General features: G+C 34.4%; 1 protein-coding gene across 2 annotated transcripts; it reads left to right on the top strand.

The window, feature by feature from the left end:
* The first annotated feature begins 43,951 nt into the window (after positions 1–43,951).
* fut8b (fucosyltransferase 8b (alpha (1,6) fucosyltransferase)) lies at positions 43,952–120,546 on the top strand. Of its 2 annotated transcripts, none has more exons than XM_026290474.1 (11): positions 43,952–44,098; positions 88,195–88,300; positions 90,490–90,969; positions 98,639–98,754; positions 102,427–102,592; positions 104,682–104,796; positions 108,942–109,179; positions 116,145–116,391; positions 117,713–117,889; positions 118,514–118,664; positions 119,630–120,546. In XM_026290474.1, the coding sequence occupies exons 3-11, from the start codon at positions 90,767–90,769 to the stop codon at positions 119,954–119,956; spliced, it is 1,740 nt and encodes a 579-aa protein (XP_026146259.1). In that variant the 5' UTR covers positions 43,952–44,098; positions 88,195–88,300; positions 90,490–90,766; the 3' UTR covers positions 119,957–120,546. The 2 variants fall into 2 exon arrangements, with proteins under 2 accessions (XP_026146259.1, XP_026146258.1); XM_026290473.1 differs by having other exon boundaries at positions 88,190–88,300.
* Positions 120,547–121,655: the final 1,109 nt, after the last annotated feature.

Here is a 121,655-nt window from a genome sequence, read left to right as displayed (position 1 = left end):
CAGTGACCCAATTACCCTGAACTGTTAAACCTCGCTGAAGGCCTTATTCCTACACCCTGAGACTAAAACACTCAAGGAAGCACATTCATCACGACTGGCACTGTGCTAATGTGATACATGATTTAGCCCATGGAAAAACACACAAGTTCTGTATCGAACACTAGTGAGATGACTAGATAGACAGCATGATAAAGCATCAAGACATGATCCTGACACACTTTTGGCCATATTCTGAGGCAGCATTACATCTAAATGCAGCAGAATGCATTGTGTATTCACAACAATCATGTTGTTATTTTGCCAACATTAAAAACTTTTATTCAGCAAGGACACACTGATTTGATCAAAAGTGACAAAGATATTTATAATGTCCCAAAATATTTAAATTCCAAATATTTTTTTTTTTTTTTACTTTATATTCATCAAAGAATCCTGAAAATTTAAATGTATCATTGTTTCCATAAATTGTAAAAAATAAAAATAAAAAAAAGATATATGGAATCAGCACAACTATTTTCATCAATGATAACAATCAGAATATATTGAAGCATATTAGTGATTTCTGAAGATCATTTGACACTGAAGACTGGAGAAATGATGCTGAAAATTCAGATTTACATCACTGGAATAAATTAGATTTTACAATATAAGATAGAAAACAGTTATTGGAATTTGAAATAATATTTCACAGTATTACTGTTTTTACTGTTTTTTTTTTTTGTTTTTTTTATCAAATAAATGCAGCCTTGGTGAAAATGATTACTTCTTTTAAAAAAATGTTAAAATCTCACTGAACCCAAACTTGTATCATTTCATATAGGTGCCCAAAAATCCTCATATGATTATAAAGGCCAAAAATGTAACTTGATTAGGGGCTGTTGCATTATATTGATGTACAATATATTATTTTCAAACATATTATAAAAAAATAATAATGAAACAAATGTAAATCACATTTGTAAATTAACTTATAATCAAATTCACTCATATATATATATATATGTGTGTGTGTGTGTGTGTGTGTGTGTAGCACATTTCGATGCAATATAATACAAAAATTATACATAAGAGATGAAGATATGCTTTGCATGTCATATTTCAGAAATGCTTCTCTTCAAATCTCAGTTAGGATGCTGTTCATGTAGGTTGTATGCATCAGGGCGGCTCGGTTGGATTTGAAACAGCTGCTGTTTTACTAAAAGAAACTTCAGTGTGGTAGTTTTGTGAGGAGGTGTTTTACCTGAGTGCTGCTCAAGTAAACGGAGTAAACAATGGGGAGGAGCAAAATAAAGTTGAACTCGCCCGGAGCTGTGTGTGTGTGTGTGTGTGTGTTTGCATGCCGTCTTGTGTCTTGAAGCTGTGGGCAGTTCTTCTTCCACCTATGAACTCAACAATCAGACTCTTTCAGATCAGCCTGAAGGATTAAGAAGAGAAAGTACAATACGAAGAAAACAAGAGAGATGTACAGTAGCCACTATCAGTGTTTTTTCTGTAGGCTTAAATAAACAAAAAAAAAAACATAAAAAATCCTTACTTGAAATCCTTCAAAGTTGTGAAGTCAGCATTTCTTATATTAATTGGTTTAACTCAATGTAATAACATAAAGACAGTATACTGTTTATATATATATATATATATATATATATATATATATATATATATATATATATATATATATATATATATATATATATATATATATATATATTAATAATAATAATAACACAATTCTAAATAAACTGTTGTAACTGCAACTTTTGATAATGAAAAGTCACTCAATTGCAAGTGTAAGTATGTGAAACTTGTGATCAAACACTGTTTTGTGGGCAGTAAGTGAAGTTATAAACTATAATTCATTGCATCCAGCAACTGCAGAGCCTCTCCAGGAACATCTGTCAGAACACATGAAGACTCGAGCGTCAAACTGCTGTTTCTGATCTGTTGCATCATGAATCTGAAGATGTTCTTCTCCAGACTGCTGCATCATCACACACACATGCTGTGACGCCGTCCAGAGTCCTTTATCATGCTCAAACTCTCTCACTGCCTTTCATATCATTTCCACTTTCTTAAATTCACAGTGATCACAGCGGCACAGTGTTCTTCTGGTTCCTTTGAGCGGGATGTCAGGTGACAAACGACATCATTTCACTCTTTGAACACATGCAAAATAAGCTTTTATGGCTCATTACATCAGTTTGCTTAACATTTTCCCATAATGCACCTTGACAATGTAAATGCATCCTAAACGTAATGATTCCCTGGAAAGCGTTATTCACAAACAAGATTGCTTGTTTATTAAATATTTTGGCTTATTTTGATTTAGGCTTTCTTTCTTTCTTTCTTTCTTTATGTCAACTTGGTTTAAAAGTCTGATCACTTAGTAAATCACGGGCACATCTGAATTCTGGACTCTTGAGATCTTAAAGTCTTGGAATTGTTTGTTTTATTTAATTTAGTTTTATTCATGCTCCACTAACATATTGTTCATGTCTGGTCACGTCGATCACGTCGCTGAGGTTCTTCTGAAGATCTCCTCTGTTCTTTGCTTTGTTTGATTGATCGAATGCCTCAGCGCGAGTGTGAGTAGCAGTGCTTTAACAAACACACTGATCTTTGCCTTTCCGCCTCAGTCTCACAGCAGTGCTGGAGTGAAATCTGCGTTTGTTTCAATAATATTCCATGCAGGTAGCAGCTGATTTCCCATGCATTGATTCACGATTCCTGGAGTGTGTCTGCAGATTTGCTGCTCGACTCGTCTCTGAGGGATTAAATGCAAAACATGATTATGAATCAGCAGCTCTCGTCTGAAGAACATCATAAAAACATTCTGGACATATTGATTTTAGCCTCAGCACCTCCAGGCTTCACCTTGAAACGGGACGTCTGCATCTGACAAAAACTGATGCAACTCACTCCGTGCCAGGATGTGCGTTTATTAGTGCTGTTTACTGGGTGAAGCATCACTGGTACTGTTGCTCATGCTCAGGAGTTAGTGAATGGAACAAACCCATAACCATGTGAATGATTCATTAAATCATGCGTCTTGTTGAGGAAAGGTTCTGCACATTTCACGCAAAGTTGTTGTTTTTTTCGCACATAATTTCTTTTTTTTGTCGCAATTTCTATTCTTTTTTTGCTTTCTTTTTGCAGTTCTGAATTTGTTGCAATTTGGAGTTTGTGTATCGCAATCCTGCTTATTTCTCACAATTCTGAGTTTGTCTCACAGTTGTTTATTATTTTTCGAAATTCTGTTTATTTGCAATAATTCTGAGTTTGTTGCAATTCAGAGTTTCTGACTTTTTTTGTGCAGTTTATTTTATTGCAATTGTGCATTTATTTAGGCATTAATTCTGAGTTAATTTTTTCGCAATTCTTAAATTTTCTCACAAGTTTTTTCTTTCAGTTCTGATTTTGTGGTGATTCTTCGTTTATTGCTGATAATTTTGCATTTATATCCAACAACTCAGGTTTTTGTCACAATTCAGAGTTCATATCTCATATAATTCTGGATTTATCTTGCAATTCTGAGTTCATATCTTGCATTTCTGTTTATTCCTTGCAATACAAAAATCTCACTTATACAGTTTTATTCATGTCTATATTCTAAAGGTTTTAGGGGTTCATTTTCGGGCAGTTGACACCATTTTCTGACTTATGGAGTGATAAAAATAGACATTCATATAAAATTCAGAATCTTAAAATTTTGTTTTTATCCAATTTTTAGATTTGTTTTCTGGAAATGTATGCATATCTTAATAAAAAAATGCATAATTTAATCATATTCCAAAAAAATATGTAATACAGATCTAAATGTGTACTAAGCATGGTGATATTCTCTGAAAAAAATATTTAATGCAGGATTTAACCATTTGCATTCAGAAATTGCTAAAAATAAATAAATAATTGTAATAGTGATTTAAACATGACATTTTGAGGTAAAAAAAAAATTAAACTGTACAACTTTTTAAATGTAGTAAAATTTCTTCAGCTACAGTGTATTTACTTTTTGATCTTTTGATTTTTTTTACCCTATTTACACATTGTGTCTTGCCTCAATGGGCAAGCAAGCACTACATTTTCTTTATAAACAATAATTTTCCTCTGATTTCAAAGCTTTTAAATAAATATATAGCTATAATTATTGATGTCTGTCTGTGTTAGAGGTATATGATTGCAACACTGTTAAAGGGCTGGATATCAAACCTCAGACGTCTGTCAGTCGATCAGGTTTGCTCTCGCTGCCGTCAGACGTGAGACGCTTCATGTTCACGTCTCTCAGCATCATGTGATATGAAAGTGATGTGAGTACAGTAATGAAACATGCTGGCAGATGGCTGTGTTTGTAGTAAACGGTGTGTTTGTGCAGTTTGCTGTTTTGGCCAGCGGGCTTGTAAACAACATTTGTTCTCTCTCACCAGTGCCAGCTTTTATACAATTAACATCACATCTTGTTTATATTTGTTGAGTATTTCTGTCAATCTGAGCTTTATCGCTGTTTAAAGTTGTTGAATCCTCTTCCATTTGTTTTTCACTGCTAACCATAGCCATAAGAAGCAGATGAACTGGGTTAATGTTCCCAGGAAGATTAATACTCGTTTTAATGGGGTTATGTTTGTGGTTATGATCACAGTTCACTTAGAATAAAAGTTTTTATCATGCACACATTTAAAGGGATAGTTCACCTAAAAATTAGCATTTTGTTATAATTTATTCACTCTCATATTGTTGCAAACCTGTGTTTCCTTCTTCTGTTGAATACAAAAGAAGATATTTTGAAGAATGTTGGTAGCCATTGTATTTTATTTTTTTTATGCTATGGAAGTCAATGGCTGCCAGCAACTCTCCAAATCATTTTTAGATTACAGTACAGCTGTAATCGTGATCTACTTTTGATCTTGTATCCTTTTGCTCATGTATATATGAATGAGATTCACACTGCTTCTCTGTGTCATGCTGAGATCTGCTATTCAAATATAAATCAGAGGAATGTGTGAAATGTCAGTATCAGTGAGATGCACAGGAGATGGTAATATTAAAATGTACAATGCAATTTGGTGCAAAGGTTATTTGTGTAGTAACACTACCTCAAAATATGTAGTATGGCTAGTTGCTCCCCAATATTGGATTTAACATGTTATTGTTATTGTGTTGTTTGTTCATTTGGCATTTACTGTAAGTGTCTCTGCATATACTGTTCAACTGCACTGTATTGTTTTCTATGTAAACACATGCTAAAAAGACGTGTTTGACCATGATAGGTCTTAAAGATAGGTCTTAAAGTGACACCAACCTAATAAAACCTAATGCGATTGTGTTGTAAAGATGCCTTTAAAGCTCATCTTTATTATTATTCAGCTGCAGTTAAAGAGCAAAATGAGATAAATGACTCAGAGAATTAAATAGATCGTCTGGAGGTTTGCATGAGTCAGACAGAAAGAGCAAGTGTGTGTGTGTGTGTGTGTGTGTGTGTGTGTGTGTGCTGTGACACAAAGAGTGTATTCATCTGTTCAAATCTTCAAATGTGTGACTCATCCATTACAACTATTGCTATGTTCCAGTAGTGAGCTGTCTATCTAGACAACATCAAACACTCCCAATGCAAGGTATAAAGCGACATTAATAAAACGTGCACCAGAAATCAGATTAAAATTGTACTTTCATTCAATATTTATATTTTCATGCTGTTTATAGCATTCACTTTTGCATTCCCACGAGAAACTTTAACTTTGCTCTGAAGACTTTTGTAGAGAAAATAATACAATTTGGGAGAGTAAAACTATATTCAGTGCTTTTGCAAGCAAATGTAAAGTTTCACAGGAAACGCTATAGTTTTGTATGAGAACTAATATTTTGCGAGGGAACACAGAGTTTCTCGGGGGAACGCAATATTTTTGAGAGAGAATGAAAAGTTGCTTGGGGAACACAATAATTTTTTGAGAGTATGTGAAGTTTTACAGAGGTTCGTAATAGTTTTACGAGTCAATGTGACGTTTTACAGATGAATACAATAGTTTTACGAGTGAACACAACAGTTTAACAGTGAAACACAATAGTGTTGAGAGTGAACGCTAAGTTTTGTAGGGGAACGCAATAGTTTTACAAACAAATGTAAAGCTGGGGAATGCAATAATTTATTAGCAAGCATGAAGTTTTAAATCTTGCATGCAAACGCAATAGTTTTACAGATAGTTTTAATTAAATTAAATTAAATTTATGCATTTAGCAGATGATTTTTTTCCAAAGCGACTTACAGTGCATTCAGGCTATCAATTTTTACCTTTTATAAGTGATTGTGAAATTTTAAGGGGGAACTCAATAGTCATATGAGCGAACGCAATCATTTTATAAGGGGACGTAATAGCTTTATGAGAAAACATAAAGGCTTACAGACAAATGTTATTGTTATATAGAGAAACACAATAGTTTTTCGAGCAAATGTACACTTTACAGCCAAATGCAATAGTTATATGAGTGAACATAGAATAGTTTTACAAGCAAGCATAACATTTTATGAGCAAATGTATCTTTTTACATAATAGTTTTTGAGCAAACGTAAAGGTTTACAGGTGAATGTAATAGTTTTATAGGGGAATGCAATATTTTAGTGAGCAAAACTTATGTTTTAAAGGAGAACACAACAATTGCATGAGAATAAATGTGAAGTTTTACAGTTAAATGAAATATTCTGAGAGAATCCACAATGTAAATGCATTGAAAAATTAGATATCCCCCTTCAATTTTTTACTTTTTTTTCATCACCATGTCCCCTCCGGGGCTCTGTACTATGTAGACAGCGAGTCAGCTAACTATGTTTGGGAACAGAGCCACAGACGCCACAGACGCCACATCCAGGACAGTGGTGAATTATTAAAATGTACTGGACAGCTGCTGTACGAAGAGAACCACATCCACAGGTATTGATTGCTTATTGTTTAATTCTATTCCATTCATTTCTATTATAGCTAATAATTATTGATAACAGATATTATTGGAAAGTGATCATTTAATACATCTGATTCACAAAATAGGTCTGATTGCACATGCTAGAATAATAACAGAGATCAGTTACTTGCAGAATAGTGTTCTTGAAAAATCAGAGGGTGATTAAAAAACGAAATCGGTTGAAGATACATTGACAAGCGTTATAAGAAAACCGATGCAGATTTCAGTTCAATTTGTTATATTTCTATAGCTTGTTTGAGTCAGCCTGGTTTAATCTGCAGGCTTGTTTTCCACACTGAAGCACACAGGAGATCCTCCGCTCTGTCTGACAGCGAAGCATCAGAGGGAAGATGCCAGAATACAACCGTGTCATCTCAACGCAGACCTTTTGTGAGTGTATGCCAAAAATAAAACATCCTCTCTTGTTGCCATTCCAGGAACAAACCAAGACGAGCTGACACAGACTGAAGCCTCGCAGGGTGTTCAACTGCTGCGTTTGACTCTTTAAAATAGAGTTTTATAACAACAACACACACTTTTAGACTACAGGAGTAGCTGGAAACAATGACTGAATTTTGCACTATTGTTCAAAAGTTTGGGGTCCGTAAGATGGGGTTTTATTTATTTATTTGAAAGAAATGTATATTTTTATTCAACAAGGATGCATTAATTTGATTAAAAGTGACAGTGAAGACATTACAAAATATTTATTTTTCAAATAAAAAAGTGTTTTTTAAACATTATATTCATCAGAGAGATTTAAAATAGTATTACAGTTTATACAAAATATATATTATTTTCATTATACTTGATGCACAGTATTAACAAAACTGAAATAAAAATGTATAAAGTACATAGATAAATATATGTAATAATAATAAAAAAAAACACTAGAGATGACAAACACATAAAACAAAATTACTACAACATTAACTAAAATAAAAATATAAAATGCAAACTGTTTCAAAATATGAATAAAACGAGTTACTCAGTGATACTAAAATAATACTGAATATTGTTTGTTCCACAGCTAGCCATATTTCAACCATATTACTTTTTCCTCAATTGTTTTCCCATTTAACAGATTTATGCTGATTCTGAGCAATTTGAATAAACACATTTTGAAAATATGATTATTTAAATGAATCTAAATTGATGCAAATAGTTCATAAACTATCATGCCATGTCTTTCCCTCTTTTTTTCACTGCTTTATTTATGATTGATTGACAAATATGCGTCACGTTATGTTTTTTTGTTGTTGTAAATAATCAGATAATTACGAAATAATCAGATGCACCATTTTCACCTGATCCCACAGACGCATGATGAAAGAAGGATTGTGTAAGTCTATGTGAGCGTCACATTGAGTTTAGCACCACTTGTTTATCATGGTTCAACCGCAGAAAATCTGGCCCTGTTTATGTAGTTTTCCGTGTTTTTTGCTGGATTTGTTGTTAAAGCCGAATAAAGACAGACACACAAACACGGCTGTTGCTATAGTATAGTAAAAAGCTCTTAATTAATTAGTACAGGTTTACAAACTGACCATATTTTGGTGAACATGTTTGAATATGGTAATTTTTCACAATTTGCTAAAGGTTAATAGCCCGTAACATCAGAAATATTAGTTGCAGTCACGTTATGATTAATTACCTCATACCTGACTAATAAGCAGGGTCCATAACAATATAAATGTTGATTAAATGATATGTTGGTAACGGTATAAGTTCACCCAAAAATTACAACTTTGAACATTTCCTTCCCATCAGGCCATCCAGGATGGGGTTTATTTCTTCACAACAGATTTGGAAAAATATTTCATTCCATCGTTTGCTAATCAATGGATGCTCTGTAGTGAATGGGTGCCGTCAGAATGAGAGTGCAAACAGCTGATAAAAACATCACAGTAATCCACACCACTCCAGTCCATCAGTTAACATCTGGAGAAGCAAAAAGCTTTGAGTTTATAAGAAACAAACCTATGAAATTAGACTCTTTTACCTTCAGACCGTCGTTTCTGGCCAAAATATGAGTCCATAATCAATAATGATGCTTCCTCAAGTGGAAAAGTTTATCTTCTGTGGTCTCTGTCACATCAAAATCCAGCCACTTATTTGTGTAGAGCTGTTTTGGGGAGTTTTGGCTTGTAATCACTATGTGATCTGTGCGGATTTCGCTCCTGATTCAGGTGAATCTGTTTAGTTTTTTTTGGGAGGAAGTAATGTTTTGGATTATGGATTTATATTTTGATCAGAAACAATGGTTTAAAGACGGCACCCATTCACTGCAGAGGATCCACTGGTGAGCAAGTGATCCTCATCTACATCTTGGATGGCCTGAGGATGAATATATTTTAAGCAAATGTTCATGTTCATGTCCTTTAATTCATTAACTATAGCAACTATATAGTTTAGCAGAATTTATTCATCTTTGTCAGGGAAAGATAATGGAAATGTTCATGTTAGTTCACAGTGCATTAACTGCGTTAACAGATGCAGCTATTGAGCCTAAAAATATATCAGTAAATGCACAGATTAAGATTGAGATTAAAGTATTGTAACTAATATTAGCAAATGAAATGCAAACTGAAAACATTCAGGAACGAGAATGAGTTTGTGTAAAGCTTCATTAAACTTATGCATTAAAATGAAAAGATGCCACAACACAAAGTCGAGATGATCAAAGAATTCACTTTGGGAAAGTTTATCCCAAACGAGCAGAACTGTTCTTCAAGTTCTCACACAATCGAATCATTAGCGGCGGGATAAATAAATCAATCTTTGTATCCAGTCACAGGTGATGCCTGCAAACAGACAAAAGCTTTGCACTTGTTAAAACAAACATTTTTCCTGTCTTTCCTTCCACAGATTTCATCACATTGTGTTTCTGGAGCAGCTCAACAATCTCATGTGAAGTGCCATCATAAGTGTTTCTCTCGGTTTAGACACAGACGTAAATTACAGTATGTACTTGAAGCAATGTATAATTTCACATTTTGTGAATTCAGTAAAAAATAAAGTTTGCATTGCTTTAGTAGCTTTGCATGTTGTGTGGAGTATGTTTTGGGCCTTAGGAACAATTTGCTAACATAAATATTTTTTATGCATATGTGTTGGCAGGTAGAAGTTTGAAAAAACTAGTAATTAAGAAAATAAAAGAAAATGCATGCAAACTGTTTCTTTGGCAAATCAGCATATTTTCATGATTTCTGAAGATCATGTGACACTGAAGACTGGAGGAATTACATTTTAAAATGTATTTAAATAGAAAACAGTTATTTTACATTTAAAATAATAAAATTCCACAATGTTTCTGTTTTCACTGTTTTTTAGATCCAATAAATCCAGCTTTGTTGAAAGTTCTTTTAAAAACATTAGAAATCTTAGCAAGCCCAAGTCAAATAGTTGCACAGTGAACTAGATTTACAGATGGATTGGTGATGTCAATAGACAATTAGACTGGCTCTTGCCCTGAAAGCTCATCAGAGAGCTGATAATTAGAACAAACTGAGCTTAAGTGCTCACAAATGAAAGAGCCGATGACTGCAAACAGCAGGTCAAGGGCTTTAGTCAGCGACACGCTCCCAGACACTCAGCAGTGAACCAGAAAATAAGAGCTCTACTGAGGGCACGTCTGGAGATGACTGACGTCTGCTTTGTGTTTCGATCAGTGTTATTTTATTTTGAAATATTTTGAAATGGATTTTATTATACATTTTTGTTTTCAATTAAATTTTAAACGTTTTAGTAATTCATTTTTTTTTTCTTTTTGAGTAACTGGTCTTTAATGTGTCAGTATATTTTTTACATGATATATTTATTTAATTTTCATATTAATTTTATCCATGAGGGTCAAAGACGAAAAAGTGTTTAAGCATAAAAAAAGTGTAATGCTGCTTTTAAACTGTTGTAGTTTTACTTACATTTAATGTGCTTTCTATGAACACAAAATCACTTTTGTACATTTCTTTTGATGCGGACATCTTAACGTCTTTGAACTAAAATAACAAAAAATAATACATGGATAATTTAAGTTTTATTTTTAGTTAGTTTAGTAGATTGGAGATCAACTAAATTAAAATGAGAAAGGGTGCCTTCACTGGCAGCTTAAATAAAATAGTATTTCACTTAAAATTAATTTTATTTCAGCTAGTGCCGTCAAATGATTAATCGTGATTAATATCATCTAAAATACAAGTTTTTGTTTACATAATATACGTGTGTACTGTGTACATTTATTATGTATACATAAACACACAAATACAGTGTTTGAAAATATTTAAACGTATGTACATGTATATCTTTATGTTCATATAATTTCTATTATATTAGTAAGTGAAGCTATGATTTACAGAATGTACAGTGGAGTTGCTTTATACAGTATATATTTATATACATAATAAATATATACAGTACACATACACATATATTATGTAAACAAAAACTTTTATTTTGGAAGCAATTAATCATGATGACAGCACTAATTTCAAATTGTTTTAGTTTTATCTTGTTTTTTTTTCTATGAAATAAAATATGACTTTCAAAGTTATGAATTAACTTTAAATATGAATCTCATGTTCTATTGCTGAAGTCTAGTCTGTGACAGTTTGAGATTATGTGAAGCTTTTATGCTGAATATACTGAAGATTGCAGTCAGAGAAGATGTTAAGATTATAATGTTATTATGAAAGGAAGTTGAATTCACTGAATTACAAGAAATTCAACACATCTTGTTCCCAATTTTATTCAAAATTTAAGTTTTTGTTGTTGTTAATTTTCTTATGTTTTGTCATCTTTTTAAATATATCTATTTAGGTATATTTTATTGTTTTTTATTGTATTTTATTTAAACAAAACAGTGGTTAGGTTTAATTATTTAGGTTAATTATTTCTAAAATTATATTTATTTATTCCATTCATATATATATATATATATATATATAATGTTTTTTTATGTTATATAAATATAAAAAATATATTAAATATTTTTAATTTTGTAGTATAGTTTATATCAATATTCTGAATTAGCTTTCATTTTAATTTAAGTTTAGTAAAGTCATTTCTTTGGTGTTTTTATGTTATGTATGTATCTGTCTATCTGTCTGTAAGTTTGTATTGCAATCCTGTTTGCTTCCTCGATTCAATGGCTCTTGAAGTGCAGTGTGTGATGTAGGGTGCTTTGAGTGTGCTGTGTGTGTAAGTGTGTGTGTGTGTGTGTGTCAGTGCATTGCAGCTTGTTTTTGCAGTCGAGGGTCTGTCAGATTGATGGTCATTGAGACGGGCAGAAATAGAGGGATAGAAAACCCAGGACCCAGAAGAATTGAGCTGTCAGTGTCTTTAAGAGACCTGCTGTGTGTGTGTGTGTGTGTGTGTGTCAGCAGAAAGCTCATCTGTGTTTCTGCATATGCGTGTGTCAGTGTGTCTCTTTCTCTGACACAGACAGATGATAGTCTGCCTGTGATGTTATTGGTCCTGTAGGATGGAGCACACACACACACACACACACACACCGTCTGTCTCTCCATAATGCCTTCAGTTTCATATTTAGCTCTCAAAACCAAATTATACACAGATTAATGGAGTTTGACATGTAGAACTGACTTATACATTATTTCCAAGCCACACTGTAGCTGTCTGAAATCATTAACATGCTTATTTTTCACAAACAAAGATATAAATATACAAAGCTAATTTAAAGAAATTTAGAAATGTATTTCATTATTTATGTTATGCCATTTTTATAATTGCTTATTTATTATAATATATATAATGCTTTTTGGTCTGAATTTGTTGAACTTATTGTTTCCAAACAAAGAAATCATTTTGGTGACAGAAGCCTTTAAAGGATTTCACTATAAATATTGAAATTTATTTTATTATATACTGTATGTACTGTCATTTTTCATAATTGATAATACTTAATGTAATATCATGTATGTTATATGTATCTTTTTTGCAGTGAAATGTAATAGTGGCCTATTTCGAACATTTCATAAAGGAAATATTTAAATAAATAAATTAGGGAATATACAGTCTTTTATATGAATTAATGTAAATTTTATATATTTTTTAAAATTATCAATTTATATTAAACTAATTAGGCTGAACTGATATTGAAAGATTTCTTTATCAAAACTTTGAAGCATTAATTGTGTTTTTATTCTGTAATTTTATTTATATAAAATATAATTATAGGATATTTGATAACTATATTTGTATTATATGAATTATTATGAATTGTTTCTTATGCAAATCATATATGAATTACTCATTCTGTATGTTCTATGTATGTTGCTTTGGATAAAAGTGTCTGCCAAATGCATAAATGTTAATTTTACATCATTTACATATCATTTACATGCATTTTTGAACTGTGATAAGAAAATCATGAAACTATTACACAAGGCATAATGTTAAAGAATGCTGTGGTTCTGTAGAAATGTGATGAGGTGATGCTGTATGATTGAGTTGAGTTTGGTTTCAGATCTAGGTTTAATGCATCATTTATTGTGTAGACTGAAGCAGAAAGAAGATCTGTTGGTCTTCATCTTTCACTCATCAGTTATGAATGATGGACGTACAGTCTCTTCACAAACTCAGGGGTTTCGATGATGCACTGAAGCCTTCGGTCAATTGATTTCCTTATATAAACAACAACAGTCTGTTCCAGTCTGTAACGTCAGGACAGAAGCAGACAGATTCACACCAAAATGTCCAAAACTATAGTTTGTATCATCTTGATATTATCAAGAGTACAGTGGGTAATGGCTCTGTGATTCTTTAGCTCCGCCCACATGTCACGCCTCCAGCCGGTCGTGTTTTTCCGGGAAAAATCGGTACAGACTATCTTTCTCTTATGAATATAATAAAACTAAAGACTTTTTGGAGTTATGAAGGATGCAGTACTACTCTATAGGTACTCAAGATTAACAGGATACTGAGTGAAAACGAGCATTTCACCCCCCCTTTAAGCCTTCTGAGAAACTGAGTTTAAAACAAAAAACATACAAATATTTTATCTTCCATTTGGTTTAGAAAATTAAACTGATTTCAAGGGGAAGTTATTTTTCTGACCCCTTTGTCTTTGATTTGTTTTTGTTTTGTTTAAAGCAACAATTCGCTTCATTTTGAAATATTTGTATAAGATATATAGAAAGCGTTTTTGAGAAGTAAAATATTTTTTGATATTAAGTTTCAGATTTTTTCAGAAAATAAGTGAGTTTAAGCTTACAACAAAAAAAAAACAATCTGCCAATTTAGTTAGAAAACTCAATTTAATTCGCAATTTTTCTATGAAAGCCCATTTCTACTTTTTGAGTTTATAGGCTTTCATACACTTCTGACTTTATTTATTGCAATTCTATCAAATTTTCTATTAATTTTGAGATATAGTTACACAATTTTACAAGTCAAACATTCTGAGATACTGTAGTAAAAAATAAAGTCTGAATTGCGACGTGTTTTCTTGTTTTAAGCACAAAACTTGCTTCATTTTTAATCATTTTTTAGTCAACAAGACTTGAAAAGCAAAATTACTTGAGTCCTATTTCTGAAAAATGTGCCAACATTAAGTGAGTTTTTGCTTAAACCTGAACAAATTTTTGTTTCCGAACCAACTGATAAATATGTTTTCTTGTTTTGAGCATAAACTCACTTCATTTTGATGTTTGTACTTGGTGTTTGTTTTGTTTTTTGCAAAGCATCATGAATCACTGATGCACACTTATCCTTCAGATAAATATTTCCTGAAAAGCATCTGAAATGTTCATGTGGCTGTGCATGTCAAACTCTTAGAAGAGATTAAAAAGCGTCCCATAAATCAAGCTTTGATTGATCTTCTGCGATAAAAGACTCCATTGCACTGAAAACAATCTGTTGCTGTGGAAATCTGGTTTGGAGCGACACAAGGGCTAGTAAGCGATGACAGAAGTCACATTTTTGGATGAACGATCCTTCAGTAATCTTTGCATCTTTTGCTTCAGATGGTGTGTTTCAGTACGTGTGTTTGAGAGGCAGACGAACACACAAACACTGGTTGATCTCATCAGAGAGGCTGCTGGGAAAAACAGTGTGAGGCTTTGTTCGAGTGTCCTCCATAACGCCACTATTCTCTCTCTCTCTCTCTCTCTCTCTCTCTCTCTCGTTCTCTAGATGGCAGATTTTCCATTTTCAGACTTGCAGAAGTGCTAGATAGGTGACAGAAGAATCAAATTAGAAAACACAGGCACTTATCATATGAGAGGAACCGTGTCATTCTCCCGCGGTGACACACGCCGTCAGATGAGCAGTGTCTGATTGATTGAATCTCATCAAACCTGTCAGGAACGTGAACAGGTCATATTTCACCCGCAGAGTCATCAAAAATCTTGTTTTTTTTTCATAAAGAAAACAGCTTATTTTCAAGCACATTAAGGATTTTTTTAAAGTTCATATATAATTTTTAATTTGTCCTCAGAATTAATTTGTTACATTTGTTTTATAGAAATAATTATTTTAAATACTAATTTACTTAATTTATTTAAATATGATTTATTTTTTATTCTTTCTCTCTCTCTCTCTCTCTCTCTCTTTATATATATATATATATATATATATATATATATATATATATATATATATATTTTTATATTTATTTATTTTATATATTTATAAATACATATAAACAATACTTAATCCTACAATCCATAATCTGTAATAATCCATAATTTATACTATTTTAATGATTTTATTTTATTTACATAAATATTTAAATAGAAGTAATAATCATTTTCTTTATATATAATTTATATTTAAATTTCAATTATTTTTCAATTTAACCTGTTAACTGTGACTCACGTTTTTGAAGATAGACATGAATGTGCATGATACAAACCTAAATTTTAATAATTCATGACTGAAAACATTTTGTAACATGATTTTGATGTGCCATTTACATGGTAATGCAATGTCAGATTTTAAAATGGGTTTTGAAGGATGATTTTTGAGATTTTATGTTTTCAAGTGATATATAACTTCTCATTTTCAGTAAAGTGTTCTGAATATTTAATATCTTTCACTGGGCATTTGTTTAAAATATAAAGAAATGCTTCATTATTTTAGGAGTCTGTTTCAGAGTCTGTTTTATACCCTATTCATGGATGGGGCCTAATGAGGATCACCAACCGGAATAATGTGAGCTCTGGAAATGAGAATAAGACTTTTGTCATTACAGTAATGAGAATTTGGGAAGAAATATGCCTTAAAAATAATGTACAAAAAATCTTGATGCTCATGCAAAATATAGTTTATTTGTGCTAGTTTCCCGTTGATTTTGAGGTGAATGTGAGATTGATCCACACACACACACACACAGGCTGAAGTGATTTCTATCTGGAGGATGAGAGCGGCTGAAATGCTCTCGGTGACTCATTGATAAATTGGCTCGTAGAGATGCTGCTGATCGTCACCGCAGGGAACAAACACACACACACACACACACACACACACACACACACACACGGTCAGTCTGAGATGATTCAGGAGGAGCTGTGCTGTGATAAACACTGCCTCACTTTAAGAGAATTAAGCTTCGCGATCCAGCTGTACAGAAGATGTTAACGTCCCCAATCCGCTGTGTTTCTCTTCGGTGTCACCTCTGAAAGTCACATTAGATCAACCTGAGTGCTTCCGTTCTCTGATTGTTTCACTGTCCACCCGCTCCCACAGATATAATGAGAAATAATAGGATATTGATAGTGAAGTCACTAGTGCTAGCAAACAGAAGAGCAAAAACAATGACTGTTTTCAAACGGGTTGGGGTCTCTGATAGGTGAGTAAGAGTGATTCATGTACTCTATTTTTATGTTTTATTTTAAATAATATTTTTTTTAAATATACATTTTATTTTATAATTTGAAAATAATTATCATTTGCACCATTTTAAAATAAATTTTTCATTTTATAATTTTCAAGTCATTATTTCATTTTGAATCATTTTGAAACATTTATTTGATATTATATCTAATTTATATTTAATGTTCGATTTTTTTAATCAAAATTGTTTTAATTTTAAATCAATTTTTTAAGGCGATTTAATTATTTAAACATTATTATAAAATATATTTTATACTTATTGCTCAGCCAATAAATTTAAATGTGAATCATTTTTATTTCATGTTGAATAATTTATATTATCTTTATTAACTGTTTGTTTTAATTATTAAAATAAATGTATTGCTTTAAAATAAAATTATTATTTAATTTAATAATCATTTATTTTTATTTTTTCATGTTTATTTAAACAAACCTACTAATAATTTTAAATATAATTTACTTTTTTTAAATGTAATTGTTAGTCATTTAATTGGATTATTTTTCTGTCACAGTTTGCTTCAATAGAAAAGTTTTTCTGTTAGTTCAAGTTTCTCTAAGGACATTGTCTCTGCTTTTCTTTAAAGTAGTTAAAAACAGCAAGAGAGAAAAGTTTGTTTGGTGTCCTCATTAAACTTCATAACTAAATACGGAAAAGATTTTACTTGTTTTGAGCAGAACTGTTTTTTTTTCTCTGTGCAGTAAAAAAATAAAAAAACTGTAATTGCACGAAAAAAAAAACCCAAGCCAGATTTTTCCAGTCTTGCATCCCAAACCGTTTCGACAGGTCTTTGGAGAGCTGGTGGGTTTAGCTGAAACACGGAGCTGTTTCCTTATCCTCCTCGTATCAAGGTACAATTTAAAGAGCCAGAGTCCCAGAGGTCCACTGTCAGGACAGCAGCAGGGGGACATTTCCCAGCATGCACTGCACAGTAACGCTCTCTAGCTGTCAGTCTCAGTGTTGAGTGACAGCGTCTCATCAGGGGGTGAGAAGAGCGTTTTTAACAGGTGCATTAATGCGTCCTGTGGCGTGGAGAGGAAAGCAGATCTATAAAACAGAAGCGCTCAGAAAGGATCAGCGGGTGGGAGGATGAGAGGAGAGATACAGCTGTGCCCTCTTTCCACTGAGCAGCAGCGACTTATCAGAAGTTAACTGTGAAGAAGAATTGAGCTGTATAATGTAACCGTCTGCCGTGACTTCTATCTAATGACCTTACTCTGCATGCTGCAGAACCGGGAGTTTTTCATGCTTCAGTGGTTAATTAATAGGCATACACATTCATGTTTACCAACAAAATGAAGTCCCAGAAGTGTGTGAGATATAGAGAAAATGCTAAAAGTATACATAAAGGTTAAATACTGTATATACGTGTTTGTCTGTGTATGCACCATCGACTTTAGTTGTAGCACAAGCATAAGCACATAGCAAATTAAACCTGTTAATATCTCATATTCATAACAGACTGAGATCCAGTCAAATTAAGCTTATGGTTTAATAACAACATTCTGGTTTTGAAATATCCCATCCCATGTTCATCTGAAACCTTTGATGACTTTGGTGCAGACAGTCCCGTTTTCCAAAGCAGTTCACATAAAAGCACAAGAAGAAAGTAATGTAACTCCAGTGAAGCGAAAAGCTGTAATTTTCCTGCGCCTCCAGATCATGTTCCTCAACCAGTAATTAAAGTTCCCATTAGGAGCTATGATAACAGGCCATTAGAGAACCAATAAGCCAGAGTCTCTCTTCCCTGCTTCCTATAGATTTACAACTGCAGCACGAGTATTAAAAAAAAGTTGAAGTTCTCTCCTGAAGTGAGTGATGAAATACGGCTAATGGAAAGGGACATCATGACAGGAGATTTACAGCATGTGCGAGTCTCGTTCAGCGGGACAGGAGCGATAATCCTGGTGACATTAACTGTGTCCGGTCTTGTGTTCAGCAGCCGTTCATCACTGCAGAACGTCTGTCAGAGCAGATCTTCAACACACACTACAGCAGTTTAATCAGAGTTCAGATGCACAGAGGTCGAGACCCATTCACAAAGCATCTGCAATTCAGTAGAAGGTGCTTAATGCATTAGAGTTGCACTGAGAGCATTTCAACTGATTGTTTTCAGTGCATGCACGTCTCCTTTCTTTGCAAATGAGGCTTATTTTAGCATGCGGCATGGTGTCATTTGCTCGGTGCATTTAGCTTCATCACAGAGTCTTGTGCATTCTGCACTAATTGTGTTGCTTGTGTTTGTAACATGATTTTCAGATGGTGCATGCAAATAAATTATGCTATTAGAATCACAATTTGTTTTGTCCTCTACCGAGGTACATTAGCTTGAGTATCACCATTAGTACTATTGACATCTTTATTAATCACCAAGTTTTCTGCCTTCAGTTCCACATTATTATTATAATTTTTTTCACAATTGTGACACTGGAGCACAAAAGCAGTCTTAAGTCTCTGGGGTATGTTCATACAATACATTGTATGGGTCAGACTTTTTTATATTTTTTTTTTCATTTACGTAAAGATCATGTTCCATGAAGATATTTTGTAAATGATTAGTAATATGCATTCATAAGAATTCATTTGGACAACTATATAACTATAGTATTTAGATTTTTTTTTTTTTTTTTGCATCCTCAGATTCCAGATTTCCAAATAGCTTTATCTCGTCCAAATATTGTGCGATGCTAATAAACCATATATCAATGGAAAGATGATTTATTCAGCTTTCATATGATGTACATCACAAGTTTGTTAAACTGAAGCTTACGACTGGTTTTGTGGTCTAGGGTCACAATTGTATGCGGTGTATTCGAGGGCGTAGAATTTACCGATAACCTTCAATCATTTTACTTAATTTTACATAATTTAATTTTAAATTATTAATTTTGAATAATTTACATAATTGTAATAATTTATGTTATTTAAATATAATTTATAAATAATGTTCAGGCGTTTCATTTATTCAATTTTTATTTGATTTGATTATTTTTATAAAATTTTACAAAATGTATTATTTACTTTAAATACATTTATTAATTACTTTGAATACAATTTATTTTTAATTTAATGTCCATTTAATTTAATTGATATCAGTGGACATTTATGCGATTAAATCTAGGATAATTATAATAATTAAAATAAAGTTTGACAAAAAAAAAGTATTTTCTATTACAAATGAAGACTATACTGTAGACCATTTTAAATGTATTTTTGAAGGTAAAGTGCATAATTTAATAAATAATGAAGTTCTCACATTAGGTTTTGCGTATAATAGATAATTCCAGTTCAAATAGCATATAAAGTTTGAGTTATTTATCATTACTAGACACTGAGTCTCTTAGTGCATGTTTTGAACTGAAAGACTCATGAATCAAGTGCAAAGGTGCACAGAGCTGACAAGTGTCCACTAATCATATATCATGCCCAAAGTAATACATGGCCACAAATGACACATTTAATATGTGCTGCAATCCATTTGAAATCCATTTGAACTCATTAAATGTGCTTTAAATGAAGGTATCTGTAGTGTGGAACGAAATATTATTGTGACTCTATTGTGTCCATGTGAAAATAAATGATGGCCGTTCACCTTTCTCATGTTTAAACCGTCTGTGACTGCTGGAAATCACACACACACACACACACACACACACACACACACACACACACACACACACAAACAGATGAGGATCACAGGAGCTCCCAGTGTTTATCATGTTTGTCACTCTGACTAAATGTGAAATGAGCCGGTTGTGTGTCAGTCCAGGGAAAGGAGGAAGAAAAGTCACAAATGAGATCTGTAAAAAACACTTTTAACTAGAGCAATGAGATTAAATAGAGAACAAACTTACAACATTTCAATTTGAGTGCATCAAATTCATCCTGATCTGAGATGCTCTTCCCATTTATTATATGTATTTTACATATACAACAACAACAGCAACTTTACTTCTGACATCTGATGTCATGTGCTTCAGATCTGATTGGGTGTCTCTGTTTGGATGTAATTAAAAAAAAAAACCTTCTGAAAAACCACAGACAGAGTAACTTATATTTTGTTAAAATGTTATAAAGATGAACAGGTTTATGGTGAACAGATTTTTCTTCAAAATAATGTGCACTGATGAATAGTTCATAACTAGATCAGGAGCATGTTTTAAGAACATTAAGAACAAAAGTTTAAACAAAAGTCATCAAACAGTGAAACAGAAATGTTTATATATTTACAGTAAGAAGTTCACAAAATGTCTTCATGGAACATGAGCTTTACTTAATATCCTAATGATTTTTGACATAAAAGAAATATATATTACTCATACAATGCATTGTTAGCTATTGCTACAAATAATATACCTGTGCAACTTATGACTGTTTTTGTGCTCCCGGGTCATTTATAGTATTTGTGCTGTAAACTGGAAAATAAGTAGTTGTTTAAAAAATAAAAATGATAAAAGAAATAAAAAACTCTTTTCCTCTACGCAATTTTCTTAGAAGCACACACACACAAGACAAATGAAGGCAATGAGGATCTGTTCTTAATCTCGTTATTAAACCAAATGTAATTTTAACATTTTCTTTGAATGATTGTGAAGTGAGCAAGCGTCAAGAAGAGCCAGTGGTGAGTCTCTCTCTCTCTCTCTCCCCCTCTCTCTCTCTCTCCCCCCTCTCTCTCTCTCTCTCCTTCTCTCTCCCTCTCTCTCTCTCTCTCTCTCTCTCTCTCGCTCTCCCTCTCTTTCTCTCTCCCTCTCTCTCTCTCTCCTTCTCTCTCTCTCTCTCTCTCTCTCTCTCCTTCTCTCTCTCTCTCTCTCTCTCTCTCTCTCTCGCTCTCCCTCTCTTTCTCTCTCCCTCTCTCTCTCTCTCTCTCTCTCTCCTTCTCTCTCTCTCTCTCTCTCTCTCTCTCTCTCTCCTTCTCTCTCTCTCCCCCCCCTCTCTCTCTCTCTCTCTCTCTCTCTCTCCTTCTCTCTCTCTCTCTCTCTCTCTCTCTCTCTCGCTCTCCCTCTCTTTCTCTCTCCCTCTCTCTCTCTCTCTCTCTCTCTCCTTCTCTCTCTCTCTCTCTCTCTCTCTCTCTCTCCTTCTCTCTCTCCCCCCCCCCCCCTCTCCCTCTCTCTCTCTCTCGCTCTGTCGAGCTCAGCATCTTGACTAATCCAGCAGAGACTTCATCCTCCGAACATCCACCGTCAGCCCCGGAGTGATGCTGCTGCTCCTGTTTTTCACACATCCCAAATCTATCCTGACCGTATCGCATCTAAACCCCCACCAAACGTCATCAGTCTCCATCTCACAGTCTCATCAGGAGGGTCAAATCCACTCTGTTGTCTTAAATCTGACCCAGCTGAACCTCTTAGACATCAAATATGTTCTTAATAATGTAGCAGTATACAGTCTGTGCGTATCCACAGTTCTATGACAATCAATGGTCAAATTAAATGACATTTAATATTTAAATGAAATAATTACTATTATTATTGTTGCTCTTCTTATTATTATTAACTCTAATTTATATATATATATATATACACACAAATATTTTTGGATCCTGACACAATTTTGACACATACTTTAAGCTTTAATTCAAGGGGTTGAACAAAAATAAAGAGCTGTAATTCCTTAAATTTTCCTCCAATTTTGATCAGAATAATAAATTAAAGTTCAGAGTGTGCCCTTTAAGCCCATATTCATTATATAACTAGACTAAAATATGTTTAAAATAATCAAAACTGTCCCTTTGTTTGACTGTATGTGATATAATTAATGTCAATTAAAGTAAAAGTAAAAATTGAATATTTCATAAAAATTGCAAATATATATATATATATATATATATATATATATATATATATATATATATATATATACACATATATATTTACACTCCATGTTACAGTACCAATGTTTATGTCTTAAATTCTTCACTTTCAAATGTTCAAACCCTCGAGCTTATGAGTCCTCAAACTTTTGTTTTGGCAGAAAAGCGGTGAAATGCTTCTGTCAACAAAACTGTTGAAAAGGATGTAAATGTCAATCAAGAGATCCTAGCGCATATAGTGTTCCCAAATGCATGTGAAACGTGAAAGATGTATGAGTTGGTGAGAATCAACCCAGTAAAACAGGTAGTGAATGCGTCCATGTGTTTTCTTCTAGCGTTTATTGTTTTAAGTGTCTCAGTTCAGCTACTTTTACTTCGTCCCTAAAGCTATGTACTCTTTTTGTGAAGAAGAAATATATACTCTTGTGTGTGTAGGAGAATAGCAGGCAAACTTTGGGACGTACAGTAGTAGACTTCATCAGGTTTGGATCTTGGTTGCTTGTTATTGTGGTATCATTGATATCGTTTTTAAGTTTTACAATTTTTAGTCACATGCGTATTACTTTTTTGTCTGTGACTGCAATACTGTGCTTGAGTGGAGGAGGGGCTAATTTGCATATTCATGAATCCCTGTATACTAGATTAGGTAAGGATGTAAAGTTATATTCAAGCTACTTTAAGATAGAAGAAATTCTTTTCACAGGACAAAAGTGGATAATCTAAGATGAGTTTTAAGGGATAAACCGAGTGACCTCAGGGAGACTGTGAGCAGTGTGGATTTGTGCTGTTCCTGGAGATCCACCATCGATCTCCTCCTGCTGACTCCTTCACTTCTGAATCCTCTGCTGAAGAGCGTTGAGTCCTTTAAGAGCTCTTTCTCCACTTCACTTCACTACTGCGTTCTTTTGAAGAAGAAAAAAGGTGTTATCTTTGACACAGTGTTGGCTAATTCATTTTAATTAAGTTTTTTGACTTAGTCACTGACAGCAAGACTACATTTATTGACAGCTATGTCTGAATTTACTGAATTTGAATTTTTTAAGGTGTCCTTGTTACATGTTACATGTAATTACTATTATAATAACAATAGATTGTTTAATTAGATGCAAGCAAATCAAAGCCAGACCCTACTCCTAATCCTAACCATTTAGTAAGTGCATGTAGTTAATTAATATTACTCATTAAATCTATAATTGCATTGTAACAAGGACACCTTAAAATAAAGTGTAGCTTAGTTTATAATGTTTTTACTCAAAAAGCAAGCCTAATATATACATATATACAGTGGGGCTTGAAAGTTTGGGCACCCCTTGCAGAATCTGTGAAAATATGAGTAATTTTCAAAAAATAAGAGAGATCATACTAAATGCATGTTATTTTTTATTTAGTACTGTCCTGAGTAAGATATTGTGCATAAAATATTTTAAGATTTATTCCACAAGACAAAAAAATGCTGAAATTATTCAAATAACCCCACTCAAAAGTTTGGGAACCCTTGGTTCTTAGTACTGTGTTCTGTTCCCTGATGATCCTCGACTGTCTTTCTGTTTTGTGATGGTTGTGCATGAGTCCCTTGTTTGTTCTGAACAGTTAAACTGAGCAGCGTTCTTCAGAAAAATCTTTAAAGTCCTGCAGATTCTTCAGTTTTCCAACATCTTTGCATATTTGAACCCTTTCCAGCAGTGACTTTATGATTTTGAGATGCATCTTATCACACTGAGGACCAGATCATCAGGTAACAGAACACAGTATTAACAACCAAGGGTTCCCAAACTTTTGAGGGGGTTATTTTAACAATTTTTTTTGTCTTGTGGACTAAATGTTAATATATTTTATGCACAATATCTTACTCAGGACAGTACTAAATAAAAAATAACATGCATTTAGTATGATCTCTCTTATTTTTTGAAAATTACTCATATTTTCAGAGATTTTGCAGGGGGTGCCCAAACTTTCGAGCCCCACTGTATATATATATATATATATATATATATATATATATATATATAGGCGCATCTCCAAAAATTAGAATATCGTGGAAAAAGTTACTTTTTTTGTAACATTTCAAAAATTGAAACTTTCGTATATTCTACATTCATTACATGTAAAATAAAACAAGGTTTATTTATTTATTTATTTTGATGATTAGAGCTTATAGCTCATGAAAGTCAAAAATCCAGTATCTCAAAATATTCATCTTGAGACTCATTGTGCTTTTAGCTTTCAGTGTTTGTACTGCATCTCAACACAAAGTTATGTCTGAGCTACTATATTGACTATTTCCTTTAAATAATGAATTGGTAATGAGGAAAAAGCTACTGGGAATGCATTTTATTGTTGTAAAATCAAATTAATTCATATGAACTGTTTTCAACATTGATAATAATCTGAAATGTTTCCTAAGATGCAAATCAGCATTATAGAACGATTTCTGAAGGATCCTGACACTGAAGTTGCTGTAGAAATGGAAATATAAATAAAAAAAATAAATGTTGAAATAAATAAATCAAACAAGGGGAAGTACTTTTCATTTCTAAAGCATTTGCTATTATTTAAAGTCCTTTTTGTTGATTTTCAGAATTACTACATACTGTATATTAATGACTATATCATGAAATATATCGTTACCTTAAAAATTACTGTATTTGTGATTAAATAAATGCAGCCTTGATGAGTGGGACTTCTTTCAAAAACCAATGATTTATGGCAATATAAGTTAACGTTTAATTAATTCTCATGCTATAATAAGATAAGACCAAAGCGAAGTTTCTGTAAATGAGTGAAAGTCAAACCAGAAGACTTGTGAACCTCTTCTCTTTAATCTGAATGATCTTATTCTCACAGTCAGACGCTGGTCTTGTTTAAAACAGATGCTGTCGTGGGATTCCCTGAGAAAGAGTGAGACGTACACACTGCTTCCTTCACTAACCTGAATTCTTTAGAAAGATGGGAATACTTCAAACCGAGGCAAACATCACAGTGTGTCATAGTAAAGCTCTGACAGAGTCACCAGCCGGCGGTGGATGAGGAGCCGAGTGTTGTTGACGCTGAGATGAGGAGAACAGTCCATCGGGGAGAAGATGTTTCAGAACCACAAGTTTTTTGTGTTTCAGACACACTCTGCCGTTGCTGAAGCTCTGTCAGTGTTTTACACTTCAACTCCAGTAATCCCAAAATGGCAGGGGTGTTTTATCTACATCCAGCGACCGCACTGAGCTGCAAGTGATGCATCTGCAGTACATGTGTCCCTGGACTGTACAGACACAGCTAACTCAACTACTGAGCTGGACGAGATTAATCAATCAGGCCAACCTCGTTACATGACTTCCCAGGAAGGAGAAGTCTGCTCAAAGCTCATATTTTGATTGCAAAGACAAAAATATAATTTTTTATATTTAAATGCATTAAAAAATTGTGCTGGCTTGCATTTTAATTGCAAAAGACTACAATGTTATATAATATTAGAATTTTATTTATTTATACGTTCGGAATATTTGGAATAATAATAATAAATAAATGTTTGAAATTATATTTAATTAAATATTTATTATACTTTTTATTATAGATTTCTATTGAAAATATATTAGCTTTCAATTTGATTTCAAAAATAAAATGAAACTAATATTTATTTGAATATTTAATATATTTGTTCTTTTCAAATGTATATATTTTTTAATATTTGCAATAGAGGCTATTTTATATTAAATAAAATACAAATTTTGAAACATCACACACACACACACACACACACACATATATATATATATATATATATATATAGGGAAAGAGAGAGAGTGGTGGTTCTCCTGATATGTCACAAAAACATGCCCACACACACACAAATTTATATTGTATTATATGTATACTGTATATATATATATATAGATTTTTTTTTTTATAAATCAGAAAGATTTACCTTGTTTAAAATATACAAAAACAATAAAAACAAAAACAAATTTAAGACATTTTATTTTAAAGTATTGAGGAAAATACATTTGCTTTTTGCAAAGAAAAATTAAGAATTGCAAAACAAATGAAACAGCGTGAAAGCAATGATTTTAGAATACATATTTTCCACGGTCATATTAATTTATTTGCAACGCTGCTTTAATTTTTCATGTCAGCCTAGTTTGAGCTTGCCATGCCATTTTTCCTTTGTGCTTCACTTTTCTGTACGTCTCTCTTTGTGGCACTGTTTCGACGTGGGGGCGGAGTCAATGGACGGGGTCGTGTACAACATGCCTCCATGGAAGTGACGTCATCGGTCCGGGACGCAGCTCACTGATTCAGGTCCTGTTATGATGAGCAGAGACTTTCGAGTGGATCGTTTATTTTTATTCAGTAGCATTAAAACATTCATGTTTTCGTTTTATATACTTTATTTACACATGTATGTGTATTAGCAGCGTTTGCTCAAGTTAAAGAAGTTGTTAACATGAACATCTGCTGTTTATTTTTCTGGATGTGCACACTTTTATAGCATTATGTGATCGCAAATCATTTGAGTCAGTTCGGGAGTTCTTAGCAGGATCGCGAATCAATTGAGTCAGTTTGAGGATCACGAATCATTTGAATCAGTTCGGGAGTTCGTAGCGGGATCGCGAATCATTTGAGTCATCTGACTCCAGTTTGGGAGTTGGAGTGGGATCGCGAATCATTTGAGTCAGTTCATGAGTTTGTAGCGGGAGTCATTTGAGTCAATTTGAGGATCACGAATCATTTGAGTCAGTTCGGGAGTTCGTAGCGGGATCGCGAATCATTTGAGTCAGTTTGGGGATCGCAAATCATAGCTGTATGGATAGGCACTTTTAACTAATTTAGTAGCTAGTTATGATTACGTTTTCCACACTTGTTTAGGTATGATGATGAATGTGAACTCGTATTTTTAGTTTTAATGTGTGTGTGTTTAATGTTTTGAAGTTGCATTCAATTAATGTAATATAACTGTTAAGATATATATATATATATATATATATATATATATATATATATATATATATATATATATAATTCAATAATAAATATTAGAATAAACATATAAACATAATAATAAATAAAAATATATAATTTAGAATCATTTCTGTGCTTTATATATAGATTATGGGTGCATTTAAATTTTCAGTGCATTCAATTAATGAAAATTAACAAAAACTAATATTTTGAGAGTGTGTATACTTTTTTATATTAAATATATATATTTTTTTCTTGTTTTGTGTTATCAGTATTTATTTTACAAACTTTGTTAGAAACTAGTAAAATAAAACTATTTCTGCTATGAATTCTGTCTGTATGAGAGTGTGCTGTTGCTTTATTAAGTGATCAGACTGGCACTTTTTGCAGACCGATGATAAATTAGGTTATCAACTTTTTTGCAGGAGTGTGCTAAAAACAAGCAGAGCATCTTATCAAATACACAGAAACAATTATGACTGTTTTATCCAGTATTTTAACTAAATTTGAGTTTTGTAAGTGCAGCACATTTATAAATGAATAATAATTGTGAAAAAAAGTTCAGAAAACTGCACAGATGGCTTTGGTTGGAGATCAAGAGTCAATAGCAAAGTCAACATATCTTTCTCATCTGCTGGTTTGTCTGAAAATCGCTGCGGCACGCATGAAAACAAAGAACTCGGTGTACTGTGTGCTTACTATTAATGCAAGTGAATGAAGTGCAGTAATGAAGGAGTAGGCGTGCGGCGTGGGGCGGCTGGCTGCTGATAATGGCCGAGATAATTTGTTTAATTGGTGTCATTACGGCAGCACAGAGATGCTCAGTGTGAAACAGAGCAGTGGTTTGCTTTTAGGAGCATCGCTATGCTGCTATTCATTTAAACAACACCTGACACCAGTTAAGAGCAGCACTACACAACACGGCCAAATATTGCACCAAACACCACAATACGAGAAAACCACGTCCTGCTGTATACATTTTATATTTGCAGCATGAGATAGATAGATAGATAGATAGATAGATAGATAGATAGATAGATAGATAGATAGATAGATAGATTACTTAAAACACCTGTTTGTCTGAATAAATGTCACCAAGGTATGTCCCAAAAGATATTGCAAAAATATGATGATACTGACATCAAACATTGATTTATTTAATATTAAAAAAGTATACACACACAAAATATATATTTTTTGTTCATTTTCATTCATTTATTAATGGATATTATCAATCTATTTTTAATATCATTTTATTTCTTGATTTCTCTGAGAAATGCACCCATAATCTATATATAAAGCACAAAAATGATTCTCAATTATATATTTTTATTTATTATTATTATGTTTATGTATGTTTATTATATTATATTATATCAAATCTTGCCTTCGCCGCTATGTATGTATGGACAGGTTGATGGGTAATTTCGCTGGTAGTTGTGACTAGTGACAATAAAGGACTACTACTACTACTACTACTACTAAAGTTTCCTTGACAGAAACCGCTCTTCCTTCATCACCTCTGCCAATCTTTCTCTCATTCAAATGACCATTCTACCCACTGTGGAGACACTATATACAGTGTTGCTTGCAAGTCCATTCTTTCAAAACTTGATGATCTTTATCTTTCCGCTATCATCAGGTTTGCACCCTTCAACACACACCACTGTGCTCCATATTCACCTGTTAACTGGCCCTCCCTTCACAATCGCTGAAAATTCACTGGTTCGCCTTCATTTACAAGACACTTCTCGGCCACTCACTTTCTTAAGTCACCTGCTGCAGCCAAAGCCCGTCACATATAACACCCTGTCCTCACTTCATCTTCAACTAAGCATTCCCAAAACTAATTCTGCATTTGATCTTACCTCTTTTCAATCTGCTGGAGCTCACGACTGGAACACTCAGCAAAACATTCTCAAACTGGATAAACCAATTCCAATTTCATCCTTCAAAACTATATCATACTCGTTCACGGACATATGCTGCGGCGTCACTACATAATTATTATTTTTTATTTATTTAATAGCAAATAGATTGATGACGATGTTTGATGTGTTAAATTGTATTTATGCAAATGCTAACCTGGGGTGCATTTCGCAAAAGGAACTAAGTTAGCAACTTTGTTGGTTGCAATATAATTTCCCATTGACAACCAACTATGTTGCTAACAGATTAGCAACTATGCTTTTTGGAAACGCACCCCTGTATGTATTTCTAATGTTCTGCATTTATTTTAGCCCTACTTCCATTTCCCTAAGTGGTTATTCCACTTGTCAGACCGCCATTGTAAACAATAACCTGTTCTTAATTACTTGCCTGTAAAAATAAAGGTTAAAAAAAGAGACATAATTTAGAAACATTGCAATACTTAAGACCATTTTTAACTGTCTGAAAACCACTGATAACAGAGAATAACCTACAGAATCGTATTAATAATTCCAGGCCTATTTGTTTTTGTGTATGTGTGTTCTTGTTTTGCTTGTTTTTGTGCAGTTTTTTGAATACATTAACACAAGGAAGAGTAGAGGACTGCGGTGTGAAGAGGTGGATCCATCTGTCTAATGATTGTTTTACTCCACATGATTCCAGCTATTTCAGCTGTGTTGTTCTGCGAGCAGTCGCATGGGTCACGCGGGTGAGGTGTAAACACGATGGTGGGCGGATGGCCAGATGAAATCGATGTTGTTGTTTCTGCATGCTTGTGCCAGGAAGCATGGTATGAAGAAGCAGGATTGAGCTCTAGCACCACAGTAAATGTGAGTGAAGTAGTGCAGCGGGGTCGTCATGGATTTACACCCAAATCCTCTACTAACTGACCTGCCACAGGAGAGTTATAACATCCTGCTGCTGGCCTGACATTTGATGCTCCATCCCTGGAGAAGACTTTCAATATCGCATTTGCATGAAACGTGCCACTGGTGACTGAAATTGTATGCTTCACAATAATTCTGTGCTTCACGCCAAAGAAAAAAAGTCAGTAAAACTTGACCTTTGATGGAGAAAATTGCTGCATAAAGAAGTTAAACAAAGTTTTCAGAAAATACATTGTAGAAACACACACACACACATGTATCCAGAGTCTATAAATATAACACCAACTAAAATGTGGTTGTTCAAATGGACTTATCTAAAAAATAAATATACATTACAAAATGTTTTTAGTATAATTTATCATTTCATTCATATCATATATATACACCCCAGTTGGCAGCAACGAATTAAAGGTTATGGCCAATTTGAAAATTTACCATAGTGAATCTTTCGTGATTCATGATCCCGCTCCGAACTCCCGAACTGACTCAAATGATTCGCGAAACCGCTTTGAACTCCCGAACTGACTCAAATGATTCGCGATCCCTTACAAACTCCCGAAATGATTCAAATGATCCGCGAAGCCGCTCCGAACTCCCGAACTGATTCAAATGATTTGCGATCCCCAAACTGACTCAAATGATTCGCTATCCCGCTCCGAACTCCCAAACTGACTCAAATGATTCGCGATCCCGCTACGAACTCCCGAACTGATAAAAATGATTCGCGATCCCCAAACTGATTGAAATGATTCGCGAACTCGCTCCGAACTCCGGAACTGACTCAAATGATTATATATTATATTATATGTCAGAACGAACTCTGACATATAATAAATTAATAAAAAAAGAAATTAATAATTTTCGATTTTCAAATATTGCACCTGTCAAACATAGTTACCCACTTTTAAAAAGTGTGAGGATACGTAACTGTTTCAAATGCAAGACATTGATTGCATGAGAATAAGTTTGTAAATGACAGCCTGTGTCCTTTTGTAGTGTGCACATATATTTATCATCAAACTGTGATAACTGTGACTAAATACAGTATACGTCTGCCATATTTTGCCACTCCCCAAAAATTCCTGCCCCTTCTCGCCACCCCATCAATATTTTTCTAGATCCGCCCCTGTATATATATAATATACACACACACAAACACACTTGTGGATACAGAAAAACAATAATTAATATAAATATAAATTGCTATTAATAATGTAAAAGCATTAGTTGCCATGGATTTCTGATCGTATTTGTAGTGTATTAAAAATGTAAATATACAAATTTTTTTATACACAAAAGTAAACATTACATTTTATACATTTTTAACAGTTAATTTGAGGAAAATATAACCCAGCATTACAAGGTTGAACAAAGTTCTCAAAAAATACAAGAAAATGTAGTTGTAAAAAGATACATTTATATAGTTAATTGATGCAAATATTAACATAATGTATATGCATTTTGTCAAACTAAATTAATACATAAAAAATACAGATATATAAGAACAATAAATAAAGTTATGTGAATATATTTTCAGCATAATCTTCACTTGGTAGCAGTTGGAAACTCAATCTGTTTAAAATAGCGTATTCTTAAGCAGCATATTTTTAATTAATCATGCTCATGCAGTTCATATTAATCAGTGCTTCTGCGTGTCCTGATCTCAGGTGAAGCATGGGAAACAGCTCTCAGTGAAAGGCTAGTGCTGTTGAGATCTTGTCATGCAAAATCAGCAGAAACGTCACGGTGGCTCAGTGTTTGACCCTCCTGTGGCTGAACGCTGCAGAGAAAAACCTAAATGTGCATTTCATCACACAGTAAGTCATTATATCACATCATACTGTATGCCATTCTTATGTTGACTTTCCAATCCAAAGAAAGTTCTTTGATATATCTAGCCCAAACTTCTTGTTTTTATTAACTACATCAAAATTAAAGTCACTCAGTTTTCTTTCTTTCTTTCTTAGAAAAAAAGGCAATTGTATAGCTCATACAAAAGAAGTACATGCAATATGACATGAATACAAAAAACAAGCTGTATATTTCTGCCTTAAAATCCTCTCTAATCTACATACATTATATATCTGTATTTGTATTTGGGGTCAGTAAGAAACTAATACTTTTACTCAGCAAGGATGCATGGCATTTATAATGTTGCAAAATATTTTATTTCAAATACATGCTGTACTTTTGAACGTTCTATTCCATTCGTTCGATGATTGATAGATTTCTGAAGATCATGTGACACTGAAGACTGGAGTAATGATGCTGAAAATTCAGATTTACATCACGGGAATAAATTACTCTTTAATATACTGTATATATATATTTAAATAGAATGTTACTTTAATTTTAAAATATATTTCAACTGTATTCTTGGCCAAATAAATGCAGCCTCAGTGAGATGCATTTGTTCAGTATAACCAGCATTTGTAGTTTTTGAATTAGTACAGTATGTATTTATATAATGTAACATTATATCGTAACATTATGTATTTTGTATGTGTTCTGGTGTCCTTGAATGGAGGAGTGTTAGTGGATGTCAATGTTGAGAGTGTGCTTAGTCTTACTGAGAGAGAGAGAGAGAGAGGGTTAGTGTGTATAGATCATGAAGTTGCTGTATAGCCCAGCCAATCAAAATAAAACATTTGTTCTCTGTATATCTGTCTGTCTGATACTGAAGAACTTCTTTAATTGGTTTGAGCTCTGTGATTTCCCTAGTGAGTTACCTTGCTCCCTACTTAGACAACAGTCTTCTTCTAAGGCAGCATATTAACTGAAATGAAACCTGAAAAGTTACTAATTTGAAAGTTATCCTCAGCAGACAATAACACCAGAGTATTTCTCACAGGTATCAAATGAGACACTCGATTCACAAATTATTCCAAAAGATTTTGACATGCCACTTAGCTAACAATGTAATTTTCTGAAAGGAACAGTTCAACCCCCCACCAAAACAAAATGTTTTTTTTTTGTTTCTTAATAAGATTTCAAAACATTGCATTTCATCACTTGATCACAAATGGACACTCTGCAGTGAATGGGTGCCGTCAGAATGAGAGTCCAAACAGCTGATAAAAACATCACAATAATCCACACCACTCCAGTCCATCAGTGAACATCTTGAAGTGAACACTGTGTGTTTGTAAGAAACAAATCCATCATTAAGATGTTTTATTAATGTGTGGTGTGAATCTGAAGGAAATTATGCACAGATCAAGCATTGTTTATAAGCAAAAATCCAAAAAGTCCAAAAGAGTGGGTGGATTATGATGTAAGAGACAAAGGTGGATAGACTTTTCCACTGGAGGAAGCGTTATTATAGATTATAGAGACTAGGATTTTAGCCAGAAGCAACAGTTTAAAGTTAAAACTTCTTAATGATAGATTTGTTTCTAAGAAACATGCTGCTTTTCGTGCCATAAGACATTAACTGATGGACTGGAGTGATGTGGATTACTTGTGATTATTGTGATGTTTTTATCAGCTGTTTGGACTCTCATTCTGACGGCACCCATTCACTGCAGAGCATCCATTGGTGGGCAAGTGATGGAATGCTACATTAAAGAAAAAAAGAAAAAAAACCTTGGATCTTGGATGGCCAGATGGTACATCTTCAGTAAATGTGAAAATTCTGGGTGACCTATTTCTTTAATAAGCATGTTCTACACACGATATTGGGTAATATAAAATGTGATTTATAAGTTTAGAAACAGATTACATCTTTGAGAGTGCATAGCCTATTTGATGCATTGCAATGCTATTCTATGCAGCTCACTGGACTTTGAAGCAGTGTTTCTTTCATTTGACTCTAGCTTGTGTACAATGTTATTTTGAGTTTTGTAACTGCAGTATTGCACTTTGTGGCACCTTAAATCCCACACGTTTTGTGCATCTTCCGGCATGAAATGTCACATCTCTTTATGAGATTTAGCTTCTTTTTTTTTTAGCTGGCATACTGCAAACAAATCTTGTGTCTCTCGAAATCCTCTTGTATTCAACTCAATCCAACAGGCAAACTCCAAGGTAATTACGCAGAGATCTCAAAAACAAAAATAACCGCGGCTGTCTCCAATCTGATGCAGGTTACCAAACGCTGGTTAATGAGCGCTCAGCCGGGCCTCTTCTCCACCGCTGAGATTCAAAGGTGAAGCTGAACAATGATTTGAGAGCTTCCTCCAGCGATTTGCTGTATGTTTTCTGAACCGTTAGAGGTAATTACTCTGTTAGACGTGAACTCTACAGGAGAGACTTGACCACCTGAGACCTTTTGAGTCTGGACTTCAAGTGCAGCTAACAAAGCCAAACTTTTCTTTTTCATAGAACAGGAGAGAGCGAGAGCGAGAGGAACTTGATTAAACATGTTTTTCCTCATACTTTGATGTTAGTGACACTGTGCCGTGACTCTGGGCGTGAGAACATGAGGAACAGATGTGATCAAAGATCCTCTCCGCAGAATCTCTGTCCTGCTCGATATTTGAACAGAGGATGAGCAAGTCCAGCTTGCATATTCATTAAACCCATTCGTGAGGAGCATGAAATAAATTTACATCCACATTTGGGATTTTCACCTGTGGAATAGAGGACCCAACACAAATCACAAATTTGATCTTTATGCGTTAAATTGTGTATTTTAGACATTCTGATTTATTGCAATTATTTATTAAAAGGCCTGCAAAATAACCTCAGTAAAACCTGGCAGTCATCTAGTACACCAGCCTTGTGATGGTGAGTTTTGCACAGGCAAACCTATTTCCGTTTTTATCCAGTTAAGTTATGCAGTTGAAACACAAGGTCTTTTCAATGTCTAGTGTTTGCAAATGAGCGGCATCACTCTATAGTGTGATGATGAGGCTGCGTTTGTTCATTGATTAATGAACTGTTCATCTGCTAATATTTCATAACAAGCCTTGAGTACCAGAACATCCTGCAACAGTTTGTTTACCAGATTAACCGTATGGATTCTGCTTTCTTTACATTATTCAGCACTGGCCATGTGCAGCACGAGCAACTTTGGTATCTTATCAAATCTGAGCCCAGTTTGATCTCTTCTGAAAATCTAAAGGAGATGGTGTTTTGTTTGTTTGTTTGTTTGTTTGTTTGTTCAGGAGAAACATCTGAAAAGGACAATACAGCACGTGCAATTTCATTTATGTCTAGGAGAAACAATTTAGAGATCTAATTTGTGACTTTTCTTCCCATCATGGTTTCTTCTCTTCAGCACTTCACTGTTATCTTCATCCTCTATAAATGACACATTGGGATCAGTTTGTTGTCTTTTCTTCAACATGGTCTTTTGTTCTTTCCCTCCTCTTTCCTCTTGCTGCTTTGTCCTGTCAGGTGCATTACCTCCACCATGTATAGTATTTATTTCTCCTCTTGTTTCTGTCCTTGTTATGTCCTTCTGACAGACTCAGTAATGTCTCATGTTCTGCTTGGATCGTCCGTCTCGTATTTTCAGACTTCTGAATATCATCAAATTCTTGCTTGTTTGTTTTTTCTTCCCAAGAACAGCCCACTTGGATCAGAAGAGTCTGATTGACATGTGAGGCATCCAATCACAGTTAGTTTCTAATGAGAAGCTTTTAACCAAAACAGAATATTTGCACTCAAAAAAAAAGAGTGTGTGAAAACAGGTCCAATTTATTATGATACTGTGAAGACATTTTCCATATTGATTTTTCACATTTTTTGAATTATGCATTGTATTGTGTGCAAAAATATAATTCCTTAATATGTGGTGTGTTTCAGGATATCTTGTTTATTTACTATTTATTTTCTACACAGAAAAAACCCTGAACACCTATCATTAACCTCACAAACCCAGTGACTATTTGTTTCTCTGAACCCTTATTGCATCAGCATGGTGGAATTGTACACACTTTCTTTCCCAGATGTGTTTAAGAATGTGTTTATTCATAACTGTGATGTGGACACCCTCTCAGTTTTGCTCGCTGAAGTCTCACCTCAGTACAGAGTAGTTGCCATAGTTACCATCACACCTGTTTGTGCTAATGAGTTAACCTACTTCCAGATCCCCAATGTTTCTGGAGCCTTGCATTGGAATTACTGCATTTTCAAGTGCTTTTCCTGATTCTCAATGTGCCTGGGTGTCGTTGGCTAAACAATAGCATTCTGCACATTAAGAGTAGCCTAAATATTGCTTAACATAAAAAAAATGAATGTATTTAATATAAATAAACCTGTGTAATATGCAGCCATATTTAAACAGTAGACTAAAGCACATTGTTGACGATCAGAATTAAAAAATAAATAAATAAATAAATGTTAGTGTGCAACTTTCAAGTTATGTCAGAAATATACTGTTAAATACTGTAGGAAATTATGTGTAAAAATGCATCTCTGGGTATTGCAGGATAATTTATTAATTCTGGTTAATTGCTCACAGTAATCATGTGCATTGCACTGATGGATACAGGATGCTGTGCAGTACACATTGTTGTATCCACCTTATTAGCATCATTTCTTATTTTTTTATGGATTTCATTGGAGGAGAAGCTTCATTATGCTGAATAAACAGATTTTTAGAGGAAGTGGCTTATCATTTAATGAACATCTGCTAATCTCCAACATGTTTTACACTAAACAATACGTTTGAATTGGACTATTTTTAGAGTTTTCCATGGGGGGAAAAATGCTGTTGCATAAGAGAAGTCACTGAATTTTTGCATCAGGTGGGATTCAGTTTACAGCACTTCTCTTTCATCCATAAACGGTGATTTGGTGTCGAACAACTCTGACTGAATTCAGTGACGTCAAGGCTGTAATGTGATTGGTTATTAAGGCACACGTGATCCAAGTTAGCAGCTTTCTTCAGTAGTAAGTAATACCAAGTTATGTCACTTATCGGCCATCTTTGAAATGTTGTTACCTTTGCTCAAATAGTGTTATAAAAAGTTTATTATTCAGGCTAGACCAGCCAGTGCCCATGCACAGTCCTGAGCACATGTCTTAGAGCACTGACTGTTTCTATAAAGATTTACATTTATCCTAAGCAAATTACAGTGCATTCAGGCTATACATTTGTTTTTTTGTTTATTTATCAAAACGTGTGTTCCCTGGGAACTGAACCCACCACCTTTTGTGCTGCTAATGCAATGCTCTACCACTGAACACAACCAGGACTTAGCACCTGAGACGTCTAACAGCAGCTGCAGTGACGCGCTGACTTTACAGATTAGTGATTGGTCTCTTTCATTCAGAAGCCTCCTGCGATAGGATTTTTTCACCATTCAAAGTCATGTCTTGGGTTTACTATAGTCTTTGGTGATACAGACCCCGTTCATCTCCCTATGGCAAAATCATCTCTGATTTTAGCTGTACAAAAACATTATACCTGTTATACCGCCTAAAGGGGTCATATGACGTTGCTAAAAAAAACATTATGTTATGTATTTGGTGTAATGCAATGTGTTTATGTGGTTTAACCTGTTAACTGTCACCCGTCCGCTCTGTGGGACACCTACATTTACTTCACAATTAAATTTAATCTAATCTTGACAAACTATATATCATTGGAAAAGTCTAAGACTCCCAAATATATATTTTATCAATGTTTTTTGTTAAAAATTATGTAGGAAAAGTAATAGATTAATTTATGACAAGAGTGCACCCTCAAAAATCTACATTATAACAGGAATTTTGACCTTTGTTAAAAAAAACAAGACTTGTTTGTTGCCTTTTTCTCTATCACATTTTAGAAATCATGAGAAATTATCTATCAACTGAAAACTTAAAACCTCAAAATTCATCCTTTAAAACTCATTTTAAAATCAGACATTGCATTACCATGTAAATGGTACATCAATATCATGTTACAAAATGTTCTCATTCATGAATAGTAAAAATGTAAGTTTGGATCGTGCACTACAAAGTCAATGTTCAAAAATATGAGTGTGGAGCAGTGTTTTTTTTTATTTTTACAAAGCTCATCACTCTGAAAAACAAGGTATGCTGTGATTGGCCAGAAATCCAGTGCGTTGTGATTGGCTGGATACCTCAAGCATGTGACGGAAATGTTACACCCCTTACCATAGTGTGATGCCATGTCCCAACACAACCAGAAATAACTAATAAAACCCATTACAAAGGAGGCATTTGTTGCATCCAGTGGGGACATAATTACTGATTATTATAATGACTTATACTGTGTTGCATATGTATGTGAATACTTATATTGCGCTGCATAAACATAAAACCATGTCTGCATTTGTGATTGGAGAAAGGACAAACATAAAACACTACTCTACACTGCTTAAAACTCGCGTTTGAATCATCAGTGGCAGATTGTGGGTGAATTCAGGACACATGTGATGACCCCAAGCTGGATTGTGATGTAGACATGTGGGGCGTGTTTAAAACAAGAAAAAATATGTGACAGAAAAATTAACTTCAAATGAAAGACTAAATGTTTGTGACCCAATTTTTTTCTTGTTTTAATTGAAAACTCACTTAAAAGCTAAATATCTAATGTCATTTTGCTTCACAATTTTTTTTTAATTATGCATGCATTTTATTCAGTTCATGAAGAAGGTACTGTATTAATAAAATATAGTTTAGTCTTATAAAAATGGCTATTTACAGTATATTTTATGTTGGTCATGTAGAGTGATTCAAATCATTTCAGTTGCTTAGAAGGCAGTGCCCAGGACTCAAAGCATCATTGGTGTGTGTGTGTGTGTGTGTGTGTGTGTGTGTGTGTGTGTGTGTGTGTGTGTGTGTGTGTGAAATACTGCATTAGAAAGAAAAACTATTTGAGCTGATCACATGCTGATTGGAGAAGCATCAGATCTCAGACGTCAGGAGAACATCGGCATGGTGTTCTGTCCTCCTCATCAAGCTCAAAACTTCATAAATAATCAGCTACTAGAGATGAAAAGATGAGCTCAGTACTTTTGCGAGGCAACATTCTCTTCTGGTAAATAATAGATCATATTGTTTAATGTTTTATGTGCAAGAGTGAAGCGTGTCTTGAAGTGTTAAGTGCAGTTGTTTGGGTCTGTATAGTGAGTCACAGCTCATACAATCTCTCCTTCTGCCTTCATTCCTGATCTGTGTTTCTTTATTTTTAACATACTATTTAAATTAGAAACGTTAAGTGAAAAATCTAATAAAAAAATAAATAATTATTATCAAAATAAGATAAAAATTAACTGGAATATAATATAATATAAAACTCATATTTTTTTATTTAACTTGTTGCCGCAAGAAAAGTTTCTCCTCCTTTTAATTTAGTTTAACTGGAATGACAAAAAAACTAAAACTGAAATATGACAATGAATTTAATAAACCTATATGTATTATTAAAATAATAATAATAATAATAATACAACTACAAACTACAAACTACAATAGTATCTCAGTAAGACTAAAATAATACTCTATTATTGCATTAGATAGCAAAATATAAAGGAAGAAAAAAAATGTTGGGCTTGATATTTGATACTGATACTATTGATATTGATGGTTTTGGGGACCCTGTATAATCTGTTATCGGGGTTGTTATAGTTAACTAACACTAAACAAAAATAAAATAAAATAAAATAAAAAAATCCTTGAAATAAAATAAATATTATTAAAAAAATAAATAAATAAAAAATCATATGTAGAAAAAAATACTAAAAATGGCAAACAACTAGCCTTAATTTTTAACCAAAGTTAAACTGAAATGAAAAATATGTGATAGTAAAATTGTATCATATAACAAAATTAAACCTGCAGTATTATTATTATTTTCGGGTTTATATATAAAAATATGACCTATATATATATATATCACAGTCTTATATATATATATATATATATATATATATATATATATATATATATATATATATATATATATATATATATATATATATATATAATTTTTTTTTTTTTCAGTAAATCCACTTTTTTCCCCAGTTATTTTATTTCTATGACTTTCTGTTTGGTTTTTCACAGAAATGAAACGGTTTGCTCTCGTGAGTCTGGGATGAAGCACTGCTGCCATCTGCCGGCGGAGCGGAGCGGTGCACGGCAGCGCGCATCACCATGGCAACCCTGCAATCAATGAGCCTATATTTAGAATCAGCTTCATTATCAGTCACTGCACACCTGTATGATTCCACCACGCTACGCGTGTAATATTGGTCAACTCCACAGGATCACGGAATTATCCTCAAATGTCAGTCGAATCGACAGTAGCCTATTGATTACTGACACCTCTTTATATCAACTAGCGCATGACAATGGATTCCAAAGCTGATGGTTCCATTCTGTCTTTAAATAAATATAGGACAAAACAAGCAATTCTCTTCAGCTGATGAATGTGATATTGTAAAAGCCATAGGCAATTTTATTTTATTTTATTTTACTTTATTTTTTATTTATTTATTTTATTTTATTTTATTTTATTTTACTTTATTTTTTATTTATTTATTTTATTTTATTTTATTTTATTTTACTTTATTTATTTTATTTTATTTTATTTTATTTTATTTTATTTTATTTTATTTTACTTTATTTTTTATTTATTTATTTTATTTTATTTTACTTTATTTTTTATTTATTTATTTTATTTTATTTTATTATTTTATTCATTATTTATTTTTTTGAGAAAGGATATTATTTTGGTTCTTTTTTTATGTTATCCTATTTAGTTTGACATACATTGACATCACTTTTTTATTGTTTTATATATATATATATATATATATATATATATATATATATATATATATATATATATATATATATATATATATATATTAATTGAGCTTTTTGGTTCAATTTCAAAGTATTATTGACTTATTTACCCTCCTGTGATGTAAATGATTATGTCAGTGCATCGTAATTTAGTCTGTTCATTGTTCAGCTGAATGAAGATCATTGAAAACCTATTGAGTCTTGGAGACGATTCATGTTTTCATTTTATTATTATTTTTATTAAGTTGTTGCATGATTCTAGTGCATGTAAAATCAATGCTGCACATGTGAATATTATCTGCTATTGTTTGTCAGCATGTTGCATGTGTAAAAATCAAGGTACAGTGTTACTGTGAAGAGACGATGTGAACAGTAGATGGCAGTGTGTAAATATGAGCAGATCTCAGCACAACTCACAGTTTTGCTGCAGAATTTCTGACTGAACTATCAGCAGATCAGTAGAAGTGCATTTATTCACTCTAAAAGATGTATAGATATAATCTGTTGTATTATAATAAATCTGTTGGATAATAAATATTACATATGCAATGAAATACTTCATGAATGTCTAATAAATATTAGACTGGTCATTTTTGGTAGTTTTAAAATAAATACCATTAAAATAATGAAACATAAAATAAAAATAAAATAATCAGATAAATAGATGAATGTTGATTAGCTTTTCAGATATTTATATCTGATGAAAAATGTTGCTTTTAAATAAATAGTTTGTAAAATAAAACAATAAAATAAATAATAAATAGTTAAACAATAAAATAAAAATAACAAAATAAAACAAAAAAGATGCACTGATAGTTTTTAGACTTCAGTAAATAAGGGAAAGTGCAATAAAGAATACTCTTAAATAAATGGGTGATATAAAATATTATTTTTTATATATAAATAAAATATTAAAGTATAACACTTGAGTAAATAATAATAAAAAATTTGTTTAAGATCTTGTTTTTAAATAAATAGAAAGGTGAAATAAAATAATAAAAGGAAGTAAAGAATAAAAATAAAACAATATAATAAATGGATGCACTGATTATTTGATCAAATTAAATAGTGGCATGATATTTCATTTTGATTATTTTTCAGATTTGTACTTGTTTAATTTTAAGTAATGTAAATGGTTCTTAGACTTAAGTGAAAGTTGCTCTTAAATGGCTTTTAAAATAAGAGAAAATAAAAGCTGGTTCTTAGACTTCAGTACATAAGGAAAAGCGTGATTTCAGGCGTTTTTTTCTCTGGAATAGTGTATGTGATCTCGGAGGAAAGCGTCTCCTGTGTGCTACAAACCCATCCTGACGAATAATGTGTTTTGCATTGAGTGCTGGTGTTGTGCTCTTTAATGAATGATGATCTGCGAGCTGCCATCCTTTGTGCTGTTCGCTGCCTCTGGCAGGTTTTCAGTTTCAAGCAATCCACACATTCTCATGAAATAGAAACACATTTGCCTTGTTAAAGGTCTGATCTGTGGTTAGGCCACAGGCCCGTTTGACTCCCACTCAAACTGAATCTGAACGTGTTTGTGATGTTTTTTCATCGTCGTTTCTGTTCAAACTAACTAAACTAAACCATCGCATGCTCAGTGATCAGAAGCTAGGTGGCATCTTTAGATTTCCAGCATCACTCTATGTGATGTGGTGTATTTACATCTTCTGTACATGGCACTACTTGTCCTGTTTGTGCTTTTCTCTTCAGATGATCTACACTTCTCTCCACTGAGGCCTGAGAATATTAACCAAGCTGCTTTAGAGATGGTTGACCAATTTGGACCGGAAACAACCAGCCTTATTCCAAAAACTTTTTTCTAGAAGGAATACAGACATAATTCTACAGACCTGATATTTATCGTGATGATTTTTTCTTTCTTTCTTTCTTTTTGTAAATCTTGCACATTTGCAGGTGAACATGAAATCCAGTCTTATTATCTTTTTTATGTAGTTTTTTTAGATTTTTGTACCTTATCTGACCCGCTTTTCCTTTGTCCTCCAAAACACACCTGGTCTGAACAAGCATCCTCCCATATTTATTTATGGAAATATACAGATATTTATTTATGGAGATGTTGTAAAGATGTGATTGTAAAGGTGACCTTCAACAGATGTATCCTTCTGTTCTTACATTTTCTGTAAATTTTAAAAATACAATGATTTCTACCAGTTTGTTTGTTTAAAACTATTGTAAATCATATTGATATAATATTTTATGGCAGCAAGTCTTTCATTATTTGCATATAAAGTGTTTTTAATTATTATGTTTCAGTGTTCTCCTTTTTATTCTAAAGATGAAAAGATGATAAGAATGTTGCTCTTAAATAATTGCCTAGCTAAATATGTATGTATTTATTTATGTATTTGCATATGTAATATATTTGCTCCTCTTAAAGAGGAAAAGAAGATATTGCAGTGCCATAGTAAATAATGCAAATGTTACACCTGTTTAAATAAATGAATAAATATGCATGCATGCATATACTGTATGTAATTTTTATTTATGCATAAATAAAAATATGCATAAAAATGTTGCTCTTATTTATTCCCCTTAAAGGGAAAGACAATGTATTGCATTACTGTAAATAAGAATGTTTTGATTCAACAATTATTTTATTAAGGTAAAATAAAATAAAAGTAATATGCAATAGTAGGCATGTAACGAGTTTAAACGTAGGACACTCAACTCAACTCTTGATTTACTCAGTAACACATTGTTAACTTTAATAAAGAGCATTTGAGTTGCATTTAACCATTTACTACTTCGCAGATCAAGGTTAGCTGGTTAATATATGAGATGTGATGAATCCGTTCCGTGTTTGTGTTTCATATTCTCCAGAGACAGACCCCAGTGTCAGTGAGCGGGTCCCGTGAATGATGATGGTCGGTGCGGCGCTGTGACATGCGCAGTGCGCGGATGCTGTTCGGTGGATGTGTGTCCGTTCGCTGATTTCCTCTCACACACGCGCTCCTCTCCTCCATCCTTCAGGATCTTCCTCCGGAGCGGCGGCGGGGTTTTACGGTACGTGAGTCTGTTTGTATATGTAAATAAACGCTTTTGCAGCAGCGCGCGCTAGACGCGTCACAAAGCAAGACGCGCATGCAGCATGTGTGGTGATAAACACACGCGGCGTTGAGATGCATGCAGCGTTTTTGTTCATGCACTTCAGAGCCAGCAACGTGTTTGTGCTGTTTCGGACATCAGAACTGTGTGTGAAGCAATTTTGAACATGATAATAGACGTATTCCAAGTCAACAACAGTTTTGGGCATCATATTTGTGCGTGTAGCATTTTTGGGCATCATAATAGACACTTCCAAGTCAGCAACATTTTATGATTCTGCGTCTATGATACAGCTTATAGGTTTTGAGACGCAGCATGTGAATCAGACGGCCTGTTGCATTGAATCTCATGGATAAAACATGTTGACGTCCGGAGAAGCTGTTTTGGGGGTTTGTTTTTAGGATTGTGGACTGTGTGATTTGTGTTTTTTGTTTAAAGCCAAAATACTTCAGTAGCTGATGGTGATGTAAAGAAAATCACTGATTTACTGTGGTACATGAACACTTGTATGTGTACTTCCATAATGTGACCTATTTAGGAAAACCCACAGGGTGGGACTCTATTTTATTCATTAGGAATTGATTGGATCATGAAAAGGGGTATTTATAGCAGAATGAAAGTAGTGGTTTTGAGGGAGAAGGTGGAAAGGTGGTATTTTACAATTTGATGAATTATTATAAAGTGAAACTTTTTCCTTCAGAATGTGCACTGACATATGAAAGCCTGTTTTCACCACAATTCTGACTGTTTTCTCGCAATTCTGACTTTGTGTCTCACGATTCCGAGTTAGCACCTCGCGATTCCGAGTTAGCACCTCGCGATTCCGAGTTAGCACCTCGCGATTCCGAGTTAGCACCTCGCGATTCCGAGTTAGCACCTCACGATTCCGAGTTAGCACCTCACGATTCCGAGTTAGCACCTCACGATTCCGAGTTAGCACCTCACGATTCCGAGTTAGCACCTCACGATTCCGAGTTAGCACCTCACGATTCCGAGTTAACACCTCACGATTCCGAGTTAACACCTCACGATTCCGAGTTAACACCTCACGATTCTGAGTTAACACCTCACTATTCCGAGTTTATGTCCGAGTTTATGTCACCACAAATCTGACTGTTTTCTCGCAATTCTGACTTTGTGTCTCACGATTCCGAGTTAACATCTCACGATTTCGAGTTAACACCTCACGATTCCGAGTTAGCACCTCACGATTCCGAGTTAGCACCTCACGATTCCGAGTTAGCACCTCACGATTCCGAGTTAGCACCTCACGATTCCGAGTTAACACCTCACGATTCCGGGTTAGCACCTCACGATTCCGGGTTAGCACCTCACGATTCCGAGTTAACACTTCACGATTCCGAGTTAGCACCTCACGATTTCGAGTTAACACCTCACGATTCCGAGTTAACACTTCACGATTCCGAGTTAGCACCTCACGATTCCGAGTTAACACTTCACGATTCCGAGTTAACACTTCACGATTCCGAGTTAACACCTCACGATTCCGAGTTAACACCTCACGATTCCGAGTTAACACCTCACGATTCCGAGTTAACACCTCACGATTCCGAGTTAACACCTCACGATTCCGAATTAGCACCTCACGATTCCGAGTTAACACCTCACGATTCCGAGTTAGCACCTCACGATTCCGGGTTAGCACCTCACGATTCCGAGTTAACACTTCATGATTCCGAGTTAGCACCTCACGATTCCGGGTTAGCACCTCACGATTCCGAGTTAACACTTCACGATTCCGAGTTAACACCTCACGATTCCGAGTTAACACCTCACGATTCCGAGTTTATGTCTCAGAATTTCAAAGTTGTTTCTCACAACTGACGTATCGGTAACTTTAACGCTAATGTTAGCTAGTTTTATCTAGAGATACCTTGCTAAAGCAGAAGATGACATTAACGTTCTGCTTGAGTAGATGTGTAACTTAATGAGATTATGACAAACAGAAAATGAACGTTTTTGTCTTTATTGTGAATGGAGTTGAATGCTTAGGGACATTTTGCTCTGTTTTGGTTGGATTTGGAAATGGAATAAAATAAATTAGATTGTCTATCCTCTCAGGATAACTGGAATTAGTGTTACAAGTACCATAGGCACATCGTGCCACTCACCATGCAACTGATACTCGACTGCCATTGGCTCATCTGCATTCGAAGGGAGGGGCTTACTGATAGGTGAATTCCATGTTTACAACTCACAATTCCATGTTTACATGATTCTGAGTTCAAATCTCACGATTCCAAGTTTACATACCACAATTCAGAGTTTATATTGCACAATTCTGAGTTTGTCGTCTCATAACCCGTGGGCGTCGAGTCGGAGCGGGTTAAGAAATTGGCACTTTATTGCGGGGCGAGTTGGGGCGGGTCACTAAAAACTAAATTTTTAAAAATCTATTTATGTTGCATGGAATTTAGTGGTGGAAATTTTGATTCAAGAGATTCATTGATTTTCAGTTTGTTCACCAAAATGATTCATTCAGTGATTCGTTCAGTGACCATTTCTTCATATTACACAAATACGCCAGCAGTTGGTGAAAAAGAGTGTCTTATGTGTTATGTCTCAAGTCAACGAACGTATTTACTTCTGACAAAAACTGTTTTGGCTTTGTTAAAGTGTGTGCATGATCGCATTAAATAGTAAATTGTTCAGATTAACAAAGCACAAGGTTTTATCGGGGATTAAACGTGGAGTTGTATTCCAAATATAAAAAAACAAAGGTATGTGCACCTATAACTGCGCTTTGTATCTGCTGATTGCTGATCGAGATTTACATGCTTGACTCACTGACCCTGTATACTCTCATTCATTTCATTCACGAACAAGATGTATCAGTTCATTCAACTCTTTCACCTACGAGAAGATCGTATTCGTTCACTACATTCAACAAGTCACATGCTCCGTCACATCTTGAGTAACTCTTTTTGACAGGGTGAAACAGTTCACAGAGCTGTTCACGAGCTGAGAATGCACTGCTAATAGCGCTGCGCTCTCGCGCTGCTGTGGGAGGAACTTCATTGAACGAGAAAATAGTATTTTATTGTCTATGGTCAGTGGATTACGTAAACGAGAATGATTCATTCACCTAAAAGATTTGTTCATGAACAAACCATCATAGTGCAATTACCTATAGCCTATATTAATAAGGTTACGATATGAAGGTCTAAGTAGCAATGTTAACTTCTGTGTTGTGCCTGAAGCGTGGGGCGGGTCGGGGCGGGTCAAGAAATTGTACTTTATTTGCGGGGCGGGCTGGGTCGGGCCAAATAATTTCATAAAAGCGGGACCTGCAAGTTGGAAAAAACCCAGACCTGCGCATCACTAATGTTTACAGCTCACTATTCCATGTTTACAGCTCATGATTCCATGTTTACTTCTCACGATTCCAAGTTTACATCTCACGGTTCCGAGTTTACATCTCACGGTTCCGAGTTTACATCTCACGATTCCATGTTTACATCTCACGAGTCCGAGTTTACATCTCACGGTTCCGAGTTTACATCTCACGATTCCATGTTTACATCTCACGAGTCCGAGTTTACATCTCACGGTTCCGAGTTTACATCTCACGATTCCATGTTTACATCTCACGAGTCCGAGTTAGCATTTCACGAGTCCGAGTTAGCATCTCACGATTCCATGTTTACTTCTCACGATTCCATGTTTACTTCTCACGATTCCATGTTTACATCTCAAGATTCCGAGTTAACATCTCAAGATTCCGAGTTAACATCTCAAGATTCCTAGTTAACATTTCACGATTCAATGTTTACATTTCACGATTCCATGTTTACATCTCACGATTCCATGTTTACATCTCACGATTCCATGTTTACATCTCACGATTCCAAGTTTATATCTCACAAAAGAAGTAATTTATATATTTTAATTCTGACTAATGTAATTCTGCTAATATGTCACAATTATGAGAAAAGGCACTAGCTTTCAAACTGACAAATAGTAATGATTAAAAACAAGAACATTTGTAAAGAGAATAAATAGGGTAGTTTTCACAGATGTGTAAAATGGAGTATGTTTTGTTTTTCTAAGAACCAATGAAATCTATTGTATAAAACAGTTGTTAAGTTTTATAAAGTGAAGTTAAGGAGCTGTGTACTAGTTTAGCTAAAACCTTTATGACTCACTAACACCTGCTGGTTACACAGATCAACCATTGTTGACTGTACTGATTTTCTTTTGACTAGCTTGTCTGCATTATGAGACCAGAGCGCATATACAGTATCTGTCTCAGGATGGTAGTTTGAATTGATTTTAGCATGTGTATTGCTAATGAGTTGTTTCGTTTTAATGCAAGTCTGTCTGATAATTGAATAGAGCATGGCAAACTCTCAGCGTTCAGACAACTAATGAATAAATTGATGATCTCTTATGAAATGAACCCCACACAAGTGCATTCAGGATGCAACCTAAATATTTTTTCCAGAGGAGACACACTGAATACTGAACGCATATGGTTTATCTGGGAGTTAAAAATTTCTCGAGCGCTTAATGAATGAGTCTCTAATGTATCTGAATCTGTGTGTCGATGTAGTTTGCTGCAGAATGTGGGCTGTTTACTCTCAGTAATCTTGTTTGGGATCATAAAAGTCTTCATTGTGTTTCCTAATGTCTCCCATAGGTTCAGTAAAATACATACAGACTTTTAAAATAATTTGCAGCAAGATGTGAGTGTTTGGAGCAGCACAGCTTTAGAGTAATATACGTATTATATTATTATATATCTCATGATATTTTTGCACTGTTTAATTTAAATTCAGAGATGCTATCTGCATCTGAAAATACATTAAAATTTAAAGTATTTGCTAAATATATGCACTATGTTACATATTTATTATATTTTTACTTAACCTGTTGCTGTGGTTGCGTCATATGTTTAAATAAATCTGTCTTTTTTTTTTTTACAGCAACTATTTTTATGTTTGTAATTAAATGACAAATATAAACATAATTACATACCTTAAAAAGTTGATAAAAATTTAACTTATTATTTGCAATTTAAATATCTATGTGCAACTGTTTTTATTTAAGTGTTGATTATGAAAAACAAATTTGAACAATTCATTGATTTTTAATAAAAAAATACCCTTTGTCAACTAACTGAAAATGAAATTTGGTGTGTCACTTCTATTTGGAATTCTTCTGTTTTCATTTTAATTTTAGTAAAAATTGTAAGTAATTTTGCTTCAGTTTTATGCATTTCAATTATTTCATGTTTATTATTATTATTTTTATTTTAGTTTAGATTAGATTTTTTTTTAAATTTAGTTATTTTTGTTTTTAGAAAAAAATATTAGGTTATTGTTGTCTCTGTAACTAACTAAAAATGTTTTTTGGTGTATCTACTGTATATTCATCATTTTTAATTTTAGTTTTTGTTGGTTCTATGCATTTAAATTTTATGCATTTTATGCATTTCTATTTAGTGTTTCTTATTGTTTTGTATTTTATTCATTTTTTAGTCTAGTTATTTTAAAAAAAATCAACTTGGCAACTCACTAAAAATGCATTTTGGTGCATCACTACTATTCATAATCTATATATAATCATTGCATGCTTCACACATTCCACTTCAGATAAGTCAGCATGTCATTTTTAAACACATAAATGAGTATTTACAGACATTTGTTTATTGATATTAAGTAATACAGTCATTTCCACAGATGTTGTTAGTGCAGAGCCACACGCATATCATGCATTTACATTTTCTTAACTGCATTAATATTCTGTGTGTGTGTGTGTCTGTTTTGCCCTCAGCCAATCGAACACACCTGTGTGTCATCATTTGAGCGTAATGACTCCATTAAACAGCAGTGGCAATGGTTAACTGTAATGGAACGTTCTGGATGGAGCTCTAGATGTGTGCTGCTTTGTTCTCTAGGTTGCAGTCACAGATTGAATGTGTTTTATTTATTGAGTGCCTTGTGCACATTCACTCTGTCTTTTGTGTTATTTGCTGTCAGTTCTGGCTTCTATATTACAGATGTTCACATATGCATGTTGTGGTGCCGTCGGCTCAGGTGTGGATATTTGTCTCCAGAGATGTTTGTCTGTAATGATTTTGTTTGGAGCAGGCCTTGGGAAAATTCAATTAAGAATATAAATATCCAGCGCTTGTGCTGGAAAACCCCTCTAGGTCAAACGATAGAGGACAGGCTGAGCTGGCTGAGTCTTAAGAGTGTGAGCAGAAACATTAGATGTTGAGTTAAATTAAAGAAATGAGAATACTGTCATCGTTTGGCTTTCTTTTGTGGAAGATAAAAGATATGTTGAAGAATTTCGTTCTTAGTTTAGTTCTTAGTCTTCTTCCATGCAGTTGCAATAAATGGGGACAGAGGCTTTCAAACTTAAAAGTGCATCATTAACTCTCAGTCCATACAACTTGTGTACTGTGTTTAAACCCTTCTGAAGTCAAACGAAGTCATAAAAGCTAAGAAAAGCCATGAGAAGTAGCAACTTTTGTTAAAGGAGCATTGTTTGCAATTGAATCTTTTCAAGGAATCAGATTAAACTTGTAATTAAAAAGCATATCTCTCAGAGATATGTTCAAATTATATATATATATATATATATATATATATATATATATATATATATATATAAATTTTTGTTTGGTATTATTTATAAACAAAATAAATTGATTTATTTAGTTAGTTAATTGAATATAATTGCACATATTGTTTACTTTGTTCTCACCATGAGAATAGATGCAACTGAGATGAAAAAAATATTTAATGATAAATGAAAATAACAATATTATTTTAATGTTTTATGAATTTCTTGTATTTAATTTGACTTGAGTTTTAAAAATAATAAATTGTTGCTTTGGCAACTAACTGAAATAGTTTTTTTTTTAATGAAAAACAAATGTATATAAAACCTTTTAATATTTTATTTCATATCAGTTAAATTTTAATTAAGAGAATGTTTTAATAAAGGGTTTCTATAGTTTTAGTTTTAAGTTTGTATAGTGAGTAACTAACATTTCAGTCTGTTCCTCACAAAGCTCCCGTAAGGCTTCAGAATATGGCGCAAAAGCCTAAATGTACCACTTTAATGATTATTTTAGTTTTATCGTGCTTTTATGTCATTTTTGAAGCTTGAAAGCCTGTTCGCTATTCTTTGTAATTGCACAGAAACAGCGACCAGGACAGTGCTCGAAAACGTCCCCTTTTGTGTTCAACAGAAGAAAGAAAATCGCACGACTCTGGAGCCGCACGCTGACAGAACTTTTATTTCCGACTGAACTATTCCTTTAAAAATTCAAGCTCTAATGCAGAAAGCCACGGCAGTCAAAGACATCTGAAGACCACTTTACACTATCCTACAAAAAAAAAAAAAGCTTTAAACAGGATCTGAGAGATTTGATGGCACACGAGGAACATCACTGGAGTGACATTTCTTTGTGCGAGCATTCATGTCACGCAAGTTCATGTGATGTTAAAGCGTTGTGCACATATTAGCGCAGATGGAAGGTCAGGAACAGACTTATGTGAGCTCTGCTGACATTTGCCTGGCATTTGTGATTCACTGACGTCTTGTGATAGATCATGCATCCCTTGTTGTGGACGCAGGTGATTATAGATGACCTGTTTGATCTTTTGATGTTTACAGAGGAATTCTGAAGGTGTTTCCTCAGCAGATTGGATATTAGAGGCTGTAAATTTGCATATATTATTAATGCGGTTTCGCACGTCATCATGTGACAGCAAATGCTCTTCATCTGAAACCTGCTGATTTGTTTAAAGTTCACTCACTGTTCCAGGATCACGCTGATTTTATCTAGCGGGGACGAGAAGCTCCCATCTGTCTGTCTGGTGATCACACTGAGTCTCTGTGGTGTCGTCAGACAGACCTGAACTTTAAAGCAGTCTCCTGAATAAAGCAGAAATCAGCTGCTCATCTGTTTCAGGTCTGTGTCTGTGAAATGATGTTCCAAATCATTATTAACTTACTAGCATAGAGCATAAAAAACAACACTCCTCATATCTTTAAACTTTTGTTAATTGCATATGCCAGCCAAAATACATGAGTGTTTCCTTTGCACAAAATGAAAGCTGCAGGCAATCATTTGGGAACTGAATCCTATTTACACAAGGCATTCAAAGATCCACATTGTAGAAGAATATCTGTCATGAAGCCATATGAAGATGCATGGTGTCATGCATGAACTATGAAAGACATGATCATTAATAACAATTATGAAGCCTCTGAATATACTGTACACAATGATTAACATGATTAACCTTCTCAGACGATCATAATTTAGATGTAAAAGCTCTGATTGTGATCTTCATGCTTTCATGTTGGATTTTACTTGTTGCATTATTAAGATTCTGCACACTTATTTATTTATTGCTTATATTAAATAATATACCGTGTTCATTAAATTACAGCTTATCACAATAAAATAAACATTTCATAACTTTTCCATATGGAACATTAGGTTTGTTTGATTAATTGTTAATTTGTATATAAAATATTTTACAAACGAATAAAAATACAGTCTTCGTATTCTTTATTTTAATAATGATTATTGATTAAGCTAATTGTAACTACAATAAAATTAACATTAACTTGATTATTAGGTTTGTTTTCTTGCAATATTGTTTATATTTGTTTAAAATACGAAATAATAAACTCCTGTCGCTCCCCCGCACAGATATGTTTTCTGTGGAATTAGAACAGACGCTTTCTTCTTGGGAGGGTTCACCTGGTTAAATTTTAATGCAAAATACTTTAAAAAGTATTTTTTATATATGTTAATATGTCTTTTATCTCTAAAAGTCTACATTTCTGCCGCGGGAGATGAATAAAGTTAACCTTATGTAACCTTTTGCTCAAGTCCAAATGGTTTGCTGTTACATCAAAACGGAATGTCCCAACATTCCATGACCGGACAAACGCTACATTTTCCGAGAGCAGTTGTTTTTGGAGGTTGTCTGGTCTGTAGATGGACTGGAATCTCATGTCACGAGCAGCAGATTAACAGTCGCCCTCGTAATTATGTTCGTTTAATGAATGCAATGCAGTCAGATGTTACACGCTCCATTTATAGTCACTCTTCTCTCTTTCACTGGCAGAGAAATGTCACTTGACCTCTTTTTATAAACTCTGAGGTTTGCATTGAAATAAAAGGACAGTGAATTACACGCTCTTACATGCCTTTATTCTCAGTGATTTATAAGAGCATTAAGTGATGCTTTAATAACATCTTTGATTTAACTTCAGTAGCAGAAATTCTGTTAAATTGTAATTTAATATTAATTTAATATTAAATTGTAATATTGTAATATTTTTGTTAATAGATGTATTGATTCAAAACATTCGTTTGAATTATAATTTAGTTGTAAATAAGATTAATGGAGTATAGTACATATTACAAGAAAATACTATTGTAGTCTTTTTATGTCAAAATGTTTAACTAAGTGTATTAATTACAAATTCTTTGAAATTATTTGTTAGATTTACTGCCAATTTCTGAGTGAAAATTGTTTTAACATTTTTTCTGGGTAATGAAGTTTGTTTTTAGTGGAAATGTGTGTATGTGAGTTAGATTTTATTATTCTATACAGTCATAATTGTGCATATGTTTTGCTGTATTTTAGTTTTTGAATTTAAATGATTAAAATCTTTTTATTAAAAGGTTCAATTAATGCTTTTGCTTTTATAATTAAACAACACAATTTTTTTCTAGAATTCAATAATCTAATTAAGTTAGAAATATTCAGTTGTTCATTGTTAATTTATGTTTGTTCGTATTTCAGAAATCCAAATTTATACAATTTAAAAAGTGCAGGACAAAAGAAAACGAACAATAATCCAAAGCGTAAAGATCCCAAAGTATAACACAAAAAACGCTTATAATTTAGATGCAAGGTTAAATTTAGTAACAGTATTTAATTGAGTTTAGTAATTGTCATTTAGTTTAATTTTAGTTTCTAAATATCCAGTTGTTCATTGTTAACTTATGTTTGTTCGTATAATATTAATCTTAATTTAAGATTTATATAATTTACAAGTATTATACATTATGCATTATTGCAAAATCTAACTGAATCTGCTTTGCTAAAGTTGCAGTTTGGCTGAAGTGATTGTTCCTCTAAAGAAGGAGAATCAGTCTTCAAACCGATTCAGAGCAAATGTATAAACATTATAGTTGAATAGTCAAAGACGTGAGCAATATGGAGATTCATGCATATTCATGAGGATCGTGCCCAGATCAGGTCCTCTGAAAACACACGATCATGTGGAGCTACACGTTATTGATTCTCTGCGTGATTTGACGGTTGAGTCTCAGGTCCACGCCGGTTTGTTGTTTTGTCATCATCACACATGAGTGACATTTGGATGAGACTGTGCTGGGTGTGTGTGTGATAGCTGATGTAATTACTGTCGAGTGCTGACACCTGTTATTGAGCACAGTGTTTGCTCATCTCTCCTCCCAGCAGACATCTGAGAAGGAAGAAGATCTATTTAACAACCCCCAAAAATCAGCACAACTTCAGGACTGTGCACCGTTCAGAAGTGATCTAAGGTTGCCTTTTAAATTACAATCTAATTCTTGAATTTCATCTGAGATGGCAAACAATATGCAGAATTGCATTAGCATTGCACAATCATTTAAAAGTTTGGGGTTGGCAAGATGTTTTTTAAAGAAGACTCTTGTGAGTGCAATATTATCACCATTTAAAATAACTACTTTCTATTTGAATATATTCTAAATTGTAATTTATTTCAGTGATACACAGCTGTATATTCAGCATCACGACTCGAGTCTTCAGTGTCACATGATCTTCAGAAATCATTCTGATATGCCGATTTGCTGCTCAAGAAACATTTCTGATTATACATGATTCAAAGTATTTTTCAGGTTACTTTCATAAATATAAAGTTAAAAAAAGAACAGCATTTCTTTGAAATAGAAATCTTTGGTAAGATTATAAATGTCTTTATTGTCACTTCTGATTACTCTAATGTATCTTTGCTGAATAAAAGTTTCTCTCAGTGCTTAAAAATAAAAATCTTAATGGTCCCAAACTTAGCAACTTAGCAAGTTGAACCGAATCAAAAATCTAAAAGTTGAAATGAAGAGACTTCTGTCATTATTTACTCTTCCACGTTTAGTTTCAAAACTGTAAGACTTTCTCTTTGCTACAGCACAAAAGGAGATTTTGAACTATGTTTTTTTCTGGATTTGTTAGTTCCGTATCCACAGGTCACTTTCATTGTAAGAAAAAGAGGAGCATCTAAAACTCCTTTGTGTTCTGTTGTGAAGAACTTTTTCCAGGATGACATATTAAATTGAGTAATGATGACAAAATATTAATTTCTAACACACAATCCTTTTGCTTCAGACACATAAGAGCTCCACACACAAGTACACACTCTGTCACTCTAAAGTAATGGACACAATGATTAATACTGTCTTTAGTCTCAGTAATATTCTGTTCTAATGACCTCCACTGTCTTATTTCATCAGTTCGGCTCACATATATCAGTTCAAACTCTGCACTAGAACAGAAGAGCAGCAGTAAAGGTGAAGTTCACTTATCTTGTGTTATAAGACAATATCAAACACTGCAGTCTATCAGAAGTGATTGGATCACAGCGGCCTGATCTCTCACGTATTATCATATTATACTGACCCTCCATTGGTCCATCAGGAATGATTCAATAGCCCTCAGTCTGACATTCAGTGAGGAGTGAGGAGAGAATCCTATCTGTCCATCCGTCAGTCTATCTATTGTTTTTCCATCCATCCATCTATCTGTCTATCCATCTATTTGTCCATCCATCCATCTATCTGTCTCTCCATCCATCCGTCCATCTATCTGTCCATCCATCCATCCATCCAACGTCCCTCCATCCGTCCAGCTACCTGTCTGTCCATCCATCCATCCAACGTCCCTCCATCCGTCCAGCTACCTGTCTGTCCATCCATCCATCCAACGTCCCTCCATCCGTCCAGCTACCTGTCTGTCCATCCATTCATCCATTGTCCCTCCATCCATCCATCCATCTGTTCATCCATCCATACATACATCCAACGTCCCTCCATCCGTCCATCTATCTGTCTGTCTATCCATCCATCCATCCATCCATTCACTCGTTTTCTTTTAAGAATGATTTTTGATTCACAGAAATCCATTCTCTTCGTTTTGACACTACTTTTTTATGTTGTAGAATACAACAGTTTAGATAAGAATGTTTATATCTATATTAAGGTATAACTCTTCTTATCTATATCTATATATCTAGATCTAGTTGTGTAGCTTTTCATTTCATTTCAGTAACTGTAACTTCAGTAACTAATTTTGTTGCAGAATCTGTCAAATAATTAAATTTTCGATTGTACAGATGTTAGCTCAGAGAAACAAATATAGGTGCTTTACAGTTCTGCATATGGCAGATGATTTTATACAAAGCATTTTACATGTTAAATATTTGATCAGTTCATGCATTCCCTGGAAATCAAAGGACAGATGGACAGATGTGTTGATGGATGGACGGATGGATGGACAAATAGATGGACAGACAGATAGATGGACGGATGGAGGGACGTTGGATGTATGGATGGATGGAGGGACAATGGATGAATGGATGGACAGACAGATGGATGGAGGGACGTTGGATGTATGGATGGACAGATAGATGGATGGATGGAGGGACGTTGGATGTATGGATGTATGGATGGACAGATAGATAGATGATGGAGGGACGTTGGATGTATGGATGGATGGATGGACAGATAGATGGATGGATGGAGGGACGTTGGATGTATGGATGTATGGATGGACAGATAGATAGATGATGGAGGGACGTTGGATGGATGGATGGATGGATGGACAGATAGATGGATGGATGGAGGGACGTTGGATGTATGGATGGATGGATGGACAGATAGATGGATGGATGGAGGGACGTTGGATGTATGGATGGATGAATGGACGGATAGATGGATGGATGGAGGGACGTTGGATGTATGGATGGATGGATGGAGGGACAATGGATGAATGGATGGACAGACAGATAGATGGATGGATGGAGGGACGTTGGATGTATGGATAGATGGATGTACAGATAGATGGATGGATGGAGGGACGTTGGATGTATGGATGGATGAATGGACGGATAGATGGATGGATGGAGGGACATTGGATGGATGGATTGACAGATAGATAGATGATGGATGGATTGACAATGGATGTATGGACAGATGTGTTGATGGATTGACGGATGGATGGACAAATAGATGGATAGACAGATAGATGGATGGATGGAAAAACAATAGATAGACGGACGGATGGACAGATAGGATTCTCTCCTCACTCTTTACTGAATGTCAGACTGAGGGCTATTGAATCATTCCTGATGGACCAATGGAGGGTCAGTATAATATGATAATACGTGAGAGATCAGGCCGCTGTGATCCAATCACTTCTGATAGACTGCAGTGTTTGATATTGTCTTATAACACAAGATAAGTGAACTTCACCTTTACTGCTGCTCTTCTGTTCTAGTGCAGAGTTTGAACTGATATATGTGAGCCGAACTGATGAAATAAGACAGTGGAGGTCATTAGAACAGAATATTACTGAGACTAAAGACAGTATTAATCATTGTGTCCATTGCTTTAGAGTGACAGAGTGTGTACTTGTGTGTGGAGCTCTTATGTGTCTGAAGGAAAAGGATTGTGTGTTAGAAATTAATATTTTGTCATCATTACTCAATTTAATATGTCATCCTGGAAAAAGTTCTTCACAACAGGAACACAAAGGAGTTTTAGATGCTCCTCTTTTTCTTACAATGAAAGTGACCTGTGGATACCGAACTAACAAATCCAGAAAAAACATAGTTCAAAATCTCCTTTTGTGCTGTAGCCAAGAGAAAGTCTTACAGCTTTGAAACTAAACGTGGAAGAGTAAATAATGACAGAAGTCTCTTCATTTCAACTTTTAGATTTTTGATTCGGTTCAACTTTTAAGTTGCTAAGTTTGGGACCATTAAGTTTTTTTTTTTTTTTTTTTTTTTTTTTATCACTGAGAGAAATTAAAACTTTTATTCAGCAAAGATACATTAGAGTAATCAGAAGTGACAGTAAAGACATTTATAATCTTACCAAAGATTTCTATTTAAAATAAATGCTGTTCTTTTTTAACTTTATGTTTGAGAAAGAATCCTGAAAAATACTTTGAATCATGTATAATCAGAAATGTTTCTTGAGCAGCAAATCGGCATATCAGAATGATTTCTGAAGATCATGTGACACTGAAGACTCGAGTCGTGATGCTGAATATACAGCTGTGTATCACTGAAATAAATTACAATTTAGAATATATTCAAATAGAAAGTAGTTATTTTAAATGGTGATAGTATTGCACTCACAAGAGTCTTCTTTCAAAAACATCTTGCCAACCCCAAACTTTTAAATGATTGTGCAATGCTAATGCAATTCTGCATATCGTTTGCCATCTCAGATGAAATTCAAGAATTAGATTGTAATTTAAAAGGCAACCTTAGATCAGTTCTGAACGGTGCACAGTCCTGAAGTTGTGCTGATTTTTGGGGGTTGTTAAATAGATCTTCTTCCTTCTCAGATGTCTGCTGGGAGGAGAGATGAGCAAACACTGTGCTCAATAACAGGTGTCAGCACTCGACAGTAATAAAAAATATATATATTTTTTATTAAAAACAATTAATGGAGGACAGCTATTCAAAACGAATCACTGCTATGTCGTTTAAGAAATACCGATCTACCAATACAGTGAAAGAATTTCATCAGCGTTCATTCATTCTTTGCGGATGCGGCATGCGGCTGCTGGAAATTAATCTTTTTACTCTGATCGGACCACTGACTTTTGGAAACTCCTTGTTAAAGCTTGTGGAGAAGCAATGATAAAAGCAACTCTCTCTCTTTCTCTCTCTCAGTGGAGCTCATTTCCTCTTACAAGAGCTGTACAAACATGACATTCAGCACTAACAGCCTCTAATAAGGCTCATTCGGGCGTCCTGACAGCGCCGGGGCCGCTGGAGTCGTCCGCTGTGTCAGCGCATCAGGCTTTCGAGTGGGAGACCGCCTGCCTGAGGAGAGATACGGCATATTAAGTGTCTGTGTTGTGATGGGAAACGTGTGGGAGAACAATGTGGATTCCTGCTCAAGTGATGCAGTGCACTGTACATGACAATACTCTTTAAAAACACTAAGAATTTCCTAATACTGTCAGGTCTAATCTTGAGTGAATCCACACAAATATCTATTTTTTTAGTGCTGTGATGCCTAAATTCGGAAAGTATATAATCTCATTTTTTATCTATTCAGAAAAATATATATATTTTGCATTCATCAGTTATTTGTAACATGAAATTACATTTCATGGAATTTTAATTTTGGTGTAAGTCTTTGTGTGTGTAGAATTATATTTCCATATAATATAAATAATTTTATTGTATTGAATATTTTTATATTGTTTCTTTATTTAGCTTAACTTTTAATAATTTTATTTATTTCAGTTTTTTAGTTTGTTTAGATTTAATTTCATCTTTATTTAAATAATCACTGATGTTTTTAATAATTTTCATTTTACTTAAAGATAATAACCCTAAATGGTGCATCACTAATAATATGCCTTATTTTTGCCCATCTAAAACAGAATTTTATGTTTCCATCATGGTTAAATAATTTCTAGAATGCACTGTTAAGATCTCTGTGAAAACAAAACAAAACAAAAAATTGTTTGATTATGCCAAACTTTCCGGCATGATGATATGTGTTTTTATTATTGGTTGTTAGTGTGTTTCTAGTGATTGTTGGCTGTTCTGGATAGTTTATTATTGGCTAAAGTCAAAGCCCACCCAAGTGTCTCTATGATTTCTGGTCAGATACAGTATGTCTTGATTTGAGGTTCATTCATATCTAGATCAGTGACACTACATCACATTATGAGTAAACACTAATAATGATTCTTGCCTTAGCAAACAGCACTAAATACACTGTTAAGCCACAGGCCAAACTAATGCAGGCTTTAAGTAGGAATAAGGCAGAATGTTGAAATGTCTTTGATAAGCTCTCACTGTGCTCATGAGCCTAATTATGCAGATTGTCTTGATCCATAAATGTGACATTTCCAGAAGACTCTCATCTTCTTACATGTGTTTAAATAAACAGTGGAAATCGCTGCACAGCGGTGGTTACTCGTATTCATCTTCTTGATTCACCCTTCTCTTCAAAGCGCCGTGTTTGAAAGGCCTTTTCACTGTTTTAAGTAAATGCAGTTATCCCAGAATCCCTCTTTCATCTGCAGTTGAAAAGAGCAAATGAAGGGCCACTCGCTTTTTAATCTTTTAGCTCTTTTTTACTATGCTTTAAAGGGACAGTGCACTAAATAATGTATAAATAATATAGTAAATAATGTTAGTTTTTTGCACAAACCGATCATTTCACTTCATAAGACCTCAATATATATTGTCAGGAGCTACAGGTATTAATGTTGTGTTGCCTGTATACTTTTTTGATTCTCTCAGTGTGGCAGTTATTGAGGTTTTATGAATTTTATGAATCCTCATGGACCACAGTATCAGCTAAAAATCTTCTACTCAAGAAACAAACTCACTTGCATCTTGGATGGCCTGAAGGGTGAATACAGTAAATTAACAGCACATTTTTGGGTGAACTTTTCATTTAAGTTAACTTGCAAGGCTTTTGACACACAGAGGATCTTTTATTAACCTTATTGGTCCATGCTTGAACCAGGCATGTGCAGTATATGAACCAGAAACGTGAAGTTGAACTCTTTAGACTGTGGTCAGTAACCTAGTAATACCCCAAATCGTGCAAATTACACAGGCAAGCATGCATTTTCAGTGTGTAAAAATTGATTTTAAACAGATTAGAGATTTATTTTTTTACTGCTTCCTTGAGCATCTCAGCTGTGGCATGCTTCTGTTCTCCTCTATTTTTCCTCTGTTCTCGCTTCTTTAATTAGGCTGCTAGTTTGGATGTCTATCGGCACTGAAACCTTCTCCATGGATAAGGATTGTCTTTAGTTGAAGGATGTAGGGTGAGTTTTGTATTAATGTCTGTATCAGATCGCTGTGCTCGATTTAACTGGGATTAATTGAGCAGCAGGAGCACACGCTCATCTTCTGTGTACAGTAGAGACCTCTTGCATCATCCACATAGAAAAACTTCCCACAGAAAGGATGACGCTCTCTTTAAAGCAGAAGTTTGGTTTTGCTTTTAAATTCCTAACCATAACCTTAAACTGTGAGAATCCTGTTTGTGAAGCCAATTTTAGCCTGTAGTCTATTTGGAAAACTGCAAGTTTTCATGAAATCAAAATAGACCAGTTTACTAAATCTGCTTGTTCTTGCTCTTATTCATCAATGCACGTTATCTGTAGAAAAAACATGTAAACGAGCGTTCAAAAGTTGGCAGTTGGAGTTGGTAATTTACTTTATTTTTTTTACTGCAATATTGTTGAATATTATTGCAATTTATAATAACTATTTTCTATGTGAAAAAAAAAAAATATATATATATATATAGAATTAGATTTTATAAAATAACTAAGGAAAATGAAAATAAATAAATAAAAATATTCACAAATAATAAATATAAAGAAAAAAAAGTATTATTATTGTTTTTACAAATTTTTTACTTTATAATATTATAAGAAAATGTAACCAATATTTTGATATTAAATATCAATCTTTCCTAATCTCTTTCCTGGTGATTTATATTCTAATGTTAACAAATCACTCTGCAGGATCATGGTTAATGTAGTTCTTCATTCGGAGAATGAAGTGTATTTTACAGGAATATTTTCCCATTCATTTTCTCCATAAAGATAGAAATTAAACACAGAAGCACATATCATCACTTAACATTCTTACTGCTCATCTTGGATCAGTCTCAAAAAGGTTTTATATTTTATTGTTATGGATAAATTTCTTTATTGGAAAAGTAAAAAAATAGGACCTTTACTTTACAAACCTGAATGTTGCGCTTTCATACTCTACAGTGTTATCAACACATCAACAAAAAATTGACTGGTTCTCCCCATGAAGTCTGCAGTAACCATCCAGAAATCTCCCTCAGCTGAAAGTAGAACGCGTGGATCTGATAGAGCTTAATATAACCGGAGGCCAAACATGGGGTCAGTCTCTCCTGATGTTATTTCATCAGTCACGTCGTTCGCTGCTGAATTACAGGGTGTTTTGGGGCAAGCCGAGAGAATGCAGAATACTTTCTTACATCTGTCTGTACTGTGAACTGTAGAGAGATCAGCTGGTGGGCTCTTTTGCCTCGAGGCCAGTGAGAAACCAGCTAGCAATGCTGTAGCTGTACACAACTGTACTGTATCTCCACAGAGTGACATACAGACACGCAGATGGATAAATAAAGAAAGAAAGAAATAGAAGGAGGTTCAAACATCACACAAAGACCTGAGAGTTACAAGACTCTTAACCCTGGTTACTCTTCAGATGTAAAATAGGTATGTAAGATCAAGGTATTACAATAAAAACATTATTTTTCCAAAAATAGTCCAAAAAAGTGTAAATTTTACTTAAAGGGGGGGTGAAATGCTCGTTTTCACTCAATATCCTGTTAATCTTGAGTACCTATAGAGTAGTACTGCATCCTTCATAACTCCAAAAAGTCTTTAGTTTTATTATATTCATAAGAGAAAGATAGTCTGTACCGATTTTTCCCGGAAAAACACGACCGGCTGGAGGCGTGACGTGTGGGCGGAGCTAAAGAATCACGAGCGCCAGTAGGCTTTTGCGTTGAGAGTGTTTGGAAGCTGTGACATTACCGTGAGGGGAAAAAACATCATCCAAAACAAACCATGGCTAACAGTCAGATTCAGCCGTTTATTTATGATCCAGAATCAGATCCAGAGGCTGAAACTGAACGAGAACAGCAGCAGCAACGACTCGCTCCGAGCGGGGCTCGAACCCGGGTCTCCGGCATGGGAGGGGACGCACTAACAAGGAGACAGAGATATTTGAAGCAGTTTTACTCACCGCATGCGGTTCCAACACACGATCGTGACCCTTTTTCGTTGGGATTGCATCATCCTTAAGAAATAAACGATACGCAAATCCGTCGTCAAACTGGGCCTTGTTTGTAAAACAAGCATCTTCGAAATGCAGGGAACAAACAAAAACACTTGCACAACTCCGTTGATGCTCTGTAAAAATAAACTCCATCCACTGGTCCCTTAATGCTGTTTTTTTTAGTAATCTGTGCAGGGTTGTCTTGCCCTGGCAACCAAAAAGACACTTCTTTTGTGACTTTTCGCGATGCTCTCGCTCTGATCAGTGAAGTCTGTTGTGCTCTCAATGCTGCGCTATACGGGAGCGCGCGCTCTTCCGGGAGAAGTGTCCTCAGGATCCATATAAGGAAATTCCGCTCCATCTAACATTACACAGAGCCATACTCGCAAAAAACTTTCCGAAACTTGTGACAAACCGGAAGGAGTATTTTGGGAACAAAAATACTCCTTCAAACGTACAACTTAATTTTTGAAACTTTGTCCATGTTTAGCATGGGAATCCAAAAAAAAAAATTGTAAAAAACTCAGTATGCATGAAATAGCATTTCACCCCCCCTTTAATTCATCAGATCACTGCAATCCTGACAGTTCTGATCTTCAATATTATTCTACTGTACATTACATCACAGATGGACTGCTTTCTTTATGGCACCAGTCATGTGTTTAGCAGATTCAAGTGTTCCGTTTTTCTTCTCTCTGGAATGTTTGAAGCAGGTTGCTATGGATACACACTTGAAGTTGTTACTTTCAAACAGCTGCCCAGTATATGACTATCACAATAAGTTTTCCACCTGGATTTAACTGCGTTTTTACATTTGATGATGAACATTTGTGGTTTTGATTGTAGTTAGCCAGATGCTACATTGGTCTTCCAGAATGCAGTTGCCAAGCAATTTTATTCACCCAAACGCAATTTATTTTTTACCTTTAATCCCATCGCAAGAGAAACAGTCTTGACATAAGTATTTGTGCAAAATTGCTTAACAGGCATTTTCCCAGAACGCTTCTGGAATGTTTTTGTGTTTTCTCAGCTTAACTTTGGCAAGAGCTGAAGTACTGTAATCACATTAAACATTCACAAAGCATTTATCCTCTATAATGTGGTTTATTTCAGTCAAACAGAATATTTAACTGGAAATAACTGATTGGATCCAACACTGAATTGGATTCTTCCAACTTGGGCCAGTTTACTTCTAAATAACACAAAGTATTGAAGCTGAGTGTGTGCATCGTCCTGTTGTAAATCAGCCATATCTACTAACTAGATCACAGAGAAACATTTTAGTTACTACCTAGAACACCCTAGTATTTTTATATTGACACCCTAGCCACAACCCAACATATCCTAGCCACTGCACTGACTGTATCCAAAGCAACAACAAAATAAGCTAATGTGATTGCATTCATTCTCTCTTCATTCCTCCTTCTTTTACTTATGGAGCTGGTGAAATTCTCTTTTTTTCTTGATGATATTCACTGTTCATTTTTCCTCCCTCTTCTCTTATAGCTAGTAAATTTCTCTTATTTTCTCTTTTCTGTTCTTTGTTTCCTCTTGCTTTGCATCAATCCATCTATTTCTGTCTTGACTGTATTTGTATCTGGTTTAAACACGTCCACCACTCATGCTGCTCTCTCTCATCCTTCTTTGTCCACAACTGCAGTCTTTCAGTCATTGGTCCTCTTGACTTTATTTATCTTTCTGGTGGAGATTCATTGGTCTGTTATTCTTCTTTTCTGGTCTGTTCTTATGATAGCCAATCAGATTTCAGATAACATTAAAAAACACTAGCCACCAGTTGGCTAATTGTGTTTCTGATGTATAAAATGTATATTATATATTTGTTAACTCAAAAATTATTTACATTAATTCAGTAGACTCTATCTTTGCCCCATTTGTCCTGTAAATACCAGTGTTGGAAGATTATTTTTTTGTGTTTTTTGTTTTGTCAAAACCATTCAGCATAAACAAAATCAACATGGCCGCTTCAAGGTAATGAATGTTTATGGCCATAGCTATTTTACTTAAAGTGTCATAACTCTTGAATGCAGTGATCAAATTTGGCAAAAAATGGTGCATCTATGCATTGCATGGATATGAGGAAGCATTTCAAATTTGATGATGTTCGGACAAAAGGTGTTGCTATAACAGAGCATGGACCTGAAATACTGTTAAAAATAAAGTTTTTTTTTTTTCTCTTTTATAGATGAACTTAAAACTGGTTCTTGGCTCTTGTAGAACCACATCTGTAAATATATGTGTATGCTTTACATCTTTGGTTTTGTATATTCTGATTTCCTGTTTCTCTGTCTGGGTTCTTGTATGCAAATTAGTGCATTAAACACAAGTATCCATAGTAAGCAGTCTTTTTTGCAGGCTTCAGCACTGATGTAGTGGAACTGAGCGCTGGCGTTCAACAGTCTCTTATCTGGCACTTTAGATGTGAAGTGAGCTGCTCTCCGCTGCTCTGTGCTGTAGTGGATATCAAATGAATGATCGGGAGAATACGAGCATGTTCATTTTCATATGCCTCAGCAGATTTTACATTCATATTCTCTGCGCTTAGTAGACCACATTATCTCTCCAAACTTTCTCTTGAGTTTCAATGGCTTTTCACGTTCATTTTTGACCTCTAGTATATGTAATTGCTAGAGATTGTGCAGATAAAACATGTGGCTGCAGTCTTGGGAGAGAGATTTTGAAGGTTTCCCTGTATGTGTTTGAGCATTAATGGGTTGCATTCAACACTTCCATTTTACTTTATGTTTTGGCCCTTTTTGACTAAGTATTCTAACAATTTATTATAAGTTAAGTTATTTATGGCTATTTTCCACCTGTTTTGACATTTAGATTTTAGAATTTGAGGAAACCTTTTTTCAGGATTCTATTTGAATTGTTTTTCTTTTGTTTTGTTTTTTGCAGATTGCATTATAACATATTAGAAGAATGGCATTCAAGACCATTGCCATTAATACAGTCATTAGGCTTCTGTATATTTCTTTAAATCAATGTTACTATTATAGATTGTATTCATGTTTTGTTTTAATTCATATGTTATGTTTTCATTTATTCATATTTTTTAATGTTTCGAATGATTTGCAACAGTTATGAATAAGAACCAGTTCTCAAAAAGAAATCCCTTTTTCTTGATAGGCAAAGTCTAAAAACTAAGATCTGTCGTGTGATGCCATACTTATATATATTTCTGTTTATTTGAGCCAGAAACAGAAAGATGAAAAAAGCAACAATCTTGAGAGGGCAAGAGAAAGCAAAACGCTAAGATGTATGACACCTGGTGTTTCTTAGAGCAGAAAACAATGCTAAACAGAGTCCAATTACAGGTGACAGGCACATCCATATGGGCTGATGGGTAATGGCGCTCTCCGCAGCTGAACACGTGATTTGATTGGCTCTCGTCTGCATTACACACAGATTACAGACACAGAGAGGCTGGTCTCAGACCTCTTGACTAATGTTGTGAGTCTCTGTGTAAACTGAAAGTAAATGTGCTGAGATACAGTGAAAGACTCAGTCTTTCTTGGGATGGTTTGTTTTTGATGCATTAACAGCGGAGCATTCTTATGTGGAGCATTCTTATTACTAAATCAATATGAAGTTATTTGATATGAATTTCAGATCATACAAGCTCTATTTTATCTACTATAACAGAAAAAATAGGGAAAAGATTTTGACTTCATATTGAAATCAAGTAAATGTATTCTAACTTGAATAGGTAAGTGTGTGTGTTTATTATTCCGGTCACTGACTGCGTTGACCAGAGCACATAAGTGGCTATACGTCTGTTCATTTGTCTACAGGACAGCACAGTCAATGAGACAAGACGGGCGCAGACACCACCCACTGACTGGGTGTCTACAGATAAAAACACATATGCATATGTGCATTAAAAAAAAACTGGACTGGGATTTACCTGAAAAAAGCTAGGAAATATTGCTTACTCCGATGAGTTTTTACTAGAACTTGCAAAGAAACTGCAAGTAGCACATTGAATTAATCATGAAAATTCAAAGTTATATATATATATATATATAGTAGTGCTGTCAAAATTAGCGCGTTAACGCATTCGATTAATTTGAAATATTTAACGTGTTAAAAAAAAATAACGCAATTAACGCGGTTGCAGTTTTTTTTTATTTCCAGTTGTGGCCTATGTGTGTTCAACGTGCAAAGAAATATGGATAAGACCAAGGAAGGACTTTTAGACGGAAAGTTTCAGTATAAAACTCTGCCGGATTACTCTTCAGTCTGCCACAAGAAACATTACTCTTCATTCAGTCTGCCACAAGAAACAGCAACATTAAAATCATGAATTCAAATGTCATTTAAAAAAAAAAAAAAAAAAAACAATGACTGTAACAGTGCGTAAATCAGACCTTTCTGTAACGCTAACGTTAATAAGCTTAAATGAAAATAACGAAATAATTGTGTAGCGGAGTATTTTTTGTACACAGTGCCGCGAACTGTCAGTCACTCCTGTACGCGTGCATCACTGTCCTCCTCAGCTGCAGCAACTTGCGCTCTCTCTCTTCATCAAGCTTTAAAACAAAAAGGGGACGAAAAGATCATATTGTCTTTGTGCATAGGCTATAGATTAATTAGATAAATGAATATCTAAATTTGTGCCTTGCCGTCTACGGTATTTTTTTAGAACTTAGAAAAAAGATGCTGCAGCCAATGAGCAGCCAGCGGGGGCTGCAGGACGACTCAACCTCCGCAGACAGTTTTTAATGTTTATCAGACAATAAATACTCAAGATTTTGCTTTAGTATAACTCACAACGAGTTTCACACACCTTCTCCGGCCACGTTGAGTTGTTGACACTTAACAGTGGGAAAAGCGACACATGCGCTATTCACTTGTATAACTTAAGGGTGAATGGGTAATGTAGTTTCTGCTCTGGGTGGGATGAATTAGGAAGCTTGCATTGTGAAGGGCGCTCTGAAAATCGGCAGTGCAGGTAAAAGATTAAAACCTCTATTAAAACAGATGTCCAAATGAGCGTACCGGCTCACTTAAAGCACTGGCAATGACTATACTTTGCAGTCCACTTAGAATTCAACATGGAAATCATTTTTGTTTTTTATTGGCATTGATTGTTTTGAAATTCAAATGGTACTTACATCCCTGTGTTTTTATTTCTGTAATAAATATGGCTTTCAAGCCAACAGTTAATTTGGAGGATATTGATGATTTATTGCAGGTATGTTGTTTACATGAGAAAATCTGTGTTACAAGTTAAACAAAAATTCCAATAAACAATCATATTTTGAATTTAAATAGTTTCTTTGTCTTGAGTTTACATTAATTATTTACATTTTACATTTACATATCCAAAAAGTGTCAGTCTTTTAATTGCGATTAATCGCGATTAATCGCGATTAATCGCGATTAATTTTAAAAAATTGTGCGATTAATTAGTTAATTTTTTTTAATTGATTGACAGCACTAATATATAGTTATATATATATATATATATATATATATATATATATATATATATATATATATATATATATATATATATATATATATTACAAGGTAACGATTTTTTTGTTAAAATTGTTCCAAAGTAAATCATAAGCCATTTTTTAAGTGTAGTAAATCTCACAATTACAAAAAGACTGCATTGTATTGATATAATCATAAACCATTTGAGGAAATAGACTGTATTTTCTTATAAAATGCATACAAGTTATCATCTTTCTTTTTTTACAGAGTTGTAATTGAGTAAATTTTTCAGTTCAGTTATTTTTTTCAAGTGACACACACTGATATATTATTTTCTTGTAAAATGTACATTTATGTTATGTTATTTCTTTAGTGTTATAAGATGTCAAATGTGTAAATCATAATCATAAAATTTGGTTTGCTTTCCAAAACTAATTGTAAAACTGAAACAAGCATTTTCTGTGAAGCTACCTCGAAACAAAATGTATTGTGATGAGCACTGTATAAAAAATAAAAAAACCTCTAAATTGAATGAAATCAGCCAGTATATTCCAGGACTAGTCCAGGGAATTGAGCACGACGCAGATCCTGGCAGACAGAAGTTTGTGTTGTTATGAGGTAATGATTTCCAGGAGGTCGTCACATTAACAGGTTGATTGTTCCCAGGCCCGTTTAAGAGGAACTACTGTTTCGCCTGGTTAAGCGCTGAAGATGTGGGCTGAAGCTGGCGTCTGACTAAATCCAGCGTGGATTCAGATCAGTATTTGCTTAAGCAGGAGTGAGCAGGTAAACGCTTGTGACAGTGATTCTACAGGAGCAGCAATGAGACGAGAGTGGTCATACGTTAATCTAATGTTACTTTAATGTTCTCACTTAATCAACACGTGTGTACCCGGCGATCAACCACATGAAAAATAAGTCTAAATGTATCTATTGATGCACGATCATGCTTTTCATGTCCGATTCCGATACCGATTTTTCACATGCAAACTGGCCAATTCTGATACTGATTTTTTTATTTTTTATTTAAGCAACAGACAAGAAAGAAGGAAAGTGTGCATAAGATGTTTATTTGGTATTTAATAGGCCAAACTGGCTATTGGCTATTGAAAACCATAACCTTAACCATCTGAAATGAACAGCAGTATGTGCACAGTAGGCACAGTAAGCAGACTACATTTAAAACATAAAACATTTAGCTTTCGATCCTGAATTGTGTTGAAACTACAGAGAACTGACCTTAAATTAAAAGATGAACTGTAACGTGAAATTAAAGTCAACAACTGCATAGTTCTACAATCCAAACAACACAATCAACACACATTCAATAAGATGTTTCTTAATCAGCATTCAGTATTTGTTTTAGTTTTTACATTTGGTTTAAAAAAAAAAAAAAGTTATTTACCAGTGAGACTAAATAAAAGTATGCTATATGAATAAATTACACCAAAATGTTAAAATCAAATAATGTTGGTGCGAAAAAAACAAAGATGCAAAGTATTTCATCTGTCCAATTAAAAAAAAAAATAGGGGAATGATTAGGGGAATATTACTTGAGCCAATGAAAAATAAATAACTATTAGCTCAAGTAAAAAAAAGAAAAAGAAAATCGGCCGAAAAAAGACCAAAGACCGTCCAATTGCCAATCGCGTATTTTAAGCAAAATCCAGCCGGTTTCTGATTAATGGCCGGTCAACCGGTGCATCCCTAAATGTATCCATATAAATCTTTGACTTTTTGTTTTTGTTCGAAGAGAATCCGAACGGTGCCTGTTCAAAAATTGCTGCTCTGATTCTGTCAACTCACTAATCAACTAGATAGTTGTTGATAACCGAGTATTTGTCCATCTTGACACATCACTAATATGTAATGATTTATAATTGAAATTCAAAAATTACATTTGCAAATGTAACATTTGTGTGTGTGTGTGTGTGTGTATATGCTGATGTGTAATCTGTCTGTAAATAAATGTTAGTGAGATTTATTCCAGGGTTGTTCGTGTTTCCCTGAGGTACGTCTTTAGCTGTAAGAGCTTTCGTTCTCTGTGTTGAGCAATGGGAGAAACATTCCAGTTATTGGTGACTCAGACATCAGCAGTGTGTGGGCCGAACAGGAGCGAGACACACACACACACACACACACAGATTGTGGTGCAGGTCCTCCAGCTACTCGTGAGAAAGTTGTGTGATTTGTCCTCCTGCGGTGATGAGTGACAGCAGCACAAGCTCCAGTTAAACAATCAGCCTAATTACTGCTCAGATACAAAGAAATGCATAATGCTTTGAGAGTCGTTTGGATCAGGAGAAGTGGGTGTTACAAACCAGAATGATTTATTACATTTTGATGACAGATTAGGAAGACATTTCAGTAGAAAAATGTGCACTGATGGATCATCCACAATAACACCCTGTGTTGATTACATTAAATCACACTAAACCATATTTTGGTTTATTTCAATGAATCATTCATCCCTATGTTAGAAGTTAGTTTTCAGTCAGATCTGCAGTAATGCATGCAGTTGAGCTTGGAGCTTCTGAGTTTGTGTGCTATAGTACGTTATGTCTCCGGTGTGTGTTTCCGGTCCGTCCGCAGGAAAGATGCTGCAGGTTTGTGTGTGCACTGGTTGACGTTCTGCTGCGCTGCGTCTCTCAGTTATGTGTCTGTTGATTTGAGTGCTGACCATCTGGAAAAAGACAGACATTTAACATTTGAAGAAGGCCTTCAGTCCCTTTTTTTTTTTTTTTTTTAGGCATAACTTTTGTGTGTCTGTAGTGGGTTTCTTTTCTTTTTCTTCACAGATCACACACACATACTTAATCAGCTTTCGGCTGCTTTTACATTTTCATATAGTGAGAATTACTGGACCTGTTATCACTGTATTTATTTATTGCATTAGAAATAAGGTTCAGAGGTTAAAATTTTAAACACAAAATTGGCCTTTTAAATGAAAAAACACACCAAACTAAAGAAAGAAACTTACATTTTTAATTATAAATCAATATGACTACAGTTGCAAAAGTAATTGTTGTGGTTGTTGTTACTACAACTACTGCTAATACTACTAAATAAAAAATGGCCCACGAACAAAAAATAATAAAATAAAATTTTCAGTACATATAATTAGTCATTATATAAAAGGGAGTATAAAATAATGAAGTATTTAATGAAAAGTGATTAACTACATACTACAACTAAATGACAATACTACTAATAATCGTTCATTTTAAACCATACACGCTATTTTTGTTTAGAGTTGCTCTCATGCAGTCAGCAGGGGCAAAGGAATACTTCTGTGTCAATTAATGTCAAAGAACACATTTGTGTTGAGAATCTGTTGATTTTCAGTGCATTCAGAACAACGCTACAGCTATTTTAAAGTTCAGGTTAACACACGTGATATACAGCTTGTGTCTATTCTTAGCAGTACCGATACTGTTGATTTCAGAGCACTTTCAGTGGTCTGTGAATGTGAGACTCACAGTGGCTCTAGAGGAAGATGAATGGTTAAACTGCCAGCCTCTTCACCTCCTCTTTGCATGGCAGTCTCTTCTAATGATTTGTGGAGAATGTTCTCTGGTGTGCGGCTCGTTAGCTGTGGGTTAGAATCCAGTCCAGACACACTGGAGGAGTCTGGAGGGAGACTGAAGGGAGTGTGTGTGACTTCAGTCAAATGGCACAAAACTAGGGCTGGGTGACATGGCCAAAATAGTTTCACTATATTTATATCAGACAGTATCGGTATTCATTTACTGCTAATTGGGCTGGAAATGCTTTCCACAAATGTGTTATACCTTGAGAATCTCCTCAGAGTAAACAATATTTTAATTGTAGGGCTCCATAAAATTCAGTTTTTAAATATTTTCTAATAGTTGTTTTATTTTACTTTATTTTATTTTTGAATTATTATTATTTATTTTTTTTGGATGCATTATGTTTTAAAACATTATCATCAAAAATGGTGTCTGATTAAATTATTTAATAAAACTTAAGCAATTTCATACATTTTTTTGTAAAGAATGTAATCAAATAAAAATATCACACTTAACATACAACAACATTTAAAAAAAAAAAAAAAAAAAAGTCACAAAGTAAATGCAACTCAACTATCACAAGAAAGCTTGTGTAACATGATAAGTGAACTCCAGTGAGATAAAATGATACACAAGAGGAGAAAAGGCATTTAAATCAGTAGGTGTTCTGAAGACAAACTCTCTTGCCTACACACTCGCTCGGGTAATTAAGAAATATCAACTAAACACACCACTGAACCCTTGAATTCAGCCGGCCACTTACTGACAGCCTGTGCACCCACACATGTAGTTAGTATTCACATGCATCTCAACACACTAACTGAAGACACACTGCTGCTGACCGACAGCATGTTGATGACCGGTGACGTGTGGAGATCAATCTGAGCCCAGGTGGGCGTCACCTTAATTGGATCTTTTTTAAAAGAGAACTGGGATTTTACAGAAGTTCTATTTTTAACATTTGTATTATACAACCACAATAATAATAAATATAGCTGCAAGTAGAAATACAACCATCTACATTGCGAGTAAATCACTCGCGTATGCAACTTAATCTTCATTCTGGCGACTAAATGATGTCTAATATTAGCCAATGGCTAATACATTCTCAGATTTTACTCGCCAGTGTCTGAGCCAGGCGGCAAGGAAGTCGACCGGAAGTTGAAGTCGGCTGCGAGCTGCCATCTTGTAGCAGAACTTCACTTGCGTTAGCATTCCCATTGACTCCCATTCATTTTGGCTTTGACAGCGAATAACTTTACATCTGAGGCGTTTAAAGACTCCAATTGTTCATTATTTATTTCTAAAGATACACGACAATGTATTAGGGCTCCATTACCTTCTATGTTACATTATGGCCCCGAAGAAACAGTTTTTGTAAAAATAGGCTAACGATTGTCATAACCACTCGACTCTCTGTCGCACATTAGAGTAATTACCATACAGACAGGAGAAGAAGCTTGCAGGCAATTAACTTAATATGGCATACTGGCCTTTAATTTTAAAATACTATACAAAATAATTAATCAGAATACTTACTCCTGCTCACTCACGACAAAGAACTCCCCGCTCAAGCTCGCCGTCTCTGCAAGATTAACGATGGCAGTTTGCACGCACAGCTACTAGAAGATTTACATCTGTCAGACAGGTTGCTGACGCAGTCAAGCTTCATTTGAGTCTGTGCGTCAGAAACGGAAGTGCTAAAAAACGCTAAAAATGGGCTTCACTTGTCTCAATTGAGTTCCAATGGTGTTGCTGTGTCCATTTCTTTTTACCTGTATTTAATGTACTGTAAACTCTGGTGTGAAGGTGCACAAATCGCTGTCGCTTTCTCTCACACACACACAGTGACAGAGAGAGAGAGAGAGAGAGTTGAAACTACATTTAAACAATATTCTTTGTTGTATTTTCCTGCCAAAATAACAGCGTGCCTCTTGAGTCTTCAGCTTTTAAGAACAGCCAAATATTAAATAATAACAAATATTGTGATTGCATCATATAATAATTGCTGTTAATAATGTTCATCGTCTGGTTGACTACGTCTTGTATTAATTTTTCAGAAAATTCCTGTCAAATGCACATAAACTGACAGTCACCACTTATAAGCTACTACTAAATATTGTAAAAAACGTAATTTCTGTAAAGTTGCTTTGGAATGATTTGTTTTGTAAAAAGCGCTATACAAATAAACTTGAATTGAATTGAACAGCCAGGTTTTCTGTTAGTGGGTGGAGTTAATTCGCAAACGGCAATCTCATTGGCTGGTGTCCACCTATCATTGTTCCTGTTTTGATTTCAGCAAATCAGTTTGAGTGAACGTGCACAACTCGATTAATATTCATGAATCCAGGAGCTCATTAATCCTTAGTGTGTTTTACATTCTGTGTGTAAACCTGTTTAGGTCTAGGCCAACCCTGAAATGTATGGCTGACACTAAAATGCTTCCACAATGGAGAGTATATATATACACACAAACACACACACAAACACACAAACACCGCCCACTTCTAGTGCAGAGGAAGCCTGGAGGTGTTGAGTCTCCTTCAGATGTGTGTGTATGTATTTGAGGATTGATTCTGCAGAAACCAACAAAGAGACCAGGAGCCCTACTAACACTGTTTCTGTCAGCCTCGTACTGAAGCATCTCACACAGTCTGCAGGCACGATGAGCGCATGTAAACAAGGTTATAGGCGACTGTGTGTGTGTGTGTGTGTGTGTGGAGGGCAAGAGGACGAACAGACACCCACTCTATCTTTCTTCTCTCGCCTACATGTGTCTTGGTTCGCCTCCAGAATTTGGAGTATCTAAACTAAAAGCAGTGTTGATACAAACCCTCGACCCTACACATATCATTAAATCTCATTTGAACAATTCAGTGTTAAAGGAATAATTCAGCCCAAAATCTTCTACATTTAACATGATGTTTTGTAGGGCTAGGTGATAAATGATCATACGGAGATCAAGATTAAAAGAAGATTTGCTCAGAGACACTTTAGCAGAAAAAAACATTTTTTTCTTTTTAGTTTCAATAAATAATCTTGGGATGGGTGTTTTTTCTGTATGGATGTTTGAGTGTGTTTTCATAGAATATTATATGAATGTACTCACCCTCAGGCCATCCAAGATATAGATGAGTTTGTTTCTTTATCAAATTTGGAGAAATGTAGCATTGTGTCACTTGTTCATCAATGGACACTCTGCAGTGAATGGGTGCCGTCAGAATGAGTTCAAACAGCTGATAAAAACATCACAATAATTCACAAGTAATCCACACCACTCTAGTCCATCAGTTAATGTCTTGTGAAACTAAAATCTGTTTTGTAAGACCTCAATCCATCACTTAAAACTTAAAAACCTTTGCTTCCAGCTAAAATACTGCAGGGGATCCATTGGTGAGCAAGTGATGTAATGCTACATTTCTCCAAATCTGATCTCAGATGGCTTGAGGGTTAGTGAATTTTCACTACATTTAAATTTTCGTCCTTTAAGTCCTTTATTTCATTGCACGACCTCTTTAAAGACTCCTCCATCAGAAAATCAACAGCATTGCATCAATCACTGTGGCTGTAAAGTGCGCGCGCGTGTGTGTGTGTGTGTGTGTGTGGTCTTGTCAAACTGTGCAGAGGTTCTGATATAAATAGACATCATCAATCACGAGTGCGTGCGTGATGTGCGTCTGACGGAGAAGTGTGCAGTGACGCATAACTGTCAGTCAAACCTGTCACACAGACACCTGACGGATGCACAGCAGTGTATCATTATTGACATCGCACGTGCGTTCATTCACTTCACAGAAACCCTGAACTGACTTCCTGCTCTGAATTCATGCCTGCGGGACACATCTGATCAGAACCATTCAACTTATAAAAAATGAACCAGTGTCACGTAGCTTTAAATAGTTCAGCCAAAAATGAACATTTGCTGAAAATGTCCTCCCCTCAGGCCATCCGAGATGTAGATGAGTTTGTTTATTCATTTGGAGAAATGTCATTTCATCAATGGATGCTCTGCAGTGAATGGGTGCCGTCAGAATGAGAGTCCAAACAGCTGATAAAAACATCACAATAATCCACAATACTCCAGTCAATTCTTGTGAAACCAAAACCAAAATCTGTTTTGTAAGACACAAATCCATCTTTATGATGTATTAAACTTTAAGCTCCTCCTTCTTAGAAAAATATAATTCCATAATTCACGCTTCCTCAAGTGAAAAAGTCAATTTCCTGTTGTCCTCTCACATTAAAATCCAACCACATATTTGTTAAGAGCTGTTCTGGACAATTTTTGGATGTAAAATCATATCTCCTGGAGTATGGCCTCTCAGGAGGGTTTATAAAGAGGTTAACTCCTTAAAGAGAAATCGCAAAACCAGCACTTTCTGCTCGAGCAGCCTCATTGTTCTTCATTGGCTTGATTTCTCAATCTGTCTTGGTTTTATGTGTGACCCCTTCAGTCGCCCTCATGGGCAGCCTTCCAGAAAACTCCATTAACATTTGAGGAGCACTAAAGGCTCTCTTTTTCATATTAGATGTTTCTCTCGGGAGGAAATGGCATTCGTGGGTAATCCTATTGAAGGCGGCTCATTTTACGTTGAATTGGCTTATTTTGGGGATGGAGTAAATTGTATTTCGGCGACGGATGAGTTTCATTACGAGGTTCTGCTGGTTTTGTCACTGTTTGTTTTTAACAGCCTCTGACAAAACAGGATCTGTCTTTCTCTTGTTTTCTGTAATAGCATTTGATTTGGTCTCTGTTTGCGGCCAAGAACAGGTTTATGAGAATCTGTTTACTGCCCTGTTTTCACATTTAGAGTGTATTGCGGTAAATTAGACTGCATGGTAACGAATCATGGTCATTGTTGTAATATGACCGCAATCTCACACTTTCCTGCATCTACTTGATTCAACACCCAAAATAAAGATAGATAAAATCTACTGCAGTTTCCTGCAACAGATTTGCATGCTTTTAATTCAGCTAGCTGGTCATAACTTAGCAGTTTTCTGTTGGGCACACGTCTTCATGGGAAGTGTAATGTTTATATGTATTGCAATGAAATTTGGCCCAAGAATCCATAACATCTTAATGCAGAAATCAGCAAGAATCCCCCCCACCCCAAAAAAAGTTGCAAGTTGCAATGCACCAAATTAGGGCTGAACAATTTTGGGGTCTGAATGTGATTTTTGTGATTTAAAAATTTTGACTTTTATTTGAAAAATGTGATTCAAAATAAATAAATAACTAGTTTTAGATCTCTAGATTTGCTGTACTTTTTTGTTGTGCTGCACAATTTGGCCACAAATTATTATTATATTATATTATATTATATTATATTATATTATATTATATTATATTATATTATATTATATTATATTATATTATATTATATTATATTAAACACTGCAATAAATTGAATATTTAATAATAATACTAATGAGAATTTTATTTTACATATATTACATTAATTGATATATCAAGGCTTTTGTGATTTGATAATCACACTAAACCATATCACAATTTTTCTGAATAGTTGTTCATCATTAGTTATGTAACTACATTAGTTACAAAATGTAAAAAAAAAAATTCTAAATATAAATATTTCAAGTAATAAAAAAACTTGATACAATAATAATAAAAAAAAATCTAAGACATTTAAAAATGGTATAATAAACAAATATTTGCTTGTGAGCTCTCAGAACAAACAAATGAATAATTCAACCAGCATTCGTGTATTTACCAGAAGAGCAGTGTTTCTGTGGTGTATAAAATAATAATAAATGAATTCCTGTTTAATTATTGGAAAGAATAACTATTGAGAATATAAATACTTATAAAAAGTTGTAAAGCATCCAAGTGTATTACACTGAGAATTTGAGAAGAAAATGTTTAATTGTCATGAAAAAAAGTTTAATTTTCTTTTATTGCTTAAATAAATTCACATTTCCATAAAATGTTCTGGTATTGATATTAAATATAATATTACTATAATATAATATACATACTACAATTATATTGTCGATTTCAATATCATACAAATTACATTTTGTTACAGTAATGTGACACTAGATATATTACTTAAATTGAGTTTATGGTATTTTATTATAGTAAAAGAATTACAAAAAAAGGGTCTAAACACTGTACAAACTAAATCTTGATAAGCATAAAAATAAGACTTTTTATTTATTGCATAAATGTACGATTTCTTAAATCCCAAGGAATATTCATTTGTTTAGTTACTTTATTTTTTTAGAGGATGCAGTGTGACCTGTGCACAGCTTTTGTAAGTGTTGCAGATGAAGCACATGAAGTCAGGTCAGGTCGGTCCGCTGAGGATATTACCGTCAAATCAGAAGACTGTTTAAGAGGATTATGAGGGGAAATAAGGGTCTCTGTCTTAATAACACGTCTTATGTCTTCATACTTACAGTCTGTTACACTGACACACTCTTTGCTCAAACAAATGCACAGAAGTTGTCGTGTGAAAGGGCTGAAGTTTTTTTGCCATTGCATATGTTTATCCCGTCATTACTGACCTTAAGAAAGTAGCGTGTGCTCAGGGAAACTTCTAGTAGATGTGTGTTTATGTGCTGAATGAGATATTATGTTTCTATTACATTGCATTCAGCAGAACTGAAACAATCATGCAAATACAAGCAGCCTAAAAATGCAGCTTGCATGCTGAATAAGGAAAGACATGTTGTTTTTGAGTGTGTTTCAGCTGAAGCTCACATGCATTCAACAGTAAGCAAACACACTGTAAGGTTACAGTAGAAGACTGGGTCTTATGCTTTCTCTGATTTGAGTGATGCATTAGATATTGAGTCAGTATATCACTTGCATTGACACGAACGGGAGAAATTCTCCTCAAATGCATCTCATAAAAGAGCCAGTTACAGAAAAGTCAATGTTTGTTCTTTACGATTGTAAGAAACAGTCATGGAGTGGGTAATGTTGCTCTCAGGTTTTACTCTGCTACCTGAAGTGTACAGTTATCTGTGCTACTTGAGGACAAGAAGCAATGTTTATGATACTGGCATCAGGGGTGTAATAGTCATAGCTAAAACTGAACCTAAAATGAAAACCATTAAAGAAAAGTTTGTTACTTGAAATAAAATGTATACCATTTTTGCATTATATTTTAGTGATGTACTAAAATAACTAAAATGGAAATATAAATTAATCAAAACTATGGACATACTGTATATATGTCATTTAAGTAAAAAAAAAAAAAAAAAAAAAAGGAAGGATACATTAAATTAGTCAAAGGTGGCAGTAAAGACATTCATAAATGCTGTTCTTATAAACTTCCTAATCATACAATAATCCTGAAAAAAATTTAATGTGGTTTCCACAAAGATATTAAGCAATGACCGCTGAAAATTCAGCTTTGCCACCACAGAATATTATATATTTTTAATTTTTTTTAATAGATAACCACTTGAAGTAATATTTCAAAGCTTCTGACAAAAATCTTACAGACCCCAAACTTAAAAAAAAGTGTATATTTTTAAAATATTTCAATTTATTTTATTGCAATTTAGAAAGTTTTAATAAAATATATTTATTCTAATTGAATTTAATATTTTATTGTATTCATTTATTTAGATTTTTTTTGCCAATTAAGTACTTTTTGTAATTCATTTATCTTAACTTCCCCACTGTTAGGAGGAATTTTCTTTCTAAAATCATGCATTTAGGGAATAATAAAGTCACTAGTTTGTGATAAAGTTATGGAATAAGGTAACTTCTCAACCTGCATCTGTGTTTGACCGTGATGCTGGTGCGCAGACAGAGATGTGAAGTACGGTACAAATATCCAGCTTTGCAGTTTTTGTCATGTATTTCTCCAGCTACATAAATACGCTCCGGCGTGTTGTTTTAACTAAGTGACTGCTGGGAGTTTTATGACGGGAGCCTGTGAAGCGCTAAAGGTCAGCTGTCACCGCGGCTCATTACAGCGGAGACGCCGCAGCTGTGTGTTATGTACCACAGGTAGTAAAGGTCAAGTTTGTCCCCTGCAGTCCATTTCTGATCATTCAAGAAAGAAAGCATGTCAAATCACTGCTCTCCACGGGTGACCTTTCACCGCAGATCTGTGTGTGTTTGATAGCAGACTCTTGAGTTCAGAGCTTGATCCTTCAACAGCCAACAATCAACCAGACCAGCTCAACTTTTGAACAAGGATGTGATTAATTACTCACATTTTTTCATTCTTATATGGCATTATATGTCCACGATTGGTCAATTAATTTTACAGACATTTTCATTAACGCTAAAACATAACGCAGCTTTCAAAATACAAGTACAAAATACTAAATGCAGGTAAAATACCAGTAAAAAATATGAACATTTCTTCATATTAATACAGTACAGTGTACCCTTTTTACCATGAATATGTATTAGCATGATATGAAACGTAATTTTTTTTTCAATGATGCTCTTGTAAGCAAAAATTATAATTTATATATATAAATTATATAAATATATATATATATATATATATATATATATATATATATATATATATATATATATATATATATATATATATATATATATATTATATTATATGTATTAAATATAAATTTTACCATTTAATATAGTAATCCAGTGAGAGTTTTGTCTGACAACAGCCAGTGCTATGTATATATATATATATATATGTGTGTGTGTGTGTGTGTGTGTGTGTGTGTGTGTATATATATATATATATATATATATATATATATATATATATATATATATATATATATATAGCACTGGCTGTTGTCAGACAAAACTCTCACTGGATTATTATATTAAATGGTAAAATGAATGTCTGGAAATGTAAATTGATATTTCCTACTGAAACACTTCAGCAAAACCTAGAAATAAAAAATACTAGTGTTCTAATAATTTTGGCCACCACAGTAATCACTTTAATATTTAAATGTAAATACTAAATATATAAATAAATAAAAATATATAACTTAATATATTTAAATAATAACTTAAATTTTTTAAATATTGAGTAGTTCTTCATTGAAGGAATAACTGTCTTATATTGAGATGTGTGCACGCATTTTTTTTCCTTTTAATAATTGATTTTGTTATTGGATGAGAAATGCTTGTTCATATTGAGATTTGAATGAGTACAGTTAGAGTCATTGCTGAGATCTAGTAGCAGGAGAGAGTCTCCTTTAGATCAGTTTTATCTCATTTCTGTTGAAGAAATAACTCTGAGGGTAAAGTGGTTCCATTTGTGTCTTTTATGTCCTATTGGATTTGTTTTTTTTTTTCTTTAACCCGGCCCCTGTAAGTGTAATCCCTTCAGCTCAGAGTGTGGATGAAAGCACATGGTCTGGCGGTGCTTTAGCGCTCTGAGAGCAGGATCGATAGATGCTGGGATCTCTGACCTTGACTGCATTGTTCTGCAGGGCACATCTGGCCTCAGCAGCTGGAGCTGCACCTCACTAATGAACGAGAGACAGACGAGAGACGGTGAGACATGAAAGACGAGACGTCTGACTGCTCATTATTTGCTCTGGTGTCTAATTAAAGCCTCGTTTGCAAAACACTTAAACAACATTTTCCCAACTCTAAAGAAGAGCAGAGCGACAGAGAGAGAGTGTGTTTCTATCTCTCTGTTGTCCTATCATTTTAGGTATATAAAGATTCACTCAACTCATGATTCACAATTCAGATTTTACGATTCAAATCGATTCACAATGTTTTTAACGCAATTAGATTTAAGACAAAATATTAAATTAATTTTGTCCTTGTATTATTGTTTGGACATAATGCTGCACATTTCTTTGTGAAATTGAAATATAGCACTATAACAATATACTAATATAACACTTGGATATCTTTGCTCTTTTCTTGGTTTTGATTGCTTCTGTTGTCCTAATTTCTAAGTCACTTTGGATAAATGCGTCTGCTATGTAACATTAAATATAATGTAAATGTAAATAACAAAACTAAATTGAAATTTTAAAATAAGGCCCAAATCAAACAAGTAACACAAATAAAATATATTTCTTCATATAAACAAAACAAGGCTTTGTCTGTGGCTGTGCTCTTTCCATTTAAAACGAGAGGCAGCCACTGTATTTGAATCACGATCCACACAAAGATGCTGCACACATGCAACATGAGCAGTTTTTAATCTAAATTAGATTGTATAATTTTGAAATCTGAAGCAAAAACAGAATGGTTTGACTTTAGTTTTGTGAAACTATACAGGAGAAATATATGCATGAAGCTGAAACAGCAGACGAACCGAACGAGATGCAGATTCATTCTCTGCCAGCAGGTGGCGCTTTAAGTGTTTTCTTGGATACCGCCGTAAACTTTTGAACTTTTGAACTTTGAACTAATATGTATTATACAGATGAAACGAAAAAAATACCATCTAAAGTTTTTTTTTAAGGACAGTTAAGTTCCCCTCAGACGTACATTAATATAAACTCCTATCCATAATTCAAACGGCTCACGGTTACTCGTTGCACCCTTACTATAATTTAATCCATCATTCATTTTATCATTTAGTATTTTTATCATTCAATCTACTCCATAATCATTCAGTGTATTGTTCAATCGTTCATGCTATCGTTCTGTCGTTTTCTTTCAATCTATTGTTTTTATTTTTCAATCTTTTGTTTGATTGTTCAATCTATAGTTAATTTGTTTAATTCGTTGTTCTGTCTATTGTTTTATCGTTCAGTCTATCGGTTTATCTTTTAATCTTTAATTCTATCCTGTTATTGTTCACTTTAAAATTTTATTTATTTTTATTTATTTTTTTGTCAGTAAGGTCTATAAACCTTCAAACTTTTGATACTTTTTTCAAATCTTTTGTGGAACCTTTATTCAGATTTTCTTGTTACTTTTAAATTTCAGTTCATTTGAATTTTAATTGCAATTCTGCTTCATGTTCAAATACAGAAGTTCAACTTGAATTTGAAAGCCATCCTCAGTTGATTTTTAAATGCTGTGAAACCGTGGTGTTTTGTGTCCATGTCACTTTACCACAATATTGAGCGTCAGCAAACTGTTCTGGGCAGTGAGTTTATAGAGTTACGTGTCACACACAAGTTATTCTGACGTTTAGCTGATGCTGTCTTTTCTTACATGACTGACAGTCTCTTACTGCAGGGATGTTTCCCCTGGAGTCAAGGACATGATGGAGATCCAGGGCTCAAGTTCTTATACTTTCTCCACTTTAAGATTACGAGTTTAATCCTGTAATCTCCTGAAGATTGTGTGATCATACATCTGGAGATCTCGTCTGATGCGTGTTGCTCACTTATTAATGTTTTCAGAAGAAGACCTTGTGTCGTGTTTCCCAAGAAATGGTGTGAGCATGATCATAAATATAATAACAGTAAAGATTTTACTCCTAGAATAGTTTTCAGCATTTATAAACATTATAAAAGGAAATGAAAATCTGTTGAAATTGTGAAGAATTCTACTCTTCTCTGTTTTCTCTGTTTTGTCTTGTGCTACAGTATGTTAGAACTGCTTTTTGGGATGCTTTTATCTTAAAGGTGCCATCCCCTTTTTTATACAATTAAATTATTAATTCCTTTAAATAAATTCAATGAAAAAATAAATAAATAAACAAGTTAGTGTATTATAACAGTATATAGTATGTATTAAATATATATATAAATATATATAAATATATATATAAATATATATAAATGTAAATATTTTACATTTTTTATTTATTTTATTTTTTTATGATTTTTACATCATCTATTATAATTATAATATTATTATTATTATTATTATTTCTATTATTATTCAATATTTTTTTTGCATTATGCATAATTGTTATTATTAGTAGTAGTTGTAGTAGTAAATTGATGTTACTATAAGTGAAGTGACATTCAGCCAAGTATGGTGATCCATACTCAGAATTTGTGCTCTGCATTTAACCCATCCGAAATGCACACACACAGAGCAGTGAACACACACACACACTGTGAGCACACACCCGGAGCAGTGGGCAGCCATTTATGCTGCGGCGCCCGGGGAGCAGTTGGGGGTTCAATGCCTTGCTCAAGGGCACCTAAGTCATGGTATTGAAGGTGGAGAGAGAACTGTACATGCACTCCCCCCACCCACAATTCCGTCCGGCCCGGGACTAGAACTCACAACCCTTCGATTGGGAGTCCTACCCTCTAACCATTAGGCCACGACTTAAGCCAAAGTGATTCTCTCTTTTCAAGTGACATAATAATTTAATACCTACATATAATAAATATGTTTATTAAACACCATCATCATACTTAGAAGCATTGAAACAATAGTGTAGAGTTTGGCTGGATTCAGCTGGAGTTGATGTCAGTCTGTGTTTTCTATAGTTTATTAGAACAGGTTAATAACGTGTCCCGATCTCTCAGTACAGTAGAAGCTTCTATGACGCAGTCTATCCCAGTTTTGGAGGAAAAGCACAGATTTCTAAATGGATGATTGCTGAGTTTGTGTTCTTGTTTTGATGTGGTTCTGGCAGATCCCTGTGCCCCTGTCCTGGTTTGATTAACAGCGTCCAGCATCTCCCAGATGAATCCTGTCCTAGATTGTCATTCCCCTTTGCTGGATCATTGTAGGCCCCCTAACAAACACACACACACACAAAGACATGCACTGCAAGGCTCCTGTTGTAATCCGTCAAAACGTTGACCTTAAGTATAATTCATGGTGAGGTCATGCATGCATCATTCAGCGCTCATGGGGAGGTTTATTGCGGGCAGGTACCGCTGTGTGATGTACGACCCTCTGTCTGGGTTCTGAGCACATCGTGTCGGGTCGGGGGGGTCATTTGGGTTGACCTTTCTTCTGAGTGATTGACAGGTAAATGACAGTCGTGTAGCACCATAAAGATGATGAAGCTTTGAGTCTGAAAGGTCAGAGGAGGCGTTACTGGGGAAGCAAAGCATGATGGGAAAAGAGGGCGGAACCCTTCACAAGCTAAGAGGGTTTTAATGTTTTAATTTAATTTAATGTCTTTTCAGGTTAAAGAACATCACAAATTGCATGAGGTATGAGGCTTTTTTTTTCTTTCTTCAAAAGGGTTTTATATTATAATTTATACTTTTATTCATCAAAGATGTATTAAATTGATTAAAAGTGACAGTTAAGACATTTATAATGCTGTGACGAATTGCAATTTAAAATTCTTTCGAGATTCTATCAAAAACATCAAAAACGACATACTGCCTGAGCGCAGCTTATAAAATCTGCAGCATCACATGTTCAGTAATGGGGAGTAGCTTTTTATCTTTTTCTTCCATACAAAGTGGCACATGACTTATTTTTGTACAGTATAGCTATAGGCTTACCTGATAAGTGTTATAAAACATTTTTTTTTTATTATCATAAATGCATCTTAATCTTAAATGATGTGCTATGCTAATCTCAAGGCACTGTTAACAAGAGACTCTGTTGTTGACAGACCTGTTTCCGTTGTTGATCTTCTGTCCTCATTAGCCTCTATTTACAGAGGAAACATAAAACCCCCGTTAGACTCCATAAACATATCTAGATGATGATCACTTGACAGATCTCAAGCACATCTGCTGCTGTGTCATTTCCTCCTGTTTAAAACCCTGAAACAGTCCATCCTGAGTACAGGAGGACATTTCTGACGCTCTGTTTGGTGAGTTTTAGGTGTAAATGATGCAAAAATGCTGTTTGCAACAAATTTCAATTCCATAACGTAATGCATTTCAGAGTAAACAGAATATTTAGTGGGATCGAGAGTTGATGAAAGTTGCGATTATGTTTATTATTATTGTTATTATTATTCTGCAGCAGAATCAGGCTTCCATAGTTTGGCTTGTAAAGAAAACACAGTGCTATCAGCAGCTGTGACTCATTCTTAATGAATCCCCCCGGTCTCTAATCAGAGAAATGGCAGGAAAATCGGATGTGGCTTGACTTTTACATCAGTGCACAGTGTGGCTGAAAGATCATGTAACTGAACACAATTACTCAACTGTGATGTTACTACAGGGGAATTAGAAGATCAAATGATGACACAAGCTCCGTGCTTTAACGTCACTCTTTGCAGACATATCATCTCTCATCAGCCCTCACACTGGATTCTGTCTTTCTCTCTCCTAATGAAAACTGATGTCCTGTTAATATTCAATAAAGATGCATTAAAAGCTGTTCTGTCATATTTCTCTTTAATGCTCCATTTGCATTGAGAGATATGCAACAAACTAGAATGATCTCTTTATGATGTCTACAACAGGTATTCTGGCAGTTTTGCTCTAAATATTGGCATTCTAGCTTTTCGCATTACTGTCTTACAGTGCTGTTGATCATAACAGTAAATAGTTTTGTTGTATCATGTGTTTACAGAAATGCATTTGCATACTTGCAGTGTAGAAATCTGTTTTGAGGTAACAGGAACATTGTTTATTTTGTTGCATTGCATGCATTGTTGCAAGGACATGCACTTGTGAATAATGCTTGTTAGAAAAAGTACTTTATTTTGTACTTTAGACCTTTAGAATGTATCTAAACAGGTACATTCTCATTCTGTTGCATTGCACACTTGCATTATAGCAGTGCCATGTGTTTGTAGACAGCATCTGTGATTATAAAAGCAGTATTTTAGTTGTCACATTGCTTGCTATAGCATGCACTTGCAGCAAATTTGTAGATTTATAAGAAACATTCTAGTTGTGTTTGCATGCAGTGTTCATTGTAAACTACATTGATTAAAACAAACAGGATCATTCTAGTTTTGTTTCTTTGCACTGTTTCATGTATGCAGTGAAGTCAGCTATGTTGATTTTAAAGCAGAAACATTCTACTGTAGTTCTGTTGCATTGCACACCCGCAGTGTTTTACGATCATGCATTTGTTGTAGTTCTGTCGCAGGGCTTGTAAAGACATGTATTTGCAGTGAATTTTGTTGATACCAACATTTTGTTCGGTCAGTGTTGCAGAGCTGCACGCTTGCACTGAAGAAACTGCATCGATTAAAACCAGATCAATGCATCTGAATTTAGTTTTGTTGCATTGCTTGCTTGCAGTTCTAGTACTATCACACCACTTGTGTTGTAATGAAATGCACTTGCAGTGAGAGATATGAGTTATAACTGGAACATTCCAGTTGTGTTTCTTTGCATTGCAGTGAACTGTAGACACGTTTTTTTATTATAACAGGGACATTTTAGTTTTGTTGCATTTCTTACTTACAGTATAGTCAGCTTTGTTCGTTTAAAACAGGAATGTTTTAAACTGTTCTTTCTAAGATAAAACAACAACATGATATCTTTATCATCCTCACCGATTATAAAGGGATCATTCTAGTTTTGTGCGTCGTTGGTTTGCAATGTTGCTGAGAAGACAGCTTTATCATTATAATGAGAGTTTTGTAGTTGTTGCATCTAGAAAAGCTTAATTTATGCTCTTATTCCCACTGAAGCTTACAAACCCCACAATCATCAAGTGTAGATACAGGAAAACTGATGACGCTGGGTTTTCTAGGGTCGTTCCAGTGCACTTATCACATCAGTTTGACAGCATGGTGATTGGTCACAAAGCATGTGTCAACATCTGCGGGACATGTCTGGGGGATTTTTTTAAGGACAGTTCTACTTTGCTTGCAGGGTCGCATAGAAAAGTTAGTTTTGTTCTTACTTGCAGTGTTTCTCATACAAAATCAAACAAAAAGCCTTAACTTTGTAATATACAACGTTAGATCTATTATTTATATAACCTTTCAGATTTGTCAATGTTAGAACAGACATGTATATATTATGCACCTGTTGTGAATCTTGTATGTAGTGAACCTTTTCTCTGCACACAAATAAGAACATGTACAGAACATTTTGATTGATGATGTTTAACCTTAGATATCAATGACAGATAGTTGCTTGAAAATTGTTTTTTCTCTGCTGTCTTCTAACCCACCGACCATGTAACATCTTTTTCTCTTTCTTTCTCCAGAGCAGTAATGCATTCAGAGATCCCAACTTTTGGACTCCAAAAACTGTTAAAGCCAATGAGACGCCAGTGAAGCTTACAAACCCCACAATCATCAAGTGTAGATACAGAATGGTAGATCTGCCTTCTTGACGTGTCATGATGCACAAATATCCACGGTCTATTGATGTATCTACATAGACACAACCGCTTCTGGACGCCCCACTTGAAGAGCTCTACTTTAACCGGCAGACCCAGCATGCCCGGCGTCCATCGGTTGTGACTGGAGTTTGGTGGCAGCATGCGTCCATGGACGGGCTCCTGGTAGCTGCCACATCACTCTGTTAATTTTGCATAAAGTTAAACTCTCATCACCAGCATTGCATCGCCTGTGGTTGCCAATGCTAATATCGCAGCAAATCGCTGTCAGCAATGAATGTCTCAATCATTCCTGGAGGAAAACTGATGACGCTGGGTTTTCTAGGGTCGTTCCAGTGCACTTATCACATCAGTTTGACAGCATGGTGATTGGTCACAAAGCATGTGTCAACATCTGCGGGACATGTCTGGGGGAACGAGGGGGATTTAGCTGTCAGGGTCTGAATCCGTGAGAAGGAAAGAGTTGAGACGTGAAGATGAGGGCAGAACAGATGTACGCGGTGAGGAGCCGCAGCGGGTCCAGGCATTTTAAGAGTCTCCTCACATCTGTCATGAGATTGTCATTTTGATCAATCCTTGTGGGTGCTGAGGCAGGGCTGTGAGGAACTGCATTTTTATTTGTGTGTTTTAGTTGTATTTGGATGTTTTCAGTTCATTTTCATTAGCCCGCTGTGTTCTCTGTAGCAACTGTTTTGAATCAGGACTCTGGATTTGATGTAGTGTCTCAACACAGAAACACTTTATCAGAAAAAAGTAAGCATTAAAATCAAATTTGGTCTTAGGAATATGGAGTGTGTGAGGCTAAAATGTTTATATAATAATTCCACACTTACAGTCATGCAAATGTCTAGACAACTTCACTGTCACACACTATTTGCAGTGTTGCAATGGCCTGCATGCAGTTTGAGTTTAATTAATTATTACTGGAACATTTTAGTTTAATTGCATTTCTCTCTTGCAGTGTTGCATGATCACACATGCCTGCAGTGTAGACAACTTTTGTTGACTGTAACAAGAACATTTTAATTGTTACATTTCTCTTTTGCAGATTTGTCAGTGTTGTTGATTTTAAACAGAAACATCCTATTGCTTGCAATGTTGCAGGGTCATGCGTTTGCAGTGTAGACGGCTTCATTGATTATAAAAGGAATATTCTAGTTTTGTCTCTCTGCTTGCAGTGTTGCAATGACCTGCACATGCAGTGAGTTTAATTGATTATAACCGAAACATTCTAGCTGTTTTTTACAATGCTGCATGCTTGCACAGCTTTGTTGATTTACAACAGGAATAGAATGGCTGAACAGCACAATTGTAGTTTTGCATGCAATTGCAATGTAAAAAGCTTCATTGATTATAAAAGGAACTTTAGTTCTGTCATCGCTTGCAGTGTTGCAAAGACATGCACTTGCAGTGCGTTAAATTACAACTGCAACACATGTTCTCTTGCAGCGTTGCATGCATCCAGTGTAAACAGCTTTGTTGATTCTAACAGGAACACTTTAGTAATGTTGCATTTCTCACTTGAAGTGATGCAGGATCACACACTGGCAGTGTTCTAGTTTTGCTGCATTGCACCCTTGCCGTTATGCATATCAAGTGCTGGCAATGTCATTGATTCAAACAGGAAGATTATAGTTTTGATGTGTTTAATTGGAGTGTTGCACAGTTGCATGCTTGTTGCATTTCTCACTTGCAGTTTGGTCAGCCTTGTTGATTTTAAACAGAAATGTTCTGGTTCTCTTGCACTGTACATTTTGCAGGGTCATGCGTTTGCAGTGTTGACAACTTCATTTATTATTTAAGGACAGTTCTACTTTGCTTGCAGGGTCGCATAGAAAAGTTAGTTTTGTTCTTACTTGCAGTGTTTCTCATACAAAATCAAACAAAAAGCCTTAACTTTGTAATATACAACGTTAGATCTATTATTTATATAACCTTTCAGATTTGTCAATGTTAGAACAGACATGTATATATTATGCACCTGTTGTGAATCTTGTATGTAGTGAACCTTTTCTCTGCACACAAATAAGAACATGTACAGAACATTTTGATTGATGATGTTTAACCTTAGATATCAATGACAGATAGTTGCTTGAAAATTGTTTTTTCTCTGCTGTCTTCTAACCCACCGACCATGTAACATCTTTTTCTCTTTCTTTCTCCAGAGCAGTAATGCATTCAGAGATCCCAACTTTTGGACTCCAAAAACTGTTAAAGCCAATGAGACGCCAGTGAAGCTTACAAACCCCACAATCATCAAGTGTAGATACAGAATGGTAGATCTGCCTTCTTGACGTGTCATGATGCACAAATATCCACGGTCTATTGATGTATCTACATAGACACAACCGCTTCTGGACGCCCCACTTGAAGAGCTCTACTTTAACCGGCAGACCCAGCATGCCCGGCGTCCATCGGTTGTGACTGGAGTTTGGTGGCAGCATGCGTCCATGGACGGGCTCCTGGCGCTGGATAGCGCTGGTCCTGCTGGCCTGGGGGACATTGCTCTTTTATATTGGGGGACATCTGGTGAGAGACAACGAAGATGTGCCACGCTCCAGCCGTGAGCTGGCAAAGATCCTCACCAAGCTGGAGCGACTGAAGCAGCAGAACGAAGACCTGCGGCGCATGGCTCAGTCACTACGGTAAAGCAGCTCACTACAGTTAATTAACACTGCTTTGCATCTAATTAGTTAAACTTATTTCTGACTTATTTTGGTGTTTTGCTCTAGCATTTCACAGTTTGTGCATACTGTATGTGTGCATTTATGTTTGAATAAATGCATTTATGGATTTGAATAAATAAGCTTTCAATTGAAGTATGGTTTGTTAGGATATTATGATATTTGACAGATACGACTATATGAAAAACTGCAAAAAATTGCCTTTACATTAGTTTCTTAGCAATGCACAGTGGGACATTTACAAAATATCTTCACGGAACATGATCTTTACTTAATATCCTAATGATTTTTGGCAAATCATTTTGACCCAAACAATGTATTGTTGACTATTATACCCCAGAGACTTGAGACTGGTTTTGTGATCCTGGGTCACATATATTCATTTCATATTATTTTTGCTTTCAACAGCCATTTGTAAGGTGAAGAAGTCTTGTATTCTCCCTTAATCAGCAGAAAAACTGCAACAAATGCATGATTCCTGTCTTTCTTTTGAACCAAAGTACAACTATTTATTAGATTTTCACATGTATAAATGATTCTGACAACATTATTTTATCTTGATTTCCAGTTTTTCCACTCCTGTGCAGATTGTAAGCTAATGCTGATAAATAATAAAATAAAGATGCATTGTGTATTATAGATTAATTTGTTGGTGAATATTATATTTGAGACACAGTTTGGTTTATGGTGTCAAGGCAGAGTTCTGTCACCAAATAGCGTTTCTAACATGTGCAGCGTTTGGCCCGATTCTGTCTGATGTGAGTGTAGTGCCCTCCATACAGTGTCAGCGCTTGTGCTTCCAACAGAACAAGAGAAGTAGAAGCATATGAGTTCTGTAGACATAAAATCCCATGTCTATAATCTGCTAAATGCAGAATTGTCAGTAGAATACTGATATTAAAATGTGAATGTTTTTATGAACATTTGTTTTTATTTACTTCCTTCAATAATTGTTGTTTTTTATTAGAGCTCTTGCAGTGTAATGTTTTTATTATATATATATATATAGAGAGAGATAGATATAAAAAGCGACTACATATTATAATTGTAAGAACATTTTAAAATCATGTATATTTTTATTATTGGATTGTTGTTTTAATATTAATGAATGATATTAGAAAAACATGTTTATAAATGTTTTTCTTGATTTTATTTTACATTTTATAATCTTAATATTAATAGTTTTTGCAAGTCACTTTTGATAAAAGCATCAGAGAAATGCAGAAATGTTAGTGTAATACTAATAACATATGAATGTTTTTATTAACATTTGTTTTGAATTTTTAAACTGCTCAAAAAAAAAAGCTCAACTGAAATCATATTTATTTTCCTCTGAATAATGATTGTTTTTATTTTATATTTATTTGTTTATAATTATATTAATAATATGCTGTAAAATGTTACAAAATATTTTAAAGCATTGTAAAAACATATATTTGTATATTATCGTTTTGTTGTTTTATAAATTATAAAATCCCATGATTCTAAATTTACTTTTGAGCAAAACTGAGCCAGTCTGGCCGTAGCTTTCAACCATGATTTATATACGTGTGTGTGTGTGTGTGTGTGTGTGTGTGCGTGTGTGTGTGTGCGTGCGTGCGTGCGTGTAATTACTATAATATTTAATATTCATAATTTTGAAAGTCTATTGGATAAATGTAAATACATAAATAATATAAATGTTAAAATGTGCATGTTTTAATATATATTTTTAATTGGAATTAATTTCCTAACTTAAAATGCTAAAAGAAGTCTCACTGTAAACTGAACTCATATTTATTTTCCTCTCAATAACTGTTTTTATTGAGGCACACAAGAGTTCTTGCAGTTTTGTGACATGTGACGTGTGACTCAGAGTCTGAGGAGTTTTGCAGGATGTTCTGGAGAGACATAAGGGAGGTTTTCTAAAATTCTGGTGGAAAAAGTCACAATATATGAAGAGCATATACTAGTTTGGAGGAAATTTGGTGCTGTCATGGTTTCATTGGCTGACTTTTGACGCTGCACAGCAAATGTCAGAGTATTGTGCAAAATGTTCAAGTGTTTTTTGCAGAGTACCTGGAGAAAGCAAGTTCCGAACAAGATCATCAGTGATTGCATCAGGACTTCAAAATTAACTGAAGAAATAATTAAGGATTACAGCTGCCACAATTAAATAATTGGGAAACGTGTTGATTACAGTGCAGTGATGTTTAGTTTTATGGGAAGCGGGCTCGAAGCTGTAGCACACAAGCATGTAGTTTCTCAAAAACAGCTTTTCTATGGATCCAAAAAGCCAATCTAGATTGAATAGAGCTACGTTGGTCATTTGTCTTTGTCAGGCTGAAGGAGGGCCATCTGTTTCAGATATAAATCTTGATCTGATCAATGTCTTCTGTGCTTTAATTCCAAACAGATCGTCCATCGTGGCTCTTGTGTGTCTTTCAGCCTCGGTCGGGTCTCAGTCTCTAATTGATCTGCTCTAAACCTGGAGGTCCATGATAACAATCCCAGATCTCTGATAGGTCCAGCAGCAGGGAACTGGAGGAATATTGATTATGAAACAGCTGTATTTATTAGTGGGGTTTACTAAGGCAAGATTCACTATGAATAGTGCTCATTTGTGTTGAGTTCTTTTGAATATATATATATATATATATATATATATATATGAAGAGCTTGGATGCAAAAGCTTCTTAGTGCCATCTGAAATCTTCTTCAGAAATTAGCATTTTTCTCATGATCCTATATTTACATTCAAATTTTCACTTTAATGGCAATAAATAGAACCTACTCATTGGCATTACAGTGAAATTAATGAACTTTCACATTAGAGCCTGAGAAAAATACTTGTTTTAGAAGAAAGTTTTAGATCTAAGAGGCTTTTGCAGCAGAGTTCGTCATACTGTACATATATGTGTGTGTCCCGATGGGGTCGGGCTTAATTTATACCCTCTTACGCGAGCTCGGGCCGGGCTCGGGCTTGCGCTCCGGTTTGCGAGTTGAACGTGCGATCATGTGATGTGTTTCGATTAGTGCAAGAAAGATGTGAAAATGGATTCTGATTTGGTGTAACAGAGGCTTGCCTCTGGCGATTATGTTTTGGTTGCACCAACTAAAGCAAAGTCTGAAGTGTGGAAAAGTTTTGACCAGGTTTATAATGAAAATAATGAGTGAATAATGACGCACCATCAGTGAGCGCAGGAACGCACTGAAGACATCTACAGTGGATTAAATCATTTTCCTTCACAAAAACATGGAGGCTTAGCCTAATCGCTGTGAGTAAAGGTTTCAAATGATAACTAAATATTCATTGAGTCTTAAATACATAATATGAACAGAGTATATATGCTAATGTTGGCATTATTCTTTTAATGTCAGCTGCTAGTGGCGATGCAAATCCGGCGGAGCCTTTATCTTAATTTCGTCATTGCCAAATACCCATCTTAATTTAATTTGTTAAAAAAGACTCGTTTTTATTGGTGCGTTGGTCTGTTTATGGGTTAAACGAGCCTATGTCTATTGAGAGTGCTGAGATGTTAAGATGTCACAGAAGACTTATTTTATTTCTTTATTCCAACTTCCAAGTGGTTAGTTATGAATAAATTATTTAAAAACATGTATAAATGACATATTCTTGAAAAAAGGCAAAAGAGCTGTGTGCGTGCGCACATTTGAATAATGTCGGGTTGTAAACGGGTTCGGGCTCAAAAGGTACTTGTCCTGCTCGGGCCGAAACCTGTCGAAGCCTAACTTTTATGGCCCGATTGCAGCTCTTTTCTGTTGCACTGTGGAAGCGTCTGTCATGAAAACAAATTCCTGTGAAAACATACCTAGCAATAAACCTCATAAAGCTCATTCTGATAAAAATACATTATTGAATAATAAAATACAAATATAAAGTTTGTGTTACTGCAGTCATGTTGAAACATTGTTTTTGAGAACATCGCCTTTCTGCCAAAATAACAAAACGTTTCTTAAATCTTCAACAATGCACTTTTTTAAATGCCTAAAGGCACTTTAGTGTTTTATGTCATTTATTCATGCACATACTACTATCATAAAGTGATGTTAAAAACCTACTGGATAGATAGGGAAATGATGCTCAAAGCAATAAAATGTTTGCAGCCTTTGCTGATATAAAATTGAATGGTTTTTGACAACAGCCTGTGTGTGTGTGTCTGTGTGTGTGTGTGTGGTGCATTATTACCAAGCTTTCTCCACACATCATAACGTTGATTTGTTTCATAGAGACTCAGCACTCACACCCTCAGGCCGGCTGAAGATATGTGTGCTTTCTGTCAATAGCATTATATGCATTATATGTGCAATTAAAATTGCCTCCGAGCCCTGGAAAATATTCAGCCACAGACATTCTTCATAGTAGCATTTGCCAAAAACACACACAAAAACACAGAAAATGAAATCGCTTCTCTTCACTGAAAGGTCTCTTATGATTAAGAATATTGTCCGCTGCACTTAGTATGCAAAGCCAGACTTTGACTATCAGCAGAAAAGTTCACCCACATTGCAGCGTATTTAGTTTTGTGTTGACACGACATTTGAGATGATTGCCAAGGCATTGTCATATGGATGCTGGAGTACTCTGGTGCTTTTAACATATTACTGTGTGCTTGCTATGATGTTATAGGTGTATGTTATAGTTATAGGTGTATGCAGTTACTAGGATGCTCTGGATGGCTGTAGCATTGCTCTACAGTTGCTAGCGTGTTTTGGATTAACGTAATGTTGCTATGCAGTTACTCGCGTGTTCTGGATGATTTTAACATGTTGATATGCATTTACTGTGGTATTGAGTGGATTCTTACTGGTCCTATTGAAAAGATCCCTTCCTCAGGTCTCAGTGGTTTTCTGGTTTGTAGATACGGCTCGGGTTCCCCTTTCAAAGTAAGTCTGGTGGATTTTTCCACCGATTTCATCATGCAGCAGCAGGTGAAAACCTTCAGTCTGATTGCTTTTTAAAAGTAAAAGCACACTTACCATAAGATTAGAGGTTTGTTCGTATCCGCTAATCATTTTGCAGGATTCAGATCTTCTTGCTTCGTTTTCATCGCCGTATCTGTGTGATCTTCAGGCTTCAGCCTCCATCATCATCATCTTCTGACTAATCTCGCGACCCTTGTAATTTCCTCCGGAGCGCTGCATGTGGCAGTGACTGACAGTAATTCACTCACTGTAATGTCATTTGGCCGCCGTTCGCTCCTGTATCAGACTCCGTTTTGCTCTCCATCAGCAGTTCTGAAGTTCTGCGCCTCTGATGCTTGTGTCTCACACTCGTTAGATTGAATTGAACTGAGCTTTCTGCGCTCTAATAACATGTTTCATTTATGCTTAAATTCAATAGTCCTCAGGCACTTTCATTTGCATGCATATATATATATATATATATATATATATATATATATATATATATATATATTAGTTCCCATTTGCATATATTGCAGATATATATTTGCAGCCTTGAACACTGAGCCATGTGCGCTCTTTGAAGTGTGTTTCTAGCAGACGGGAGCTGATAGGGTCCTTGTGTAATAGAGGAACGTCCAGGGTCCAAAGGGAAAAGAGCTTCCCTGCTAACACCTGAGGGCCACAAGCTTCCCAATTGCTCTCTCTTTATCCGCTCTTGCTGTGCTGTCCGAATAATTCCATCTCTGCTGGTTTCCTAAATATTTAAAGGGATAGTGCACACAAAAATGAATATTGTGTCATCATTTTCTCACCCTCAAGTTCCAAACCTGTGTGAGATTGCTTCTTCTGTTGAACACAACAGAAGATATTTTGAACAATGTGGATAACCGAAGAATTGATGGTATCCATTGTCTTCCAAAAAAAAAAAAAAAAAACTATGGAAGTCAATGGGGATCATCAACTCTCCACATTCTTTAAAATAACATCTTTTGCATCCAACAGAAGAAATTCAGCAGAACACCTTGTGGACAAGTTATTTTCTTTATTTATGAATTTTGAACAGTCTCTATACTAAATGTACAGTCATGATGTAAATGACTAACTCGACCTCATTATTAAGCGCAGGTGTTTATAAAATGAACTGGATTCTGTAGCTCTTTATCATGATGCAAAGCTGCTTACAGCGGACCGACCTACTTCTTTTACAAGCTGCAGTTAAGAGAGGCGTAATTCATGTTACGGAATCAGGGTCTATTCGTTCATTTCAGGACTTGAAAGGCCAATTTAATCTTCCAGGGTGTTCGTTTTTCTTTTACTTTACAGTTATGTGCTTCTCTTAAAGCAAAAAGGCTCTGAATACGCCTTCATGAAGTCTGAGGCATCCAAATGATATGATAAAATATTAGAATGTGCCTATTAAATCTTAATTGGATGTTTATTGTATTAAAGACCTGGAACTTTTGTAATCTGAATCTAATTGGAAGGTTGCTTGGGATAATATCGCTGCAGCCTGGAGAAACCTTAATCTAATTATTCATTATAGCTTTCTTCACTGATTGTATTTCATGCCACATAACTTTCTTTTTTTTTCAGATCAAAGGGGCTTCTCAAAAGTCTCAATAACTAAGACTATACTTTCAAAATGTTGTGTATTTCACACTTTCACTAAGTAAACAAATACAGTAAAACAGTAATATTATGAAATGTTAAAATGTCATTTATTCCTGATCAAAGCTGAATTTTCAGCATCATTACTCCAGTCTTCAGTGTCATGGTCTTTTAGAAATCATGCTACAGTAACATGCTGATTTGCTGCTCAAGACATTTTTTTCATTTTCATCAATATTGGAAACGGGTAATATTTTTTTCTGAAAATCGTGATACATTTCTTATTTCAGGGTTCTTTGATAAACATAACGTTTTAAAAATTATTTATTTGAAATAGAAATCTTGTGCAACATAATAAATGTATTTGCGGTCACATCTGATCAATTTAATGCATCCTTGCTGAATAAAAAAAATTAATTAAATAAAAGCCTTTTGGTTTTCTCAGCACTCGTGGTTGTTTTTGTTATTTGCTTTAAAATTAAAGCCTTTTTGCATCTTTTGAATCAATTAGTATTCCACTCTTGAAAATTGTGCTAACATGCTTTATTGATTTCTGAACGCTAATCTTTGTTCCTTTGCATATAGACCTCATGCATATGCATGCAGCAGCAGTATTAATATTAATGCCTGATTACCATATTAAACGATCCACTCAGCAGTTTCAGCACTTGGACGGATATTGACCGTCGCATGGAAAACAAATGGAAATATTCAGTAAACATTCAGTAATAAAATAAGGGCAATATGAAAATATGCAATGTTAAATGAGCATGGTGTCATGCAGAGTTTCCCAAAGGCTCATTAGTTAAGGGGTGATTTCATCTAAATCAGCTGAATAGAAATGAACAGTCAAACTGTAATTAGCAATTATGCTTTAGACGAGTGTAAGCAGCAAAGTTATGCATCACACTAAACGCTATTGAACATCACAGAAGACATTTATGATTATTTTATTCATGGCCAATTGGTAATCGGTCTCCAGTGAATCAACATTTGCAGCTTGTAGTTTTGCGTTTGTTTACGCTGTGTGATTGCTTTCTTCCTGGATGCTGCGAGTTTGCAAACGCTTTAAGCTGCAGAAGGAGTTCGCTATCAAACCATGTGTGTTTTTCAGGCTTCCGGAAGGACAGTCGGACGGGCCAATATCATCAGGAAGACTGCGGTCTCTTGAGGAACAGCTAAGCCGAGCCAAACAGAAGATCCACAGCTTTCAGAGATTATCTGGAGATGGTAAGAGAGGAGATCATCATAAACAATAACAAAACCTTCCCATAATCATAACCCAAACACTCATAGTCTTCCATTGGTCGGAAGATTTTAAGAGATTTTTGTTTAGACAGTGCATCTTTTATATGAATGTTTTTATTTTAACTTATTTTAAGTACAAATTTAAAAACAAATGGAGAATATGCCAGGTCAGTAAGATATACTGTAAATACATGTACTTTATTAGGACTATCTACAAAAAAATCTAAGTAACGTTTGTCTAATTTACACCGCAGTTCACTGCATGTTTTTAGTATCTCATGCTCAAAAAATACAGTAAAGTTAAACATAATTTGAAATATTATTACAACTGTTTTCTATTTGACAATATTGTAAAATTAGATTTATTCCTGTGGTCAAAGGAACATTTTCAGCATTATTCCTCCAGTCTTCAGTGTCACATGATCCTTCAGAAATCATTCCAACATGAAATAAGACCAAATGCATTTATGATAAATATATATATATATATATAAATGCATGTGTGTTGTATTTATATATACATAATAAAAATACACAGTACCCACACATATATGTAAACAAAATCATGATTCATTGTTTGACAGCACTTCCTTCAATACAATCAGAACAGTTTAAGCCTATAAATCGATTGAGTTGTTTTTTTGTTTTGTTTTGTTTTTTTCTAACAAGAATCAAATTTTCTTTGTGAACCAGCAAGGGAATATTTTATGACGGATATAACAAACTATGCATCATCAGTAGCAGTTTGTTTCCTCGAATCAGGCCCTATTGCTTTCATTTAAATATAAATCTCAAAATGCATAAACTGCTCTCCAGACAGAGTTGAGCGTTGGTGAGAATATGACATTTTCCAAGGAAATCAACCTGTGTCTTACTTATAGTTACATATGAAATCGGGATACAATATTGCATTTTAACATAAAAAAAATAGTTGTTTATATTCAGATTTCGACTTGCAGATTGACGTCCATGTAGGCCTAACAGAAGCACAACAGCATGAGTCATTGTGTAGGTAGAGTTAGACTGTTTGCACATGTCTTTGCATGCATAATCATGGCTAGCGAATGGGTCAGAGTTGGGAGATCTCATTGCTGCAGGATCTGCCAGAAATAACTAGCAACATCAGCAGCAGCAGCATCATCGTAGAAGAGCACGGGTCACAGATGTATAAGATTCATCCTTAAAGAGCCTTTGGTGCTGCTTCACGTGGTGTCCTGACCCTATAAAAGACCGATAGATGCTGTGTGTCTCACTCAGGTCACCTCTGCTGTAATGAGAGCAGGATTAGAGGAGAACGCCTCTCAGCACCTGCACCTCACAGCCACAGTCATAGCACTTCTGGTTAGATGCTAACTGCATTTCGTTGCCTCGTACCTTACATGTGCAATGACAATAAAGTTGAATATAATCTAATCTGATCTTAATTGAATGATTCTTCAGTAGACTTGAACAGCATTTGCATTAGTTGTGTTGTAATTGTATCTACGGCATATATGTAATACATCTTTATCACTATTTTACTCATATATATGTATATAAAATATTTATGTTGACAGAAAAAAATTCTCGTGGTTTTAGTTTTAATTAATAAAACCCTTATTTGTAGTTTTATAATTTTAACAAATTTCTAAATGTTCAAAAAAGGACTATATACAGTATATTTCTCAGATTTAGAGATTTGTTTGTAATATTTGTAAACAATTAAATGACAAATATGCCATTTCCTTTGATACTAAAACCAAGTAAAGCTAAAATAAGTACAATTTAAATATTTGAAATGTATCAAATACACGTGTTTATGTTTGTAGATAGATAGATAGATAGATAGATAGATATGACTAGTTATTATTGGCTGTGATTGGTTCATGCAATAAATCCGCCTCTTGTGTTTGTGTGTGTTCATCATTCATGAATCTGTCAGATTGAACTATATAATGGCGTTAATGGAAAAACACATTTTTAAAAGTTAACAACTCATACACTTAGATATGACTACTAAGACTTTAGCTAGCTTTGATCACTCATAATGCGAAAAATTCAAAATAGTTGAAAGAAATAAAACATAAACTGTTACTGCCTTAAAGCTGCAGTGGGTAACTTTTGACGCTCTAGCGGTTAATAAACAGAACTGCTTGCCTCTTGCGGAAGAACATCGTAGCCGGAACTACTTCTCTCTGTTTATGTCTATGAAGAATCACAAAGGTACTGGGTTACTCCGCCGCAGTACCCCCGAAGCAATCTAAAATAGTCCGAATATAAACATTTATTATAGGTGCACCCTAGTGATTCAGGACAAGCCAAAAACAGGGTTTGGAAAATGGATTCATGGTGTACTCGCTTATTATATACATTTTTCTACATTTTGAACACAAACAAAGTTACGGACCGCAGCTCTGATTGGTTGTTTCTTACCGGGAGCGATGGAGTTTCTGCAAATGGCAATAGGACACTGGGAGGAGCCAGAGGAGCTTGATTTTTTTCACAGATTAACTGTCTCATATTCTACTGTCAGGACATAATGACAGGTTTAATAAATATGTACAAAATATTTTTTACAAAAGTTCCCTACAGCACCTTTAAAGGGTTAGTTCAACCAAAGAGCAAAATCATGTCATTAATGACTCACCCTCATGTCGTTCCAAACCAGTAAGACCTCCGTTTATCTTCAGAACACAGTTTAAGATATTTTAGATGTAGTCCGAGAGCTCTCAGTCCCTCCATTGAAGATGTGTGTGAACGGTCTACTGTCCATTTCCAGAAAGGTAAGAAAAACATCTTCAAAGTAGTCCATGTGACATCAGAGGGTCCGTCAGAATTTTTTGAAGCATTGAAAATACATTTTGGTCCAAAAATGACAAAAACTATGACTTTATTCAGCATTGTCTTCTCTTCCGTGTCTGTTGTGAGAGAGTTCAAAACACTGCAGTTTAGTGATATCCGGTTCGCGAACGAATCATTCGATGTAACCGGATCTTCTTGAACCAGTTCACCAAATCGAACTGAATCGTTTTAAACGGTTCGCATCTCTAATACGCATTAATCCACAAATTACTTAAACTGTTAACTTTTTTTAATGTGGCTGACCCTCCCTCTGAGTTCAAACAAACCAATATCCCGCAGTAATTCATTTACTCAAACAGTACACTGACTGAACTGCTGTGATGAACACCGAGCCGAGCCAGATAACGAACAGCAAACAATCCTACCGTATGCAAAGAATCTAAACGAGTCACTAACGAGTTTCCATCTCTGTTAGGATGCTGCCCATGTATACAGCATACAGCAGATTCAGGAGTCTTCATTCGGGGTCACCCCCTTCCCGGAGAGATTATATCTTGAAAAGCATTGAATTGAACTTATTACATAAGAGCAAAAGAAGTAGGCAGAGAAGTGTGGAGCGAGAGACGAAAGCAGGATCAAAAAGAGGACAGTCGAAATCTGTAGGGAAGATCAGCAGCAATTGCAACCTTTTCTTCTAAGAGCTCAGACTATTACAAATCTAGCCGCCATCTTTTTTGTATAAAACACATGTGTCAACAGTAATAGCTGGTAAGTCATTGTGTACCGAGGCCATTTAGTTGTGATTATCTCCACAGCCTTTCAGACATCATTGCCTAATTAGAGCACTGAATGAATCTCTCTTCTCTTTGTCAGTTGGTCCGGGTCGAGAACAGGAGGAACTGCGGAGGAAGGTGGAGAACGGAGTGAAAGAGCTGTGGTACTTTATTCACAGCGAGATACAGAAGCTGAGTCACGTGGAGCCGTCAGACAGACAGAAACACACTGAGACGCTGCTGCAGGACCTCGGTCATCAACAGAGGTCAGATACGAACAGTACGATCACGCTGTTGCTCAAGTCGTGTCTCTAATTCTTTAGGAGAAATGAAAACTGGGAGGCTTCACTTACTCTCATTTAACCTTGTTATTGTCTCTCTCAAAGCATATTTAGACACATAGTCAAAACAATAAAGAGTAATGAAGAAGTATTCAAAAAAGTATTCTAATGTATTGCATTGTGACGAGCACATTTACCCTCAAAATTCGTTTTAATGTATTAAGAAAAAAATGACAAAATTATTTTTGTAATGTAAAATAAGAAAAAAAATATTGTTTAATTTTAATTTAATGTAAATTTATTAATAAATCACATTGTATTGCCTTTAATAAAAAAATACATTATGCTATTATTTTTACTATACTAGAATTTTAACTAGATAACTAGATAGTAAGAAATCATAATAAGAAGAAATAATAGAAAAATAATTAAAATAAGCGTACAATACAATGTACAATGTTTTTATATTTTTGTAAATGTATTTTAAATTATAATATAATTATTATCAGTGTCGAAAAATTATATATATATATATATATATATATATATATATATATATATATTTGTCAAATGCAAAAAATCTTAATGTTCCTAAAGCAAAATATGTTTTATTTATATTTTTCTGGTTTTGGAATGAGCTGTGAATGCTCTGTGAATGACGACTTGCTAAATGTTCTTGTCACAAATTAATAAATTACTGTCACTACATAATTTTAAATATAAAACAGTGGTCAAATATAAAAAATACAATATCTAAGGTCTCCAATGATATATAGTTTGTCAAGATTAGTTTAGGTTTAGTATAGAATATTACGGTTTTAAATAAGTAATGGCTTTGGGCCCACCGGTGGGCCAGTGACACTTAAGGGTTAATAACATTCAGGATTGTTTTTTGGTGAGTTGAATGATGAAGAATTGACGTGCATCTCTGTTTTCATCATTATGAAACCGCTCCAGACACTAACAGTGCTGTACTAGAAATATGGCAGCACTTAATTTTGAGTTATCACCCGCTAGACTAATTAAGGACAGAGACGCTGTCAATATCTCATTATCTCAGAGTCTCTCAGACGCTCCATCAGCACATTCACACCTGTTTTTCCGTTTTGACAAAGAGAAGTGTTCGATACACATTTAACACGGTGCTGTTTTCCAGCGGACGGCTCCCTGAGGAGTCTCTCATTGATGAAGTAATAATTAAACTCCTCATAAACCCAGCATATGCTCATCTGTTCGAGTTAGCAAGTGACGCTTTAACAGAATTCATTACTAGTGTCTCAAACTCAATTGTGTTTTGGGCTTTTTGAGATCTTATTTGATTTATTAAAGAAATAATTCATGCAAAAAAAATAAATGATCATCAAACATGTTTTAAACCTGATTTGCTTTATTTTTTCTATTGTTGTTGGGCTGAATGTTCACGCTGCTCTTTTATGATTTCATATGATATTATGATTTAGTGTAGCATTTGCTCAGTTTGCAGGATGATCTTGATTTCTTAGTTCTGTTCAAAGTGATTACTGATTACAAGTTACATGACAAAAGCTGATTATATATAGATTATATAATCAGGTTACTTGTGACCTAACTCGTTTTTCACATTGATTTAAATCGGAAAACCATATTGATAATAAATAAAATAAAAATCAAACAGAAAGAAAATATATTCCAATTGTTGGTTTTAACAACATGAAATGCATTAATCATTACATTTACGCAAAAATAATTAATTGAATCATAGAAACAAAATAAAATAAAAATAGTTTTAAAATAAAAACAAAGTAAAATGCTTACTAAAACAATTAAATATTTCATTTTTTTTACCTGCATTACACCGATCTCGAACTGTTCTTCTGCATGTACTGTATGCTCCTTAATTATCTTCAAATCTCAGAGGCACTTCAAGAAATATATAAGATGGAAGTTCAGCTGACAAATAGATAGCATGGGACTCCCTGCATTACATCTAAATAAGAAAAAATTACGAAAGAATCAATGAATGTTCACTAGCGTAGTGTAATTTTTGAGTACTCATGTAATCACTGCGAGAGCGTCTCCTGTGTGTTTCTGTCAGGACCATCATGACGGACCTGCAGGATCTCAGTCAGGCGGACGGAGCAGGAGACTGGAGACAGAAGGAGGCCAGAGATCTTTCCAGCCTGGTGCAGAACAGGATCTCCTTCCTGCAGGTACAGAGGGACACTTCCTCCTGCCCTCAGTCTTCCTAAAATACAGGGAGAACTGGAAAATTACCATTTGTAATAGCCGTTTCCTATTGTAATATCAAAGGTGAACTTTCAGCATCATTACTCCAGTCTTCAGTGTCATTTTAGTATGCTGATTTAATATGCTGAGTATTATTAATATTATACTTAATATTTGATGGAAACATTCATTAATGATGCATTTTGTCCTCTCTCACGCTGTGTGCTCCAGAAATGAATCATATTATCAAATCATACAGTTTGTTGAAAAGAGGTGTTTTTTTTTTTCACAAATGCTAAAATCTAGTCAAAACTATCTAAAATGACTAATATTTCATTCAGTTCTGAAAACGGTCAATAACAAGTTTTTGGACATTTCCTTTAAGCCTAAAACAATGCAATGTGTCATTCAAAATATGGTTAAGATATATGGAAGCCCATTTCCACTATGTAAGAAAAAATGTATGCCTTTAAAAATAATGACATTGAAAAACTTTTTTTAAATTGTAAGTGTATTCTGATTAAAAAATTATTTAAGTAAATATTAAATAAAAATAAACGCAATTTCTACATGAAATAACTAAGTTCAGGCAAGAATTAAAAAAATCAATTCTATATTATTAATCAATTTAAGCTTGTGGAAATTAAAGTTTTTGAAATTATAAGCCTATTTTACTTGAAATTGTATTATGTTTACAAGGATTCTTTAAGTAAATATCAAAGTTATGATCATGTGTTTCCCATCATGCACTGGGGCATGAATAATGAAAAAGGTTACCATTTTCACTGTTTTCAAGTAGTATTTACACTGTTTTATGGTTGATTTTGTTGTTGGGTTTAGTAACTTGCTGTTTTGTTATATCTGGAGTTAATTTGCTACTCAAAATGATCCATTTATACTCGAACACTATCCACCGTCATTGTGTATGGTGTACCAAGTATCGAGGTCTCTGTTCATTTGGGTAATAATTATTGAGTGGACATATTATCTTCAGAGGATAACAAGCTGTCTACTTGCTTGCTTACATGTATGCAAATGATCCACATGCTTTAATAGCATGGTTGTTTCCAGTGCTTCGTTGTTTGAGTATATTATAAAAGCTATAATGAGGGTAATGTATTTAAGGATTGCGTATTTAACAGAATAACTTGACAGATGTTACTCATCAAACTCCCTACTGGCTGTGTTAAATTTATTCAATTCCTTTGCTAAATGCACCTTACTTAGTTAAATAGATTTTACTTAATTCAATACTTAAATTTTACTTAAAATGTATGTGTGTAAAAACTTGCTAAATAAAAATTAAGTAAATCTACTTATTGTTTTTTTTTTTTCAGTGTAATAGCACACTCTCCTCACCAAGACATCATTTTTGTCTGGAACAGAAACTAATCGAGTTAGGCTTAAGAGCTGAATTATGTGCAGAAGCAATAAAGCGAACAACACTTTACTTACTTGTCACTGCTGGTCATGTGCTCTCCATATGACTATGTGTATGACAAATAAAAATCTTGAATCTTGAACTATTCACTCTCTACCATTGTCCCTCTTTGAATCTCGACACTTATGCCTAGATAATACTTGAGTTGTTTTCTGCAATGAACCAAGAAAAAGTCAGTCCATCAGAATCATCGAAGATCTGGTTATAATTCAGTACTACGGCACATATCAAATACTATTTTATCAATGATCTTCATACAATCACTCTACTATATTGCCATGTACCATAGTATTTATTTTGATGAATATTTTATTGATTTATTTATCATTTAGTGCCATAATTGTATATATCCAGTCCCTCCAGAAAAACGCGATTATGCGATCGCTTGATTTAATGCATAATCAGCCAAAGGCCGCATATTTATGCGGGGTCGCATTTTTTCAAATACGCCGCTCTTTTGCCGCATTTCAGAAAGCAAAATATGCGGGGCTAGCATGATTTCATAATCCCTGTATTTTCGTTGCAAAAAACTCACATAGATATTAGCAGAAAGTTGAAAAATGTTGCGTTTACTTCACACAAGTAAAGCACCAGTTTCCCCCTATTGCCTGGGAACCTTATGAAGTGACGTAATTACGTGACGTGAACATCATCTGCAAACCCCGCGGTGAAACCAGGTTGAAACTTGAAGTGCGCAAATCATTATTTGCCAACAAAAATAAGCGCAAAAGAACGCGCAAAACAGTTTCCCGATTTGTTACATGACAGTGGAGCCAAATTATATTGCGAGAACTTGCGAAAACTGCGGTTTGATGAAATAGAGAAAAAAAGGTGATTCCCCCAAAACCCCCTTCTCACTAGGCTACTAACACTGTTGTAGTTTCATTCAGAAGTTGATGCAACTTTACAGTTGTAAGATTGCACTTTTTTGTTACAGAACAGTACTAAAAACTTGTAATTATATTAGTAGTAGTTAAAATAATTTGCGTTGCAGTAAGAGATTGCAACTTAAATATTCTGTGATTTAGTATGCTGGTCCCTGTGTATTTGTGTAAGCGAATGCTGCTCCAGTTTTATGCTCAGGCAGCACTTTGAGGCTTTTTGAGATGAGAGTGCTTCATCTGCTGCCAAAGCAAACTCCATGCCAACACTATTGAATTTGGATTGAGAGTAAAATCTATATAGCCTTCACTCAAAAAAAAAAAAAAAAAATCCCCAGACAAATACACTAACGTGAAAGAGCCGCCAGACAATTCGATTATCGTAACTCATTTCCTCTAATGGCACAATAAAAATGAAAAATAGATATAGACGGCTAAAATCTTCCCCTGCTGGACACACACAATCACTTCATCTCTGGCAAATATGAAACATGATAACCATAATTTCTGCCCAAATAACTGCAGTTATTATTGCTACTGTAGTATTAGAATTAATATGAGATCTTCTTCAAGCAACCTTTTATTTACTTAATCATTCAAAAGTTTGAGGTCCATACGTTTTTGGATGTTTTTGAAAAATGACACCAGGGCTGATTTTTATTTCATTAAGAATACGGTAAAAACAGCTGAATTGTGAAATACCACTACACTTGTGTTTTGTGAGTGTATTGTATAATGTAATTTATTCCTGTGATGCAAACCTGTATTTTCAGCATCATTACTTCATATTCGTTGATTCTTCCTAATTTAACCATTTATTACTGCAGTATGTCGTCTTTCAAACACATAAAAATGCATAAATTCATGTTATTTCTTAGTCCCACACTCTCTGTTTGTCAGCTGAACTTCAGTGTGATAAAATCCTTCAGAAATCATTCTGATATGCTGATTTGCTGCTTTATTTTTATTCTTACTGACCCCAAACAATTGTATTTTGTTTTGTTTTTGACCCTGCTTATGCATGGCTGTACACCTTATTCACCTCACTCTTTCCCTGTGGATAAAACACTGAATGAAGTAGATGATCTAATGCATCAAGCTTCTCATGAAAGCCTTTCTGACATCAGATGGGATTGTTACAATCTCCAAAGGGCTGACTGTGTCCCTCTCTGTCCCTCTGTCTCTGTTTCTCTGTCTGGGTTTCTTTCTTGTCTCTTTGAAACCCTGCTTGCATTCAGTGAATGTCATTTAATAATGAAATCAGTTCTCACTGGAGAATATGAATTTGCGTAAAACCTGAAAGCTTGCATTGGAAGCAAGCATTGCAACCTGGTGAAGGAATTGTTGGGAAACAGTCTTCTGATGTTTTATATATAATTGTATAAATTTTTTTTATTTTTACATGCTATATTAGGATAAAATCATTTAATCTAAAACACAGCCTTGATTTTAATAACATGTGTAGTTTCTCTTCTTAATCTTTCTGTTTTATATATTTGTTTTATTTTATTATATTTCATTGTATTGTATGTGCACATGCACATGCAAATTCATTTAATCTAAAATGCAGTCATAATTTTAATTGCATATCTCATTTGTCATATTCGTGTGTGTTTATTTATTTTTTTCTCTTCTTTTTTCTAGATTTCTAGATTTTTTATTTTATTTACACATGCAACATTGGTACAAATTTATTTAATCTAAAATGCTGCTTTAATTGTCATTGTGTACAGTATGTAACTTCTCTTCTTGATTTTACTGATCTATTGATCTAAATGCAGTGGTCCGAATGTCATTTGTTGCTCAGAACCCGCAGGACTGCAGTAAAGCTCGTAAGCTGGTGTGTAACATCAATAAAGGCTGTGGATACGGCTGTCAGCTCCATCACGTGGTTTACTGCTTCATGATCGCTTACGGCACGCAGAGAGTCCTGATCCTCGAGTCCCACAACTGGCGTTACGCTCCTAAAGGCTGGGAGACGGTCTTCCGGGCCGTCAGCGACACCTGCACGGATCGATCCGGAGCCTCGAGCGGACACTGGTCAGGTGAGCGTCAGTCCTGCTGTAGCTGTTCACAGGGAGCAGATCTGAAAGTCAAAATGTGTCTTTCTGACTTCTTTCTTTCTTTCTTTTGTCATTGTTTTACTGTCATTGATATTAAACTATTATTTTAATTAACTATTATAGTCACTATCATGAATACAGTACTAAATTGTTATTTTTTGTTAATATTTTAAATATATTTTATTTTTATATTTTCTTTTTTCACTTAAAGTATTAGTAATTTTCTTATATTTTTACATTATTATTTTATTTATTTATTTTAATTATTATTTATGTTTTTATATTTTTTATTATTAATTTGTTTATTTAGGTGTAGATTTATTTTTATTTTTTTTAGTACTTACACTTAATTAAATGAAAAAGGGATTGTGATTAGCCTTGACAGCTAGCTGTTATTTATTTAGTTTTATTTAATTTTCTGATATGGTGAAGGTGGCTATTACCACTGCTTTACATTAGTCTCGTTCAAAGTTATAGTGTTTTTAATGTTAGTTTCAATGTTTCTAATTTAATAAAAAACAATGATAATAATCAAATGACTTAAAAATGTAAACTACCATTCAAAGGTATTTTTTGCTTTCCAATGCTGCATTTATTTGACTAAAAGTACAGTAAAACGAGTAATATTTTGGAATATTATTGCAATTTAAAATAGCTCTTTCTAGTATATTATAAAAGGTAATATATTCCTGTGATCAAATCTGATTTTTCTGCATTATTACTTCAGTGTCACATGAGCCTTCAGAAATCTAATATGTTGATTTGCACTCAAGAAACATTTCTGATTGTTCTCCTGCTTCATATTTTTGTGTAAACCACATTTTTTCAGGATTCTTTGATGAATAGAAAGTTCAAACGGACAACGTTTATGTGAAATAGAAATCTTATGTAACATTCAAAATGTAGATAATGTCATTTCTGGTTAACGTAATGCATCCTTGTAGCATAAATACATTATTTATTTCAAATAATCTTGTTCAAGTAATATTTTGGATAGTAGTGCATTTCATTTTTAATTTGCTTTAAATGTATAATGTAAAGAACAATATAGAAACCATTTTTCTTGAACTTCCTGCAAAACCAACATAACATTAGACTTTTTTTAGATAGTTTAGTTTTGCAGTAACATCTAAATGTATTAATTAAAATACATGTTTATCTGTGTACTCTGATTGCATTGATTTAATTGTTTTTCGCTTTCCTTCTAATTCATTTTAATGTGTTTTTAACTGAACACAACTCTCATTTCAGTCCTTTTATCTTCTGAACTGATTTTAATCTTTATTCCTTTTATGCTAGTTAAGCACCACTGTGTACGAAATGCACTGTAAGTTAGCTCAGGACTGTATTTTTAATTTATGCGTCAGCATTTTCTACTGTAAAACTGTTGTGTGAACTAAAGTCCACTCCTCTAATGTTCTTAATGCTAAATAGACAATTTGTGAAGCTCTAGTACAAGACGGTTATTTAAGCATAATAAGGACTTGTGAAACTTTCCTCTCTTCTTTGTGTAATTATTACAGCTGAGAATCTGTTGAAGGAATAGATTATCTGAGGATTCTCGTCAAAACCCATTCCAGCAGCCAGAAGCATGAAGAAGAGCTGAGAGTGCTCTTACATAAGCTCAGTAACGGCTTGGGAGATTTTCTTCAATATTTCATGCTTTAGCTAATTAACATTTGAAGCATACTCCGATCACATGTGCACTTGCTGGTGGAAAGGCCATAAAGCCGCCGCTGTTGTTGTGTGGTAATTGTTAGGGAGAGTTTTAATGAGCTGCTTGTCAGTTGGTTTGCGGTCAGGAACGTTTTGCTGCTTTAACGCTCATAATTAGCAGACATAACTTGTTTTTTAACAAACGATTAAAACAAAGCCTCTGTTTCTATGCAACACTTTCAGACTCGGTTAATTTGTGGTTTGTGTGTTTCTAAACTCAGTTCAAGTTCTTGTAGGTTAATCAGAAACGTTTCATTTCTCTAATAAAGGTGTGACAGAAAAATTGTGAGAGGAAAGTTCAGCCAAAAATTAACTTGGTCTCTTTATTTACTCAATATCTTGTTGTTTCAAACTTTATGTATTCTGCATAACACAAAAAGAGATGTTTAACAGCTTTCACACTGCTATTTTCTTTAAAAAAGTAAAGGGAATGTGGACCAATTCTCCAAAAATTACAAAAAGCATCATAAAAGTGTCATAGAAGTGCATAAAAGTGTACGTAAAAACAGAGAAACAAATAGAGACATAATTAGCATAGCTGATGTTCCGACCAAGCAGAATGTATTTGTTTATCCCAAGCTAAAGAATAATATTAATGTGCATGTGATCAGATATAACTGCAGTACAAGATTATGAGATGCATTATTTGAATGCTTGGCCAAAGAGATGTGTTTTTAATCTACATTAGCAGAGAGAGTGCGTCTGAACCCTGAATATTATCAGGAAGGCTATTCCAGAGTTTGGGAGCCAAATGTGAGAAAGCTCTACCTCCTTTAGTGGACTTTGCTATCCTAGGAACAACCAAAAGTCCAGCGTTTTGTGACCTTAGGGTGCGTGATGGGTTGTAACGTGGTAGAAGGCTAGTTAGGTACGCAGGAGCTAAACCATTTAGGGCCTTATAGGTAAGTAATGATAATTTGTAACTGATACAGAACTTAATAGGTAGCCAGTGCAGAGACTGTAAAATTGGGGTAATATGATCATATTTTCTTGGCCTGGGAAGGACTCTAGCTGCTGCATTTTGGACGACCTGTAGCTTGTTTATTGACGAAGCAGGACAACCACCTAGAAGTGCATTACAATAGACTAGTCTAGAGGTCATGAATGCATGAACTAGCTTTTCTGCATCAGAAACAGGAAACTAGACGGAAGAATGCTGTTTTTGTAACATGGGAAATATAATTTTCAAAAGAGAAGTTGCTGTCTAATATAACACCCAGATTTTTGACTGTAGATGAAGTAACAGTACATCCGTCTAGTTGCAAATTTACATCTACAAGATTCTGTGAACTGTTTTTTGTTCCAATTAGTAATGTCTCTGTCTTGTCCGAATTTAAGAGGAGGAAATTATTGGTCATCCGATCTTTTATATTTTTAACACACTCTATTAGCTTAGATAGTTTAGAAGTTTCATCTGGTCTCTTTGAGATATATAGCTGAGTATCATCAGCATAACAGTGGAAACTAATCCCACGTTTTCTATTAATATTACCAAGGTGCAACATTTATATAATGTAAACTAGCAGAGGACCTAGGACAGATCCTTGTGGCACTCCATACTTTACTGGTGATAAATGAGATGACTCCCCATTTAAATAAACAAAGTGGCAGTGATCAGATAGGTAGGATCTAAAACATCTTAGAGCCAGCTCTTGAATACCTGTATAGTTTTGTAATCGATCTATGATTATGTCATGATCTATGGTGTCAAGCGCGGCACTAAGATCAAGTAAAACTAGAAATGAGATGCAGCCTTGATCTGACGCAAGATGCAAGTCATTTATAAATTTAACAAGCACAGTTTCTGTGCTATGGTGGGAGAAATTCTTCATAAAGATAATTTTTTTTGCAGGAAGGAGCACAATTGAGCAGACACAAAGTTTCTAATATTTTAGACATAAACAGAAGATTTGTAATTTGCCAGTTCACTAGGATCTAGTTGTGGTTTCTTAATAATAGGTATAATAACCACCAGCTCTAATGGTTTTTGGATGTGACCTAATGATAACGACGAGTTAATAATGTTGAGAGAACTTGAGAGTCTTTCAGTAATTCAGTGGGTACAGGATCTGATAAACATGTTGTTTGATTTAGATGCAGTGATAAATTTATTAAGCTCTTCCTGTCCTATGGTTGTAAAGCACTGCAGTTTTTCTTTGGGTGCGATAAATAAAGTTGAATTTGTTATTGTATTTCTGATAGTATCTATTTTATCAGTGAAACAATTCATAAAGTCATTACTAGTAAACTGTGAGGGAATATGTAGATTAGGTGGCTCTGGTTATTTATTCATCTAGCCACCGTGCTAAATACAAACCTTGGATTGTTTGGTTATTTATCAGTTTTTAGAGCCAAAGAAAACTTTTTCATTTCCGCTAGATGCCAAAGTAACATTTCTCATTTTAATTAGTAACTAAAAACCACAGAAAGACACAACAAATTTACTAAAACTAATTTTAACTTAAATGAAAAAAGAAAATATAGAAATAAAAATATAGTGTTGTGTTTTTGTAAGCTCTCTGTTGATCTGCAGAATAAACATCCGCAGCTCCTGCTGCTCCACTTCTTTCTCTTGGCCTGTGTGTTTTTATCCCTCTGTGTTTCTCTGGAGGGTGTTTGTGAAAGGACTGCGGGTAAGTGACCTGTTTAATCTGACTTGTCCAGACTTCTGCCCCGAGACCAGAGCCAGTCATTCCAGCACCAGGGAGAGCTGGATTGTTTTGTGTGCGAGTGCAGAAACAGGTCACCTTGGCACACAAAACCCAGCGACTTTTGAAGAAACTCGCCCACGGAGCACTTTGGGAATGTCTTCAGATCAAACTCTCTCTGGTTTCCTCTTGTGCTCTCATCCTTCCTCTGCCCAGTGTAATGCAAATGGCACCATTACATCTAATCGGGATTTTTTTTCTCAGGGGGGACTTTACTGTCACACATAAAGCATGCCACACTTTAACGCAGTTAAGTGCTATACGAGACATCTGCATCAAACTTTTATGAGAAACCTGTAGCATGCAGGTCAAGCTTTTATTTATGGTTAATGCATGAGAATCCACTGAGATGCAGTAAACTCATCTGAGAAATAAAATCTTTAATACAAATATTTAAACAATCAAAGCAAGATATGTTTACTTGATAAGCAAAATAACTTGAGATATTGCTGCTAAATTACTAAGATTAGTCTTCTTTCTGAAGCATTTATCAAAAATAAAGTGAGTTTATTGTTAAACAAAGAAAAAAATTAAAATAAATAAATAAACTTTTCTGACCCCTTTAGCAGGTATTTTAATCATATTATATTCAATTATATTATATGATATAATTATAATCAAAAATTTGTAATTTTGTATTGCCTTCCAGTAAAAATATCTTAAATTCCTATATTCCATATACTTTAAATAAATAATATAAAATTACTTTTTTTTCTTCTTTTTTTTATGTGCAATAATTAAATGAATTTATGTTTCAAAAAGAAAAAAAATGTGTGGTAAAATTAAATAACAAAAATAAATAAATGAAATGAAATACAAAAAGGCAGAATTTGGTGGTAAATCAGGATTAGTTTTTCTCACCCACTGACAAATAGTTTTTCTAGTTTTAAGCAAAATGGCTTAATTTTTATATCTTTTAAAGAAAAGATAACTTAATATTTAAGTATTTAAGTTAAATATTTGTACAGAAAAAAAAGAGAGATTTACTGAATATGTATGATATTTTTCGGATTCTTCTGGCAGGTTTTTTCTTCATTTTTTTTTATTATTTCTTCTTTAATATCTTAACATTCTTAAAGATACTTTTACTTAAGAAATAAAATGACTGTTATGTCTTCTTACGTCTTGTTTTCTGAAAAATTAAACAAAGATTTAATGGTTTTATGCTTAAAACGAGAAAAATATCTGTCAGTGTGGTTAAAACCAAATAAATAAATAAATATATATCAAAATTAAGTGAGTTTATATTTAAAACAAGAAGAAAAATAAATATCTTCCAATAAAAGGGATTCATGTTTTAAGCAAAATCTTGCTTGGGCTTGATTAAATGAATGTTGATTTAAGAATATTTAGATATTTGTACTGGAAAACAAGACAAAAATATTGAATAAGAAGATAATTTTGTGCAGTGAACTGTTTAAAATTGTAATAAAATGCTTCAGGTTTTTACATTCGTCTACCATAAACAGCTTCTAGCTAATAGTAGCAGTCACTAGCTAATAAACTATATCTCAAAATGAAGATTTCAGCACAAAAGCATGTTTGTGGCTGTATATTTCATCATTTAGCAGCAGGTGCGGCGGTGTTGGTGTTGTTATGAGCACACAGGTGCATGCAGACAGATGCTGATAAGAGTGAGCTATTGTCTTCAGGTGCGGCCACTGCCTTCTTGTTAAAAAACATGAGTTTTCTCATGCAAATTGGACATTTTCTTTGTTTTTACCTTGGCTAGATGCATTGCGAATTGGTTGTGCTTTAAACAATGGCTTGTCGTTTGTATCAAACATTTGCATGCGTCTTGAAATGGTGATAAATGGGTTGAGTGAGCAGTGCCAGGTTGAGCTACTTGATGCAAATGCTGCAGCTCTAATCCAAATTCTGTTGAGCTTTCTACCTTGAAAGCATCGTTGGCAATGCAGCGCTCCACATAGCAGGCTGCTAAATGCTTTGTTTTGGCCATTCTGGCAACGCTGCATGTATCTGCAATCCCCGAATGCATTGTGATTAGCTCAGTATATTATTCAACAAAAGATTGATACTGTACACAGGAATGTTTCTTCCAATTAAAAATAAACAGTTTCACCCCGTATTTATCATTTCACCCTGTGTTCTAGTATTATTTCACCTGTTATTTTATTGCTAGTAAAATTAAAATGATCCCATCATTTATGGAAGCCTGTTTCTGACATTCTCAGTCTATATCTCACAATTCTGACAAATGTCTTTTGTTTTTCTTGCAATTCTGAGCAGTTAAAAAAAATGTATGCAATGATTTGCATTGAATTTTTTCAAATGTGACAGTAAAGACATTCATAATAATTGACCTCCAATAATAAGTGTTGATAATTGAGCAGCAAATCAGCATATTAGACTGATTTCCGAGGGAAAAACTTTATAAAACCTTGATCACTCTTGAGCTTTGACCGTCACTGTATGTATTTGTGTGTTGGTTAGGATGCTAGAAGCTCTCTAACAGTAGTAAAGGTTTAAAACAATGTGTTGCTATGATGTGTTTCTCTACAGGTGAGGCTCACGACCGAGACGTTCAGGTGGTGGAGCTGCCCATCGTGGACAGTCTTCACCCCAGACCTCCGTACCTCCCGCTCGCTATCCCAGAAGACCTTGCTCCCCGACTGCAGCGCCTGCACGGTGACCCGTCCGTCTGGTGGGTGTCTCAGTTCGTCAAGTACCTGGTCCGTCCTCAGGCCTGGCTGGAGAAGGAGATCCAGGAGACCTGTGTCAAACTGGGCTTTAAACACCCCATCATCGGGTGGGTGTTTCTCTCGTCTTGTTTGTCTTCTCACATTTCTTTCCGTCTGTCTGTGCGTGCGTGTGTGTGTGTGTGTGTGTGTGTTATCTGTGCCCGTGGCGGATGTGTCTGGGTGGGTGTTTTGCTGATAAAACACTGTGAGATGAAGATGGCACACGATAACAAGAGTGAACATGACTCACAATCACAATGAAATTGAGAATAAATGAGAATTAAATGACTGCGGCCCCATAGGAAGCACCATTGTCTCTTGAAAGCACTGTGAAATGTAATAACCCCAAAATATAATAGAGTAAATCTATAGTGAAGCATAGAGATCAGCTGAAAAGAGAGAGATAGAAAGTGATTGATGTGTTTGGTGAATAAGTACTTGATTTCTGCAGTTTTTGCACCTCTTTCTGAAACATTGGATTTTGGATTGGTGTAAAAAAATAAGCTTGGGGAGGCCAACAAAAGTTTAATTTTCTATTTTGAAGCCTAAATACAATTTGCTAATACAAATATATATATTATTTTATGCATTTTAGCATCACTTTTCACTGTATGCTAAAGGGCAGCATGGACAAATAGTTTTTGGATCTTTTTATTCATTTATGTTTTTAATTCATGACAAGTCATGTTATGATTGAAAAATCTTAGAAAGCAAACCTTGGAAAATGCATGATGCAAAAGACAAGTGTTTATTCTGGTTACATGTTCATATGTGATTTGAATCGTTAAAAAATGCCTTTAATTTACATATTTTCATGGTTGAGACTGCATAAGTAGCTCAGACTGTAAAGTACAGCACTAGCAATGCCAAGCTCATGGGTTTGTTTCCCAGGGAATGCGTGAACTAATCAAATTCCCAACTTATGTTTGAGTTTGATAAGTATTTAAAGTAATTTAGCAAACCAAAAATGAATGCAAAAATTCACAAATCATTTTTATCAGTTTATTTAAGTACATAAATGTATAAATCAGTGCATTTGGCAGATGCGTTTTATCTAAAGTGACCTACATCACATTCAAGGTACACATTTCATCAGTTCATGCATTTCCTGGGAATTGAACCCTTGACTTTAGCATTGCTAGCATTGTGCTCTAATGTTTGTTCAATATAGGGTTTTCAGTGAGGCACCAAATGGATAATGCAAAGCAAGTTAAACTCTTTACACTGTCCTTCTCACTTTACTAAAACTCAACTGAGCTCAATCAACATAGTTACTACTAGCTACACTGAAGAAAACTTACTTATGACCATTCAGATAAAAAAAAATTAGTGGAAAATCCCAATGGTTTGTGTAAAATAAAGCCTATAAATCCACTGTTTTTCTTACAGTGTCCACGTCAGACGGACAGATAAAGTTGGGACGGAGGCTGCGTTTCACCCCATAGAGGAGTACATGGTCCATGTGGAGGAACAATACCAGTACATGGCTCAACGAGGCAGCGTGGATAAAAAACGAGTGTATTTGGCCACCGACGACCCCTCGCTGTTACAGGAGGCAAAAATCAAGTGAGTTATGAAGAGTCCTTAAGGACATGAAACAACAGATTTGAAAAATGACACAACAAACCGAAAAAAGTTCAGGGAAAGATGGGAGACAAACTACAGACTATAGTAGGTTTAGTTTTGATCTCAGTAAAGAACATCAAAGCTTTCCTCAATGCGTTCTACACTTCACTGCTGCTTTCAGCAAACTGAACAAATATATTAAAGCTTACACTACATTACACGAATACACAGATGTCCAATGAGAGCTAGATGTTAATGCACAGCAGTCATTATAATTTCATGAAAATGTAATTATAATTAGACATTTATTTTTAAGATTGTCATGAAAATTAATATGTATTTATAGTTTCCGATTTTTTTTTTTTTTTTCGTTTGGAATTTATTTGATTATAATCTTATATATATATAATTTAATCTTCCAGGTTAAAAATCCTCATTGTCAACATCAAAGACGCCATGAAGATTTTAAACTTGGAAGCCAAAAAAACTCAAAATTTATCAGTAGTCTCCTACCATTTAAAAAACAGATGCTAACAATGTCTTCTATGATGTGAAACTCTTTTATATATAAAATATTGAGATTTAAAATAGTATAAATGAAATCCAGTATTCTGTGTGTTCCAGGTATCCAGACTATGAGTTCATCAGTGATAACTCCATCTCTTGGTCAGCGAGTTTACATAACCGATACACGGAGAATTCACTCAGAGGCGTCATCCTGGACATCCACTTCCTGTCCCAGACTGACTTCCTGGTTTGCACCTTCTCCTCACAGGTACATCGATAATCATTTATTTTATCAATGACATTTAACACAATATGGATTAATTTGTTAACATTAAGTACACTAGTAAACATGAATGAACTGTAAACACTAATTCTACAGCATTTGTTAATCTAAATGTTAATATAATGGTTTTCTGACTTCTGTCAATAATTAATCTATTAAACATAAACGTAAGTACATAGTCATTAAAAATAATGAAGTGTTATTTCAGTATTACTGAGATAGTGTTTTATATTTTCCTCTTTTTTTGACATTTTGTTGTTTGTTTTTTTAGTTTTTGTTTATGGGTGTATGTGTGTCTAAATTCTTTATCATTTTTATTTTAGTTTTAGTTTGTTATTTCAGTACATCAAGTTACGTTAACTTAATTAAAATGAATAGAAATGTTTCCTTGGGAATTAGCTAAAATAAAAGAAAAAAATATATATACTTTGTTACATTGCAGTTAACTTTTTAGTTTGAAGTAATGCAATTGTATTATGGTTTTAATTTCGGTTTTAGTTAATTATAATAACCCTGCAATGAGGCAGAGAATGTGCTTTGTTATTAAAATAATGCCAAAATGCAATAATAGTTATAATGGTCTTTAAACAGGCCCCATGTTCATTAATAAAGGTTAATTTATAAACAGTATTTTTGTCATTTTTAAATCATAAGTTTGTGATCGCAGTAATGGTAGACAATTATTGTTACTAAAACAACAATATAATTAATAAATGCTGTAAAAAAATAGTTCATATTAATGGAGCCCTGCACATGACATGCATACAGAAAAATATGTATTGTGGTAATACAGTAAATCAATCATTTGTTCCCTTGTTTTAGTAAACCGTGGCTTCGTACTAATGCATTAACTAATGTTAACTTTATTGTAAAGAATTGCCATTTTACTTTAACACTTTTAGTTTTTCCCGCCCAACAGATTTCTGACTTTGTTCTTCTGGTTTTCTCAGGTGTGTCGTGTGGCGTATGAGATCATGCAGACTCTTCATCCGGACGCCTCGGCTTTCTTCCGCTCTTTGGACGATATCTACTATTTCGGTGGACAGAACGCACACAACCAAATCGCCATCTACCCGCACCAGGCGCGCACAGCAGAGGACATCCCACTGGAGCCTGGAGACGTCATCGGAGTGGCCGGAAACCACTGGGATGGCTACTCGAAAGGGGTCAACCGCAAACTGGGACGCACCGGCCTCTATCCGTCCTATAAAGTCAAGGAGAAGATCGAGACGGTGAAGTATCCCACTTACCCTGAAGCAGACAAGCTGCTGAGCTAATAGAACAACACATGAATAATTAACGCATGGACGTCTGAACTTGCCATGCACTGGATAACAGACACTCAAGAGATGTATGCGTGTGTGTATTTATAGGATGGACGCACCTTTTTGGTTTGCAAAAGGATCTCATAAACTGCTGTGGTCATCAAGAGCCTTTTAAACAGCACTCCGATCAGCAGAAACTAATGCTAAAAACATTTTTTTTTAATGTTTTAATGGTTTTTTTATATTCTATTGCCTTTTTAGTGACTTTCTCTGTCCTCAAACTGGAGTGAAACTCATAGAGAACACATTTCAGCAACAAAATCAACAGAAAAAGTAAGACATTATATTTTGCATTAGGAAAGCGAAGCCTATTTGAAAATTTTGCATTGACATTCATTTTCATGAAGTACAAAAAAAAGGTCTGGACAATAAAATAATATTTATTAATTTAAAGCAGGGGATAAAATCTAATGCAAATGTTTCAGCTTATTTTCATAAAAATTTAAAATTATTTTGTAATTTATTTATTTATAATTTTTTTATTATTGCATTTTGTTAGCGCTATAATATATGATCATATTAAGAAAAATATTATTTCAATTCTTAATTTTTTCCTTTTATTTAAAGGGGTCATGATGTTGCAAAAAAATAACATTAAATTGTGAATTTCGTGCACAGCAATGTGTTTATGCAGTTTAAGGTAAAAAAAAAAAAATACATACTATACATTGTTTCTCCTCTATGTCCCGCCTTTCTGAAACGTGTTGATTTTTACAAAGCTCATCGTTCTAAAAAAGCAAGGTGTGCTCTGATTGGCCAGCTATCCAGCGGATTTTGATTGGCTGAATGCCTCAAGCGTGAATAACTCTGGATATTGGTTTATTTCTCATCAGAAGGAGTGTCAGGCATGTTTATAAGCCAAATAGCTTAAGTAATTTGTGGATAAGTGCGTACTGGAGACGAAAACCATTTCAAACAATTCAGATCGATTTGGTGAACAAGAAAATCTGGTTAAATAGAAAGATTTGTTTGCGATCCATACATCACTAGAGGATACAAAATCAATAAAACCCATTACAAACTAGGCATTTGTTGCATCTAGTGAGGACATAATTATTGATTATAATGTTTTATACTGTCTTTTTACACATTTCATTGCATGTCGTGCCTCATAAACATAAACCATGTCTGCATAAAAAATGTACAGTACTTGCATGCTGTGAGTCAGAAGCACCACTGTCCTTGCAAAGTTTGAACTGCCCCTCTTTAAAGAACAGCCATTGTGCCACAGACACATTGCAAACAGTCCTCATCCTCCATAACATGTGCTTCACTCATCTGAATATTTGGGTTCACAAATCTTCTTCATGCACCAAGGTGCACCGAGGTTGTAACATTCCTAAGAGAAAGGAAAAATGGAAATCGCATCATATGACCCCTTTAAGCTGACTTAAATTTATTATAAAATCAGTAAAGCATTCTGAGACATTAATGCAAATGTATTTATTTATTTAGTATGTATTTATTATTCATTGTCTGTACATTTAAATGTGTAATTATGTTAATTTATTTATAGTTATATAATATAATTTTTGCCTGATGGTAGTATTCGTTATAATGCTTTTTTATTTTTTAAAAGATTAAATGTTCATGCACAATGCAGTAAAATAAATTGCTGAAAATATTTATGTATAAATAATGTCAAAACAAT

This window comes from Carassius auratus, chromosome 20 (assembly GCF_003368295.1).
Source record: "Carassius auratus strain Wakin chromosome 20, ASM336829v1, whole genome shotgun sequence".
Taxonomy (NCBI): domain Eukaryota; kingdom Metazoa; phylum Chordata; class Actinopteri; order Cypriniformes; family Cyprinidae; genus Carassius; species Carassius auratus.
Note: the sequence above shows the minus strand (reverse complement) of the source record. Positions and strands in the feature narration are given on the sequence as shown.

Coding starts and splice junctions, on each gene's coding strand:
- fut8b (XM_026290474.1), top strand. CDS start 90,767: ATGCGTCCATGGACGGGCTCCTGGCGCTGGATAGCGCTGGTCCTGCTG. Junction 117,890..118,513: donor TTACAGGAGGCAAAAATCAA/GTGAGTTATGAA, acceptor TGTGTGTTCCAG/GTATCCAGACTATGAGTTCA. Junction 118,665..119,629: donor TTTGCACCTTCTCCTCACAG/GTACATCGATAA, acceptor TGGTTTTCTCAG/GTGTGTCGTGTGGCGTATGA.